Raw genomic sequence first — 144,179 nt, 5'->3', positions numbered from 1 at the left:
TCAAAAATAAAATCTGTCAAATTGTGCTTCGCCTATGTCGTGATCATACATCCATTTAATGTTTAGAAGTCATGAACAATCTTAATTTTAACGTTGCAGGACCAAAATCCAGTGTTAGACATGGAATAATAGTTGTCTAAATGTTTAAATCGTCATGAATGTTCATTCTCAGATATTCAGTTAGGCCTACACTACAAAAACTAACACTTAGGCCTAAACATTACAACCGCAAGCAATTTGTACAAAAAGCTGGATAAGTTTGCCTCCTGCGTATAGAAGCTTAACGAACTAAATATTGCATCCGCACCTGAACGTTCATTGACGAAGTAACGTTATATCAACGCTGTAAAAAGGGCAAAGGCATGACTATGAAAGCTAGTAGGCTAAAGTACATGGAGAGGAGACATCAAAAAACAGCAACAATTGTTTTGGCATTATGATGCTGTGCGTGTACCGTGACGAGGGTCCATTCTGACGAGTTAGTCTAGTCGCTCTAGCGAATGTTCGCATTGACGTCACTGGGAAAGCACAACTAACCACACCATAACCATAACACATCTGATTGGCTAAGCAGCTGGTGACGTTTTGCAAAACGATGGAGGATTGGATAAAACGAAGGCGTTTTTTGACATTTTTGAATCTGGGAAAGCAAGTTTGATAGTTGCTTACCTGGAGCCTCAGTGATTGTTTCTGACAGAAGCGTTTGCGTTAATTGGCATTTATAGGCAAGACATGCGGTTTGGTGCGGACAAAGACTACTCACAAGCGTTACGAGTAATTCTAGTCACGAATACAGTAATTTTCAAGTTAAAACAGACGTGATAAAAATAATAAGTTAAACGTAGAATTCAGTCATTATACTTTGCATAGTTTTCGCTCAGGTAAGCACTGCTTTCCTTGCTTTCCCTCACCGATCGTCACTGGAGCAATGTATATCTTCTATGAATACACCGTTAAATAAAATACACATTATCAATTTTTCTCTTTTATTGTCGTACTTGATTCCAAGCATTGACTGCCTCTTGTATAAAAAGTTTCCAAGATTCTCGGTCTTTTGCTGTATGTGTTAGGTGTAGGTGTATGTTATCATTAATCACACCATTTCACCTTATTCCAATGTGGTCCGTTTAAACAAAATTGAGTGTATTAGGCATAGAAAACAAACTACAGATTTTTTAAGCTGAAAAAATGCACGATGCAAATAAAAGATAAACCAACAAAAAAGCAACACAACTGCTTTTGTATTCCCCTTTTTTTTATTTTGCATGAGTCGTGAAAACTAAAGATCTCCTAACTATAGATTTGTAAAATTAGTATAGGCAAAATGAAATAATTTAATGAAATCTTTCCAATCATTTACGAAATAATTTTTATTCACGTTGATTAAAAGTAGAAGCAAACAGCAACAAACAAATTCTTTTTAGATTCGCTTTTGTCGGAACCTGAGTTGGATTTCGAATTTCATCAAAACCGAAAGACCATGGACATTTTGTTAGCAGCTGGTAATCTTGACAAAAGAAGGACCGCCCATGGAGGATACGGAACTCCAAGCAGTTACGCCTCCGAACAGGAGATGAACTTATATTTTGATAATTCATCCTCATCTGAACTGCCATTGGAATCACTCGGTCCTTGCCATGTGCCTGCAGAAGTAGGCCTGCAATCAATTACACTTCTTGAAAACAAAATGAAAGAAGAAATTATTCCTTTGGAAGTAAACGGTGAGCCAAGTCTGGAACGCGCTTTCCACAATTATTATAGGTTACTTTTGAAATAATAAAGACAGATGAGCACGCAAAATAGAGTAGATGAGCTGTACAATGTATAAACTGTATAGTGACATCGCAAGGTCACTAAAAACCCAGGAAAGGTCACGTTAGCAGCCACAGTAGTAAACTTGGATACGCCTATGCCTGAGGATGATATGTGGCATAAAAAGAGCGGTAGGCTAGCTATAACGCTTATACAATACATACATCCCTCAAAGCACATAATAGTGCATATAGGCTATAGGGTTACAAAGCATAAAATAGTGTGTTAGCCTACTTAATACAATATAAAAAATAAATAAAAATTTTCTTGTTATGATCAATCTAATCTAAGAATAGCAACATGTGTACAGTTTTCTCGTCCACATTCGTATGAGGACAATAAGGAGCTTTGTTAAATCACTGAAAATTTGTTTCAATGGATTGATTTGAAGATTTTCAATCCAAAAAATAAAATTAACGCAACTCAAATCGAAACAAGATGTAACATTGTTTACAGCACACATTCTGTATTGCAGAAAGCATTGATGCAAGAGAAAAAAAGAGAGCAACAGAGCAATGCAGAATCTCCTGCCCAGCATTTAAACTTGATCCAAATAAGAACGAACTCAAAACTGAAAGTGCTCTTACTGCTGCTGTGTTGAGATGTGGAGATGCAGTTGACCGATTAGAAAAACTAGCAGATTCCTCTTCAACATTTTATAATAATCGTGAAGTGTGGGAGCCTACTTCACAAACAATGGACAGCTCAAGCTCAGATATAGAAGATTATTCATTTCAAAATGAAAGCCACAAACCCCGCAGGAGAAATTCTGACAGCGCTTTAAACCGCAAGATGACAAGAAAAAGGAAGACAAAATCAAAAGTGCCTGCCAAACCAGAAAACAGGTTATTTGAAATGATCAAATCTGCTTCTGAATCCGTTATTGATCGAGATAAAAGTAAAATCATGATTTACGAATTAACCACACCAGATATTTTGCAAATAAAGACTGATGGGGAAGATCTGAGTGCATTTAACTCTTTCCAGGAAAATTTAAAAGAACTACGATCCTTGGAACAAATAAGAAAAAACCCAGAACCTCATTTTAATCAAGAAACGTCTGAACTTCCTCAATCACCCAAAACAGATAGTTCTACAGAGTTTGCTATTTGTCAAGATCAAGTGAACATGACTAACCTAAGTGACTTTGATTCTTTTCAAGAGCGTTTAAAAGAGCTGAGATCCTTTGATGATTCTGAACCGAAAACAGAAACACATTTGAAAGATGAAAATGAATCGGACTTTGACTCCAGTCAAAGTTATGATCTTGAAGAGGTTAAAACATCATCCACTGCTAGTAGTTCCACTACGCCTGTGTACCAAGAAGAGAGTGTGTTTGTAGAGATCTCTAATACCGGACTTGTGCAGGAAGAGAATGCTATTAAATCTGTTGTCAAAGTAAACTGTACAGAAGGGCACGAATATATTAGTGATATCCCACCAACTCAAATGAACAACGATCGTGCCAATGGCAACACATCTTCAAGTGAAAATCAAGAGACGGTCGAAGACAAATCGCTAGAAAACAGCAATCATCCGATTGTGAGTTACTTTGAAAATGACTGTTGTCAAGAGAAGATAGAAGAATACAAACATATTGCAATGGTTACAAGTTCAAATGGATCTTCTTTCGTCAGCAAAGATGCGCAGGAATCCTCCAACTGCAATTCTGAGTCTCCGATTTACTTTGAAAGAGATCATGACGGCGATGACAATATGCTCACTGCAAGACGGAACAGCATTGAAGAAATAGCTCCTGCAATCTCTTTAACCAATGATTTCCAAATAGAAAAAGAAGATATTCCAGCCGAAACAACAGAAGAAGAGAGTTCATATACTCTTAAATTTTCAACAGAAACAAATCAGACAAATTTAATGAATGGGATATACTATCACACCAATAAAACTTTGCCTGATCAAACACGTCAATGCCCAAATCCTGAAGAGCTTTTCCCTAACAACGACCTGAAAAGTAAAAAAGTGTTTCCGAGTATAAAAGCTATCGGTATTCCTCCAGATAATGTAACTATAGCTGCACATTTAAAGGACCCAACTTCTGACATAAAATACGTTGATCAAGCCGCATGCGATAGTGGAACAGAAAGTGGTTATGGGACAACAAATGAAACAAAGCCGAAGATAAAAGAAGACTCGGTTAAGTATTCGCCTTCTAAAATGACCCGTCGTTTCTCCTTATCAAAGAATTTGCCTCTCGCAGAGGCTAAAAAATTAGTAGAATGCAGGCCTACTCCTTTATTTTCTATGGCTTCAGTAAAAAATCTACCGCACCCGAAGCTCTGTGAGAAAGAAATCAATTCACAAACATCAACTTCACTGAAAGTCAACTCTGAAAATGAAAACGGAGACAAACAGTCTAATGACACAAATTTTGATGCAACAAAACCAGGTGATCCGATTACTCTAGATTCTGCTGCAGTTAATCAAGAGCTTTCTTTATTTGACGTGAAAGTATCTGTCTTAGACTCTTGCCTTAAAACATATGAAGAATTTGGCAATCCAAGGTTATCAATTAATGCAGCTCAAGATGTAAAGTCATCTTTTCGTGAAGTCACCACCAAACAAGAAGAAGAGACGGTCGAGAAAGCAGATAAAGGTGCTTTTACTGTGGTCAGTCAATCTTCAACACAAACGTGCAGCAACAAACCTTATGAAAATTTGTCAAATGAAGCCACGGATGAAAACGATATGTGTGAAAATAATTTTAAATCATCAAGCGTTGAAAAACAACTTACCTTCGATGCTTATGGTGATCCAGTCTTGCAAACAGATTTCTCCAAATACTCTGACTACTATTCGCTTTCGCCGCCACGTGAAAAGCTGGCTTTAATTGAAAGCAATAGTGTAAAATGCACGCAAGCTCGTGGAGAAGAATGCAATTTGTCGTCACAAGAGATTTTTCAACTATCTTCTAAAAGTGAATCTAGCTTAGCAGAGAGGATGGTCAGAAATTATTCAGATGTAACTGACATCACGAAATCATCATGTTTGTACATTCAACCAGAGGTTGGAACGTATATACAGCACCAAGACAACACCGAAGAATGTAAAACATTATCTTCATGTGAGAGTGTGTCTGAAAAACGCAAACAAAAAGACGATATTTTATGGAGGAAAATTTCTCCGAACAAAACAAATGAAAATAGAGCTAATGGACAAGATGAAGATTTTTTGGACGTGATGCATCAGCCTAAACTAGCTGATGAAGTTGAAAGAGAACTAAAGGCGACGGAAAAAACTTTAAAACGATCAACTTCGGCATTACTTCTTCCAACTAGAATCCACTCTGAGCATGAACCTAAGTCTACTTACAATAATCGCCAACAAGCCTTTCACAGCCAACTTCTTTCAACTGATGCTTCTCCAACCAAACAGACAAATAACTCTCCCTTTGAGTTTTCATCAAAATATAAAAATCTGGAAGAGCAAATTGAACGAATCTTAAACCCAACCCCATCACCCCCTTTGGAATTATCGAACTCCACATCAATCCTTGTTTCAGATTATTCTGATTTTGAGCACATTGATGATCCTTCCCCCAAGAAGAAAGCTGAAAGAACACAGCGAAAGGTTCGGTTTGATGTCACAGACGACAGAAAACGATCCCGTTCTGATGAAAACGCATTACAAACATTTGTGAGAGCTCCCGTTAAATCCTTACCACCGCGTACCCGACAGCGTACAACCCACAGTCGAAGAAATATATTTTCGAAAGATTTAAATTCTTCCAAAGAGAGATCGTCATTCTCATTTGCTGCACCAGAAGAATTATCGTCTTCGTCATCTACAATGAAACTATCAGATCTTAAGAGTCATGAGATCCCTGTGGTTGACGTAAGTGAATCATAGGCTTAACTGTTTCAGGACACTGCTGCATTGCGCAGAATCCGTTTGACTTGATATGCTGAAACTACCACGAGATACGGGAAGGGTATACAGACAGCGAAGAGGCAGAAAAACTTAAAAACCTTAAAAATTGGTTTGGACTCCGTAAGAAAGTCACAACGGTTTAAACCTACAATTTTCACCATGAAGGTTTTACACCAATGCATGAGTTTGTCTCTCATAAAATAAAGTAATTCCGACGCCAATGGGTAGACTACAACAACTATCAACTATACTTGGAAAATAACGTTTTTATGTGAACATCTTACATCTCATTCGGCCGATTTAGAGTTGACTTCCAATTGTATAATTTCCAACGTTTTGATAATTTTCTTTACGCAGTAGCTAGCTAAGGATTTTACCATTTAAAGGTTAATCTTTAAATGTATTTTGCCTTATGACTGTGTTTCTTTGTTAAAAAGAATAAACATGGGCCATTTTTTCTTCTAATTCAAAGGTGGTTATCTTATCTGTAGCAACATACTGACAGCAAAGTTTTTGAGACTGAACGTCCGGAATTATAATAACAAAGATATAAGTTGTTTTTGACAAGGTTAATAACCTTATTTAGTTGCGGATCTTTTTATTTTAATAAACGCATAATCTTTTTCCAGTCTATTGTTGGTATAGCACGAAGAAGAAACGTAGGCAATGAAAGATACGAACTTTCTATTTGACGTTCGTCGTTCAGTCTCAAGGTAGCTTTTTGAATTCGTTCACATTTCTTGAAATATTTTTCGTCAACTTGCGAACAGTTTACGAAAGTTGTTGTGACTTCACGATCTTAGCATTTGTGCAAGATCTAACTAGCACGAACACGATCTTAGCTGAAAACTTTCGCTATTTTGTTTTTATAATGTTAAATTGCTGCTCAGTTATGTTATTTATGGTTTAAAAAAGTTACCTCTCTACCCAAATTGTGTTTAAGATGTTGTCTTTACATTTCACTTCAACGCTGCTTTTCATTTCACCCTTCCCTTGGCAAGCAAAATACAGATACTTATGTCCCCTGTTTTATTTTGTGTCACAAACAAGGCATCAGCGTCCTAATCATAATGTATTTTCATTTGAAGACATTACCAAATTGAATTACTTAAACTTTGACAAGAAATAAAATGGAATATTTTCACTGACAACCTTTTTCGAAACAAAAACACAAGCGCATATTGAAGCACATATGTTCGTTCATGTCTCGAAACAAACACCCATTCAAACCAGGAGTGTCAAGATATCCCTGATTCAAACATTTAGGCCTACTCTTTGTCATTTTTCTCAGCACAACCCTGAAGTCACACCATCACTTGTGAGTCATGCCATCAGGGAATCTAGAGCGTAACTTGTGCGTGTGCTTCTAGATATCCCAACATGATATAAGCTTCTAAATATTTTGTGTAATGGGCAATGGCCTATTATTACGTTTTTAGGGACATGGAAGCCAGGAGTATGGCACCATAGCAGAGACACTTCGATTTGTTCGGGAAAACTTGAATCGTGATGACTACCTGGTTAAGAAGCTTGAAATGGGAATTCAGTCAACATGCAGAAGAATGCTTGAAGTAGAGCAGCGAGATCTTCGAGAGAGTTTTTCTGACAATCAGGTAATATCATTGATACTGCAAACAAAGGGTTGGTTTTGCTAATTTGAAGCTAATAGGTTATTCAGTTAAGTGACCAATTGACGAAAAAACGGCAAGATCACTGAACGACGGTTCAGCTCTTGGGGTGTGAGCTTGAGCAACACATTCTAAGAATCGGTCACCATTTGGCGGCAAATAGTGGATAACTTGTGGCAACTTTGCCGTCGATTTTAATGACCGAGCCAGCGTCAGTGGATCAAAGCCTCTACAAGTATGCGAAACTGCCAGAATTAAGCTTCTGAAGACACTTTTTCAGTATAAGAAAAAAAGATTGCTGTAATCAATCAATTTCAATTAAGAGATCGGAGGCTACTGAACGGCATTAATGTTCATTAAATGATGGTTCCTTTTTAGTTTTTATTTTATTTTTTATTTGCACAATTGTTTCTAAACTTTTGTGAGAAATAAAATTAAGATTTCCTATTGTAAATTATGCATATCGCCAATCACATACAGTACAACAACTGTAAGGCAGCTTCTAAACGTGTTTAACCTTCGAAGTGTCATTATCCAACAGAGGGCGCTCATCCAACGCACGGTTTCAGTCTTTTGTTGTTAAAAAGTCAAAAAACGACGTAAGTTTGAAGTTCAACAAGTAGGGTAGGCTACCAGGTTAGATTACTGGGCTATTTTTTCATTGTTTTAACTTGGAGAAAAAAACTCTGCTTAAGTAGATGGACCATTTGCATAAATATTCAATTGGAACAATTTTTTGGAAAAAGGAAGAACGTGTCACGGTTCTTTCTATCTCTTACCAGGAAAGAGACTTGGAAAGATCGATCACGTAGTTTATTGGGATATTAGACGTAAAATAGTTAAATAAATGGTCCAATAGTTCTATTTGTCAGATGATAAATGAAAATTCTTGAAGGACTTTAACGAATGGTTCAGCACTTCCCACAAATAATTAATCAAAGTAACTGTGAACAACAATAGATTCCAACACCTGTAACTGTTATAATCCACTTCAACGTACTTCACTCACAACTTCTCATACAACTCTAAAATCTCGATCACAACCAGTGGCGGCTCGTGGTATTTATAGCAGGGGGTGCTGCAACCGGAGGTAGCCTATACGTGAAAGAGCGAGCGCCAAAGGCGCGATGCCAAGGGGTCTAGGGACATGACCCCCATAAATTTTACCTTATTTTAGTGGTATTTCATGAATTCTGAGGCTATTTGAGCAATTAATTTCCTGATGTTCATCAAGTTTAAATAGGCTGTTTTAGCATGTGACCTTTGGCCTTAACTTATTATCGTAAGTTAACAATGAACCTAGGTTACATTTAATTTATAAAAAAGCAACCAGGTTTGGTAACCACAAAAATTTATTGGTAGAGCTTTTCTTAAATTTAATTTAACAACACTAATGCAAACTTAGTCTAAGCTTTATCTTTTTGTGAAGAAAGCAAAGCACATTAGTCTAACCATGTAACGGCATCAGTCGCAGCCACCTAATATCGTGTTTGAAAACAACAGTATTTGCAACAGTAGCTAGCCTGACCACGTGACCAGCAACTGCAAAATTTGCAGTTCGAAATTGTGGGATTTGAAGCAACCTGAGCCAAAATATGACGTCACAATTTCTCTTTGTTCTTCTTTTATAAGATCGCAACTGCAGGGCTTGCAGTTCAGAGCTGCCAAATACAAAACTTAAAAAATCATCATATTTTTTAAAACCCAGAAATTATGAAACTTCTAGTCGGTAGGATCTATAGAGAACACGAGAAAAAACGTGAAATTAATAAAAAAAATAAAATACTGAAATGTGCAGGGGGTGCTGCAGTTTTGCAGTTTCTATGGACGAGCCGCCACTGATCACAACTTCTAATAGCACCAACTCTCATCTACTCGTATTCAATAATTTCAACTTCAATTCATTATTCTATTCTCAATCTCAATAATTTATTACGCAAATTACGCCACTATTTATAGCCGAATTGTTTTGATCAGTAACTTTGAGAAGGTGCGATATTGTTACGTCATAAGAACACATTGTTCTTGTCAAGTTTTACTATCCGTAAACATCTTTGTGATGTCCTAACAATCTACTCTCTGACAAATTGCTCAATTAACTCCGGGAGCCTTCCAGTATGCAAATTCTTCTAGAAGTACATTACATAAGAAGGATTTCGCAATCAAAGGGCACTATAGGATAGTATACTATAGAATAGTAACCAATAACAATATCTCGTAAAAATTATGCAATTAAAACAGTACGCTTAGTCAAAACACATAATGTAGTGGATACCGTTTGAGGTACTGTATACCTAGTGATTGTGACAAAACGTGTATTCCTACTTTATTAAATCTATTTTTTCACGTTTTTCGATGGATACCGTACACTACAATATTTTAAAGTTTCATTATCAAGGTCAAGATATTCATTTAAAAATATCATTATTAACAAAGCTTTAAGCCTCTATAGATAACCCTTCCTCAAAGTAAGGGACCGCTTCGGCACACTCGAGTTATTCGAAATAAAAACAATGTTTGGCCTTCGATGAAAGATATTCTGTGTTTTGAATTTGCGACGGTTGAGAAAGAATTGTTGGAACAATAAAGATTGTGATTCTTGTAACAATACCAAGTAATAGAAATAAATTTTACAATTCTTGTGAAAATTCAGGTAGTTTTATCAACTTGTTGCAATATTTTTCGAACCATCTTTGTACAATCGGTTTTCAACTGCTGCAGATACATGTTTGATCAAGCTTTTTGCGACAGCATGTGAATGAATGAATTAAATGAGCCAAACAAATGTATTTGATGAGTTGAGGTAAAAAATATTTACAAAGACCGGTTTCGTTTGCAATTTTAGCCTTAAACATGGACTGTGGTAATATTTAGATCAAAAACATTTTGCTTACGATACGATGAAGAAGGTTTGCAAAAGCTGAAGTATAGAAGGCTAGAGTAGTTAGAAATTTTAAATCAATTATATGATCGCCTTACGTTGCAGACAATACTTAATTACTTAATTTAACATGTGTAGTTTTCAACTCCAAACATTGGATGTCTTACTATAAAAGACTATGTTGTATTACGTTGGTTCAACATACATAGACACCGAACATCAAAAGGCTGATTTCTGATTCAGATGATAAACAAAGTTGAGATATTTCGTTAGTAGTAGAAGCCAGAAAGGAATTGTTAAAATTAATTAAAACGACGGTTATTTTTCTTTGTCATATAATACTATTTTCCAATTGTAGAGTGAGACGAGGCCTGAACGAGGCCTTCTACATTTAGGGTTTTCGAATCACCCGCCTGAAATTTCAGTCAAGGGCTCTCGACACCAGCCACTTTCACCGCCGGCAACGTCATTGATTTTATAAAGAGGACCGTGCTATTAACACTAGGACTTACTTCTGTTTTTACAAGAAGTATTGATTATAGTGACAGGGCATGCGAATCTCAGCTGACAAGCTTTAGCAGCAGCAAAATACTGCTGATGTCTTCTTGCAAGCAAAAAAGATACAGTGGAAGGGATGAAAGTCTAGAGATTGCACTTCAAAAGGAATCAATACATGTAATTTTAAATTGCGGAAAAAGTCAGTGTCAGTGAAAGGGAAACATTGATTTGTGAATTAAAAATTCCGCATGGAGTTGGTACATATAAAAAGTTTAGACTTTGATTTCATTTTTAGAACATGTCTAGGGATATAAGAGTTGAAAATGGGCGTCCCACAAAAGTGCGGGCTTTAGAAGAGGTTGTAAATTTACTGAAGAAACACGTACAACAGCGGGAAGTCGAGATAAACGGACTTGGTGGGCAGTTGCGACATTCAAATGAAAAAATCTTACTTTTGGAAAAGAAACTGAAAGAGAAACAACAAGTAAGGCTTCATTAGTTAAGACAGCTAAAAGTTCGAAAGCAGTCTTGATTGACCGTGGATTCATTCACCAGCTCAATGGCTTAGTTGTTATCGCCTTCGGCTCTGGTGCTGGTAGATCTGAGATCGATTCTAGGTAGGGTCATAAACCGACCTAGAATCGGGTCATAGACCGACCTAAACTGCACCGACTGTGTTCTTTCTTGCATAACGCAGTAAGGATAAGTTGGTTAATAATGTAATGACATTCTAAATATGATACAAAATGTAAAAATGAACCCAATCTCTAAAAGGCCTTTGCAATTGTAGACCGACAATATACTATTATCATTATGAATGGATTCATTCCTTCACAAAAGGCATAACCGATGCCGACTTTGTATTGAGAAGGTCCCCACATTAGAATCAATGATTTTGGCATGCCGTTGAGTATTTGCCGAATTACAACCACGTGCTCTGGAGTGGTGTCGAACCGACATCCTTGTCGAGCAGATCTTCAGTCTCACCACTCGGCTGCACAGTCGACAATCTCTTCTCATTTTGTGGAAATTATTAAAAAGCTGCACAAAGTTATTTGTATCACGTTGACATCAATGCCAGGTTATAGATTTTATAGGCCTAAAGTTTAAATCACTTGGGTCTATTTTAAGTGCGTAAAAATTTCTAGTACCTATTTTGGTTTGCAATGGGGGTATTAAACTTCTTTCAACTAAACTTTTAGCAAGTTATTCGGCTGATATTGTATGAATGGCCACCAGATTTGTTAATAGGTTTAAGTTTCATTCCGTTCATTGGTTTCTATCTCAGTTATGGTTGGCTGAAATTTTGTGGATCTAAAACTTTAGCTTTTTCAGCTTTATGGATAATCCGACACTGGTTGGTATACAGTAATTGTTATACAAAGTCACTTCATGTTTAGGATGAGCACTGGATGAAAGGACTTCGACAAGATAAGGAGAACACACTGAAGAAGCTGCAGATCATGCAGGCGGAACGAGATGAGTTAAAAGTATAAAAACCTACTGTTGTTATTGGAAATGGATCAATTTTGATAATAGAGAGCTTTTTTCAGATTATGCTCTGTGTCATTTGTTGTGTTCTTGTGGCAAATGGACTTTTGCTCATAGCGCCATGTAGTAAAGGTAGTCAATCCCAATCGTCGTTTTTGCGTTGATTTAATGTGGCTTTACCATTGATTCACTTGTCCTTTTTTGTTGATTTAACGTCAGCAAATGCTAAATCTATGTAAAAAGACGATTTATTTTATCTTGCTTGGATCTCTTAATCTAAATTGTTAAAAATAAGACGTTTCAATCAAGCAATACTTTGAGGACTAATGTACAGGTATAGCCCACCCTTTGTGAAAGTACTTACTTGTTGTGATGTTATTATACAGTCAAATTAAAAATGTCAGTAAGCAAAACTTAGCTGAGTTTGTTGCTGTCCTGTTCAAATCAGTCTTTTATTAGTTTTGTTTTGTTTATCAAACATCACTTTTTCAGAAACGAATATGTTCAAATCAAAGACAAAAAGAAGATGCTCAAAAAGCATCAAGAAAGGCTCATAGAGATCTTGATTTGGAAAAAGAAAATTATCCAACGTATTCGTGCAACGGGATACGTGACTATAGCGTACCAAGGAACCACAAAAGCGTTCGACACAGTAAGCCCCCTTTTATTCTGTGTATCTTCAATTCTTCAATTTGTTGGTTTTTTCTATCTTGCGTGAACACAGCTAACATTAGAATAATCTAAAGAAACGTCAAGAATGGCTCAGTTGCGAAGACCCTATTCCAGCATTTTCTAACGTGTGGTCCATAGCACGAGTAAGCTTAGTTTTCAGCTATTCACTAAGTTTGATGAGCTGTTTTTTTATACTAGCTTATCAATTCCAGTACGCAAAAGAAGTTGAGAAATATTAAGCAAACAAAGTGTCGAAGCCCATGGTTAGTAAATGCAAGCAGTGTGTTTGAAAAAGGCATGCCATACCAATACCACGACCTTTGCCATACTTCCAACATGTTTGCTTTTTGGTCAATGGCAGAAAAAACTACGCAGAAAAAAAACTTTGCTTTAGACTTATTTTAATTATCGCTTTTTTCGTACAAAAATGACATTTGCACAGATAGACTACATGTTAGCCTGATGGCCTGATTCATTTTAATTTATCTTAGCATATAGATTGCAGAGTGTTTGTACAATGTACATTGTACATGCTATATGTGTACAAAAGCTTGTAGCCCAGTGGGATGCGGTTCTTGAAGTAGGCTACAGTAGATGCACCTTCGGTTTATCCCGAAAGTGTTTTTAACAATATTGCTCAGTTCAAATTCGAAATTACACAATGGCATAATCCAATTTTCGACCATACGTGTGTGTGTTCAAGATAATATGTCTGTGAATATTCTAAACACAGCCTTTTGTATTGCTTGACTTTACATATTTTTAAAAATGTCCTTGAATCAACGAAATCCATATGCTTTTGTACTCGAATTAAATTTGGGTATTTTGTTTCCTGGTTTTGGCATTGTAGCCAGTGCGTTTGGCTTATCAGTTAATGTTTAAAGTTATTTTTAACTTTTCCGATCTCGTTTTTTTTTCTGCAACTGCAATAGAATTCTACATTGTTGGATGTTAAAGCAACCGCATAAAACGTAAAAAAAACTTAAAAAAAACTTTCTCAGCATCATCTACGATTACATTTTGTTTGAAAAGATTTAGGCAACACAAAAAGCGGCAGCCCTGAAGTTATTTTGTGTGGAAACAAAGCCTATTGTGACGTTACAAAGAGGCTGGTCGCTGCCGGCAACAACTCACAAAAGTGGTTGAAGAAATAGTAAAGCTATTCTTAAATCAAAATATCTAACAATGAAATGAACAAAGAAAGCTTAGGAATTGGATTTCAAGCGTCAACTTTCTCGCCTGGCCAGATCGCAAGTTTTAAAATTATACCACTGTCATAACAACTATGCAGAAAGACAGGACTGAGAAGAAAATTTAAAAAAAATATTTTTTTCTTAATTAGATTGATCAAGACTTTATAAATGAAACTGAACACTGAGGTAGTAGGCTCCTATTGAGTGAAGTTAAGTTTTTGTGGTCTAGTTTTATTATTGATGATATCACATGCATTAAGTATAAACACACAGTAATTTGACAAAAGGTATTTCTCTGCCAAGGTACAGTTAGTTGTGGGAATAGGTTTTTTACTTTATGGTAGCGGTGTTGATAAAAGTGCAACACGCAAGATATCGAAAAACCCATACCACTACTATCAGGTAAGCTATATATTTCATAAAACCGCTTTGCATGTAATGCTATGCTAAATTTGTTGCGTTTCCGTAAGATGGTAAATCAATATGATTTTCACTTGAACAACTTTGAACAATGGTGGAATATCCAGTAAATAATAAAAATTCTGTGGTTCGTTTGAAACATCTCTAACTGCCAATATCATCAATTTAACGTTTTGTAGATGCAAAATTTAATGGTTTTACAAAGTTTGAAAATACAGTTTTGCGAGCATTGCGTGATTTGCACCACACATAAAGCTTCTGTCGATCTTTTGTCGCTTGTAGCTTCGTCTTGGGAGGGTTTCTCTTTCTGAGAAACGCTGCGTAAATCAACTTAGTTGTGTAGTGCAGTATTCTAGTCAAAACAGCTTGTATAAAATGAAACTTGAAAAGAGTCGCACTGTTGCTTGTTGGTGCAAAACTAATAATGGTGAAGTTGTTAGACTTTGATAGATTTGTCTTTTGCAGAAGACATTAAATTTTTATTCAAGTACTGCTGTAGCATACGATTGATGTATTTTCATTATGAAAACTAATGCAAGCTAGAAAGCATGGCATCAAGAGTTCAATGATTTAGTACAGTTAAGGTAGATTTAAAACACGCTACAAACACAGTAAACCAAAGATACAGATCCTACAAGCAGCACGTTGTTAAGCATTGTCGCATAGTTTACCATAAGGATCAAGATGAACTAGGTCATTTTTTCAAGTTAAATTTAAAATTAATTTTACTCTTTGAGGAGTATGTTGTGCTACAAGTTTACTATTATTATCTTGCACATAGAGCAGACCGAGTGTTTTGTTTACCACTTGTAATGGTGACCAGCAGGTCTATTTTCTTTTACACTTTCAGGCGGCATATAACTTGCGAAGTTTTGTGCCGCTTTGTAAAGAATTGTTTGTTGAACAAGCTGTTTTAGATGTCAGGCTATAGAACAAGGGATTGCTTGTTGAATTACATGTGTTTGTGGAACTTAAATCATTCTGTAACGTTATCCGCTGTTCCCAGTGAAAGGCTTAGAAGAGTTCTTGCTTTTCTGTTGTTTCTGTTTATGTTAATATCATTCAATAAGAATGGGCGGTGAAAAGTGGTTTTTCGTTGTTTAAGGTGAAAGCAATTTTTGTTGTAACTTTTAAGGTGAGTCTTCCTAACTATTGACGAAAATTTGAGGAAAAAGAAATAGTGTAAAAACTGAAAATGTGTCTGTTTTATGCCAAAAGTCTGAGTAGTTGTACAATGTACATTCTGAACTGTTTTTTTTTTTAACAAGATTTTAATTTGACAAGAAATTGATAATAGATTGGTGGCATATATTACAAAAATTCAGTTAAAATCCTTTTTTTCAAGACGCCTTTCAATCGTTCATCGCTTTGTGAAAAAGTTGTGAATCTATTGATTTTGAATTCGCCGCGTCCATAAAACATGTAACCTCACAACAATTCGAACTTAGAGATCTTTCACTGTCTCCACTGAGCATGAATGCTAGTGAAATTAGTTGGCGTCCCAGCCGAAGTTCAGAAATTCATAAGTTGTTGACATATGAATTGACGGTTGGAAATATCGTTTGTTGTCTCTGCATGTTCAGACATGTTTAGTATAACCGGCAAACTTCTGTTCGATTAATAACCTTCTGGCCATCATTGCACGATTTTATCTCGTATTTTCACTGAAAAAACAAAACGAAGGTAAAAATGTTCCCAGAAACGTGAAATAATTCGTTTTTATAACTCAACGTCAGAAGACTTGGAAAAACAAAACAAACAAACTTAAAGTTTCAACTACTGTTTCCACATTTGCTGAAACATATCTACTGCTTTACATTGGCTTGCAATGTGTAAATGCAGATTGCATAGCCAGCGATAGTATTTATTTTATCAAAATTAGACTGAAACCTACTTCTTGTTGTTTCCTTGCGTCTAAAATCTAATCTTGATCAAAATAAACTGCAATGCGATTCCTTCTGGCTTGATAGAAACTTTCCTGTTTCGTTGTTGTTCAAACTTTGTTGTACCAAACGATGTGCATCCATCATGGTTTGTTGATTTTGCGTCATGAAACATAGAAACAGCATAAAAAAATTTGGCTTATTGGCAAATTTCTGGGCAATCAAAAGCAAACAATGAAATGAGAAAGCAGCTCGAACCATAAAAGCTGCTGGTTTTGAGATGAACGATAAATCCTTTTAACCGTTTGGGATACACTGTACGACGTGATTCTAATTGTTCAAACATTCCCAGACAGCAAAATCCTTCATTTTTACATTGATTCAACGTTGAATCAATGTAAAAATGAAGGATTTTTCTGTTTAGGTTTCAACAAGTTTTGCCACAACTTCTGTAGTTTGCTTGCTATTCTTTGGTTTCTAACAGTAAGCCCAATATGGTAAAATGTTTCAAGGTTAGATATCCAGAAGAAAACAAAACGCATTGGTACCAAAATACTGTCTCACAAATATGATTTCGATACCTCAGTAATTTTTTCTTAATTTCCAAGTGTGATTTGAAGCAGGCGTTCGTACACTTTCCAATAAAGTTAAGTCGCAAGCAATAACGTATGGTTTGGTTTATAAGACTGTTTTTTTTTTTCATTGATTGACAGTTTATTATGGAAGAGAAGTAATGAGAAATTCTAGTTTTGGTCTTGTACCTTGTTAGAGCCCACATACCGAGGACTGCCTCGTTGGTTTAAAAGTTTTGGTGAAAACTTTTCCTTCCTGCTGGGATTTATGGCTCGCATCATCAACCAGTAGAGTTAATCATTGACGAAAACATCACTCCATTTTTAATTCACCAGATCAGTTGATGCACAATTTTCAAATTCGTAAATAGATAAATCCCTGGTTTAGGCATAGAGATGAATTGTATTTTATCCAAAAAGTAGATTATAAAGCTTACGTTTAGCAAGAACAACAGCTGCGTAGTTTTGCGAGTTTGTAGTGTAGTGAACTGTTGTTTGCTTGACATTTGAAAAAGTGAAAAGTTTTGTACTAGAAACGTGTTGGATATTTCTTTTAGAAAAGACTTAAGACTTGACAAATTCTATTATCAGCAAAATGCCTGTATGATGTAATTAGTTTCAGCTTTTTTCATGTAATAAGTGGAGCTTGATGGTTCGCTATACCACTAACTAAAAACACTAGCAGCAAGGTTTACTACCTATTTTTGGTTAAATTGAGTGAGGTTTGTATCAAGAGGTAACGTTAATTTGCACCAGCATTTTACTCTCTGTTGCTTGTGCGATGGACTCGATGAATGGAAGTAGTTTTAGTGGATTTGGTAAGTCGTGAGTTTAATGTACGCAATCAGCCTATCCTAAATATTTAAAAAGGGGCATACAACTAAAGATGCTTAAACTGATCAAAAGATTTGGTGCAAAGTAAAGAAAACAAACTGAGGCTATGTGATTTGCAGTCAATGGTTTCACAAGCCACTCCTTAAGTGAAAAATGACATGCATTTTAGGAAAACCTGGGGAGGAAATTGTCTCTGTGATCTCGGTCATTCACTTGAAGTAGGGTACAATATTATTAGAAACTTGTTGTTCGTCCATTCAACCTTTTGTGCAAAGTAGCAGAACCCCGCTTTTTGAAGCGAACCGTTACAAGAATTTCACTCAGTTTAAACAACTGTAGTGTTTTGTGATGACGCAATAGAATGGACGTTTAATGTATAGATAGTTTTTAATTTGCTGTGAAAATGAAGATTAGTTCAAATTGCATTTAGTCAGTCATTCTCAATATTTATAGTCCCAGACCCTTTGCAAAGAATTACATCTAGCCCCATGGCCCCTAAATTTCAAATGGCGTACGGTGACCATTTTTGGGGGTTTTTATAAGAGATTTATAAGCAAGATTCTAAGCAAAAAGTTTTCAAAATTAATTTTAAATTCATTAACTTTATCGGTTAAATTTTGTTCACTTTCCTAAGTTCAGTGCACTTCAAATTAAAGGTAATACATTGTAGGCCTACGCTTCATTTAAATCCAATTTATTTTTCAATGCATCTCAATTCCCAACTCTACAGAAGAAAAAACATTTCAAGACGTTTTTTCATTAGTTGGTAGAATCGTGGCATGCTTGAGTTGTTGGTGATGTAGGATCTGGTCACGTTAATATGGTAATGTGAAGGGGTGCAAGTATAGGGGCGTAGCCAGCACAAAATTTCAGGGGAGGGCAAATGCCCATGTAAGTGAGTCCAACAACGAGTCGCCAAAAGCAAATTATCCTGTGGAGAGTCTGGGGGTTTCCCCAGAAACTTTTGAGAAAAAAAATGCTTTAAAATTGGCCCTTCAGAGAATACTTTCAGCCTAAATCAACAGTAAAACACTATCAAATAATGCTGTAACAAAAGGTGAAATGTTTATTTGAATTATTTTTTAAGGGGGGGCAATTTCCCCTTTTGCCCCCTGACTAATCCCTTGGCTACAAGTTAAGTTTCTTTATAAGTTCTCACTTGCTTTTTTTTCAATTTGTTTTTCCAGACGACGCGGACGAGAAAGCCGATGACTTGGAGTATTTAAACCAATCTTCCTCCAGCGATCAGGATAAGAGAGAAGATCGACAATCTTTTAAAAGAGAGAATTGTTCGTCACAGTTCAACAACGACCAATCAGTGCTTAATCTCAAAAGTGACAACACCATCATGCGAGAAAAAGTAGGTTTTTACTAAAACAATTTTAGCTGCCTGGTGTTAGGCTACTTGCAAAACGGGGAAATTCTTTTTTCAAGAAGTATTTTCTTGTGAAGCGGCGGTCGAATACCTTGTGGCAAGAATACGGTGCGATACTGATGAGCCCAGCCTCATGGGCGAAACACGTGTCTATAGCTGTCAATTCTTGCTACGAATCGGCTGCCGAGAAACAAGTATTTTCTTCCTACAGAAAGCACAAAAAATTGAATTTCAACACGAAAGTTTTGGGTTAGCTGAGTTTCTTGCAACAGATTTTCAAAGTGAAAAGCTATATTTTCCAGATAGCCTATGGCCTTAGTAGTTAATCGTTTCAAGATGTAGCCCACGTGACTCGGATAGTGCATATGTTTACGTTTATTTCATGTTCAGTTGGACCGTATGAACGAGATTTCCGCCGAAAATCTTGTCCTTCAATCCGACGCCGCAGACTATCAGGTGGAGTTAGCCGAGCTCCGCGAAGAAGCAAAGGAGTTACGGACGCGATGCTATGAGCTGAATGAAGAGAACCGGCAATGCAAGGCAGAAATTCGAGACCTCCGTAGATACATTGAACTGCTGAAGTCAAATAAAACTGGCGGTAAGATATGTGCATTTAACTTTTCCTGTGCAAATCGAGGTATTATAAGGTGACATGTTTAGATTCATATGGTACTCTAAGACCATATATGGTACATATTTTCTTCTTTCTGTGTAAACCAAAAAGTCGTATTTTAATACACAATAATTGATACAGAGAGCTTTGCAATTTCCGACTAAAAAAAATCATATCTCAGACACCACTGCTAGTTTTATTCTAGTGATAGACAGAAGAAATGAGATACCACTCTATTTGCAATACAAACGAATGTATTTTCACACGTTTGTATTATATTCGTTTGTATTACAAGACATGTAACCTAGTCGTTCATATCAAGCATTGTTGTGTGTTTGACACCTGTCAGAACATTTTCATTTTCTTGATCACTCCATTAGCACTGTCCAATATCAAAGTTATATTATTCCGTACCATTCAAGAACTAAATTATGACTTTTACAGATTCAAGGCAAGATTTGCTAAATAAGATCGAATATTATCAAATGGAGCATGACCGCCTTTTGGATGAGGTTAGAAGATTAAAGCATCGGTTGGGAGAAGTTAGTCCTCGCAGTCCAAGAAGTCCACGATCAAGACCCATTTCTCCCCCACGCCCCAGAGCTGGTTCACCAAAGTCTTCATGCCATGCCAGTTACCCAGGCATTTCATCTCGCAACACCACAGTAAGCAACTTTGCAGATTCAGTTAAAACTGATATTTTTTCTTAACTTTTAATAATATTGTGAACGTGAATGTCTTTTAAGTGCCCTCTTCTCAAGTTGCAAGATTACTAATTCAAAGACCAAAAGACTCTTTTGGTCTTTGATCTCTAGAAATCAGCAGTAATGTGATGGGCATTTACCGTTACAACGTTTTAATACCATTGTAACTCATGTTGAAATGACGTTTGCTTTCCCAACAGTTGCTTTTGCCCCCGTAGATTTTTGTTTTCAGCCACGTCATTACAACAGGGGCGGTTAGAGCGATCCCTCACTGCCCTTAAACATAACATTTGTTACAGTGATGATTTTCTTTGTCGAGTGTGGCGACTATAACACGTTTGTAGATGTGTCGTTTTGTCGGTATTTTCCTATTTTTAAGTGTCCTTTTGTTGTCGATGCCCATCTTTTAGTGTGTTTATCTGGTTAGAAATAAAATCTTGTTGCCGTAGTACGATATGACATTGAAATTATCGCCACCCGCTATTAGCCGAAACCACTCCAGCCCCAATCTACTACTGTAAAATTATTGCAGTAAATGTTTATCAGTGCATTGATTTGTTAGATGTCATGCCCAATGCTCAACAGAAATTTAAAGGTTAAAACACGTTTTTGCAATTGTAGCAAAACGTGAGATTTTCACATTCTCTTGAGAGAGGGAGATCCCCCGTATCAGATGCGATGGCGGCGTCAACTGCGTCATCACACGCTGCTGTGAGACTAGTGAAAGATAGAAGCCTGTCTCCTGCGGCTGCACTGAACATCCGGGATCTTACCATGGATAGATACCACCAACATATGGACGGTAATTAATTCTAGAATTTGACTTTAGATTGAAGAATAAATCAGTCACTTCCAAGAATTCACTTTGGTCTCTTTCTAATTTTGACTTTACAATAACAGATTACAACAATTGAAAATTGGTAATCCTGCTGTAAAATTCTTTTGACTGCGTTTAAACTACGTAAAGTGACTTTTTTCGACAATAATTTGTCTAAAACCGAACCTGTGTTTAAATCAATACCCAACCAGCAAATCAACCACTTTTTACGTTGATTCAACGTCAAGTCAATGAAAAAAAATGACTGATTTTTTTACTGTGTAGTGTTGTCTTTCCAGATCTGCTTGCAAACAAAGCAGTTTTTGTTTTTTTGTATCCAGGCTTTGTGTCCAGTGATTGAAGATTTAAATTGAGTTAACGGGAAGACGAGAAAGCCGATCTTTTTCTCCACCTTTAGGCATACCTTTAAATGTCTTGCCAAAGACGCAGCCGCATGCTCTTGACCGGTGTCAAACCGGCGCAGTTTGAAACGTCGTACCAGAGCTCTCATCATTCGGCTATGCAACCTCCTTCAGAGTATCTCTTATTGTTCAAACGATTTCAAAGCTTTCACTGTTTCAGGACCGGATTCTCCCCGTTCCATGGATAGCGACAGCACCGAATTGCTGCTGAAACCGCAAACAAATGGTAATGGATATACGTCAATGCCAAGCACCATCGCCCAACTGCATAGTGACGACGATGATGATGATGTGGAACTGGACTTGCCTACTACTAGAAATGGAAAACTTTCAGGTTCATTGTTAAAACTTCTTGACAGATTGTATAGCTATTGTAAGATTGGAATTGACGGACAAGCTGTCTTTAAAGAAAATTCACTAACGTTTTAATGTGACTACTTTGCTTAAATATTGTTAATTCATGCCATCGTATATTTATTGCTTATGGACCAGGCGGGAATGATTTTAGGGGCCCGGAACTTTTTCTATGGGTCTAGGAAAGTTGAAACAAATCAGCAGATTTTTTGCTATTGTGCATTTTTAGAGGTGTTTTGTTTTTATGTATCGGGAAGGTTAACAACAACCCTGTTATGAGAAGATAGTGCAGTAGATATCGTTCTAACCATCTTCTGTCTTCATGTATCGCTTCTATCCTAACAGACTCAAATGGGTCAAACCATGGAAGACGACGTAGCCCCAGCAAAGACAGCATGGGTCGTTCATCTTGCCGAAGGTCTTGCAGTCCCACCAATCCTGGGGGATTTAGAAGCGTCAGCCCAAGAATGACGTCAACACAAAAACCTGTCCACGACACAGCCAGGGAGTGAGTAAAAGCAAATTTACTTTCCTTTTATGATCCTCGCTGTTGCAGATACAGTAGGTCATTTATTTCAATAAAAAGAAAGTAGTTACTGTTGGTTTGGATGTTATGTGTTCTTCTAAATGGCCTAATACATTATCTTGTCGTGTTCAATGTTGACTTGCTTAACTTGTAAATAATATTAACTAATTTTCACAGTCGCCTAAAATTTATTCACAACCAACATCACAAGAAATTTAAAAACGATTTCAGCCGATATCCAACCAAAATAAAGAGATCTCTTCCAAGAAGAGCGTTTGCTCCTCGGTCTCCAGCGGACCTGATGCTCGGATACAGCATCAAGTTCACTCGACCTGGAGGCCGACTAAGTCGGGGTACAGTCAAGTACATCGGTCATCTTCCAACAAGAGATGAGATTTTTATCGGTGTGGAACTGGATGGTTACGGTAAGAACAATAAAAGAAAAAAATCTCCAAATTTAATTCAACTTTAGAGAAATAAAACAGAGTAACCTTAGCCGGTTTAACATACTTTTTTACACACAAAAAATATAACATAATTAAAATAAACTCAATCGTTTTCGACACGTACGTGTGTCCTCAGCAGGAATTAAATCTGCAATATACATAAAATGAAAAATCGTAAGATAAATTTGACTTTGCACTACAGCTGTAACGACACTCACAAAAACGATTAATTATTAATTTGCTGTGCTGTTTACGTCATAATGGAACTCACCAGATTTTGTGATACACTGAAAATTACTGAATTTAAATTTTAAATAGATAGCGTTCGTAAACAAAACGGTTGGTCAATTAAATACGACGATGGTGTAAGAGAAATTGTTTGGCTATCGTGCGAGCATGTAGAGTAGATTATCCAGAAAATGATGTGACGAAATTGTTACGCTGGGCGGTAGATGGGTTAAACCAAAATGCCCCTAATAATCAAAATACCACCTTAAGCCGAGATAATCATACCTCCCCTGTAAGATTAAAACGCCCCCCCCCCCCCCGGGGGCAGTACCGTCCCCGTTGAGAACCACTGATTTAACTGATTGAATTTTAAAACTACACTCCTTCGTTCAATAGGTCTACATAAGTTACGGCCACAATTTAGGCTACACTAGTTTAATCGTGAACAAGTGATTTTTCTAGTAATGCGTGCTAACTTATAACATTCTTTTTTTTCAATAGATGGAAAGCACTCTGGAACATTCCAAGGAACAAAATACTTTACTTGGTGAGTTGATCATTGTAATTTGGATGCCTAGAACTGACACACCAGCTTCTAAAATAGAATCTAAGTTGAGGAATTGTTCTAATTTTTAAGCAACAAATATAAATTTGTTATGACAAACGCGTATTACACAAGGAATGGCTGTTTATGAGTGCTGCTTTTATGAATGCCATAAGACTGCTAAATATTTGTCGTTTATCAGACTTTGTTCGCAGTTTGTGGTAATGTAGGCTATTAGGTCTACGATGAGTTAATAAATGTTTAGATTATTTTTTAGGCTTAGAATGGTCCGAGAAAGTTTAAAAACATTAGTGAGTGAACTTTTTTTCAAATCCGGTTGCTTTTTGATAGCCTACTGCTGCACTTAAAAATCAAATTTTACGATTTCATTTAATAATTTCTCCTCATTGATTAAGCAAACAATAACCATAGGTCTTATTTCAAGTTAGAAAAAAGCGTTGTTTTATTTGCTGACATTTTCATTTTTATTCTAGCCCCACGAATAAAGGAATCTTCACACCGTTTAGTAAAGTGATCATGGCGTGGGAATGAAGTGCGAAAGAATTTCCTCATAAACCCGGAAATATGCAACAACATTAGTTGAATTGACATGCGCACATCTACCAACACCTTTGCACGCTCTTGCACCACCTAGCTACAGTATAAATGCTTAAAGACGTAAGCAAGACAAGTCTTGTCACCCGCTCACTTTCCTTGCAGAAGCATTTTAACAATTTTTGTCATGAAACAGTGATGTAACCGGAAATGAATTTCTAAATTTTCTTAAATTTAAAATCGAAAACTATTTTTGTCGGAAACTTTGCCTCCCCCTAATTCTTAACTTCTTGGGTAGTTGTCTGAAAAAGTAATGAACGATCGCAAAATATATGAAGTGTGATGATCTGTTAATTTGAAGTAGGTTACCACACGTTGTAAATATCCAAACATGCAGCGATACGTTTTCATTTAATAAAGTTGACAATTGATTAATGAAGCTAAATCTGGTAAATTACTTATGGGAACAATTCAATAATTGTGAGTCAACTTAAGTTAAATTGGTATAAAATTTAATTTTAGGGGGTAATTTTTGATTTTTTAAAGGAAAATGGCTTTAAGCCGACGTCCTTGTCATGAAGCTTGCGTATAAAAGGGTATGAGTTTAATAAGTGTGCACATGCGTTTCGAATATTGAGGGTATTTTTGTAACGGTGACTCACCTATCATGTCTTTTTCTTGTTTGCTACCTGCCCATCTAATTAAGCTCCACACGCTCGGATCAAGTTGCTTGGGTTATAAAAAGTTGATAATGTTCTGAAAATTGAAAACCTCTACTCGGTAGTGGTTAGTCAATAGGCTATATCTATAGTTTCCGTAATCTAACTTCAAAATGTTTCAATTACCAATCAAGCTAACAGCCAGTCATTCACAATTCTTCAAATGCCTTATTTTGCAAATACGTCACCAAAACGCGTCAACAGATTTATCAGCCTGCTTCATCTCTTTCATTTCGTTAACGTTTCATACCCCCAGCAGCAAAATTGGTCTTCTTACCTTGATTTAACATCTGCAGACGTTAAATCAACGTAAAGAAGAACAGCTTTGTTAACTGGGTTGTGTTTTGTACTGTTATGTTTTAGCTAGTTCTTTGCAGCCTATAAAGGTCCAGAAAAAAATGAAGACGTTCTTATTTTTACTTTTTGTAGTAGTCTAACATTTTATCAAGAGCTTTTGGCAAACTTAGCTTAGAGGGATATAATTCATAGTGGAATAGAGATTTGTAGATTGAGCAAGGCAATTCTTCACTCCACTGTGACACTTCGGTAGTTTCTAATTTGGTAAACATGATATATCGTCCGAGAATATTAATTCAACTATATAGAGAACTGTCTGACGTAACTATTCTGATTTAACACTAGGTGACAATAGACACTCTCTGTGGTCACATCTGCACCATTGTTTTGCTTTTTTCCCAACTAGACAGTGTCCTGAATACTGAAAAGCTCGGGTGTTCATCAGGATGATTATCGTTTGTAGCAGTAGTTGCAACGTTCATCTGGTGAAAGTAAAAGCAACAATAAAACAGGTTGATTTATTGCTTCACTGACGTTTCGCGCATCATGACAATGCGCATCCTCCGAGCGAATAACATACAAAATAAAATTTACAAAGTTATATACTGCAGTGCGCTTGAAGGCAAGAAAAAATGAAACGCACATTATTTTAAAGATTGGCCATTGTGTTTTATTTTTTCTTGTCTTCAACCGCACTGCAGCATATAACTTTGTAACTTTTATTTTGTACGTTAGGCTATTCTCTCTGAGGATGCGCAGTCATAGTGCGCGAAACGTCAGTAAAGCAATAAATCAAACTGTTTATTGTTGCTTTTACTTTCACCAGATGAACGTTGCAACTAGTGGTAGAAACAATAGAAAGTTTCCATCTTTAATAATAGCATTTGCATTACCGTATGAACATTTGACTCTTCTTTGCATTTAGTGATTCAACACCTCAGCAAATTCGACTTTATGTGTTTCGTTCCTTATTTAACGTTGCTAACGCAGATAAGGATTTGCAGTTTGCGCTGGATATTTAAGATCTTCTAGCAAGTTTTTTAACTTGTAGTCACGGAAGAACAGCTTAAAAGTACGTCACTGACGCCATGTCTAACCAGCCAGCAAATCAGGCGTTTTTCACCTTAGTTCCACGTCTGCAAACGTTGAATCAACGTAAAAAGCGGTTCATTTGCTGACTGGACGTCCTTGTGTATAATGAAAGCGAACATATCGCTAAGTATCCCTGCATTCACTGTATAATGCATGCATAACTTGTTTGCATGCAATAACTTGTTTTGTATACCTTGTCATCGTCACGATAACCTGTAATGCATCGAAAGTAGTAAGAGAAGCATGTTATGCTACCTGTTAAGGACTTTTAGAAGTTTTTTCTACAACTCGAAATATGTTCTTGTTCTTTTGTATTAGACTTTTACTGGTATCAGATTTATAACTTAAGGCGAAAATCTAAACAAAAATAATGTAATTTGATTTTTAGTTACTGGAATTTCATAGCCTCAAGGCAAGGCACTTTCATATTAGCCTAACGTTTAAAATGGGCATTTATTTTGAATACTTTATTTTTGTAAGTGATTGTCTTTCACATTTTAAAATATACTGTTATCATATTAATTTCTTGCATACTTCAAATTCGATCACAACTTTTACATTCTTGCTTATTCTATACTCGGAGAAGCATGCGTACTTGTAGCAGAGCAATGTATATAAGTTACAATTATTTTCTGTTTTTCCATTTTTTATAAGTTATAGGCTATGTACATTTAAATCAAAGATTTTTTTTATTTTATTATTTGAAACAATTGTGGTAATTGTTGACTTAGATCGTTAATTACTTATACAATATGTTTCATTTTGTAGTAATTTGAAAAGCATATTTTAGATATATTAATGTGAACCAGTTACTTTCGTCTGCTACAACGTTTCTGAAAATACAAAATTATTCAAAATACCTTTAAAATCTGATCTGATAGACTGGTATGTTATCGACATGATTGTGTCTGAGGGCAAAGAGAAATGATCAAACTTTGTTCCTCAAAAATGTAGCGAGGGTTGCGGGATATTTTGTAAGGCGACTTGTGTTATAGGATGTTGTCTAAAGTGCTCATATTATTTTGCGGTCATTTTAATTAACGTAATGTAGTTATGTAGATTTGCTTAGGGCTTTTAGTTGAGTTCGTTGTCCAAACGTTCGTGAATTCTGATTGCTGTCCTGGCGTTTATATTTTCTGGACAAGAAATCACCACACAAATTAAATCTGTAATACAATAAAACAATCTAACACATTTGAACCAGCCATAAAAACACGTAGTGATGCTTGCCGCGCATCTTGAGTTGGTGTGATGCAAAACCTAACTGAATTTTTGGCAGGTGGACACCTGCTTTTATGCCTGGCCTGACCAATGAAATAATATTAACACCGAGATCAGAGTCACAAAGAACAAACAACCTATGATATGTTGTGTACATAGACCTCCGATGTCCGGGCTATAAAGAACAAACAAACAAATGCCCTGTGAATGCTAAATTGGATACATAAAAAATAAGCTAAGAATGTTACCACGATATCATTGATTGCAAAGCTCTGACAAGTGATTTGCGGACGAAATAGCATTATGCGTGTGTTCTGTGGGCTGTGTCCCGCACAGCCACATAGCCTACCTGAGGCATCAGTATTGTTCACAGGAAATTACTTTTCGCTTTCATGAAATGCTATGATACGTATAGCAGGCTACTCATGGACATAACGAGACATGTATAGTCGTTACCAAACAGCAATCCATCAACTTGAATGCATTATGTAGGCTAGGCTCAAACCTTACAGTAGCTGCTAAAATGGGGGATGTCACAGTCTGCACCAAAGCGCTGCTTGGCGAAGATTTGCATGGTTATTTGAACACAATAGCGTGCATACAGTTCAGTAATAGCGCATTTAGCAAAGGTAAACAGCAAGACTTATAAACAGGAAAATAAAACAAAGTTTTATAAACACATGGAATCAGCTTTAATTTTCACTGTAGTATGTAAGAGCAGCTAGCTTCATTATATGCCGATAAAAAAGTAGCATTTAAAATTATAGTAGCATGTTACAATCTCAAATAACTAAGAGCTACGTTACATAAGTTAAAACAACTAAATACAATTTACAAAACTTCTACAATATATTCAATACTGAATTGTTTTCACACAGCACATTTTTGTATCTGAAAAGCAATTTCAGTTAATACAATTGCATGGATCTTTAATAGGGGTACTAAGCGATAAAAAAGCTACAAAATATACTACAAGCAACTAGAATCGAAAAGTTATGCTTTTAACAGTTGAAAAAAGGTGAAGAACCAACCATGATTTAAATGTAAATCAAAAATTTGAAAATCGTTACGTCATGTTGTGTTGCCTCTTGTTATTCTAAAGAATGATAACCTGCTCAGATGCCAATTGCCCCAGTACACGAGTTCTTGATAATTAAGAGTTGATGGTGATAAAGGTGTAGTTTGTTTTTGCCTTAGAAGATTGGTTTCCTTGCGTCCCGTCACCTTAATCTAAATCTTCAACCATCAGGGGAAAGCCTGGGTATGACGAACGTGTAAACCACATAACCTCCCAGTAGTTTTAAACGCATCAGTGAAAATACAATGTAGACCATTTCGTCAGTTGGCCTAAATTCAACAGTACGCTTTGCAACCCGAGAAATAGACACTTTTTGGGTTGCAGTTTTCCAAAGATAATTCCGAAAATTTTCGGAATTATACATTATTCGTCCGTGACTCACAATTCTTCGCTTTGGATTTTGCAAGAAAAAACTCGCAGAAATTTAAAAAAAAATTTGTAACTTACAGTAATTAGACGCGTAAATGAACTTAATAGAAATCTTGAAAACACAGCAGGAAAAACAGGTTTGTAAATACTCTTGAATCTTTACGCAGCCATTATACAAAACATGGATAAAGTAAGTTTGTATACATGCCCACATTTTTGTTTAGTAAGATAACTTAATAGACTTATTGTAGACTTAATAGTTATAAAATTACAGATTATGTCATTCATACCATTGTTTTTCCGTAGGCTACACAATTTCCAAGACAAACTTAACATTTTCCGTTTAGACAGGTTTTGGGAAACATCCAGCAAAGACTTTATCTGATGTAGAACTGACGGTACACAAAAGACATAAGCGACCAACGCATTTTGATAAGTGCAAAGTAAATAAACATTTGACACTGAACGGTAAGCAAATTTGCAAATCCTAGGTCGATAGACACAATAGAACAAAAGTTTACCAATGAAAAAGCTCAAAATCATCTTAAGAGGATTTTTTTTCTTAAATGTTTGCCTAAGAAAAACTTTTGAGCTTTTTGAAAGTTGAGAGGAAAAATATGACTCTGACTTCGTAAAAACAAAATAACAATGACACTTTTATTTATTGTCTTAATCACTTTTTGTCAAATTTCCTTCAGTTTCTGTCTGAAATGTACACAAAGCTTCCGAAGCCGAAAAGATTTTCGGCTATCTAAAGCCAATAATATTTGAGTGTCCAGAACCAAAAAGACAACGGTTCCGGTTTGGTATCACACGTGAAACAATACTTTTGACAACTTTCTCACCGATTTTTGTTTTCAATGATAAATTAGTCATTCGTCATTATTCTTTTTTCAGCTTGAACATAAGTAGACTTAACCGGAAATTTGGAAGGAACTTGTTCACGTGTGAGACTGTTGAAATAAACATTATTATCACGCACTTCTCTTTAGTGTCTTGTTTTTCTTTTGCTTCGATTTAACAAATTTATTTTGAACAGCTCAAGTTTACGTGCCCCAACAAAAAGAAGAAAAAAATGCAGCTTTAAAATTTTCTGAAAAATGGGGCTGCTAAGTCACACTAAAACTACTCACTTGCCCTATTTATTTCTTCTTGCAATGCGCATTTAAACTAGTTTTCCAAAAAAATTCTAAAATTTGCCACTGATAAGACTACAAATGTTGTCAGTCAAATGACGATAAATATTAAATATACATGAAATTATCTGAGGGTGTTGACGTCTGCAAAGACGTTGAACTTCTGATTTTCCGATGGCCAACATAGCCACTCGCATAAGTACATTGGTCGAATGCTCACCCAGGCATGAACCTCACAAACACTCCCATAATCTGCAAATGTTGAATCAAGCAAATTTTGCTACAAGGATAAAACAATAACAGGAATATTTAGTTGGTAATATTTAGTTGGTACATGAAGTCTACGACCGACCATCGGCACTCTATATAACTTTTCCTTTGTTCTTATTCTTTTTTTCATAGTAACTCATCTTTTTTGTTACAATTTTTTTATGTCTCTCTTCTTTCTCATATATATTTTTTTCTTTTTTTTCATAGTAACTCACCTTTTTTTGTTACAACTCTTTTTTTATGTCTGTCTCTCCTTTCTCATAGATATTTTTTTCTTTTTTTTTACATCATCTTTTTTTCTTCAAATATTATTTTTTAGTTTATTTTTTTTTGCTTTGCAGTTATCCCTTCTTCCATACCATTCACACGTAGTCGACGGGTCGGTCTCCTAACGCTTGAAATAAATGCATTTGGAGGTGGATCTTCTAGAGTCCTCGACAATACTTTATTTTTTGTCAAGATTTTAAAAGTTTCCAGATTCTAGCGAATCGTAAAACCAGTTTCACCACGGAGTACATCATCATCTGGCCAAGGTCAAACTGGAAATATTGCTTAAAGATTGCAACATCCAAACAACTAGTGTAGGACGACATTACGTGAACTTGGTGTGAGTTATGCCTCTGTCCAATCTTGAGTAAGTAAGAATAGGGGTTTGTCCACGTCAGCAGGGTTCCGACAGTTTAGGAGCCTTTTCGCCATGCTTTCGCGTTAATAAGGTTGCTTCCCCAGTTTTCTTGCTATAATGTCACCTTTTCGCACTTGAACTTGTTGATCAAGGTATTTTCAAATATTTGACAAAATTACAGAAAATTTGGTGGTTATGTTGGACGACAGTTGCTAACGAGAGTGGAACAGATGAAAAAAAATCAATAAGCATGATGTAAAGAAATGTACAGCAACAAGTAATGAACTCAAGAACTAAATATAAGATTTGTAATAACACCAACTTGAGTTGAGCTCAGAAAAGAAAACAGTAAATATATAAACTGGGAAAATTAAGACAGCGATTCAACCAAATTTACTTAAAAGATATCAAGTATTGTGGATAGACACTGGCATCTTTGAACACCACAAACAAACGAGGTGAACTAACATTGTCCACGACGCTATCATACAAACGGTCGCAATGACTGCTAGGCATGGGGGGAGGAGCCTTGTAGCAGCTGTGACCTTGACAATAGTTTCCCGTCAGAACAAGAGCCAAGAACATGCTCTTGCAACCGGTGGCATCACTTTCTGTGTAGCGGAGAGACAGGTCGCTATCGACGGCAAAATATGTGCCTCTTCCGTATGCGGTTGCTGAAATAGGCAAAAAACACTTGAAGAACGATTCGGTTCACTTTTGTAAGTTAAAAATTGAACCCTTTCCAAGAAGCTACTGAAAAATTACACTGCAGCAAGTTATGTTTAAGGACGTGACATCGCATAAAGTGCTTCTGAAATTTTCTTGTTGATAAAGCTGTTGTATCGTCTACAGGCAAAGTGCATGCTTTCAATGGTACAAAATTTGATGAAAGCGGCATTTTCCCTTTCAGAAAATGAATCCTTCTGATAACCAGTTAAACCGCCTATTCTTAAATAGTTTGCTTTGCTACCCCAGCTATTTGAAGCGTGCAAAACCACCACAATTAAGATTCACTCTTTAACATAAATGTTTCAGTACAAAAAGTATCACGTCATGTTTCATACCACAACAAAGGAGCTAAATTTCCCTATCTGCAGCAATAAATCGCAACGTTTTGCTTTCTCCAAAATGACATCAACTTTGGCAACGTTCCCATGAAGGTTCAAAAAGCCTATAAGGGTGACTCAATAAAACAAGTCCTCACTGATTCAGCATAAATACGACTAAAGAAATTGTGTTGTTAACACTGCAAAAAAGTGCCAATACCGAATAAGAACACTAAGCAGTGCGGATTAAAGCGAACATTGCTAATCCACTTCTAAAAAACCTAATAGTCTGTTTCACATCATGGCGGCCTGAATACACAGGCTATGCCAACGTGCAGTGGAGACCAATCTGTTAGTAGCCATAATCGCTAGCATACGTTGATAGTTTGAGTGGCAGTTAATAAATATAGTCTTTGTGCATAATTTGTGTGATTTTGAGTTACTTTTGTGCTATTGTTACCATAACAATAATGGACGAGATTTTGGCGCTTGTGTTCGCCATTCAAAAAGCGTCTGGCAACAGTGGTAATAAGAAAAGATTTGTTATCTTTTTAACGCAATATTAGAATTTGTGCAATGTGCAATGATTTGTGATTGCACTTTGGCAATTTCGATTTTCTAAACCATCACTTTAAAGGGATGTGCAGTAAAGTAAATTTAGCTTAGAGTTTAAAATCGAAATTACATCGGTCTCCAGTGAGGCCTCGAGTCTGCACGTTAGTAAGGCCTGCATAGTTTCACACTTGGTGGGATCTTCGAATGGTTCTTATTCAAGGAAAATTTTATTAGAGACTTTAGAAGAATGTTATTAGAATCTTATTCGTTTTAATAACGTAACCAGCTTTACATGACCGGTAAACTTGTGGTAAAATAGTTATTGTTTTTTACAAACCATTTTTCCCAGCAAAACCTCTATCAAAGCCATGTGCGCATATCTTCTCGGCGTCATCACGAGACGTGCCGTGAAAGAGAGCTCTCTCCACGGGTTCGCTCTTCACCATGTGTTTCTCAACGTCTTTTTTCTTTGTCTGGTATTCCTGATACAAGGCGGTGTGCTGAATGCGCCAAATCTAAATAAAGTACATGTGTCATTATTCAACCAAATATATTTACGCAGTATAACTTGTTTAGCTCTGTACTTTAAAAGTATAATTTCATACTTAAACTGTTTGTTTGTCGTATCCAGGGTTACGCCCGGTGACTGAAGATTTAGATTAAGTGAACGGGAAGGCAAGGAAGCCAATCTTCGTGACCACCTTTAGACATGCCTTTAAGTGTCTTACCAAAGACATAGCCGCATGCTCTTGAGCGGTGTCGAACCGGCGCCCTTTCGAACGTCGTTCCAGGGCTCTCACCACTCGACAATGCAGCCGGCAAACTTAAACTTATAACTTGATACAAGAAAGAATCAAGACTATAAAAAGCTTTATTGTTGAACAAAGAGGCATAACATTATAACTAAATTGACTTGTATCGTTCGCGCTTTGTAACATTTATTTAGCAAAACAAATCGCGACCATTGAGAGCGAGTTTTGTATATTGAATCTTAAGAGCTTTTGTTACACAACCAGAACTTAACAAACACTTACTTTAACATCAGTGTAGTTATTTCCTCCTTTTTCATTGAAGCGCTTCAGAACTCTGTTGTATTCCTTAGTCCCGGAAGGAACGATGTACTTCCCTTTAGGGGCCCCAGACATTGGAATCCACTCATCAGGAAAGCCTGAAAGTTTCACATCTTAGGTAGGTAATTGATGTATTAATGCAGTATTGGTTTGGCTCTCTGAATATGTTTGCCAATTAACAATTCATAGAATTCGTCATCGTTTAATTCGTCGCATTCTTGTCTATCCCTGCAGAAGTCGTTATAGTTTTCACCTATTCGCGTAATTCGTCACTTTTTTCTAATCCTCTTGAGATGAAAAATTTCACACATTTATTGTATTCTATATCAACCTCTCAAAAACTTGTTTTCATTCCTTACGAATATCAGATTGCTTTTCTTCTTTCTTGATGTTTCCAACTTTTGTCGCAGACTTGAAAGTCATATTGACGACATCCATCTGTACTGTTTCGCCACAAACTCGCACTTCACACTTTTTTGTGAGTGATTTCTGTACAACAGTTTTAAAATATAATCGTTTTTTTTTTCAAAGAGAACAAATCGTCAAATAGAGTGTGCTCTTGATTCAAATCATAAAAGGCATATTATTTATTTATTGATGAAGCTCTTCAAAACCTCTTCTCCCAACTTATCTTCTTATTTTTCATAATTTTATCAACAAAGAGTTGATTTGTGGTACAAAACTAAATATGGTGAGAACGTTTTTCTTTGCTGTTTTTTTTCTGGTACTTTTCGTCTGACTCTCTTCAAGAACTTGTGGTCAGAATGGAGTTAACATAATTGTGAAGAGGAATTTATAAGTCGAAGAAACCAAAAAGAAACAGGTCGAAAATTTGTGCCAATCAAAGTGAAGTAATTTTAAGCTAACTAAGGAGCTTCAAGGCATAAGCATAGTGAGAGTTTCAGGGCATAAAATAAAGACATTAGATAATTGAAAAGTTCTCCATTTTTGCCAAAAAACGTTTTTTGTTTAACTTGTAGCACTAAAAATAATATGCATCAAAACTCTTGGTCCAGACTTTTGCTGGCAAAAAGAATTTGTTTACGCTTTAAAACTCTTTCGTTAGCCTGAAATTATTCCACTTTTGTTGGTCAAAATTTTAATCTTTTTAGTTTTTCTACCTGTAAATATCTCCCACCTTTAAGTTGACTTCAATCTAATGACAAGCTCCAAAAGAGAATCAGACAAAAAGTATCGCAAATTCGAGCAGCGAAAACATTTCTCCTTCATAAATTTATAAAAAAAACAACCACAGAGCCGTATTCTGTTATGCAACACCAACCTCATAATGTGTGGTCATGTCGTATGATACACGCAGTGGAAGCGGCCTAAATTGGCCCGACAGGTCCCACTTCCACACACAGACTTTGGCGACAACCAAGGCATTTTCCAGTTCTTTCAGAATTTGCTCTACTTTTTTCTTCAGCTTTTTTGCATTTTTAGTCAGCCCAGATATAGAAACGTGTGGCGTGCTGTAAAACAATCATGAAATGTTGAAAAAAATTAAATTTACTTTAAACCTCTTTAACTCTCTAAGTTTAGAGCTTAAACTTTTAAGTTTTACAACACTTTATTAACTGCAGGTGTTGAGTCGAGGTCTTTTCGGTCTTGATGCACGCCAGTGATAGAGTTGGAAAGTGCAACATGCAAACCGTATTTTTTCTGCCAAGTAGTAGTCTTCAGTAGTTTTACCAAAAACAACCCATACAGCTGAGCTAATAAGTCAGTGTTATTATATACAATTATATGCAATAATATACTGTGACCTAAGTATCAAACCAAAACCTGTGTCAATAACGCCATGTTTCAGATGGACTAACTAACCCTAACTTTTTCAGCTGATCTGTGCCCAGACAGCAAGATTCGTCATTTTTACATTGATTCAATGCCTGCAGACGTTGAATCAATGTAAATATAACGGGTTTTGCTCTCTGGGTGGTCCTTTCAGTAGAGCTGTTCGCGTTAAAAACTTTAGTTAAATCATTCCTCGCTTGATTATTTTGGAAAGGTTTTTTTATCATTTTTTTATTTATTTTCCACCACTGGAAAGTCTTTGATGAGGTCAATAAGCAGTTGGCGTTCAGAATCGTTGTAATTAAATTCTCTTGGTGTTTTTATTGAAATAAGAAATGACAATGCAATTTACATTAAAGGGTTACGGGAATTTGTATAAACTATGTTTATCTAAAAGCGCAGTAAACATGAGTAAACTCGCTCATCAAGTTGCTCATGTTCACTGAATTTAAAGCAGTAGTTCATATCTTAGCGATAGTTAACTGACGCGAAGAAGTGTTGGCGTATAGCTGAGCTATATTCATGCTAAATCAACAAATAATGCAATGTTGTGCTATTTAAACCTACAACTAGAAAAAAGTCGTTTTTTGTGACGTTGAAACAGAAACGTTGTAGTTGCATCAGTAAGTCGTTCGGTAACGTAGATGCCAAGTAATCCATGGCGCAACAGATCTGGCACAAAAATTTCCTTTACAAGCAAGTAATACTCATTAAGCACTGAAACAACGTTATGCCAATACGCACATGGTTTTCGTTTGCAATAATTCATCAATTTGAAAAAAACAGATAACTCAGGTTATTTTTGATGCCTTGAAAGTTAAAAATAGTACAATTGTAGGAATACTGTTGCCAGTTTATGACTAAAAGGGCGGGCGCATAGACTCCCTTTAGTCTGAAAACTGTCAAGTGTAAGATAGTTAATAGACTTGTTTTTTTCTGGCATTGCAGACAAAGGAAAAAGTATGACCAATCACAATTGTTTATATGTTTGCAAAAGTGATGTTACAAGCAGTATTACTAAACTGCGTGTCAGCGTCTGGTTATTTAACAACACAAAATAGGCATTTCAAAATTTACACCACCAGCAATAACACTAGTAACCTACTATTGTCAGCGTCTAAAAGAAGTCTAGTTATTCAACAATCAAGCCAACTGTCAGATCGAAACTATGCCTGCAACCAAGCTTAGATAACAGGCACACCTGCTTCACATTAAAAACTATCAAAAAAGTCTCGTGGCCTTTGCACCAGACGGACTATTTAAAAAAAAAATGCTGTAACAAACCTACTACTTTCAATACCTCCAGTATTAGCCAAACACTTTTTCCTTCAACAGAGGCTTAAACCACCTCCGCAGGTGGCTTATATCTTTTGGCTTTTAAGCCGAGTATAAGCCTTGCTAAAGCGTAAGTCTGCTTTCTGAATCGCAAAATCGACGCTTAACGCAGACTTTTGTCCAGACAGACTTAAGCCGCCTTAAGTCTGGTTTCTGAATTCAGCCCTTAATTAAACTTGAATATGGAAAATTTATGTTTAAAATTGTCCACGATATGTTGCCAAAATTGTATGATGCTTACTTCACCAATTTAGATATTATCCATAGTTACAACACTCGCCATCACAAAAAATGTACGTTGTTTTCACCGCCTGTCAAATCAAATAGTGGGAAAAAATGTTATGTTTTACTGGTCTTCTTCTTCTGGTTTTACTGGTGTGAAGTTATGGAGTGACATTTCTAATGAGCTGAAAGAAAATACATATAATGTCTTTATAGCTAAGTACAAGTGTTTCCTTCTTGGTCAATATGTTAATTAATTCATATTTGCTTTAATGTTGATATTCTTTGTTGTGTTTTTTTCTGTATTGGTGTTCATATGTCCGTTTTTTTAGTGTGATTATTTGTTGTTTTTTTTGGTTTTTTTTATTACTGTGTTACCTGCAACAGGCTAGGATGCCAACTGACATAGATGACCTTACAGGTCTTTCGTTGCCATCCTGTTGTGCTGATAGACACTCAATTTGTATGTACTTTTTGTTTGTTTGTCCTCAGCAAAACAATAAACTGAACTGAGTTTGGTTCCTAGTCGAAGCAAAACAGTAACCCCCTTCATTTGAAAACTTTCTTGTTAACCATGTGAAAGATAAGATTAGGCATAACAAAGTGTCAAGAAAGCCTTCTGATAAAACGTAACTCACAAAAAACGGCACTGTACTGGAAATAAGTACTGGAATGCGACAAACTTTATTTTCCAACAAACCAGATTAGTGGATATAACTCACCTAGTGTTGTCAATCTTGCACGACGCCCCAATCCTGACACACAATTCTTTAATTTCTTTCAGCTCATTTTCTTCCAACTTTGACACGGTCTTGTCAACAATGATGTCATCGTCGATCAAAACACGTGACTTGAGTGTATTCAAATGGTCGACCGCCTTAAAACAGACGCAAGAAAATAATTAACAAGTTGTGGAAAAGGAATCCCATCATGCTAAGACTTACTTTATCAAGATAAGCCTCAATAATCTTCACCATTATTTACATTTACTCCGATCATAAAAGTAAAACGTTGTCAATATCTTCCACCATGTAGATGTGATGTCACAGCCAACAAACTGCATCTATTTCAAAGACATCGATTTAAACCATAAGCAGGGTTGCCATGACAACTTTCCTTGCACTCACCATGCTAACGTCACGTTGTACATCACCAGTGATGTTTACGATCCATTTCTCAAAAGCACCGCCAAGCTTTGTCACTGTTTGCAATGACGACATCAAGGCTGTAAAAACAAAACTGCAATTTTGTCACTGACAACAGCACAGATCTTGATTTCATAAACAATACGTCATAACTACGTCACGAGGCATAAATTACTCAAAACTTACTCACCAGCAAAAGTTAGTCCGTTTAGAATATCCATAAATCTTATAAAAACAGATTCCCTATCAATCAGCAACGAAATATGTAATTCATTTCGAAAATAAATTTTACAAATACACAATGCAGCAAAGCGTAATTGTGGTCTCAGATTACAATCAGTTTCATCGGAAATTGCCAAAGTGACTACAAACGGCAAAAACGTATGCTGAAGAAAAAAAAGACTATCACCTGTATTAGGAAGAGCGTGTGTCTGGAAGAGTCCTAACAGGGGACTTTCAAAGACGACAACTTTGATCTTCATCTCCGACCAAGGACTATTCTCCATGAAGGTTTTAAAAGCTTTGCACATAGCCATAGCAACATCCAGTGGATCAACACCAACGCCTCCTGAAAATCATCGGAAGAAGGAAAGCATTCAGGTTTTAGTTGTGCCTTGCAAGTAATGTGTTATAATTCGAGTCTCCCGCAAGACTATCAGTTGTGAATTGAGCAAATAGCAGTTGAGCAAGTGTCAACTGAACTTGCAACGTTTCAGCAAGTGGCTGAGTTTGGACAAATGATGAAACTGAGCAAGTAACATGTGAGCAAGCCGAAACTTGACATGTTACAAGTCAGAAAATTCAGCTTAGCAAGCGATGACCAAGCAAGTCCGAGCTGGGCAAGTAAATCTCATTTGCTGACTTGGCAGTAGCTGAACTGTACTTGCTTAGTAGAAGCACTTGCTGAGTTGTCGCATGCCGAGTGGTTGACGACCTAATATTTCGGTTCAGTCTAGTAATAAATGTTAGAAATTTTAGAAAATTTATGTTTGTCTGTTAAATATCAAAACAGAATATTCACGAATGCAATCGTTTTCAATGCAACAATACCAAACTGGATTCACAACAAAAACAGTGCAAAAAAAACTAAACCAATGTGTTTCCAGAGCACAACATAGACGCTAATAACGTTAGCACACCTGCTCCAAGAGTTGGCAGCGACACAGAGGTCGCCCCTAGTATTTCGGCTTGTTGCAAGGCCTCTCCAATGCGTTGTGACAACTTGTCGGCCGTGTCAGGCACGACAAGGTGGAGCACGTATTTACAATTCAGATCATAACCGCGTGTGGCTCTAACATAAGTTGTATTGATCAGAGGGTCTTCTAAACACTCTTTTTGCAATTCTCTTCCAGCTTTAGCCAATAAGGCGGGAGACACGTGACCTAAAGAAAATTATTGATCAATTGTCAATGTGATCGGAAAGTTCAACTCAGAGTTGTAAGACGGCAAGGAACTTCAAGTCGGTTAGGTTAAAGTTTAAAAGAATTGGACTGGGCTGCATAGCATTTATTCGTCTGCACAAAAATACCATTAACATTAAAAAAATCGAACCCCAAGTCAGGTCGAAGTGTTTTGTAACACCGTTGATGATGACATCAGTTGTCTGGTCCACGATGTTCCCTTGGCAGACTTCAAACTCAAAATTTGAAGTCTGATTGGTAGAATGGTCCGTAGCTATCTGCAGAGACAAGAATGGGACTGTAATTTAATAAAAATAAAGAAAACCCTTATGGCACAACACAGTTTAGTTAAACCACCGTAACTTACGTTACAGCTTTATTGAGCTTTACTTATTTGTCGCGCACCGTTGAAGCATAAAACACTTTACCATTTTATGTTTTTTTGGATTAGCTGTCAGACTTGACAATTTATTTTCTGGATCAGTAACCTTCACCCTTTTTAATGCGACGGTATTATCTAGAAAAGCAACCAATACATTGATATTCTAATAGAGATTAAAATATTGGAGTAAAAACAATACATATAAAAATCACCTTTTCAGCTGACAGTGTACATTTGACAGAGCTTTCCAAAGTTTTCAGAACATTATTCCAATCACTATCAAAATATTGAGATAGGGCAACAGCACGAAAGACGACTTTGTCAGTTTTAAATGACTTTTTTGTCAACTGTTGCAAAACTGAAAAACAAACCTTGTGAAATATAATTATGCGTCATGAAACATTGCAACTATTTCAGTGACGACAGCATAAAAGCAGGCGGTTAGATCCAAAACCTAATGTAAAATAACAAACTTTGATATGATTTTATGAAAGGAACTAAAACCTTTGTACAACGTAAACAGATGGATGGAATGGAATGTAAGTTTTGACTGCAATCCACTGTTCCTGATATCACACGCGGGATTTGGAAAGTCTTTCGTGTGCAAATATTTTTTATGGGAGCTAGGTTGAGATTGCATGCCGAAGTAAAAAAGCGTTTTAAAAGCTTGTTGCAGTGGTTTAAATCTACTCCACAACAGAAAAATAATAGGACAATGGTGATAATTACATTAACTAGCATTGTAAAACTTTTTTTATTTATTTAAAGTTTTGACATCGTTAGTTCGAGCCAACACCTTTATTGAAACATATCTTTAAAGGGACAGGGACAAAATTAAATTAACCAGAACTTAAGTGCAAAGTTGCAATAGGTCAAAAAAGTTAAATTGGTTTACAGAAACGTAATCAAATAGCTGTAAACTAGCAGGGAAGTGTTTAAAACTTATCTGGCAAAGGAATTATTCCACTTCAAAACTTTAACTCGAAAGAAAACCAAGGCAAAAGAATTTAGTAACAAGACCAAATAAAATTTTAAAAAGCATTGTATCTTACGAGACAAGCCTGCTCATTTTACGCTTTGTGACGTATTTTGTATTGTAACATTCTCTGCACTTCATATTTGTTTCAAGCGGATTCGATCTCGCATGCAATTGAATACGTGTTCAAATTAAAAAGGACCAAATTTCATCTTTTTAAATTTTACTTTTTCTGCTTTTCCGATTCATTTCAGTGTCTGCTAAAACTAAATGATACCTGAAAAACCGACCAACTTTTCAAGCCTAAACATGAAAACTACCCTCTCAATATTTTAATTGATTTTAAGAAAGGCCCAACTCCAGCAATTGGGCTTCAACGTTTCCATAATTTCTCTACAGAATCTTCACCGAGTGAAATTTTCAGGCATAATATTTCTTGCCTTCTAAGCAAAGAACTACTGTCGAAATTGCACCACAAAAATAAATGACCAAAATAATTAAAATTCATTTATCTAAAACCACCCTTTGTAAAAAATTGGGCTCTTCTTGAATTTACGCATTCAATTACACCGAACTGCTACTAGTTTGAAAAAAAAAAAAAAGAAAAAAAAATCTTCCTTCAAAACGAAACATTAAAGTTTTGTTTAAAAAATCTTTTCAAACATGAAACCAAACTAAAATATCAGATGTCATTGTGACTAACTCAAGTTGGCCATGTTAAAAGTGAAGCGAGTCGTCCCAATAAACGGTGAAAAACCGGTTAAGAACTAGACCAGTTACCAGAAGTGCAAAACAGATCAGTTATGGAAAAACGATCACAGTTTAAAATGTTCGTGATAAAAATTTACCTGATTTTACTTCTTTTTCGTTTCCAGCTATACTGACCCCGGTGGGGGATCTCTCTAAAATGCATGGCTTGAAATCAATGACGCAATGTTTTAAAATAAACCGTGCAACATCAGCTTTGCAGTCAAAAACCCTGGTATAAAGCAATCCACTAACATACTCCTTTGCAATCACATAAGCCTTGTCCACGTCATCCTGATTGAAGCTGGCAAAGAAAATTCCATCCTCCTAGAAATTGTTGTCACGTAAATTCAGGGACCAGGATTACTATTATTATTCAATCAGCTTCTAAACATCAGTTCGTTATGATTTAGAGTTTAAAACGAACTCATAAACATGTGTCTAAACACGACAAAACACGAAAGAGTCCAAAAATAACATTTGTAGTAATCGAAATCATCGCATAAAACATCATGTTCAGCAGCCAATGAATTCGGACGTGAATTTTGGTTAAATATTTGGGCTGGGGTGTACAAAAATTTGGATGACAATCTGATACATAGAAAGCAAAGCAACATAGTAGGGCTAAGAATTAAACTTATTCTATTTCCCATAATTACAAATAAAGAAAATAAAAAAATGAATGTTTTCGGATTATCCAAGATTGATCAACGAGTAAAGAACTGAATCACGAAATAGTGGCTCAAGCTTTGAATTGTGCAGTCAAAGAACAATTTTCAAGAACAACCCCAACTATTCGAAACCCGCTTATTAGCACAGCTCACTCAAAACACACAAAGTGAGCGGAAACTATCTGCTGTTAACTTTTGTGACTGGGCCTGCGTCAGTGGTTCAAATCTTTCACAAGAAAGTTTTTTTTTTAGTAAAACGATTATTATATTGCCAGCAAAACATGTTTTTGATTGCTCTTTTTCAAAACTTAATATCAGAGAACGTTCAATGCACTCACAACCATCGAAACACCAAGATATTTCAACTTCTGAGCTTTAATCCACTTAAGTGTATCCAAGTTACGAGATTTTGTAAAGGATCCTTTAGGTATTTCAATAAAGTTGCAATGTATCATGTCCTCTAATATCTTGCAACATTTCACTTGAGAAGTCTCCGTTTTCGTTACCAGGATCACTGCGCCATTAACAGCAGCAAGACGACCTGCAAAGATTTCGTGCCTTTTAACAGCAAACATGGTCTCGGATTTTGTTGTCTGGGAATGAGTGGCGTGAGTACAACAAACTTAGTAACAGAAACAATTCCACATTGTTTGATGGAAAATAACAAGTCTATTCTTTCTTTAAGCTTGTATATCACCGTTAAAAAGACGTCTTTATGTGTTGAATTAACAATCAAAAAGGGTGTTTCACACACAAAGGGTAAACACGCACAGCGACAGTAGCCGTTTTACATACAATTTACTTGAATACCGATGACGACAACAGATTATACTGCACTAACACATAAAAAGCGTAGGTTCAAGTATTAATCCCAAGTTAATGTTGGGCGATATTGATAAAAACAAAACGATACGATATTTGAAAAAATACTCGATATTTCGATACTTTTCGATATTTTTGTACTAATTAAGAAAAGAGTTTCTCAGTCTTCGAAATTAGTGTCGGCAATTGCCGAGGTGATTGCCGACGCAGATGCATGAATGGCGCATTAGCGTCGGCAATAAAAATGCCGAGGCCACAAGAGCGCTTGTAAGGTTAGGGTTAGATATCCCTCCCAGTCGTTATGCCACAGCCATAGGTTTGCTCCTTAGTCAACACCCTGATGGAGCTCTGCGAAAGAGGCGTGTGGATGGGTATCAAAGCACAAAAGCGGGAAAACGTGGACGCTTCATTGCGAACGGCAAAGACAGTGTAGATTTACAGCCAAGCGATGAGCCTCTTGATGTGTCCGATTCCAGTGATGACACGACAATCTCATCCTCCGATACAGCATCTGATGATTCCGATTCTGACATCTAGTTCTTCATCAAGCAGACTTTGTGTTGCTCGCAGTATCCCAACTGTGCCGAAATTATGTTAGTGCATACCTAAATCGAGGCAATCTTCTCGCAGGGAGCGATTAATTTGGTACCGGTACTTGGTTGAGCAATTAACGTTATTTTATGATAATTCAACGTCGCTAGATGTCGAATTAATGCAAAACAAACGTAACTTTCTTATTGGGCATTGTTGTTACGCAATATAACCAGCCGGGAAAATTAAATCGATTTGTGCTGACTCGAACGTTGAATCAACCCAAAATTAACTTACTTTTCCTCCTCGTGAGTTATTCAACGTGAATTACCGTAACAGCGTGCGTATCGCGTTGCTCGCTTTATCGCTACTTTTGGTATTATTACATCACAACAAATCACACAGTGCGGCCGTGATAGACTACTCTAGCATATTTTTCGCTTCTCGTTTTCCATGTTTGGTACAATTTTTTTCGTTATAAACGTTCACAGCAATTGCCGAGGCAATTTCAACTTTTGCCGTTTGGCTTTGGCAACGTTTTTGTAGGGGTTTGCAGTTATGAGTTATCGAACGATATTGAAATAAATATCGATATTGAAAAGATATCGTATCGTATCGAAAATTCGATATATCGCCCAACACTATCCCAAGTCAAAGTAATTCTGACAAGTTTAATGAATGATCATATGATTATTATACGTGATAAATTGAAGTTAATTTTAAACGGAGGTCGATCGCGCATAAATGAGTTTTTTTTAAGAAACTAACTAGAGTTATAACACAAATATAAATCAAAGAATAAGCAATAGATTGCGACAAGCAATCTGTTCAAAACTTTCCGCAAATAAAACCATAAACAAATGGTGATCACACACATAGAAAATTTATATGAAATCGTTAACAAAAACTTTGTTATTTAGGCTAGTACACATGCAAAGATTTCCTGTACGGCAGAAGAAATCGCAAAGATATGGCTCTTTAAATCACACACATTTGCAGCTAGTGTGAAGCTCAACGATTTGACTTAGCGACGGTAAGTATGGTAAAGAAAATTACCATCGAATAAATGTAACTGAGGCTCAATCTTGTAACAAGTCAGATGTTACAACGGAAAAACGTATTTATAATCTGTTTTAGTTGTGGTGTAACGGGTTAGCATACATGAAACTGTGTCATATGCAGCCTATTGTACTAATGTATACGCAATGGTACTCTAGTACTTGTTGGAGAGATTAGGGTAAATAGCCACAGTAAACTTTATTGCATTTTCTTACCTTTAGCATCTTTGTGGTCAAAAAGTTTGTTAATTTTCCTGTTACAAATATCTTTGTACTTTCCGCAAAGCATCGATTTAAGGTACGACAGCTTGCTGTCGTGGATGGTGGGGGACTTCTCAACAAAATTAGAAGATTTCTAACAAACAAAATGACAATACAGTGTCACGGTCATACGCATTGATAAACTGCTTTGCAAAGTATGATAAAAAATAAATAAAAACACGATATGTGAATGGCCGTTTCGGTACTTCGCAGAATAAAAAAGATACCTGCATGCTGCTAGATATTCCTGGGCGCATTTCTTTTGCTCTATATCTGCAATGGTCAAGAGCTCTGTTAAAATATACATAGTTGTGAAAGATCGCTAGTCAACACCCTCACAAAAATGTCGAGCATTGACAATTAACATGCAATAGTATAAAGTGACAATAAAAAGTGGAGACTGTTGATGTCAACGTGTTGACTGTTGAGTGTTGATGCAACCACGTAGTGACGTAGGAGCAATAAGCATACCAGGTAGGCGTCCACACAATGACGCAGGGAGACTTGTACGCTTTTCCGACCTATGTGTATTTTATTGAGGGCTTGGTGGTTATATATCATTATATTATTATTACATTTTATTTACATGTTTTATACCTGGTAACAATGCTTATATTCAAAACTGTTGTCTTACATTTTCTGTTTTTCAACTCGGTAGGTCAATGCTTTCCACACGAAAGTTTGAATTAAACAATAAAAAAGATGCAAAAGTTGTGATACGACAAATGTATTATTAAATGTAAATGTAATTAAATAAAATGTAAACTAGAAAAGTAGAATGAAATTAATTAAAAAATAATTGTGCAACACCTAAATTTCCCGGCGTCACAGTGTGGGCGCCTCTCTGGCATAGACGTGAACAAGTTAAGCGCTATCATAAGTTTGTTGCTAAAGCAAACACCATGTCCAAACTTATTCAATGAATGAATGCTTCTATGAGAAACTTAAATAAAACCTCTTGCTGCTGTCATTACTGGCTTTGCATTGATGCATTGATCATTTTGCTTGCAACTCGTGCATTCCATTTCTGGAAAAACAAACCATAACAGACTGATGTTTTGATTTTAAACGCTGTGCTAAGAAAAAGATGAATAAGAAATCTGTCAACGAGAAATGATGTCATAAACGATGTCAGATGTCGTCATAAGAACGCTAGTTGATGTTGAGGGTTTGAATTGTCAGACAATTGCTAGCCCCCATCAGATTGGCTGAGGAGGGCTAATGGCTATTCAACTTGAAGAACGTCATGGTTGTTTCCCACCTTCCCGTTGTTATTTACTTTGTGATGTCGCCTTTCGTTTCCGAAGATGGCCAATGAGACTGAATCAAGCTTTAGTGTAGGCTATAGTCAGTGTACATGAGTGCAGAGATGACTGATGAGGCCTATCTGTGCTGTGAAGCTTCTGCTGCAGAATGGACACGGGAAAGATGGTTGGCTAGGGTTCTTGTTTAAGGCTCGAGCCTTGCGGTGTTCTCATTTTTTGACAGTAGATAGCGTACGATGTTTCCCAGCTGATTCTGCGCCTTTATAAATAAGACTGGCCAATGGCCATGTTGGTCGTTCTGCGGCTAAGGCTTCCCACGAATCTACGTCGATAGCGAATTCTTTTATGGAAGCTTTTAAAGTGTCTTTGTTTTTTTGACCGCGTGTAGGAATCCCCACCAGCTGCGGCAGGCTGGCCAGGGTACGATAGAGCAGGCTATTTTTAGGGCACCTTTTCTAGCCCTGTCAGACTACGTAGGCGAGCATGGCATTCCTAGATAGGGCTGCTCGGTCGCTCAGGGGGCTGCCGGACTCCACTGCTGCTCGGATTCAGTGGAAAAAGACCATATCGCCTGAGCCACCTGTGTGTGTGATCATGGCTGCAGTTTGAGTGTATCCGTACCATCTGGTTCGCCGTTTCTCCATTGCCACAGGGCTTCTTGATCCACAAACATGACTTGCGTGTGATTCTGTTTTAAGTGAAGGAGGGCTGCGCCGGCTCCAACCTCACTCTCTCGTTTCAGGTTCCAGAGTCCAGTGGCAAGACATGGTCGAAACGATTGGGTAAAGCATGAGATGCAGCAGGATGACCATAACGTCTACGTGTCACGTCATGCTCTTGGGCACGTCCTGCAACTGTGATACTGGATGGTGCCTTCGTGTCCGTTGAGCTATATCCAGTGATGAGCTTCTTCCGCACAGTCTGCCACACATCCAGGTTTGAATGAGGTGAAGTGGTGCTATTTGACCCATAGCTGGGGCCCTTTAATAATGGGTACTTTATAATGCGGTGCATTTCCTTTTTGTTGCAGTGCACTTTTATTTGAAGGAAATTTATTTTTAAAATGTTATTCTTATGCTCGTTATGGCATTTTTACAGCTATGATTGTTGTACTAGTTGCAACACCAAACTAAACTAACCAATCTATCAACGTTTGAAATGTATGGCAACATGCCATAAAACGGTCTTCGACTTAGAAAACCATGCAAATAAATAACCGGCTTTTGTTCATTTATTCTTGAATTTGATATCCTTGTAGGCGCAGAACGTATATCGTCAGTCCAAAGACAATGTATTTCAATATTGGCATATGACATTGAGTTACCAGGAGCGATAAAATACTAAATGAGATTGTTTTTTATAAAAGTAAGTCACCTTGTGTCTTGTGTTTCACTTGATCTGCTATTTCTTTCCGATTGCTTTACAAATTTTCCAACATAAAGTGTTTTTCCTTTTACAACTTCTCCATTCATCTGCAATAATTTGTAATGAACTATTCAATTCAAAATTAGTTACCGGTACCACGAATCTTTGTACACAAAGGTTCGGTGACAACCCCCAAGTCTTACTTTGAAATTGAAAAACATAAAAAGAAATTTGAGCAGCATGACTTCGACTGCTTGGTCAAGCTGAGTTAATAAGCGGCCTGAAATGCAGAAACTAAACTAGTGTTCAGTAAACGTTTCAAAAGCTATACTTTATCGATACTGGTTTCAAAACCATTTCATTTTCAAGATAAAAACAGCATGATTTTGTAGCATATGTTTTAGCTTTTGCAAAACCAAGCATTTTAAAACACAGCCGTAAAAACAAACAAAACTTCTGATGAAAATCATCAAGACATTTCAATAACGTATACAATCAGCAAAATGGCATAATTTGTATGACTGAGTAACGTTTCAGTTTTTTTTTTTTTTCAATACACTCCAGGTTTATGTCTGGTGGTTGGAGATTCTTTGAGAAGGCAAGAACCCAATCTATACATCCACCTCCAAACAAGTCATTAAATGTCTTGAGATGCAACTTGCTTTTGTCAATGAGCATGTTATGATAGGCCTACCATATTTTTATCACCCAATAAGAGGACATGTTTAGTTAGCAAGTAAAATGCCAGTGGATTTTTACGTTTAAACAATTTTACATCTTCTAAGATGATTATAGGACTATGTAGCAAAAGGGACAAATAAAAAACAACATATTTATTTGTCAGATTCAGTCAATGAACAATTTGCTGTGCATTTGATTTTCTCCATAGAAAACATGTGTTTTACATTTGCATTTTGAGCCATAGCTTATTGCAGATGAAATTCATTAAATTCATTAAAAAAATCTATTGTTCTGCAATATTAGAACTATTCTGTCCATTTTCTAATGTGCCATCATTTAAACAAAGCTAATGCAAACTAGCTATCAGGTGTAGACGCCTTTGCACTGCTGGCTTTAGTGTAGCGTAGAGCTTACAGATCGAACAGTTTATCATCACCAATGCCAACATTTTTCTCTGACAGATACTGCACACACCGCTGAAAAGCGTTATCCTATTCTTTGGTGTAAGACAGCATAAGCAAAGGATGTTCAAAGCATAATCAAAGGATGTGAACTCGGAAAATGAAACTAGTGGTCTATTCATCCAAATAGGCAACACAAGAGTCGAACAATAAAAATAATCTGACATGGTCATCGAGTAACACTGCCTTCGTTTGCCACAGAAATAAATGTATCCACCATATCCACAGCAAGCAATGTATTGTCAACCTCAAAGTCAATAAACACTTTTCTTAAAGGTTAGCCTACTTCTGCCACAGCTCACAGAAAACATGCTTTTTCTTTTTGGTGTCGTTGCTTAGCCTTATTTAGCTTTCGCCAAGGTCACATAAAAATAAAACCTTGTTGAAAATAATAGCAATGCAAAAAAGAGGACATTTGAGCATTTTCAAGTGTCCTCGAAGGACAATTCATTTTTTACGAAAAAAAGAGGACAAATCCTCCTAAAAGAGGACATATGGTAGCCCTATGTTATGAGTACCATACAACTAATCGACCATGCCACTGACAATAGTCATTTCCATGCATCAATCTCGTCATAATCTTGCCAGATTTACGTTTATTTACACAACGTCAAAAAAAAATCTTTTCAGTTGAAAAGAGGTCATTGCGAGACAACTAAATACTAGATTGCCATTAATAGTAATCAATATTGTGCTGTTATGGCAGCGAACTTTGATGGAGACAAAACCGAGTCAATACAGCTTTACCTTTACAGGTTTATTTGTAGTATTTAAGAACAGCATTTTTCTTTAAACATTTTGTTGGATGCATGTAAAGATTCAACGTTTTGAAAACATAAAAATAAATACCTTTTCGATTGCAAGCTCTGCATTCTTTTCATTTGCAAATTGAACAAATCCATGCCCTTTTGAACCATTTTCATCTGATGCTATCTTTAGCGTATGAAACAAAACACATTATTTTCAAAAAACTGATTTTCTTATAAATTAAAATGTTTTTAACTTAATACATTGCATCAATAGCTAATGCACTTTGTACAACAAACATCAGCTAATAGCTATATCTTACACTACATTCAGATTGCTATGGTGTTTTTACGTTTCTGCATCATTACCGTACCACTAGAGATATTAAATAAAAAAACATCAAAACTAAGTATTAAGTGAAATAGGCACAGTGGAACACATGTCTTTTACTACAAAAGTGTGTAAAATACTGTGTAAAAACTGTTTAATAAACTATCCATGCTGATGTTAGAAAAAAACAGTTGTGATTTGAGTAAAATACTGTAGAGGGTTAGAGTTTTACTACAGATACAAGAACAAAATCAAAGAAAGTTGACTTACTTTGTGAGAAATAATACTTCCAAAACGTGAAAATATTTTATGTAACTCCACACCGGTGATAGATTTATCAAGGTTTTTAATGAACAGATTTGCATTCAATGACTTTTTCATAGATGGATCATGAATATTCCATTTTATAGTAATCTGCTGCCCTTTGATCGGATCATGATTCATAACACCAAAAGCATATTTTGCTGTGAAACACAATTTGGTCAAAATGTGGCCATGTTAACAAAACATACAGTTATTTCAAAATCAACTTTATCTAGCAACTATCATCAAAAATTATTATGTTTTTGCAGCATAGATTGATTGATTGAATCTTTATCCTCGGACTGGGAAAGCTTCTTGCAGAGGTTAATCCTGGCTGTTTCGCATACTTGTAGAGGCTTTGAATCACTGACGCAGGCCCGGTCACCGAGATTGACAGAGTGAAGTTTCCGATTGTTGAAGTCTTGTTGCCGGGGAACTATTCCATCCATTAGATGCCGCTGAATGGAGAGCAGTCCTTAACGTGCGTTGCTCAAGCGCACACCCCGAGAGTCGAACCAGCGCCGCTTGATCTTGAAGCTTCTTCGTTCCAGAAGTGACGCGCTAACCAATTGAGCTATCGGGGCTGACAAGTAGGCACTACAGTCATTTTTCTCCATTTTACTCAGCTGGAACCTTTCTTAAAAAGGCATGTATATAGTTAGTCTTTAATATAATATGCTGCATTACATAGCGGCTCTGAAGCAAAATTGTATCACACTATGTACAGTGTGTATATAATTGTCTGCCTGATCAATGCCGTTGACTATGTGCTGGTTTTGCTGAGTTCAACATTATTTTAAATTGACAGCACCAAAAAACGATTTTGAATCCTTTGCATCAATGTCTTACATGTGTTGATGCCAATTCGCAGACATCAATACTCAATAGCCTTTCTAATGTGGCCATGGTTAATCTTGTCTGGAGGAAGATTTACACACAAAAGAAAGCTACGTCTTCCAATCTAATGTGGGATAGTGCAAGCTTCTCTTTCTGTAGTGTGATCTGTGTCAACCTCATTTTTATCTAATGATTTAACTGTAGCAAGAAAGTTTTCTTTGATTTTAGTCGGCTACATGCTAGAGTTGCAAGACAACTCTATTCATCATCATGTTCAGCCTGTAGTAGCCTACTGCTGAGCAAAAGGCATTCTCTTTTTTTGCCAATTCAGTCGATCATATGTTTTTGCATAGGCCTACTGTTATTCCACGTTGTTTTTCAATCTTGTCTCTCCATCTCATTTTTAGCTTTCTTTGTTTGCATTCGTTTTCTTATAGTATCCGAGTTGTTAATGTGTTAGTTCATCTGTTATCCTCAATCCTGATATCTTGTTATATGACCTGCCCATGACCATTTTAGTTTTTTGATATTTATTACAATATGCATAATTTTGTTTGATTTTAAATCCATTCAACATATTAAACCTATCATAGTTTGTTCATGCATTCTTTCAGTTTAAAAATTAACATTTTTGTAAGGTTTTCTGCGCCATATGTAACAATTAGAAGGATGCACTGGTCGTAGACTTGTTTTTTGAAAGAAAGGGGCAATTTTGACTTAAATATAGAACTTGCTCTGCTTGCCAACCAAGTGGTAGTCTTCTTGTTATTTCGTTTTCTTTGCTGGAGTTAGCTGTAATTTTTTGACCAACATAACTTAATCTAAATCTTTTTATAGAAAAATTAGTTGTCATTCTACTAGAGATGTACCGATACCAATATTTTGGCCGATACCGATATCACTTTTTTAGGCTGATACCGATATTTTGGTCGATACTTTAGTGTTACAAAAAGAAGCAATTTTGGTATTTGCAAGTAATTATACCAAATGCTAAGTTTTACCTTATTTGCATAAAACTATTAAAAAAAGCTTTGAATTGGAACAATATGCCAATTCAAAGCTTTTTTTATTAGTTTTATGCAAATAAGGTAAAACTTAAAGCACAAGATCAAAAGTAAAACCACAAGATCTTGTGCTAAAACACAAGCCGGGGCATCACCTGGCATCACCGCGACTGACACAGTGACAAATTAGTCTAAAACCAAAAAATCCCCTAAATTCAAAATTAGTTGTGTTCAAGTTTGGCGCTGACAGTAAATAAATTCCAAAATATGCCACAAAACCAACCAACTTTGGAAATTTATAGAGATTAGAGGGTCCACGTCTTTTAGGCGCAGACAGTTAGGCGCCGGTCAAACAGGCGCGCACACTGTGGTGTCTGGATATTTAGGTGCGGAGCACTGTGGCGCTAGGGTGTTACATTTTTTTACAACTTAGGGCAAAATCTTTCAATATATCATTTATTTGATGGGTTTTTGCACAAAAACTAGTTAGCACAAAAAATAAATTAAAAATATTTATATTTTGAGGTTCCACGCTCTATGGGTAATATTGGATAAAACCTAAAAAATTCAAAAAAATGCAGGATTTTTATGCCTGCTATTTCTTGGATTTATTCATGTGTATTAACTTTTTTTTCAGCAAATAGGCTTTAAAAACATTAGTTTATGAAATCAAGTTGTTGTGTACTTATCTGGCAACCTAGAATATGAAATGACATCTTCACGTGTCACTAGAAATCGGACTAAAATCTTGGATTGTGTTGGTTATCCAACTGAGTTACCGCAGCTTCAACTTCCTACTAATAGTGATGTAGCAAGAGCTTTCTTTTGGTTAAGAAATAAAATAATGCTTGATCAAAATACTGAAAAAATTCCTACATTTGTTGAGGTAAAGACATTGTTAGTACAAAATATCATTCAGTTGTGGGGAAAGGCTGGTCTGCCACATGTTAACATTGATCGTGTAACTCAAATGACAAAAGAACTTTTTGATCAGGTGAAAAAACTTCAAGCTCAGCCAATATCTCGTCTAAACTCCCAAGCATATTTAATGAAAGTAGCTGCATTTCAGAGTAAACTTGAGAACTTATTTGATGTGAGTTCCTGTAAGTGCAAAATAACAGTTGAGCAGCAATGGCACAAGAAAACAGTATGCAAATGTGATTTTGAAAGGCGCATTCCAGTGCTAGAAGCAGGGTTTTTAATTGACCAGAGAAATAGGAGAGTACAAGTGATTGGTGGTTTAGATATTCAGGAAACTGAAGCTAATATGAGAAGAATTAGCAAATACAGCTGTAGAAACAATAGACCAGAACCATGTGGAGTTTTTTATGGACAATCAATACACGCAAGCAGTTCAGTAATTGATGAAATCGAGTGCAGAAATCCAAGTTGAAGAAGATGAGGCTGGGCCATCTAAGCGTACAAAAAGGTTAAGTGTTGTTAGCACAGATAACTGTATTATTGCGGATAAAAAACTGGCTTCAAACCGTTTATCATCATCACTATTGAACTCAGCTGCTGAAATATTTGGACATCCAGAAGCAAAACGATCCCATGTTACAGTTCATCGGCATAAGTTGGCACTGAGGAACACGTTGCTTGGTGAAGTAGAAGAAAAAATGATTAATGCTGTATACTGTACTATCAGCTATGCTTTGATAGAAAGCGAATATTCAACAGAGAAAGACTAGTATGTTTGGCCAATTTCACTGACGAAGAAATCTTCATAGCTCTTAAAACTTTGAGAAGAAATGAGAGCGTTACCGGGGAAGCTTGCTTTTTGGCAATAAAGGAGTTGATCCAACCCAGCTTTTTCAAGAAGATTCTATGTGTTATGACAGATACAACATCTCTTAACACAGGACACAGGCGTGGAGTTTGTGCAAGAATTTCACAGCATGTTAATAAAGAGTATGAGCATGATGTGCTGTTATTGGAATGCTTATTTCACATAGTCGAATTGTTTTTGGGAGATGTTATTAAAGCTCTTGATGGCGATACAACATCACCGGAGTTATTGCAGCATGGATCGGTTTTTAACTTTATTTTGAAATTTTCAAAGCATCATCTTCTAGCTAATAATTTGACCACCCCTAATTTAAAACCAACTACAAAAAGTCAACAGATTTTATCTAACTTTTTGGATGCTGAGTCCACTAAACCTGCTTTCAAGAAATCAATTCGAGATGATCAAGCAGTTTTACTAGCATTAGCTTGCAATACATTCAGACAAGTTCCAAGTTCTTTCCAAAAATATTTATTTTACAAGCAGGAGACAGTGGGACATGCAAGATGGCTAACAACTGCAAATGGGTATGTGCGCATTTTATCATTTTGTCCATTTCAGTTGAATTCCTCGCAACATGTCGTTCTGAACCAAATTTCTCAATTTATTGTTGATGTCTACACTCCAATGTTTTGTTCCATTTTTAAAAGACCCAGTGCGGTTGAAGGACCAGCCTTAATGCTTCTGGCAAGAGATTTAATGCGAGCATCGAATGCTGATATTGTTAAATATGCGAAATCTTGCGTCATTCGCCATTCGGTTCTTTGGCTTTCTCCTAAAAATGTTGCCATCTCTTGCCATTCAACAAAACCACCACTCACTTTAAATCAAATTAAAGACATATCAGTGCCAGCTGTTGATACAAGAAAACTTGTATGGTCAGCTAGACCCCTAAAAGCTTTCTTTGATATCACCAGTAAATGTTCTCCTTGTATTTCATTGGGTGACGGAGGAATATGGCAAAGTTTCAAAAATAACTAAATGCCAAATGAAAGACTGATTGGGAATGTTAAGAAATGCTTGGAGAAAAAGAAAATCAAGGATAGCAATGATGACACGAGTGACGAAAAACTAAAAAAGATTGATACAGCGATCAGAGGATATGTTACTTGCATGACCACCAGTCTCGAATATCTGTAGGACACTTGATTTTTTTGTAATATTTCGTATATTAAAATTTATACAGATACACTATAGTGAACTGTGGACTATGAGAGTTTGATATTATTTAGTGAGACAGTGCATGTATTCAAGGGCGTTGGCAGGGGGGGCATTGGCCCCCCTGGAATTTGAATAATCAATATGATTGTGAACTATTTCACTATTTCACTATTTCAATAGAAACGCACTATTTCAATAAGAAATGCCCCAAATTTTCTACTTAGCCATGACCAGAGGTGTAAAGTAACGAAACTAATTCTACTTATGTAGCTTACTCAAGTGGCGCCCCCTTAAAAAGTGTCAAAATTACAACAACAAAAAACTAAAAAATTATAAACCCCCTCCCCCCTAAAAAAATTCTGCCGACGCCCTTTTGCATGTATTAGCCCATGTCTAATTTGTCTATGTTTCTTACCAGGACAGATTCAATAACATTACTCATACTGTTACTGTGTTGTTCATATGATAAAATCGCCAATATCGGGTGAATCATTAATGCAAGTGTGGAACCTCAAAATATTATTTTAAGTAAAAATTATTTTGACATAGTTTGTTTGAGTGCATTTCCCACCAAAAAAAACACTATATTGTAGTAGGTTTGAAAAAATGTAACACCCTACTGTGGCGCCCGTTCATTTAGGTGCTATGCAGATTGTATCAGCTTGGCATGTAGGGCAATGCTTTTCACACAAAATGTTATATTGAACAGAAAAATATGCCATGGCTTCCATGAGTGAAGCTGCTTAAACCGGCAATGCTTTTCATACAAAATGTTATATTGAACAGAAGAATATGTTGTTTTGTCAATGCGCATGTGGAGATGAGAAGCTAGACAAGGCTCTACTACTCTTGATATTAGCACATCTCCACAGGACATTTGCTATGCATCCTGAACACGGGTTGCAGCCAGATGGAACCTTACTTAATCTGTTATCTTTCGCAATTACTTCTACTCGGGATGGATTGGTCGTGTGGCGGATACGTTTCTATAAATAGGGCATATGAACCCTGGCTACAAGTTGTAAGCATAATGGTGCGACTTTGCTCATTATTAAACCTAGTCGGAGTTTTGACGGAAAACTAAGTTAATCTTCACTCAAGCCTACCACCCGCTTGAATATAAGCTACGGTATATTTTTTACTGATGTTTACTGTTTAGTGTAGTTATTATTTGACTCACTAAAAGTGAACTCAGTCATGTTCGGAAACTTGAATAATTTATTGATAAAGCTTTCGCCGACGCAAACCTGGACTAACAAATAAACGCCGAACATGCGCATTAAAAAACAATATATTTTTCTGTTCAATATAACATTTTGTGTGAAAAGCATTGCCGGTTTAAGCAGCTTCACTCACGGAAGCCATGACATATTTTTCTGTTCAATACAAAAATTTTGTGTGAAAAGCATTGCCTTACCTGTCAAGCTGATACAATCTGCAGACTTTACTAGGAATAGCACCTAAATCAGGGGTTCCCAACCTTTTTACAATCTCGTACCACTTAGACGCTTTGTACTGCCAAGCGTACCACTTCTTGCAGAACAACTAATTTGATCGAATCATATTTTATTCAGAAGAATAATATTGGCCTACTAAAATAACACTAAAGCACCACAACTAAATTTAATGAGATTTTTGTTTACTATCCACCAATTGATAGATGAGCGGTGTAAATTTGCCAACAGCGCATCGAAAGTCATTTCCAGGCGCACCTAGTCGGTTTCGATTTTTTGACTTGATGTTTGTCGTAACTGAAAATCCCTGCTTGTATTCCCATGAGGAAGGGAAAATCAGTAGCTGTGGAACAGCATAGGAATGAAGACATCTCTGCGGCTGCTTGGGAGGACCATAAATGGAGTTCTGAATGGAAATCAACCGCCACCAGACTCTATTTGTTTATCCTCGACGCCGACATACGCCTCATCAGCCTGACACTACCAAGACAGGCATGGGTGCGCCTCAACCGTCTCCGTATGGGCGTCGGGCTTTTTCGCTCAATCATGCACCAATGGGGAATGGCCTCTTCCTCCTCCTGTGAATGTGGTGCCGAGGAACAGACCGCAGACCACATCATCAATGACTGTACCATCTTCAAGCCACCTAATGGAGTGGAAGGTCTGCGTGTCATGTATGATGAAACCAAAAACTGCTCTCTAGTAGCCTTCCAGTGTAGTCTGGGAACATCGTGAATCTGGGGTTGAAAAAGGATAGACCCTCGGCCCCAGAGGTTCACACGAAGATGACGACGAGCATGGGAAGCTAGCGTTGAATATGAAGAAGCCATACAGAGCCTGAAGTTTATTGGAGAACATTCCTTGTAACCGTTAATTATAGAACATTTCATTCCGATCTATTTTTAGCTTACAACTACAGTAGCATTATTCAACGCTATTTGTAGCTTTAGCTATAAAACAGTAGAGGATGTCTATCAAGAGCAATCATTTGACATAATTAACGCCCACTGTCCCGCAGCATTGTACGACTTTTCAATGCAACTGTGCTCCTTGTTGACAACTGGCATGACCTGTATTTTGAAGATCGTAATGAGACAAAACAACAGGAATAGTTACGTAAGAATAAGAATAGGCTTCGGGAATTTTTTTTGTGAACAAAACCAGATAAACAAAATATAAAGTTGTGAAAAAACGGAAGCTACCCGCGTACCACCTGAAAAACCTTCGCGTACCACTAGTGGTACGCATACCACAGGTTGGGAACCCCTGACCTAAATGAATGGGCGCCACAGTGCTCCGCACCTAAATATCCAGACGCCACAGTGTGCGCGCCTATCTGACCAGCGCCTAACTGTCTGCGCCTAAAAGACTCCCACATTAGGTGCCCAAGGGGAAATTATTACATCACTATGAGTGACAATGGACGGATTTGGAAGTCCTTGGCACTTGAAGATTCAAGAATCTAATCCCAACTCATTGTTGTGTCATAATAGTAGGTTTTAGTATTGAAAGGCCACCGTGATTGAGGACTGGGGTATAAGGGAAGAAACATTACATCATAATTGGGGTTTCTAAAAAATTAATAAAGGGTTTCCGCAAACTCTCCAAATAGGCTATCATAATTGATAATAAGATGTAAAATGTAAACCAAGTCATTTGTGTAGTCGTACAAAAACTATTCAACAAGTGTGCAACCTAAGGGCGGTAGGCACTTTAACATACTGATATCCCATTGAACCACGAACCATCAACCAATCAGAAGCTACGCTGTTCATGACGTCATCAAGATGGTGTTTCTCGGAACAAAGGAAAAATGCAACTTCCCACCACTGCTATTGCTCTTGTTTGTTGTGTAATTACCAAAAAAAGTTTAAAGTAATAATCAACTCTCTGGCTGAATGCTGAAATGGTCACAATTGGACGGACAACCTAACATCTGATGGTTCGGGTTCGTTCAATTGGATATCAGTATGTCAAAGGTCCTACCCCTAAGAATCCTACGCAGGTAGCAAAAATGTATAATTTTGCATCGTATTTACGTTGCTAAACGCTTAAAAAACCCTGTAACTTGGTTGTTTATAGTAAGCTGGTTCTATTAGTTTGTGATTTAATTTCAACCTTTCGTTGTAATAAACTCATCAAGCTTAAACAATGTCAGAGTAAGTAGGCTGCGCAACGAACTCCCACAGCCACAGTTATCACCACTTGCTGCTGACAAGTCAAAGAACATCTATATCTTTTGATGTTGCTTATTTGCGTTTAACTTTTTTTTTTTTATAGTGATACTTGCTCTTTGCTATTTCTGTTACGTTTAGATGATGTCACGTCATTATGCCGATTTGAGATATAATAATTTAATTCATGACGTTGTGTGGATAAAAAAACTTTTACAAGTTTTATACTCTGCTGAGAGTAAAAAAGAAACACAAATGATAAATATTGGAAAAATTGAGTCTCTTTACACAACTTAAGAATCGAACAACGCAAAACTGCTGAAACAAAACGTTTTATTTAAGTGAAAGAATCACTGTAAGCAACCAATGTTAAAACGTGCGCGCAAGAAGTCATGGGAGTGTGAGGTATCAAAAATTTGAACGGGTTGTTATTTTTCTACATCAACGTGACGTTAGTTACTACTTCAAAAAATTTATATCTTTGCTTCTGTAGAAAATCCACAGCAAACGCCTTTTTTTACGTGTTTAGTATCGGCCAAATTTTGCCGATACCGATACTAAAAAAATGGCCGATATCATCGATACCGATATATCGGTACATCTCTACATTCTACAGTAGCCTATAGTCAGTTGAAAAGACTGACAAAAAACTTCTACTTGGCGTAAAAAACATCTCAAACAAAATAATTGTTATATATTAGTAGTACTGTATTACCTTCAGCATTCGATGTAAAATTTACATAACCAAATCCACGTGACAGTTTTGTGGTATTATCTCGAACAAGATGAACTGAACTGATTGTACCAGCTACAGAAAACTTTTCCTTGAGCATTTCTTCTGTAACGTCATGATGAAGATTGCTCACATAAAGTGATTTACAATTCGAATGGATATGGTTCATTCTTATCTCAAGTTTAAGCACTAAAATTATTCAACATCAGAACTTGTAAATATTACCTTATTACAATTTTAAAGCCGAATTTGGATGATGATGATCCTATATAATAATAATAATAATAATTTATTTGCATCAGACAAAGCTGTCCATATGTCCATAAAGCTGTCCATAAAACACACACATCAAGTTTCTATTCAGCGGCATCTAATGGATGGAACAGTTCCCCGGCAACAAGACTTCAACAATTGGAAACTGCATTCTGCCAATCTCGGTGACCGGGCCTGTGTCATTGATTCAAAGCCTCTACAAGTATGCGAAACAGCCAGTATTAAGCTCTGCAAGAATCCTTCCCAGTCCGAGGATAAAGATTCAATCAATCAATCAATCTTAGATTCGCTCCAAGATATTTGTCTAACTATCGAACAACCAACTATCCATTCCATTTTGGATGACAACACAGTTTTCACAGTAAGCTGAGCAGAACTGCAAAAAAGCAATCCAAACCCAGTTGCCAGACGTCATTGAATTTTCCCAATGAGAGAGTCCAGAAAATTTCCCAAACGCCACCTTTTTGCCTTTGTTTTTATGTTTTTATTAAGTTTAGTAGTACGTCATTCCTGCTTTTCTAGGTAAGGAAAGTTACCCAGTTTCAAACTTTTGTTTGCAGCGATCTTGAAATTTCACGAATATGTCGGCAGCAGTGTCCGAGTGGTTAGCGCGTTGGGCGCGCAGTCGAGAACCTGCATGTTCGACTCCAGTCACCCGCACTTGCTCTTGTTTCTCTGGGCAAGAAACTTTACGATAATTGCCTCTAACCCAGTGATCGATTTCGAGTAATGGGTAGAACCAAATTTAAGTCATAAGTAGAGTAGACAACCGGAAACAGACATTGCCGTCGGCTGCAGCGTGGGTCAGGTGTATGTCGGAACTCGGAAGGCGTACACCGATGCATAGCGCACAAGTCCGCTTTCCGCAATGCAGGATAAAGATAAACAAACAAATGCACATTCACATTTTTATCTGGCAACACTAACTTACGCAGAACCTTCAGTTTTTTGGGATTCCCCGACAGGGAAAGACTGGTATTGTCGAAAGCCAATAAAATCAACGATTCTGAGTCCGAATTCTGTCAATCGTCATCAATCAATCATTTTATTTTTCGGCATTAACGCGTCGGGTACGAAGAAGATACTAATTACAAAAATCGATATAGATCAGCAGTTCAGCACGTTAATGAACGGGCATGGGCTCTATCCAAGGGGGGGGGGGGGGGAGTGATCACCCCCCCCCCCCCCCCACTAAATGGAGTGGGGGGGTGAGCAATGCAAAATCACTCCCCCACTCATTTGGCTTTGAAAAGGTTTTGTGATATTTTATTGATCAAATTTGGAAAAAAATATTTTCGTTGTTATCACTGTTTGATATTTTTCCAATATGATTTAGACTACGTGCGTTTTCCGTACGTTTTTGTTGCGTTGCGATTTTCGAGCGTCTTGTCTCAAACAGCTAGCGTTTACACTACTTGCGGTTTTCTTGCGTACTGTGTTACGTCATTTTGAAAATATAGGGTATTCCCCTACATTGCTGTCAATCAGCTGATCCAGTTGACATCTTCTGTCAATGCAATCATTGCAATAAATTTTGAGTTTTACTTCCTCTGCACAAATGAATTTTACAGAAAGAAACAAGCTTATAACACAAGTAGGCCTACAGTAATGAAACTCTAGCCTACACTAGCTATCAACACACTATGATATCAAAGTAGAACACTTTTGAGGGTCATATATTGCAAATGGAGAAATCAAAAAAAAAAATGTTTGCACCGAGTGGGTTCTTATGTTAAAATAAACTTTGTTGCCTGTGGACCAACACCAAGACTGTAATTTTTGGACAGGCTATGCTTTTAGATCTTTTTTTTAATAACTTTGGATTCTAAACTCATGTTTAGCAAACATTTCGAACACCAAACTGTCTATTTCTTGGCTATATATTTTTTGATTAGATTAACCTCGCATTCCAGCCATTTTGCTCCTGACCTTGGTATCTTTGTTCAACAACCTTCCTTGTTTTATAACCTTTGTAAAATAACTTTGAATTCTTTGTTCGCTTTTTAATAGATTGGTTTCTTTATTTAAACGTTAAAACTATACCACAAGAAGCCCGCTACTATAAATGTGGCCTTGTTCATATACTGTAGTGCCTACATTTAAGTCAGTGAAAATGGCAAATAGCCTACCTCTTGGGGTCATCAAAAACCTTAGAAAAAGTGCTTTCCTACTTTGCACTCAGCATAAAGAGCACTGAAAATGCCTGCATTGCAAACCACTGAGCAATGCATATTTGTGATACATAGGCCTATAGCCTACAGTACAGGGCGTATGAGGCTCACAGATCACTATCACTTGTGATGGACTAAATTCTCTGATTGGTAGGCTATAGTTCAATAGCTTTTTATTTTCTGCTTTCATAAAATATTATTAGGCTAATACAAAAAAAAAACTGAATGCAATTCAATTTATTTGTTACCAGCGAATCAAAAAGATAGAATTTTTACATGTTGGCCGTTTCTGTATAATTGTTTATAGGCTATGCACAAATAATGAAAAAAGCAGATGCTACAAATTTGGTAGAAGCAAATAAAATAGCACTAACAGAATTAAAAAGGTTGCAAAGTCACAACAATGAAAAACATGGACAATTAATTTTTTGTAATGACAATGATAAACCACCATTATAGTTGTCAATCTATGGCTGTTTATCAACAAATGTATAGGCCTGCAAGTGCAATGGCAGTTATTCACAACAAATCATTTTCAGCAAACAAATGCTCTTCCATTAATCTGTCTAATGATGGAAATTACAATTTTCTATATTAACATGTTTGTGTGACACACGTATGGAATAATGTCAGTTAATATTACACTTTTGTCAAAACAATTCTTGATGCCTAAGAACACATATTATAACATGATATGTTATATGTGTGTTCTTACCATTAAATTCCTTTTAAGAATGATTGTAATGAAATACACAGCCAAAGTAATCATAAAAACTCCTGACTTCAGAATAATTCATTTTAAGAGTGATTATAATAAAATGCATAGTCAAAGTAACCATAAAAACTTATAACTTCAGAACAATTGAAGGGTATTATACAATTTCATTTAATATATCAATGAAATAGGCTATAAGCAAAAGTTTACATGTATACTTTTGGAATATTGCACCATACTAGAGTAGGTGTAATGTATTAATTCTGATATAGTAGCCTATATGCCCATGACAGTACAATGATTATGTAGTTCAAATCCTTTATCAATATCATGGACTTTGCATTGATGAAGTAGAAGGTGTAAGATTTCAAATTTCAACAGCAGAAGAATCATCATGAGTCCGATGAGACCACAAACATATCTGCAAAACAAATCAAAGTGCGATCAACGAAGATACACATAAATGCAGTTTTTATGCTCATAGCAAAATGTGACTGAGAGACATAGCCTGTAAACCCCCTGTATAAACCTCTGAAAAGGAATATATATTACTTTATTTTGTCTACAAAGTACAATGGACAAGCCAAAACAGTGTTCAGTGATGGCAATTGTATCATGCACACTTTGTTTTTATGCAGTATATATGATCAAGATATGCATTAAAAGAATAAGATCATCGTCGTATGAGGTTCTGGGGCCGAGGGACCATCCTAAAACAAACTAATGTAAACTAGGTTGTATAATAGGAACGGTATAGTAGTAATCTACAAACACATTGCTCACTCAACTAGTTGACAATTAATTTGGCCTATTTCAATGTATGAGGTGAAATGTGCCATGTAGGCCTACACTAAGGGAAGTTTGGACCACATTAGCAAATTTTTAAAATTATATTGAAAGCCAACACAATACTATACAAACCTTAAACAAATCAATCATTAAAATCTCTTTGTGGCCATGATAAAAATAAAATGTTTAAAACAAAGCTTTAATTTGAAATCAAGATTTGTGACACAAACTTCTATAGAAGTCCAGTTTTGATAAAATTGGTTAAAATATAAAGTGTGTGTCTTGATACAAAATTTACATTATTAGGCCTTCAAGTGTACGAAACGTCACCAAAGCAAGGTAAAGTTTTATGGGGGGCAAGCATCCCAGACCCCCTCCCACTCTGTTTGTTTCTTAACAACTTTTGCATTGATATTTCCTTTGTTTTAAACTTTGGTGCACCCCCAAATGTTTTCATAGATCCACCACTGGACATGCCTAGCATGTTTGTGTGTTTGCGATGACTTTTGAATGTTAAATATGCCTTCAATTGAATTCATTTTTCTTTGTTGAAATGCAAATCAAGCGATATTGCGTCAAAAGCCTCTACAAGTATGCGAAACTACGAGGATTAACCTATCAAGGATTTTTCAGTCAGAGGATAAAGATTCAAAAACCAAACTAATTGTAGAAACAAAATACAGTAATAAAGCTAACAAAAGAAAAGGTGGCAAAACCATAATGGTTTTAAGTGAAATAATCAGCATTTCCAAATATAAAATAGGTATTTGGTATGATCATTAGCTTCATACTTTAAAATAACATTTGGGTAGTAGGAACTTGATAGTCAAGTAGTCATTTTACTCACCTTCTGGTCGGAATGGCCCGTTTCGGCGAGTCCGATTCGGCGAGTCCGATTCGGCGAGTCCGATTCGACTAGTCCGATTCGGCGAGTTCCCTATTCGGCGAGAGCCTTTTTCGGCGAGTGCCCTATTCGGCGAGTTTTTGAAATTTTTAAAAGGAAATTATCGGGTACCGTAGCCTAATTACAACTGCCGTTTTTACATCGTTTTAACGTCGCTAAACGTTGAAATCGTGCAGAATGGAATAAAAATACAATGTTTGAACTATTAAATTAAAATTCGTCATGTCAGTTCAGTTGTTTTTATTTTTGACCATCATATCAAAAACAATACACGTCAACATAGCAAAGGTAGAAGCGATAAAACGCGAGCGTTAAAACGTGCTTGAATTCGTCATGTCAGTTCAGTTATTTTTATTTTTGACCATCATATCAAAAACAATACACGTCAACATAGCAGAGGTAGAAGCGACAAAACGCGAACGTTAAAACGTGCTTGAATTCGTCATGTCAGTTCAGTTGTTTTTATTTCTGATCATGATATCAAAAACAATTCACGTCAACATAGCAAAGGTGTAGAAAAAGGTAGAAGCGACAAAACGCGAACGTTAAAACGTGCTTGTGACCGAAGTAAGTTACTGAGTTGAAAGAAATTTGGCAAGGTTGCATCAGTGCATCACCTTCAGAAAAATTTAAGATATGAAGGAAAAATAAAACGAAGAAAATGTTACAAAAAAAATAATGTTTATGTCTATAAGTTAGTAGCCTACTTTTGAATAGTTAAAATCATAGGCGCCTAACTATTTTTTTGGCCGTGGGGGCGAAAGCGTGTTTCATCAGCAGCAAGGTAATTTCGGCGAAATGTCACGCAGATGGATGACGTAATTATGTCGTCACACTAGGATTGCTTTTATTGCCACACTCGGAGTTATCGCTACGTTCGACCTACCGTTAATTATTATAAACAAAGCTCGACCAAAACACATGCTATGCGTCTGCGTTGGCTAGCGGTTGATGGACTGCGACTCTTTAAGCTAAGCACAACATAAAGTTTAGCAACGAACTAGATTTATTAGCATGAAACAAGAGACGAAAAGGTTTACTAAAAGGTATACTGTAAATGGAATGAAAATACTAACTTGATCATATGCTTGAAAATATACCTGTTGAAAGCAAAATCATTCATGTTTACATCAATTCAACAGCACGTCACCTTTAATAAATTTAAAAGTTGCTGACATCCGTAAACAGCCCTTGAAAAATAGTTACAGAGAGACGTTTGATTAAGTTTTCGACTTGACATTGCTCCCTTTTCACTACAATATCGCAACTTATGGCTGACCAGCTTTCAAGTTTCAATTTGCTGTAATACGCCCGTTTTCGTGTTGCAGATGAAACAAAAGATGCGCATATTCCCCCCCTTTGATCGGGTTTCTATAGCAACGGACGTGTGTGCGCCATGCAGTTTGCGCGAGTCCGTTGTTGTGTTGATTATGCCGCTTGTGCGACTGTGGGCAGTGCGGTTTGTACCAGCCCTTGTTACGTTGGTTAGTGGTAACCTCGGGCCGAGACTTCAAGTTCATTTTCATAGCAACCGATTCACTGCCGCGACAATTCTCTGCAGAGGTTTCAACTTTCGAAAGCGACAGCGAGGCTGTTTGCAAGCGCATTAAGTTAAACTCACGCTGCGTCAACGTAGCAAATTATGTTGTTTTAGGGTGCATTCAACATCTGATGACATTGAATCGACGCAAAATGGTAGATTTTTGCTATGTCACAAGCAGCAAAATCAGTCATTTTTACATTGATTCAACGTCTGCAGACGTTAAATCAACGTAAAAATGACAGCTTTTTTTTGTCTGGGGTGGGATTGTAGCATCGCTACTCGTTCTAGTGATTATTTACTGCGAAGCTGTTGCGGTTTGCATTTAAAAATGTTTTTCTGCTGCCGATCGCTAGTTCATCTATTGTTTTATGTATCAATGCCGCATAAAAAGTTGCTCCCACGCGGAAATACGCGTGGGGGCCTGGCCCCCACGGCTTAGACGCCCATGGTTAAAATGATTAGTTTGGATCAACAAATGTGTGACCTACACTCCTACAGCTTAGATTGAAAGGAAATTATCGGGTAGGCTACCGTAGCCTAGTTATCCCGACCAGCAAAAATTTGTTCCAAGAACCCAGTTAGCCTAACAGTTCATTTTTACATTGTAGTAACAGAATGAAAAGGCTAACCAAATGTGTGGCCTATCGTTTTAACGTCGCTAAACGTTGAAATCGTGTAGAAAAGGGTGCTTTTGTTGACTAGGATACGTTGAAACTGAGAAACATTCACAGAAGCCCTACGATACGTTGCATTTTTAAGATAATGTATTCAGACGTTGAATCAATGTACAAATGAAATGTTATGCTAAATGGGTTCTTGGAACAAATCGTAGGGCTTCTGTGAATGTTTCAAAGTATCCTAGTCAGCAAAAGCTCCCTTTTCTACACGATTTCAACGTTTAGCGACGTTAACACGATAGGCCACACATTTGTTTAGCCTTTTCATTCTGTTACTACAATGTAAAAATGAACTGTGTTCTTGGAACAAATTTTTGCTGGTCGGGATAACTAGGCTACGGTACCCGATAATTTCCTTTCAATCCAAGCTGTAGGCCACACATTTGTTGGTCCAAACTAATCATACTCAATAACTTACTTCGGTCACAAGCACGTTTTAACGTTCGCGTTTTGTCGCTTCTACCTTTTTCTACACCTTTGCTATGTTGACGTGTATTGTTTTTGATATCATGATCAGAAAGAAAAACAACTGAACTGACATGACGAATTCAAGCACGTTTTAACGTTCGCGTTTTGTCGCTTCTACCTTTGCTTTGTTGACGTGTATTGTTTTTGACATGATGGTCAGAAATAAAAACAACTGAACTGACATGACGAATTTTAATTTAATAGTTCAAACATTGTATTTTTATTCCTTTCTGCACGATTTCAACGTTTAGCGACGTTAAAACGATGTAAAAACGGCAATCATAATTAAGCTACGGTACCCGATAATTTTCTTTTAAAAATTTCAAAAACTCGCCGAATAGGGCACTCGCCGAAAAGGGCTCTCGCCGAATAGGGAACTCGCCGAATCGGACTAGTCGAATCGGACTCGCCGAATAGTAGCAGACCCCCTTCTGGTAGCCTCTCATAAGCAATAAGCATGGTGATCACTGGTTGGTTGGTTTTACTTCATAACTTTCATCATTCATAAGTTTTACTTCATACTTCACTGTTACTTCATAATCATAGATTTTTTTGAGTGTACCAATCTATCGAACATAAAGTTCAAAACGGTGGCCTAAACCATGAAGAATGAAAAATAAATTAAGTTTGACCAAGAAAAACACTACTGAGAGGCATCTATTTTGCTTAAAAATACAATAAAACCCTCTCAAAATATCTAAACTTCAGCAGAATCTGCCCAACAAGTCACTTTTGATGTGAAAAGTAATTTTTCTATCAATACTTTAAAAAAAACTAACCTACCTCGGCGTTTTTTCGCAAAACTACCTTAGACTGACTTAGCAAATACGCGACCTAGGATCGGTTGCGTCAGCTTCAGCTTGCATTCAGATGGATCGCTTGCAACGGCTTGCGATTGTCTGAGTGCAAACGCACGAAATACGCGCGCAATGTAAACACTCTCATTCACTTGTGTGTATTGGATCAAGCGATACGTTTTGTCGGAGTGCTTACGCAAGAAAAACGCATGTAGTCTAAACGCTGCTTAATACCAAAACTTAACAAATTTTGTTGCATCTTGCTGTAATAGCCTACTCGTATAATTTAATTAAGTAACCAACCTTGCCGTATCATTATTACTCGGAGATCAAAGCCAGACATTGCGACGTAAAACTTGAACTAAATTCCGCGTGATTAGTGTAGAAGTACCTGTACTCCTATCGATTCTTAGCAAAGAATTCACCTTTGTTACGCTGATTCAATGTCATCAACCGTTGAAGCAACGTAAAAATCGAAAGTTTTCCTCCTTGAATGGAAGCTAAGGGATACGCCCACCGATACAGATACAAGGGCCACCGATACAAGGGCCACCGGCCACCGATACAGTATTCACATTTTCTAGATGCGCGCTAGAATGCGCTGGAAAATATATTATCGCAACAATTGTTCGTGCTATGCAATGACGATTTGTATCGCTATGTTCCTATTTTATTTCTCGACGGACAAACATGACCGATCTACATGGTACTTCGCGCGGACATCACATGCTGTGACTGCGGACATGTCCGCCGTGAATTTCGAGGCCTGAGCCTACATTATAAAGCTTGGCGATATACAATGGCAGATAGACGCAAACAAACATCAATGCTGACAAACAAACATCTGCATTTTGAATGTAAGCAATCGGTCGGCTAGAAAGTTTGCCCCCCCGGCAATTTTCAAAACCCGGCGCCTATAGTTGAAATGACTATGACGATTTTAGCCCACTGTCCAAAAATCACCTCCCAAATTCTAACAGTGGATAGAGCCCCTGTGAACGGGAAAAGGTGGTGAAACCTTGAAAGGTTTAAAACGTGCCTGAATGGAAAATCATGTAGCCTAGTAGGCTATCATCATAGCCTATGTCAGTATAATTTATTAGCACGGCCACAAAATTCAAAAAACAAATAGCAAAAAATAAAACAAAAACAGAGAGAAGCACACATGTAGTAATGAATGACAGCCTAATGAAAAGTGTTGTGGATTAAATTTGCCAGTTCCAGTATTTATGTGGATGAGCAGTCAGGCAGGCCCGGATTTAGGGGGCAGAGGGTGCAAGTGCCCGGCCCCCCATTTTGAAGGGTTCCCCGATGTGGAAAAAATGTGAAATGTAATTTATTTTTTCTTTCAGCTTTTGAAGTTTCTAAAAAATACTGTGCAGTGCTAGATTAATGCTAGGCCTAGCCCTAGGCTACTGTAAACGTAGAGATGGTTTTTCGGTCCGTCGGCGCGAATTTTTTTTTTCTGCACTTGGGCCCCCCGATCTAAAGTGCCCCAGGCCCTCCATCAGCTAAACACGGCCCTGCGGACTGGCGTGAGAGCTGTGGGAAGTTAAGCATATAGGAAAGATGGTTGTTGTTCAATGTCCCTTTCATGACTTGATTTTTGATTGTGATAGTTGTAGTGATTGTGGTTTGACTGTAGGCTACAATACTCAGGCTTGAAAAACTATTGAGAGTTATTTTCCTTTCATGTTGCCTTCTTGAAACTTTTTGATCATTTGACATAAAAAAAATTAATAATTATTAAGGTTTGGTTTTCAATCTTTATCCTCGGGGCAGTGCCGGTCTTTGGGGTGTGCAAACCGTGCGATCGCACAGGGCCCGCAATTCACTCAGAAAATGCAGTAATTTTTATCATTTCCAATGGAAAAATTCAACAAAGGAATTAGCAACAAGAAAACATATAGAGACTCAACGGGTGTAATCTATTTCGTCCCCTGAAAAGATCGAGAGAAAAAAACAACAGAGCCGAAGTCGCTGATCGGAGTTGCCGCAAACATTTCAAAATTTCTCTCGATCTTTTCAGGGGACAAAATAGGTTGAAATTCGATTTTGTTGACAGCGGACAGCACCATTTTACAGTAATATTCATACCCAAATTTTGTTGAACATGCTCTCAGAATGTCCCAAATTCAAAGTAATTGTTCAAAATTTTCTGGGGGAGTTCCCCCCAGACCCCCGCCGCCGCAGTTTCGCATACTTGCAGATACTTTGAACCACTGACGCAGGCCCGATTACCGAGATTTGCAGGATGAAGTTTTCAATAAGACGAAGTGTCTGTGAATTATTCCATCCACTGGGTGCTAGTGAATGGAGAGTAGGCCTATAGGCTTAGTCCTGAAATGCATTGCTCAAGCTTGAATCGAGCGCTTAACTCCAACCCTCAACGTAGTAGGCTAGGCTAGCCCACAACGTCTTGTAGCCTACTTCCATTGTGACAATTTTAATTATGCAGCATAGCTTACAAATGAAGAAGTTTCTTTTTGTCGATTAGGCTGTAGGCTACTTTCAACAACCAACCAAACCACTAATCGGTTTCTGACAGAATTTTTATGATTAAGATAAAAATTTACACCAAAATCTATGTTTAATAGCCTACAAGTTTATGCGCCAACTTCAGATGAGGAGTTCACTTGTTTCTACAACGATCTGAATGAAGTCTTGAAAGAATGTACAAATAATAAGTTGGAAAGAATTATGGGAGATTTTAATGCGAAATTCGGCAAAATCGATATCGATCAAAAATGTAGGCTATAGCAAAATTCGGACTCGGTCAACAAAATGAGAGAGGGACAAAATGGTACCAAAAAAAATATGTATAGCCTAACAAACACTTGCTTCGAAAAACATTTTAGGAAACTTTGGAAATGGAAAAGCCCAAATGACCAAACACGTAATCAAATGGACTGTAGGCCTACGTCATCGTACCACAGAAATTTAAAACATCAATTTTAGGTATAAATGCATTCCCATCGGAAGACTGCGATAGTGATCACAATCCTCTCACGATATTAATCAAGAGAGGCGTTAGACAAGGATGCGTGCTCTCCCTAATCCTTTTTTCATTACTATGCAACAGTGAGAACTGAGATCATCTTCAGGTGTCTTGGAGATGAAGTTGGCATAAATGTTGGAGGAACTAACTTTAGTAACCTAAGGTGGGCTATGCTGATGACACTGTCTTGGTGACTGATTCGGAAGCAAAACTACCAAATTTGTTGAACAAAGTGAACGAAAAAAGTAGCAAATTTTAAAAGGAAATGAATGAAAAGAAAACGGAAACAATGGTACGGTAATTACAAAGAAAAAAAAGTGAAATTCCAATCCCTGTTCCAATCTGTCAAATTAAAATGAATGGGACAACTATAAAACAAATAAAAAGTTTTTGATATCTCGGGACAACAATAAACTGGAACGCAAAAGATGATAAGGAGTTTGATATACGCATTGCTCAAGCAAAAGACGCTTTTCAGCAAGTAAAATCAATACTACGCTATAAGTAGCCTACTGGACAATTAACAAAACAATTCATCAAGGAATAAATGGGTTTGAAATGTGGGTACTGGTATTCAAAAAACTGCAGAGGATTTCCTGGACTGCCAGAAAAAGCAACTAAAATGTTTTAAATCGTCAAACAAACAAAGAATCTACTAAAACCGGGGATATAGTGAGCTCACTATGTCCCCGACTAAAACATATCTAAGAAAATCAGCTTTAATTTTTAGGACACGTGCTGCGAAAAAGAAAATTAGAACATCTCTCTCTCACAGGCAAAGTTGAAGGGAAGCGTGCTCAAGACAAAGATTAACCTACTTAAACCGACTAACACCAACATAGGCTACACCTAGGGACAGTAGAACACCGGGACGACTCACTTTACTGATTTTTCTTGCAAAATGGACAGCTGGAGGGTTACTAAGAAGTTCAAAAATTAGAATTTGCGGCGTAGGCCTATACGTACATCTCTGAATGAGCATTATAGCTATATCTTATTTTAAAACTTAAAAAAGGCCTTTCAGCAATAAAAAGTGTCCTTTTTTCATAATCCTGCCCCCCCCCCCCAGTCAAAAGTCGTTCCGGCGCCCCTAAGGTTGTCTCGAGTTAGACCGGAACCTTATTTTAAGTCCAAGCTCCAGGAAAGGAAATTTCACGTTGGACACAATGTAGCCTATGCAAAAAAGATAAGCTTACTTTACAAAATGATTTTTTGCGTATCCAGGCTGATACCCGGTGGTTGGAGAGGATTTGGATTAAGTGGAAGAGAATGTAAGGAAGCCAATCTTCGTGTCCACCTTCCTCCGGGCATGCCAGGGATATCTAAACATTTCTAGATGTGAAATTCGAATACATACCTAGCTAAACAACTGTAGAGCTACTGTGGGAGTGTGGGTCCGTCTTTGTGGTATAAAAGATCCTAACTTCTTAAAGCTATTTTGATAGTTCTTTTTTTCTAGCAATATTAGGCAGTTTGTTGAGCGTTAAAGTTGATTTAATATGGATATTTATAACTTGTAATCAAACCATATGCACTTTATATCACTTATTATATCATGAAATTGTTCCATGTCGATCGACAATATAGGCTAGCCTACAGCAATTAGCCTACTGTGTAGCCCATATTCAAATAGAATATCCTATAGAATCACCAATATATAGAATCTATGTTTCTCGGCAGCCGATTTGTAGCAAGAATTGACAGCGACAGACACGTGCTTCGCCCATGAGGCTGGGCTCACCAGTATCGCACCGTAGTGTTGAACTGTTTTATTCGCATCAGTAGCTCACGGTACAAAAGATTGACACGGTGAGAGAGTACGGTACAAACAAACATAGCCAGGTCGAAGACTTTCAGAAACCGGCCTGCCACACCCCGCGGCGGCGGGGAGCGGCGTGATTTATGGGGTGACGATGCACCCGGAGGGTTAAGTCCACCAGCTTAGGTCGCGGGGGCCAGGCTGGGGAGTCGAGGTACCTGTGGAGGGAGAGTGTGGATCGAAAACGTTAGGCTACATGACCCGTCTGCAAATTTAGAATGGCGGAGCGGGCCAGGGAGACAGGCTCTTTCTGCATAGCCCAGAATGAAGCCCTGCGACGGACCGGGCGACCCGTCGCGTGTGGACGCTGGAACCGGCAGTAATTGACCGCCGGGCAGCGCCCACGTCTCCTTCACGCGTCCTCGCGCAGGTACTTTGACTCTTATACCCGGTCTGCCAGTAGGCAGAGCGGATAAAATTGGGGTCTCCCACGAGGAAGAGAGTCGAACCATTTAAGGATAATTTGGCTCTCGTGGCAGACGAATATTCAATAAAAATGTGGATCAGAGGCTCGATGAATCAATATACTGTAATAAAAAAAAATATATATATATATAGGTGGGAGTGTAATTAATACTCACTGGAGAAGAGTAAGCTTTCATTCGGCGAGCACGGATGTGCACTGGCCAGACGTTGAGGCAGGTTCGCCCAGCTGGGTCGGGGAGGCTAGCGATCGAAACCAGAGGCACTGATAGGATACATTACCGGTAAAAATAGAAAATTGGGGTAGAAGTTTTGAGGCTGCATCGAGTTGATCAGGGGATCGTGTTGATCAATGCATTGAAAGCGGAGCGATGTTGATCCGAGCGGGCAAGAACAGCGTTACAAGGCGAAAGCAGCGTATGACAGTTCGAAACAATTGATTGATTAGTACATAGAGAATCTAGTGATGATTGAAATTGCTTGATTGCTATTAAACCAGTCTCAAGTCACAATGTACATGAGGTATTTTATTTCCTTCCTTTTTACTTTAGAATGATTGTTTTTGAAGAGACTGGAGTATCATATAAAAGAAATGGCGCAGGTTTATAGAAATAAGGTGATGACATAAGGTGATCAATTTTAAGCCAATATTGTTATAAGGTTATAACGTCTAAACGGTTTGCTGTCTTGCGCGCTCGGATACTTACTGCAACGTTATTAGGGAATAAGTTTCTGATCGCTGATGTCGTCTTTTCTATGACGTAGCCCCTCCGCAAGTGAGCCCGGCGTTCCAAGCTTTCCAGACGCGGAAGGATCCTTCGATTGAGAGGGAAGCCACTTTTCTAGCCACCTCTGCTACCCCACGAGCAGGAACGCCCAAGGCCGTCAGAGCTCGAGAGCTCGTCGGGGCATAGCTCCCGAGGGAGCCTACGACGAACGGAAGTGACAGGACGTCCCTGCAAGGGCGCTTCCTGTCTTCCTTTATGTTGACACATAACTCGCCGTACTTGTCGTGTTTCCTGTCGGCGGCTTTTCGAAGAGAATCCGCGCCGTTGTCGAACGGACATGTGACGTCACATACGACCGTGACACCGTCAGGGCGTTGCAAGACGATGTCAGGACGCAGATCGGCACCGCCCGCTTCCACGTGCTGTGGAACCGTACTATCTATGGAAAGCCCGGGTTGCCATTCGGCAGGCACGTGCCCCACGATCTCCCTTAATACTGAATTGTGTCGTTCCGTGATGACAGTCATCACGGTAGGGCAGTGATTCAATATGTGGGGGAGAGTCTCTTCCGCTTTCCCACACGCACGACACATGGAAGGTAGGTAATGGCGGCCATGGCTTGGTTTTGATTCAAGTGGCATTAGATTCAATCTAGCTTTGTACGCAAATACTCGGTCCGCGTGATCCAGGAGCTCTGGGCGCGGGTCCAGGAATTTGAAAATCCGGACAGGCAGTGGGCACTGACCGTCTTGCCTTGGTCAGGTTTGGATTCCCACTGTCTCCTCCACCACAAGTCATTGTGTTGATGGAGGGTCGGCACCACTTTTTTCCTTATAGGAGGGGTGATTGTGGAGCTCCCCGCGGCCAACTCAAGGCCGCCATCCGGGCGGGCGGACCAACGTACGTTCAGGCGACGGGTGGCCGCCGGTACACGGCCCCACAGGCTTTCGCCTGTAGGGCACGGTCTAGGACGGGCGCCGTCAGGAGGGGGGTCACTATTCAGATAACTGGCCAGGTGGTCAGTCGTGGGATCTGGAGTGCCGAACCTCAAACAGGCATGACGCCTAAGCTGCCCGAGAGCGACGGCAGAGACAATGCTGTCAGGTGACGTCAGCATCTTGAAAGCATGAGCTAGCGAAAGCGTGTCACTTTCGCGACACAAGTTCGTGATGCCCAAACCTCCCAATGCAGGCTTACAGTAAAAGAACGCGCTGCAGGCCCACTTGGGAAGACGCCACGCCACCTTCAAACACCGCAAAACCAGTCGGTCAAGCTTCAGAAGCTCATACTGTCTAAAGCGCCGCACTCGCAGATGGTATGACGCGGACGGGAGAATGATGGAGTGAGTGCCAGAAGTTTCTGGCTTGGGGTAAGAAAGGATTTCATCAATAAGGAAATGTGCTTCTCCAGAACGGAGATGAAGGGTTGGGTTAGGGATGCGTCCGAGGCGTAACCGGTTCGAGCGCCGAGGTATTTATACGTCTCGCCTTTGGGGATGACTCGAATTTCCTCCCCGGCAAGGGAGAAAGGTTTCGGGTCGACCCGCAGACGGGACGCCGACACTTTCCCATAGGAAAGGGTGCCACACTTGCGTGGGTTGAACCGTAGCCCGGACCAGGAAGAGAAGGGTTCAGTAGCAGATAGAAGAGAGATCATCTGCTCGCGATCGGAGGAAACGAGACAGATGTCGTCCGCATAAGCCATACAACGCACTTTGATGTCGTCTTCTTTGGCAGGAAGGTTGTAGCCGCAATCCGTTTTGTCACGGACGCCCCTGAGGAGCACCTCGATGACCAAATTGAATAGCAGCCCCGACAACGGGCAGCCCTGACGGACTCCCCGCCCCACAGGGATACGGTCGGTTTCACCATTGCCGCAGCGGACGGTGCAGGTGTTGTCGACGTATATGTCGGAGATGCACTCAATAAAGTCTGTGGGAGCTTCGAAATGACGCAGGACCTCGGCTATGCATTCGTGCCGGACACTGCCAAAGGCGTTTCGAATGTCCAGAAACGCAACTGACACAGGCCTTTTGCGTGACTGTGCATCCGAGAGGATGGTGTCGAGCATGAACACATGCTCATAGACGCCCTCTGTGGGCATGAATATTCGACCACCGCTTTACCAGTCAGTTTAACTTTTATCTTTGTGGAAAGAAAAGAGCCAACAAAACCAGCAGGCGCCAGGGCAGAGGACATTGTGAAGAAAGGGGCGTTCTTCCCGGCTATCAGCACAAGGCTGAGCACTCACTAGTACAGCGAGCAGTTGCGATTCGCTAACCATAACGGTATAGCTTCCACGCTAGCTATTCAGACCATCCAATCAACAATATGTTTCTCGGCAGCCGATTTGTAGCAAGAATCGACAGCGACAGACACGTGCTTCGCCCATGAGGCTGGGCTCACCAGTATCGCACCGTATTCTAGCCACAAATTTATTCGACCACCGCTTTACCAGTCAGTTTAACTTAATCCATGCAAACTGGGCGAGATGCATCAAATATCATCAGCAAACATAATGTGATTTAACCGTATCTGTCACTGCTTCCTTTTGGCGGCAAGAGTTACTGGCCGAGACCATTAGGTCTACGTCTCTCTTATTGCTAATTACTCCGTCGGCTTACATCAAATAACAACGGTAAAAAGTATGCCGTTGGTCAAAAGCCTTATCTATCACTTCAATCAATTTATTTCGCAAAATATATTCGTGATTGTGTATTTTAGGTAGAAAAGGTGATAAAGACTCGGTTTTTGACCTATTTTCGCCATTTCTTGGTCAAATTTCTCAGTTCACATTTTATTTTGAAAGTCCTCTTGCATAGAACACAGAATTTCATCAATTTTGTTTTTCCGTTTCTGTGCAAACAGTATTCCATGCACTTTTTGCACTACAAAGCAATTTGCGCAAATAGTAAATTACCTTCCTAATCATTGTCTGCCAGCAAAGAATGACTCATATCGCGTCAAAGACCAACTCCCTACCCAGACAGCAAAATCGACATTGAATCAATGTAAAAATGACGGATTTTGCTGCCTGGGTAGAGAATGGAATATTAGCGCTGTGGAGTTATGACTGACAGACACAAAATGAAACCGCACGCTAATAGTAAACTGTCAATCAAGCTATTGAATATCAGGAAATTTCTTGCATTTTATAACTGGCTGTGACAAAAGGTTTATTGTGAACTTCACAATTATCCGATACCAACATAATCGGGATTAAAAGTTGGGGCAAGAAAAAAAAGTAAAAGTCAAGAAATCTCAGGTTTCTAGCGTCACTGCTTCTATGTGAAATTGCTGAATTAGCAGAGGGAGAGACCATAAGGTCTACGCCAGTAACAGATACGGTTAAACAAGAGTTGCCGACATAGCAATGAATTTTTGTTTTATTGAGCTCATAAGATAGCTAGTCAAGTAGTCAATGCATAAGGCAAAAATATGGAAGTTTAATGCTCCAACTTGTCTGACTCCATTGGACACAGTAAATGATTACGACAGGTAACCTCCCACTTCACTTGCACGGTTTGTTTATCAGGTGTTTCTTACACTCGTCGCATCTCGAGCATGACGTTGCTAAAAGGGAAATTTGATGTTAAATAAGATACATGCATGGTAGATGTAGCTTATGTAAAAAAATAGAAAAATATTATTTACAATGTATTTTTATTGACGTTTCATTGAAGTTTTGAATGTGGCTCAAACACGAAAAATCTTTGAATATTTTTGACCTGTAAAATAATTAATTATTCCATTTTTTCAAACCATCTTGAAAATATATCATTTCTATCTCAAACTTGATACCTGTAAAGAGAAGCTTTTAAGCTCAACATAATGGTGGCAGAAAAAGAATGTTTTTGGAATAGGCTATGATTTTATTGATCTTTAATTTAACGATATCAGTTTTTCCTAGGGACTTTATAAATTAGTTTTTCCTAGGGACCTAGTTGGAACAACTAATGCGGAAAATAATTTCACGAATTGTTTGTGTGGCGGATCTTCTCGGTATATTTTTTCTTTCTACAAAGTAAGTAGGCCTATCCTCATTCTACTGACTTCTCAATTTAGTGAAATTTCAGGATTGTTGGGGCCAAAATTTTGCATTGGGTAAGTTTCCAAGTTTCAGAAAGTTGACGCGGGCAGCGAGACCTACACAGACAGCCTGATGGAGCCAGCATCGTGAGAGTTAAAGACCCACTTCTAAACTTGATGGTCTCTTTGGTTGGGCAATTTATATGCAAAACTAAATTTTACACAGCTGAATGTGTTATTGACATCTTCCACTTTTACAGATTCATGTAAGAAATATAGGAAATTTTAATGATAATTGGGAGCTGGTATACAAATCCCCCCCCCACCCTTGGCAACTCATGACAAAAAGGAATTGACCAAAACATGTGGATTGAAGTGTGTGAACAGTAAAGCAAAGGTAAAGTAGTTTCACCCTTTATATATGTTTGGTTGAGTCCTGTCTTTGTCATGAGTTACCAAGGGGACTTGTATAGTGTATACCAGCTCTTTAATACCAGTGAAGCATTACATCATCGTTAAATCTTGAATTACGAGATATGGTGTAAGCTAAATTGAACAGGTGCTTGAATAGCTTCATAATGCTTATCATTATTACGTCACAGAAGATGGTTGCGTGCGTTTGGAATAGGCTATTGCAATCTATTCTCTCAATTTCCCGCCCGCCCCGATAGCTCAATTGGTTAGCGCGTCACTTCTGCAACGAAGAAACTTCAACATCAAAAGCGGCGCTGGTTCGACTCTCGGGGTGTGCGCTTGAGCAACGCACGTTAAGGACTGCTCTCCATTCAGTGGCATCTAATGGATGGAATAGTTCCCCGGCAACAAGACTTCAACAATCGGAAACTTCACTCTGTCAATCTCGGTGACCGGGCCTGCGTCAGTGATTCAAAGCCTCTACAAGTATGCGAAACTGCCAGGATTAAGCTCTGCAAGAAGCTTTCCCAGTCCGAGGATAAAGATTCAATCAATCAATCAATCAATTGTAAGTAGTGGGAAGTAGGAATCTCCCCGGCAATTAAAGTCAAGACACCCCTTTGTGCCAGCTGCTGTTGAATTACTACATCCATTCAGCGATCATGCCATCAGCGCAGCACACTTCATGGAAGACAATTGGAATGCAGCGTGGTGTGCCACCGACACGAAACTACATCGTTTTATACCTCACCCGGTGGCGTGCCCCCCTGGTATGGACCTGCCTCGGCCGACTTGGGTCAAGCTCAACAGAATCCGAACCGGAGTCGGTCGCTTCCATTCCAACATGCACAAGTGGGGTTTGGCTCCCTCACCGGCCTGCGAATGCGGCGCGGAGGAACAAACTGCTGACCATGTCGTTCTCGAATGTCCGATCTATAAGGCACCAAATGGAATGCATGGTATAGCAACGCTGGACGAAGCTACACTCACCTGGCTCTCCATCACCTGCCCTGAAATTTGATTTGATCTGGTCTCAAACGAAAGAAAGAAATCAAATTTTGTAAAATTGTTGCTTGAAGAGTTGGTCGCATATTAAAATGGTTTTGCTTGTGCTTGCCAACCAGACGAAATTTCCGTCTTTATCTCAGTAATTTGCATTGTAGTGACAAATTTTAGTGGCGTACCGTGTTGCGTCCCAATTTTGACGGCCTTGAGCTTAAAGCTATTTTTACAGAAATACAGTACAATTCTTGAATAGACGTTTTCAGAAGAGTGTTTCTTTCGGTCATTGCATACAAACGAACGGATCCGGGAATCTTATGTTACAATTTTCCCACGAAGAGATTATGGTTTACCGTTGTGACCAACCAGCTCCGATAATTGTTCAGATGTAAAAACTTTTTTAACAACCTTTGGTAGCCACCAGGTTGCAAGTCAATTTGTTTGTATTTAAGGTCTGCAAATGTTAAATCGATAGAGACGGTTCAAAACGTTTATTTTAGTTGTTTTTTTTTAATTGTTTTTTTATGCTTTTTATACTATTTCCATTTGTTTCGTACAATTATTCAAGTAACAACTGTTTTCGTTTATCAGAACAAAAAATTGCAAAAGAAAGTGTTGAATTATAGCTGTTGACTAACTATATAATTATAAATTAGTTTGGTGCAGTTTTATCTGTAAGTCAAAAGTGTGGTTGCATGCTCAGCAAATGGTACCAATGAACCACGCAGTTCTTCAAGTGCTACCAATGATAAGAATGCAGGAATGTTTGGCACCAGTAGTGACCATGTTAACATTCAACTTCTTTTGTTACTTGTCTTAATTTCTTTTATTAGTTTATTTCTTGGCAGTGGCTATTTGACCGGCGCCGGTCTTTGAATCTGAAACACTATTTGACCGGTCATGACGTCCCTATATAGGCATTTTTTCTTTTTCTCTTTCAAAGCAAAAGATGAGAAGAGTGCTTATATAAGTTCTAAATTCGGCAGTGGTGTTCAACTGATTCTGTGGCGCGTAGGATACGTATCGGGCTGGTGCTCCAGAGGGAATGAGTTCGATACTAGGGTTGCCAGAGGTTAATATAAAAAAGAGCCCAAGCTTATGCAAAAAGTAGCCCAATTTTTTTTGGGGTTCTAAAATGGAGCCCAAATTGAAGCCCAAAGCAAAGAGATAGGCGATTATACAAAATTCTTCCGGAGCGCTTGATCATCAGTCCCAAATTATAAGTGTTTTTCCAGTTTTTTACATCTTTCAGACAGATTGGCAACCATGCATTCACTCAACAGTTTGTTAAATTACCGTAACTACAAACAAGTACTGGTACCACAACAAGTAACACAAAAAATGGTTTAATTGCTTTTCGTGATGAGCTAACGCATCAAGAACGGGGTGTGGCAGGCCGGTTTCTTAAGGTCTTCGACCTGGTTATGTTTGTTTGTGCTCTCTCACCGTGTCAATCCTTTGAACCCGTGCGCTGTTGATGCGAATAAAACAGTTGAACATGTTCCCCTCAAGACCATCAACAGTTTTAATAACCCTCCAAGGTCGATCAACGTAGAAACTATCTTTTTTGTCTTTTTTTTACGCATATAAATTGTTAAAAAAAATTCACTAGCCTTTTTTTTCTCATCTTTCTGCATTTGTAAAAACTTTATTAAGGTGTTGCGACCATATGCCATAACTGATTGTCCTGCTTTGGCATCATGCACGTTATAGCGTCCGTGTTTTGTCGCTTCTACCTTTTTCTAGACCCCTGCTATATTTGACATAAATTGTTTTTCGTTGTGATGGTCAGAAATAAAAACAAACTGAACTGATGTCCACTGCATTTTCATGAAAACCTGGAATACTTAACTTGCCAGGATTGCCAGATATTAAAGCCTAAACATGCATATTTTTGAAAATTGGCATCTTTATACCAAATTGGTAACCCTGCCTGACCGAGGCCTCCAAAAACGCTGCTCCTCAATGAAATAACTACGAATTAGGTAAAAATCTCAAACATGATACAACTTTTGCATAAAAAGTTATAATATATTTTTAAAAAAAGTAGCCCAATTGGGCGCCTGGAGAAATCAAAAGTAGCCCAATTGGGTGTAAAAGCGCCCAATCTGGCAACCCTATTCGATACTATGCGGAAACGTTTTTTTTTTTTAATTTTTAACTAAATTTTGACCCGAAGTGACTCCATCGTTAGGCTTCTACATTTTTGTGGTCAATTTTTAATTTGAGTAGCCTACAGCCCAATTTTTTATGTCTTTTCAAATATGAGTAATAAAGTTAGAGTTTTTAATTTTCTTGAATTTAAGAATTTCTCTGGGTAATTTTCCGTTCGTCATAAGAGGATGTGACCGCGTTTGTAGAACGACGCAAAAATGTAATGCGTCGTTCGGCAAACATGGTCACATCCTCTTATGACGAACAGAAAATTACCCAGAGAAATTCTCAAATTCCAGAAAATTAAAAAGACATAAAAAATTGGGCTGTAGGCTACTCAAATTAAAAATTAACCACAAAAATGCAGCAGCTTAACGATTGAGTCAATTTGGGTCAAAATTTGGTTAAAAATTAAAAATAAAAGAACGCTTCCGCGTAGTATCGAACTCATTCCCTCTGGAGCACCAGCCGGAGACTTATCCTACGCGCCACCGAATCAGTTGAACATAACTGCCGAATTTAGAACTTATATAGGCACTCTTCTCGTCTTTTGCTTTGAAAGAGAAAAAATGCCTATATAGTGACGTCATGACCGGTCAAATAGTGTTTCAGATTGAAAGACCGGTGCCGGTCAAATAGCCACTGCCTTATTTCTTTCCTTCCTGTCCATTCGTTCATTGCATATAGCCTATTATGATGAGTATAATATGGTATAAGGTTTTTTAAAGTCTAATTGGTGAATCTACAGTCTATTTAACTGATATACGGTAGGTTAACGTATTGATAAAAAAAGTAGGCTACCACACTAAATTGACAAAATCGAGTTCTTTTAAATAAACTTTGATAAACTGGAAGTTTCCAATTTTAGTATGATACGCTATATATACTATTTTTGATTATTTTATCATACTAGACATCTATTTAGATCATTGGTAAGATCAAAAGATGATTTTAATAAAAAGTTTAGTGACAAAGTTTTATTTTGGTAACTTATCGATGTCTTGATTATCTCAGAACAAATATTTAGTACAAATTCTGTCTCAACATTTAAATTTTAGACAGATTGTTGGTGCAAAAATGTTGTAAAATACTGTTAAAAAAACGAGCACAAAAAATACCTATATCTCTATAAATCGATGTATAAAAGAAATTGATTTGTTAACTGGCTCTGCATTTATAAAATGATCTCAAAAGCATCAAATCAGGCATTAAGTAATGGTGCTCTATTTGTATTTGGTAATGGTTAAAAAAGTTTGATTGGAAAAAATAGTCTTGTCAAAATTGACAATTAGAAACTTTAAAGTTAAATATATATAATTATTTTATTTAAATTTCAATGCTATGGGTTTAGCACTTCTGATATCTGACTGATATTAATAGAGAAAAGAACCTCCTTATACAGGGGTCGATCTTAACTTTTTTTCACTAGCCCACTGGACTAGTTGCTCCCTGTTTTCACTAGCCCGCACGATTTTTCACTAGTCCGACAACCAGTTTACTGACTTTTCACTTGTCTGATGACGTATTAAGATAAGTGTTTTGGCTTAGACTGAAACTAACTAAAGGCTTTCAGATTTCAGTATGCACAAGAGAGCAACAATACGCACAAAAACACCTTCTTGTACTACAGACGCAAACAATGCAATTTTAAAACATAAAAAATAAATGTGGCATGCGGTGTGCTTAATATTTATTTATGTTTTAATATTACATTGTGTGCATCTGTAGTACGAGATGACACGCCACTCGCCAGTGTGGTACAATACATAATATTCGTTCACTGTCAAAAGAAATGGACTATTGGATGGATTGCGTTTGGTTAGGCCTCTACCGTCAGACCTGTCTGGCTTGTTGGGTCAGCATAACTCTTTAGGTCACGGAGGCACACAAGCTCTTCAACTACGATAAGGTAACAATCCAAAGAAGAGGAAAAAAACGAAATAAGAGTCAAATAAAATATTGTTTGTAAAAATGTTCAAGCTTGGGGAATGGGGACGTATTAATATTACACAGTGACAACAAGCTCTTCTTTGCTGTCAATATTTTCACTAGCCAATCGGACTAGAACTGCAACATTTTTACTAGTCCGCACAAATTTTCACTAGCCATTGGCTAGCGGACTAGCGTTAAGATCAAACTCTGTTACCACTTTCAGCAGAACGTATTATGGCATCGCTTTCTTGTTTTTGTGACCCCAATTTTTGAGTGAACATTGGATAGAAAATGTATTTTTTATAAAAACTGTGCTTATTGGTTCTTCACCTTAATTAATTTATTATGTGTTTATATTATAGAGCAACACTTCTAAGGAGCTTGCGTTTGAACTAAATGGTTTAAATGGTTTAGAAAGTTAACTGCATTCTGACACTTGAAATCGCAAAATGGATGACATTCTTGCTGCTGGAACAAAGTTAAAATGGACTGAAGAACAGTCTACGTTTGAAGAAATAGAACAAAAGTTTGGATTACCTCAGGTAGTACAAGTGTGCCTGTACTGCTTGTTTGGTATACATTGCAATCACTTAATGATTGTAAGTTGCTGAACAATTTGCTTGTCATGTTAATGGTTGAAGTACTGCTCAGATACGTATATTGTCAACAATGACCAAGTATGTCATTTTTTTGATTACTCCAAAAGTTATTTACTCATCTTTTTATTGGTTATTATGAAAGTATCAAAATGATTGTATTTCATAAGAGTACGGTATTTGAAAAAAGGATCTTACATGTCCCATATGTAGCTAAACTTTTTAAGCCAGGATTTGACTCATTAGCTATTTAAGAACTCCCCGTCAGCATTTTATTGCATAAACTATCATCCTCGAAAGCAAGGAATAGACAAGTAGACATCATTATCATAAGTGAAATAACGAACTATCATTTGTATGACTTACTGTGTTTTCAGATTGTGAAACTGTCAGAGAAAACGTCATCTGATTACAATCTTCCTGAAGCTGAACCAGTGATGTTGCTATCTAGGCGGAACCCAATAAGGTACCGTAGTTCTAGTCGTTAACAATCAATGTGCATTTGGATACGATATGATATGAATTTAAAATTGTTGTCATTTTAGTTCGCCCAGTGGAAGATGTTTATGAGGCCTTGCTGATTTTACATTCACTTCTTTTGCTGTTGAAGAGCAGAGCTTATCTTGAACGTGTATCAGCATTGTTGATAGTGATCTGCTCATATACAGCTGCAGTTAGTGCAATAACATCCCGAGCATGGTAGTGGTGGGGATGACTTGAGGACAATGTCTATACTCTTGCATAGTAGTTGATTGTAGTAACAAAATCAACTAGACACCATCAGAACAAAGAGGGAAGACCGGTCTGACATCCAAAAATTAAACCAACAGGCAACAACAAAGTGTAGAACTGATTGAAATCAAACTTGAAGCTGAAGTCCATAAAAAAGCTTTTAGGCACATGTCACTTATTGAAACGTACTGAAGACGTATTGAAACGCACTGATTGCATACTGGAATGTACTGGTCATCTTGAATAGGCTACTGTTGAAACTACTTTCCTACATTTCAGCTACCACCGTACATATTAAAACTTCTCAGAACTTATTGGAACATGTAGAGTAGGTAAGGTAGACTACCAAACTTACATGTTGAAACCAACACCTTCTGAGGCTTCTGTAACTTATTGGACCTTACATATAAAGAATTAAGAATGACGCTGGACTTTGCAGTTTAAGAACTGGTTCTAGATTACAAACATGGCGACCACTTATAGACTACTGTAAGCGACACGCAACAAACTAACAACGTAGATGGACGCAAAACTTAATGTAACGCAATTGTAAGAGAGCGACCGCACGCTTTGTGGAATTTCAGTCCTAAGAGTAGTGAAAAGTGCAGGAATGAATTATATATAAGCCTGCAAGGATGATACAGATTCCAGAACCAATTATGAGTGGCGTTAGAGAACATGAATGTAGCGTATGCAGAGCTCACAGGAGCTACAAACGTTTACTGATTTCCTTGCTTTTTGATCATGTTTCACATTTATCTAGTGCCTAAGCTGTTTTTCTTGATTGAATTGCTAATGCAGATTTCAGCAGCCACATACATAGATATGCTTTGCAATCTGAAATGAATTCGATTAAAAACTTACAAAAAGCTTTTTTTTAATCACTTGTAAGCTTTCGTTTGACCATTTTGCTTTTGTGAAAAAAGCCTTTTTTGTATTAAGTGTTATTTACCATACTTAGCAATGACCTTGAAAAAGGTAGAAAAGCATGTGATTTTTTGAAATCTTAGGCAAATTATATGTTGTCACTACTATCAAGCACTGTCATGTTCAAAAGTTGTTTTTTATACTTTTGTGTTTTTGAACTTGCACAATTTTTTGACGTGCATCTTATCTCGATTGGGGTTGAATGCACCAACAGCAAATCTTTTAGCTTTCGATTGTGTTAATTGTCTGATTAATTAATCGGGTATCTGCAATCAGTGATTTTAACCAGTGGAATATTGTTTATGGATTATGCCAAAAATTAATCCATGGATTGAGCTGCTTGATCGCCCGATTTGCTTGTTGTTGAAAGATCTACTATTGGAGCATTCGATGCTTAGTATTTTATAAGACTTGATTGAATTTACTTTTTTTTGAATATTAATTTCTCTAACCACTTGATGTTTAACATTTGTTGAACTATTCTTTCGTCCATTTCATTTTAGAATGATTGCTCAAACGATAGAGGAAGGGCACTATGTGATGGGAAAGCAAGTGGAAATTTCCAGTGAATACAGCGGTTTATTCAAAATAACCAATAACTTTGAAAGGGATGAAGCTCAGTTAATGGTATTTTTTGATATTTCTAAAACTTTGGATTTTTTGACCCATAAATAATAATAATAAAACGAAACCTTTCTTTTTGTACCACGTATTATACAATACTTTCCTTTAGAAAGAGTATGCTTGCAAAGTGTAATCTTCAATTTCAGTGCATTACTCATAGACATTTATAATGAGTAAGGGTACTTTATAGATAGATTTATTATGGTATTGGTGAGACATCATGCTAATTGCAATGATCGCCAATTTTAGACTTTCCGTTCCATTCAAGAAGTTGCCGACGCGTTTCCTTCCAAAGTTTATATCCAAGAACAGCTGACAGTGACGCTTGCAAACGACGATTCTTCCGGTAAATTTTCAACTGTTGTTCTTCAAAAAGGAGACGAACTAACAATAGTCAGCAAGGGTGAATCGCAAACTGGCCAGGCCACCACCAGCAAGGTATATTCATTATATTGATATTTTTATAAACTCATTAACACTTCGTAGATGGCTAACTTTTTGTATTGCTTCAACGTCTGCAAACGTTGAATCAGTGTGAAAAGACAGGTTTGCTAACTGAGCTGTCTCTTTCCACCACTCAGACAGCAAATCAACCGTTTTGACATTGATTCAACGTCTTCAGACGTTGAATTAATGTAAAAAACGATTGATTTTCTCTCTGGCCACTTGCATGACGGAATGGCCCGTTTCGGTGAGTCCGATTCGGTGAGTTCGATCCCTTAACGGGGATTTTTTCAAATTTTTTTTTTAAATTATTGGGTACCGTAGCCTAATTATCATTGCCGTTTTAGGGTTAGAGGTTAGGAACTCACCGAATCGGACTCACCGAATAGTAGCAGACCCCTTGCATGAATGTTTATAAGTTCATTCATTGTAGACTTGGACGGCCTGAGCTTGCAGCATTAAGCTTAAAAAATAGTTTTTATTGACTTAGCCTCTGTACATGTGGTGTTTTAATACATAGTCGATCTTTACTGGTGTTGGTTTTAATAATTCATAACTAGAAATCGATATTCTGGAAAGATTTTATTATCGGGAAGTTTAATACTACAGTATTTTGAACATGTAAATATTCTGAAATGCACAATGGCTTGATTATATTGGTCTGATGCAAATAATTAACAAATTAGCTGTTATCTTTATAACATTGTATTAATGGAAATGTTGTCTTTTAGCAACTGACTTCAGCCTGCTTCACACATTTGCAAACTCCTTTACATTCTAGCAAAGAAAATGTGTCGTCTTAAATTTAAATACGTTATGACAAATTGAGCAATATATTTTTTTTGTACACTGACCTTTGTATGTATAAGCAGATATGAAACGCTACGATTTTAACATGTTGTTGTGATGTGCAGCCAGCAAGTCGGTTTAAAAGCAAAGTACGACGCACTCAGCACAACGTCTTGATTGTTCATTGCAATCGCTTGAACGAAAGTTTGAGGTTTGTTCATACCCAGATGGCAAAATCTGTCATTTTTACATCGATTCAACGTCTTTTCTGTCTGAGACAATTCGTAGTCTGGCCTTAATTTCTTCATAACACTTTGTGTCAATCATCAGATGTTTCAGTCACTTTAACTTTCATTGTCGGAATGCAAAAGAAGCGACACAGTTAAAAATGAAATGCAGAAACAAAACCAACAAAAGAAAAAGGTGGTGTAACCACAATGGTTTCAAACGTGCACTTGCTGTAGAACTTAACTTTATATTTATTTGGACGAACATAATTTGGCGCGTCCATCAAATCCAACAGTTCAAGCGAATAGATTGTGTAGTTGAAAGAATCAGGCGTCTGCACACACCTGAAGCATTCTTATGGTTGAAACAATGCAGGAACAGCAGAACCCTGGAAACCAAAAACGTAGAAAGCCTCATACCCGCATTGAAAGAGATGCGATTATTTTGCGTTGTCTGAATCGTAAAGTTTATTGGGATATAAACTAGTTTAACATTCGATATTCTGATGTGTCGGTTGATTTCTGAACTTACAATGTGGTTTTGTTGTTCATCACGAAACAGACCACTATGTTTGCCGCGATTTATCCTCCTTTTCCAAACGTTTCTTGCTTACTATCTTGCTTACTCTAGCTGTGGAACCTGGTATAACCGTTTGAGTATTTAACTCGCTCATTTTCTCCTTTAGTTTGCCTCTGTCCATTCAAGGATGGTTCGCAACGGGACCTCCTTTACTTGTGAACCTAATGGAGAGACGAGGTGTTATTTCACTACAACAGATTATGGAACAAGCTAACTTTCCTATTACAGTTACGGTTTCAACAAACTCCACCCGGTCTGTCAAAGATGAGTTTGTGTTGCGCTCTGGAATGAATCTTAAATTAATCGGGGTATTATACATTGTTTGCATTGAGAATTATACTTACATTTCTGAAGCATCTTTTTTCTGATAGATTTTTTTACATACGTTCAAACTTATCCACTTTAATGATAAATCTACTGAGCATTATAACGACAACGTGCTTGAACCTTCATACCAGAGAAGCATAAATCTACTCAGACAGCAAATCAGTCGTTTTTTAAATGTTTTTGTATGTTATTTTACATTATTTTTGTTTACAATTGTATGTTTTTTTACATTGATTCAACGTCTGCATCAATGTTTCAGACTTGCATCGATGATGAAAATCACAAACTTGCTCTCTCTAAGAGACTGCTTTGCTTTTCCCAACCAGCAAAATTGCCACTTTTACGTCGTTTCGACGTAGCCAGACGCTAAAACGATGTGAAATGGCAACGTTTGCTGGCTTGGTATTCTTATAATCTCAGTTCTCACTGTGGTCAACAATGCTCAAAAGTTTATACTCAGGCAAAAAGAAATCATAAAAAAAATTCCCAATCAGTTGCAATAACGACATATCACTTTCACTGTCTCACAGCTCGAAGAGCACGACTTGGTATTGGCGATCACTCCATTCCAACGGATCGTTGAATTGTCTGTCACAGATGTCACCTTCATGCTCCCCGCGGTTCTTGCATCTTTATCGTCGGTCAGTAATATCGGTATCGCGTAAATAGATTGTTAAATTTGTGACTAAATTTTTTGAAACTGATAAGGCAACCCGTCGCAGTGCCTTTATTCTAATGTTAATGTTTCCTCCTTTCATTTTGTGGTGCAAAACTGAGAATAAAAAAGGTGTAGAAACTATGCGCTTGCGACACCATAAATTTGAGTTGCGTTTCTATGATAATTACTATCACAGTCACAGATCATTGTATTGCTAAGTTGCAATTATCCTCTTGTAACGTAATATTCAAGACCAACTGGTCAGTCACAGCTGTACTGTGTGCTTGCTGCTTGAGGTCAACAGAAAGCGTCATGCCCATAAACTAAAGTTGCACGGATATAAGAAGTCATATGATTCATAAGCAAAACCGGTCTTTTTTCCATTGCTGCAACGTCTGCTGACTTTGAATCTATGTAAAAGTACGTATTTTTCTGAGTGGGTTTGAGCTGTTATCTTTTGTGATACAGGAAAGCAGCAAGGAAGACATGGCCGAAATCACACAGTACCAAACGTACGTGCAAAGTGCGTACATGAATTCCAAATTGCAGAATAGTCCTTCCAATATCGATGAATACAGCAAGTACGTCGCCTGTTGTTGTATGTGGACTGCTCGATTGTTTAACAAGCCAATTTTTACATCCATTGATGCAGATATTTTCCCATGACTTTGTGTTGTTGTATGCGTGTGAGTAAAATTCCTTTGTCAATTTCTGTTTTATTAAGAAAATTTGAAATTCTTGCAACCATTTCTCTACATCAGGGGCCCACAAATACTCGCGGGCGCGACCCAAAAAACAAACGTTTTAAATCTTTGCGACCTACACGACACGTTTCAGAAGCATATAATTTTGCGCAAAATACTTTGCAATTTGATACAAATTTCAACACGGTCGTCCCCGCTTGTTAAACCCACATCGAGACCGGACAATTTTGGGCTTATTAGGAGAGTGGACCTATTAAGCGGGGGACGAATTTCTGTCACTCATAATTTCATTATTTCCGGAATGGCCCATCGGTTATCGGGCTTAATAAGCGGGTGGACCTATTAACCGTGGGCTTAATAAGCGGTGACTAGCCTACTATACTACCATTGAAAGTATAAATGCTCTTGTACAAAACTGTATGAAATTTAGCACATTTAAGAGTATACTGTTTGATTGTATTTATTTTTGCCTAAAAAAATGTATTTATATGATAGTACGTTTAAACTGTTTTGCGACACACAGTGGATGATCTCGCAACCCAAATTTGGGTCGCGACCCTCTCTTTGCGGACCCCTGCTCTACATCATCACCAGACCGTAGATCATCAACACTGTCAGATAATATGATGAGCAGTTGAACAGAGTAGATCATGATTGGCGATCTGTTTCAGTACCAGACCTCTACAGTCTACACTCCACTACATCTTCTGTTTAGCGTTAACCCGATATGCGTCTTGGCAGAACCAAAGCATTCTATTCTTGCTTTGTTTGTCATGATGGTCATTTAGCGATGTTAGTTAACTAACCTTAACCCGAAGATGTTGTGGACTTGTGCTTGTGGTGTGCAAATGACGGTGCTTTCTAACGATGAGAATTGTATGAGAACCTTTGTAACTTACCTCATTGCGTGGTTTCAATCAACAGTTGCATTATGCGTTTTATTGAATCCATAATCATCGCTTAACTAAAGCAGCAAATCGTTTCTTTTTTTCAACATCTGCAGATGTTGAATCGATGTAAAAAAGCACCGATTTGTTGCCTGGGAATGCCTGCAATGCAAAACGAGGCGTATATTTCCACTTTGAGCGTTTATTTTTAACCTCCTTTACAATACGTGCATTGAATCAGTTATGGCAATGGCAGCTATTAATCAAACGTTCTGGCAACGCGTTTCGTCATTCTTTGTCACTTGCTTTCCAGGCAGCAAATCAGTCGTTTTTTTACATGGATTCGACGTCAACAAACGTTGAATCCATGTAAAAAATGACTGATTTGCCTTCTGGGATTGTTTCGAAACGCGTGAAAAGGAAATTTCTTCCATTATTCAGCGAGCAGCACATGACAGCACAGTGCCCAGGATTCATGCACAGTTGGTAAATTGTTTTTTTCCAAACAAGGATCTGCTGGTTTGCTGTGTAGTGTGTAGCCTATGATATCACGTCGAATGAATTCTTCCTGTTTGCAGTTTGAGTTGTGGAAACGATATTTATCACTCAGCAAATCAGCTCTTTTTTTGCATTGACTCAAGATCTGCAGACGTTACATTAATGTAAAAAAAAAGTACTTTATGTGCAGATTCAACATCTGCAGACGTTAAATCAATGTAAGAAAGAACTGATTTCCACTGCCTATTTTTGACGAAGGAAAGTTTAGTAAGATAGAGACAAGTTGGATTTGCATCCAATAATTTAAAGATTATCGTTAAGTCCCATCCAGTTTACTTGAGTACAGTTTCCTTTGCTTGAGTGCAGGCACACGAATGAAACAGATCGGCACAGGGAAGAACAACAGCTCAGTCGTATGCATTTACTGTAAAGCAGTCTGTTTGGTCGTATACTTTCATTGCTGGACTCGCAAAATTAATCGAAGCCATGTAATTGTATAGCCGAGAGATTTAGAATTTTCGAAACGATACTTTTCACTATGCAGAACGAGTAGTTGACAATAGAACATGTTCTGTGTCACTTTTCAAAATAGTTTATGATACTGTGGTGTTCTTTGTCCTTTTGGAAATATTTTTGATGTCTAGTGGGCACACGTTACTTTTGTGTTGGTTTCGTTGGTTCTTTGCATTTAAATATTTTAATTTTCAATGCTCTTTGTTCGAATATTTGTGTAACTGGTCAATCGTCAGTTTTTGCTGTGCGAATTAAACTTCAGTCATAATTATGCTAGCTGTTTACTTTTCGACAACTGAATCAACTGAGCTGGCTGTACTGGCAGGTGTCTATGTGTATTTGCTTTTGAATTGAAAGTGTGTTATAGCCTATAGCTTGATTGCATCGCATGGACTAACCCTAACTCCCCCAGACAACAAAAATCAGTCGTTTTTACATTGATCCAACGTCTGCAGACTTTGCATCAATGTAAAAACGACTGATTCTGCTGTCTAGTTCTACGTTTCAAAAAACCTTGACTTGAGGTTACGCCGTTGATTGCTGAGTTGAAAATTGAGTTAATCATGTACATTGTACAGTACCCAGTTATGACCGATACATGCTTGGAGAACGTTAAAAACCAAAGACTTCGCTCAGTGAAATAGCGCAGCGGATTAAGCACATACTTTCCAATTGTGCAAACATGGTTCAACAACCAGCTTAAGCTGGTTGTTAAAAACACCACTCGTCTCTACCTAGGATGTAATAAGTTTGGTGGGTGTAGTTGCTGAAGGAAAGACGGCCGAGAGAAAGGAACTAGTCACCCTACTCTCGTTGGCCAAAGGCTTAGTGTAATAATAACATGTTTTACTTTGCGCCCATTGCGACAACATATAGTACACTGCGATTACACATGCAACACAACAGACGACTGGAAGCAGCAAAGGAACTATACAGTTATCGAGTCAGCTGCTCCCATTATTTTTGGCATGCCTTTAAGTGTCTTGCCAAGACACAGCCGCGTGCTCTAGAGCGGTGTCGAACCCACGTCCTTTCGAACGTCGCGCAGACGTTCTCACCACTCGGCCACGCAAGCCGGTAATGAGAATTTCATCTTCTCATCCGCCCATGCTTGGCTTCAAGTATATAGGAATAACCTTAGTCTTGTTCTATATGTGTGTCTAATCGGAGTAATCTTTTGCTGTTTGCATGAGAAGTGTGTATGTGTATCGCTTTGTGCGCTAAACTTACTGTAAACCGCAGGCTATGCGCATGCTCACGACCTACCGTACAGTACTGAAATACTGTTGTTATGTCTGCAGACGTTGAATCAAGGTGAAAACGGGGCATTTTGTTACCTGAGATTGCTTCAGAGAAAATTGCGAGGAATTACAAAATGACACAAAAGCGTGTCATTTTGTAATTCCTCGTTTGGTGGAAAGTGAAACTAATGTGTTCTTCGTCTTGTCCGGCGGTACGCCCTGCCACAGCTGTCGTTTGCCTTTTATTTGTTGGCAAACAATAAAATCTACCATGCCCTTTCACGACAATGAAAACAAATCTACCTGTTATGACTTTCTCTCACTAGACATCAGTGTTCATAGCAGTGCGAGAGAAAGTGTTTAGGAAATGAATGTTTATGTTTGATACGCCCTCTAGAAACTATGAAGTAGGACATTCTGAGAATTGCTGAGAAGTACAAAGGGGACTGCAATACTTCTTGAAATATTATCATCTCTCTTTGGACAAATCTGAAGCCTTGTATGAGCCGTTTGGTTTCCACTGATGAGTTAAAAGCTCACGTTGTTTTGGGAAACTTTATCAGCAGTAGTTGCATCGTTCTACATTCAGCAAAAATTCTAACGTGTGGTTATGAAATCTAAATATCAATACTTTCTATCCTTCGTCTTAGTAAACTGCTCTTTACTCGGTTTGCATATCCGTATGCTTGTGCAATGTGCATTGATTCTGTGTATCCATAAAATAAGCATTTCTAATTGTTTGTTTTATATTTGATTAGATCGGTAAGATTTCATATCCCACGGAACAAGCGCCTGACGAAGCCTAAACCACTGAATAGTAACGCCTTTATGCGATCGCTAGTTCTGAGTCCAACCCATTTAAAGAAGAGAATGAATGCTGGTGGAAACACGCAAGGATTATCGGCAATTCAGCTCCTTTCGAATCAGCAATCTGAAGGCAGTATCCAGAGAAACGGACGCGGGAGTAGAAAAGGAACTTCCTCTCGAAGACAGTTACCCACCCCAGGTCTTTCTGCATGCCAGGCTGTTGCCAACCCCCCGTTACCCCCAAGAAATTCTCCAACTAGCCCCCACATGTCCGGTTTCACGACCCCACCAAATAACTATGATGCAAACCTTCAAACTGCTCCTCCAGTTCCTCCTAAGTTCCGGACTCCTCCTGCTCCAGCTCCATCCCCAAACAGAGCCGTTCCTCAAATTCCATTGGACATGCCAACACGTCCTGCTCCTGTTCCTAATGTCGCGGATCCCCTTGTATCAACTGTGGCGTTAAGGTATGACTTTTGTATGTAGCTGCATTCCACGTATGGACTGCTGTCTTAGTTAAAAGTTGTGCAATTTGCCACTGCAGTACACTGCGAAACGTACGACAATAAACCTACTGCAAGTGCTGTACCCTGGCATTGTTAAAGTAGGCTAGCGTTAGCGGGAACTAGACTCGTGTTTTATTTAGCTCAAATTCATGAAAATAAACTTGCTGGCCATCAGTTCCATGAAAAGCGGAAGCACGCCTTCACGTTGCCTTTATTAGTAAGAGACGTTACTCTTGGGAATTTGTGCATTGCAATTTGATACATGATGCTGAGGTTTATTACTGGAATTACCGCATGTGGCTGTTCATCACGAACCGAAATTTTAATATTTATTTTTCAAAAGTAATGATTTGAGTTTCGAGCATTTTACAATCGCTAAAACGTTTTGGAGCAATAACATCAAAAATTAAAACAGTAGGTTTTGAATAAATTGAAACTAAATGATATATTTGATTGGAAAGGTATAGCACTTGTCATCCTGATTTTGCTCCACTAAGCCGTCCTATGATGATAACGACGTGACGTTCTGTGACTATCCACTAAGACGTCTTATGAATTCGCTTCACTGCAACAGCCCACCTGTGAAGCATGCCATTTGGCAACAAGTCCGATTTAAAGTACCAAAGTGGTACTCGATATGTGGCCAAAATGGAACAAATTCACTTTTTTTGCAACTTTAATAGTTTATATATCCACAAAACGCTGTTTCTTCGTAGCGATAAAATGTTTCAAGCAAAATACCCTTTTCTTGATGCTTAGCCTGCTAGTGCTAAATTGCATTCATCGAATGCTGTCATTTGCACAACAATCCAATCTCTCAGCATATTTGGTCAAGAATCGATTTCGCTGTAACAATAGCATCTTCAGCTTACTCGAATAAAATCATATCTTTAGCTTATCCGAATATATTTTAAGCTTGATTGTTTCTTCAGATTGATTATCTTGTTAGTGCAGCTCTTGTTGCAGCAGCTACTTGACCACTTCAGACTTACTGCCTGATAATTCACTTCCTTGTGGGGAAAGCCCTCTCAAATCTTCTTCTTTTTTTAGCCATCCCACCGTGGATCTTCGCTATGAAGACCATTCTCATCGTAACGGTGAGCATCCTCATGAAGAGGAAGACATATGGGAGGAGTTTCATCCTCCAACAACCTCACGACGCGAAAGCAATCCTCCTGATTTTATAACTCCTCAGCCTGACAATCCGGAAGCCTCTTCCCCAGTCCAAAGTAAGTGTTAACTTTTACTTTGTCTCAAAGCCAAGTTGGCTGCTTCTCAATTTGGGATAAAGGCTATTTTGTTATTTGAAATATGAAGGCAGAGAACGAATTTGCTTATCATTGAATCAAAGGGTACGAGCTGTTCAAATATCATATGACGCCCTTCAAGGTTATCGGGACCGTCGTGGTACTTTAGTTTGTTGGCGACAGACCTGGAGAAATATGAGGAAGAGCAACATAATGATATCTTCTTTTGTTTGAACATCCCTATATTTTGTTATGGTGATGTGGCATATTGTGCAGCGCTATGTTTTTCGGGGTATGCTATGCAAACCGTTGAAGCGTATCGCCTAGCATCGCACGGGCGCTGTAGAGTACGCTGGTATCTTAACTTCATCTTTTCAATGTTAAAGGCATACTAAATGAAAATTTCAAACCGGAATTAAGCATTAAAATGAATAAACTGAACATTCAAGAATACATTTCAAAAACAATTACCGAAAAAAAATTGTTTTCAATGGCGCTGGCAAGGCCCAAAGTCCAGTGTTTCATTTATTTTCATTTTTTTCAAAATGACCAAAACGTGCAAACACTGCTCGAGAATACGTAATCAAAGAGCAATAACAAAAGCCACGTTACCACATCTGATGTTTTGAGCAAACTGTCTGCTGTTTTGATGTTGAAATGTGCTGTTTTGATGTACATACATACATAGCCTACAGTCAAATCGCCCGCAGTAACAATTATAGCGTGATCGGTTGATTGCTAGTCTTTTGTTACGTAGACTGTACAGTCGCACGCTTCGTTGCTCAGGCCCAATCTCGCTTTGAAAGCTTTAACAAAAGCACGCGCACAATGGTGGTCAGACCGCAATGGGGCCAAATTTTATTGAAAATCGTTTTATGGTAGCATGTTAAACACAAAGAACGTGGAAAATCGCCAAGTCAGGTTTTTGCTTTACTATCCCTTTAACAACCAAACATAAACAACTATAGTGCTGTTTTGATAAGTTCTTTGTGATATGTCCCGGCGGAGAAATAACTTTCTACTGTAGTTGCTCTGTCGATTTCAATCGTTCAAGATGCTGCTTTGTTTCTTTGCGTTGCTTGTCGTCTAAGCGCAGATTCTTTACAATCATAGCCTTCGCACTGAGATAACCACCCAGACAGGCTTTGTGTCCGCGTTAATCGGAACAAGCCACTTTTCGATCATATTTTATTGTTTCGATGTGATTATCTCTACAGCGCAAGAAGTTACCGAATCTCATCATTCAGACGAGGTCTCTGAAAGCTCCTCAATACCGAACTATGTCGTCAAAGATCCGTCTCTACGTTCCGAGTCCCCCTGCTTTGTGCTTGTCCCTCCGAATGAACCAAGCCTTACGTCAAATAACATTGCTTCAACGTCTCGGTCATACGACAATGTTATTCTAACGTCAAAAGACCTAACTCGACATGAAAACGTAGATTCACACGTTAAAATGCCTGAAACTGATGTTCCAACCACCGAAGAACCTGTCGATCAGTTGCACAGTGCGGTAGAAGATAGTGGAGATGTTGTCCCTATAGTCGTCACTGACTGCGAACCCCCTGATGGCGAACCCCATGTTAACGAAACCTTTCCAGCAACTTCAAGTGCCGTTGGCAAGAAGAGTACGGTTCTAACAAATGGTAGGCCGTTCTCGATTTTTTGAAATTTTAGATTAAAATTCTCATACGTTTACCTGAACGAATCGTGAATCTGGGGTGGTAAAAGGATAGACCCTCGGCCCCAGACGCTCACACGACGACGAACTAATATTACGAAACTATGTTTTAGATACGATTTTGGTAGAGAGGTGACTTAGATGAACCATATTCAGATAAAACAAGGTGGACTTGCTGTTGATTGACAAATGATCAAAGCTAGCCGAAAACGTTCGCGGTTTCTGATTTGTTTCTCTTATGATGCTAATTTTTGTCGTGTCGTTCCTCGTGTGTATCTGCTTTGCTTTATTTGAAATGGCCATGTGTTCTTTGAGTAATTCCAACACGCTAGCAAATCTCTAAACTGCTTTTTCTGCATCGATTTAATGTCAACGGGCATTTGTTTCAGGTCCTTCTGCCGTCCCCATCAGATCAAACACAAACGACGACGAAACGAAAGCGAAACATCAGTTCGCTTCCCCGGTCAAGCGATATGTCTGTGTAAGTTGCATTTATTGGTCTCTCATAGTTTCTTTTCTCAATGGATTAAGCACAGTCGAGTACAATATCATAGAAATGACCTGAGGTGGTATCGAACCCATATGTGCCTTCTTGCGAAGCGAAGTTTCATTCGCGAAGCTGATCGAACTTTGCTTTGTGAAGCCTTGTAAAAAAATAAATTCCGTATGGTTATTTCGCCTTCTGGCTTGTGCTTAAAAACCCTATAATGACATGTGTCAATCACAGCTTGTATTATTTAGTTTCATAAATAACAATTTTTATTATTTTTTAAGCCTCCAATTGGCTGGTTTCCGCCCACTGACGTCACGTCTCTAACCGTGGACGAACTAAGGACGTCATTGAGGTAACTGACCGGATTTTGGCTGTTTTTCCATTGTGCAGTATCTCACTCAGCAAAGTTCGACCTCTGGTGATGTTGCAACGACGTAAATGAACAACTTTGCTTGCTGAGATATTTCTTATGTTTTTTCCTATCTTATCATGTTATTGTTATTGAGTTACTTGCCACTTAGCCGCGTGCTTTGGGTGGGAGTCGAACCCAGCTCCTTTCGAGACTTTCAACAACGTAACCGATGTGATGAGGTCATGGTTTAAAATTGCCACGGACGGCTTCATCATTACCATATATAGCCTATTGAGTTTTTTTCTCTACCAGCGGTAGTGGCCGATGTTCTTCATGCAAAATTTGTGTCATCCTTTTTTACTGCAATTTAAATCTGCTCATTGCATCTTCCACTTCTTCAACCTTTTCATTCTCAATACCAGCAGTTTGTGGCGCCGAAGTTGCTGCGTACAATTTTGACGCACAACCTTGCTTGTAGTGGGATCTGTGAGATTGCTGCAAGTCTTCTCTAAACTCATTCTCCTCCTTCAGGTTCATCGGGATCAGTGAAGATGTAGTTGACATGTTTGATAACGAGAGGATAGACGGAGAGCTGCTCGTTGAGTTGAGCGACGAAATACTGGAGCAAGATTTCAGCCTCAGTAAACTATACCGATTTAAACTTAAACGTTTTATACAAGGCTGGAGGCCTAAGCTGTCTCGGTCGAACACTTCAGTTCTTTTCGTTTAAGGATTTTCATCAGCACAATCACGACGCTGTACAATTGTACATGTTTGATCTCATTTTTTACGCGAAAACTTTATGTGCAATTTTTTTCATTTCATAACTTCTTCAACATTTTAATTGTTTTTTAATCGTGATTGATTCTAACTCAACTCGCTGTAGCGAAATTGAGCTATGACGTTTTAATGTCGCTTTTAACGCTCAATGTGAAGCGTACGACTAAAAGTCGTCCAAGAGCAATATTATTTTCGAAAGATTCATCGCTCAATTTCAACGTCGTTCTAACATTACACTTCCGTTTGATACTCAGACAACAACTCAACCGTTTTTTACATTGATTTAACGTTTTCAGACGTTGAATCAATGTAAAAAGCAGTTGATTTGCTGTCTGGGATAAACAAGCTTAAGTCCGTGTTAACTGTTTCTCCATGACACCGTTTTGCTTCGTTCATATTCCGTATATTTACAGTTCCATGCATTTGCTGTAGTTTGATAAACCTCCGAATCCCATCAATCTTCAAGAGCATTACATGACTACTTTTAGTATTGTTTTCTGCTTGCCGTTTGCCAACAAGTTGTGGCGAATGCTGTGCCATATGATTAATAACTTGCCGTTAGCTAGTCTTTAGTTTTGGTCACCCGTTTTGTAACACATATTTTTTCATGATAACGTTTAGCAAGGAGTGTGGCCGAATAGGATTATAACGTCTTTAGAATGTTTTTTAAATATAGTTTTATCACAGATCGTAGCACAGGATGTGGCTGACTGCAGCCCAACTTTTCTGCCATCAACGATCTCCTACAATGCTTTTGTGTTGGATGATTCTCGCTGACTTCACGTAATTTTAATTCACATGATCTTAGTGTATTTTCAGCAAGTGTATTGTAGGGGTAAGTTTGACCAATCGATGTTCCTTCGTGTAAAGATTACAATTTCAAGATTGGCAACCCTGTGTCCAACCAAGCAGGGACGTAGCCATCCAATCGGTGGCTATGTCCCTGCTTAGTTGAACACAGGGTTGCCAATCAGGGAACAAGGACGTAGCCACCGATTGGGGAGGGAGTGGGAGAGCAATCCCTACAAAAATGGATTTTAATGCTATTACAACGTTTATTTTCTCCCCCAACCGTTGCTTTTGCCCCTCTAAAATTCTAGCTACGTCACTGATGGAGTGACGTCACGTGCTCACAAGTGCACCAGCTCTGTTGAGCAATCGTTAAATTACCTTAGCATTCTTGAAAGAGCAAGAAATATTTTTGCAACCCACTGTCGACTGCGCAAGATTATAAGTAATCAATGGTCAGTTCTTGTTTTGCTGAATATCCCTAGCAAATGCACCTGCAACTAGACTGTGTTAGTTTTTACCGAAAGATTTTGGCAGTGCTTATCCACCAAGCACTTATTTCTATAGTTTAAATCTTCTGCAAGGTGAAAAACTCCTGCAATTTGTCATTTATTACGTCTGTTATAATACCAACCTGATTTTACAAAACACTTCGACTTCACGCATTGCTTCAACTGGATTAGCTTCAATTTTTTTTTTGCTTAGTGTTGTAGCTTGAGAGATTAATCCAAATGGTTTGCCGTTGAAATTGGTATTTTTTCTTTTGTGTTACCATCTGGGTTGCGTATTTATCTCTTCATGCTGTTGACCAGCATTCTATTGTGCAATTCATTACTCCGAGTTCTATTACATTTTTAACGTGAATTGATAAGGTTTTAAATGAAGCTGTCAGTTGACTGTAGCTTAATGTCGCTTTCGATTTGCTCAAAACGTACTTCTCTGTATTAATACATTACTCAAGCTCACTGCTGTTTGCATCAGGGGCATGCCTCACTGAGCAACATATCTTCATGCAAGAGACCATAGCCAGACACTACAGCAATACAGTAGGTGGCATGAGTCCGTCCCGTTAGCTCAGTGGTTACTCGCCCGGCTCAAGATCACGCGGCGCTGGTTCGACTCTCGGGGTGTGCGCGCTTGAGCAACGCATTTCAGGACTGCTCTCCATTCAGCAGCACCTAGTGAATGGAATAATTTCCAGGCAATAACACTTCAACAATCGGAAACTTCACTGCCAATCTCGGTAACCGGCCCTGCCCTGCGTCAAGAGCCTCTACCTCAAGTATGAGAAGCCACCAGGAATAACCTATCAAGGCTTTGTCAGTCCGAGGATAAAGATTCAGAACCAGGTCGAACTATTTTCTTTGTCTTACTACTACTACTCAGTGGCGGCTCGTGCCATGGGGCTGCAAGGCTGCAGCCCCCCCTGAAAGAAAGAGAAAAAAGGGAAGATATGTTTTCCTCTGTGTTTGTCCGACCCGATTACTTTTTTCACTTATGGATTGCGGATTGAAAATTAAAATATTTAAAAATTTGTTTGGAAACATGGCTTTGGGACAACATTCTTTGCAGCCCCAGATTTTGGATTTCAAGTGCTCTGATTGGCTAAAAAATATCCTTGAAGCTCCACCTCTTTTGGTATTTTACAGAATACATAACAGCAATTTTTGAATCTGTTGGGGCTGCATGGAAAACAGCCCCCCCCCCCTAACCGAATAATTCTACAGACTTTTTAAAGTTAAGTTTTGTTTCGCAGAGTAGCGATGAGACATGACTGTAAATGTGATAGCTGTAGGATTAGGGTATTCAACAGGTTATAGGATGTACCGGTACTAGGGCAAGAAAACAACAGTGCTAGGACAAGAAACAATAGTGCTAGGACAAGAAACAATAACTTACACTGGATCTCGAACCTCAATCGTCTTAGGCTACTGTGTGACTGTGATGTGCAGTCTGACCATAAAAAGAGCTCAACACCTGCTCTCCTGGGCCACATCGAAACCTGTTTTTGCCTGAGGATGGGTTTCTTTTATGTCCGGTTTTCTTTATCCATCCTATTATTGTTATTACAAAGTGGCTATTTTTACACACTTGTTGCCATAGTTACAATCAGGTGTTGCCAGAGTTAGGATTAAAGTTAGGTAGGGTTAATTAAGGTAAGGGTTAGAGTTAGGAATAAGGTTAGGGTTTTGATCTTTGCCCAGTTTTGATCTTTGCATGTGACTCCATGCTGCTGAGGGTTGGTATAGTATTTTCTAGGGCAAGGAACGATAATTGTTTCCACTCAGTGATCCGTCAGGAGTGATAGATAGTTAAGTTAGGTGCTTCACTAGTGTCTGCCCTCTAGGTCTAGTACCGGTATGCTGCAGAAGTGCATCTACATGAATGATTTATCTTCTGAATTAAACGGTCTTTCTGTTGGCTGCTGCATTGGCAACTCCTGTCTTCAATCATTTAATGTATGCTGAAGGCTTGTGTTGTTTTGCATCAAGTGTCAAGGGACTCCAGAAACTCATCAATGTTTGTCAAATGTATGTAGTTTCTCATGACATTATATTTAATTGCAACAAAACTGTTGGTGTTTTATATGAAGCCTAGATGTTGAAATTTGGCTATAATCCGATCATATATAATACGGTATTTAAATAAAAATCGTATCTGCTTTGAGACCCTTGAAATATATTGGAGTAATAATTAACGCTTCTACCTGATGATAAAGACATGAAACGACAATTACGGTCATTGTATTGTTCTGAAAACATGTTAAAAGCAAGGTTTTCCAAACGTTTGATTGCTGTTAAAAATGTGTTGTTTCGTTCCTATTGTATGCCTTTATATGCCTGTCAACTATGGTGTAACTATCTTCTATCCAGTAGTAATCGCTTACGTGTTGGATACAATAATTGTTACAGAATGTTGTTTAATCTGCAGAGACGATGCAGCATCACCTCTGCATTCGTTGATAACAATATCACCATTTTTCAAGCTTTCATTTGTAAAAAATTATATCAGTTTGTAACCCGCTGTAACTTGTCTTCCAACCAATGGATATATGAACTAATGCGAACAGACTGTTACACTCAATCTTTGTATTTGGTACATTACGACTCAGCTCTTCGGAGTTGAGTATCTGCTTTGTTTCTACTTTCATCTTGAGTCTGATGCAAATAAATAAAAAAAAAATATCATATATATATGGATACTCTTATTTTGACTCTGAATCTACCTTCATTTAAAAAAATTGACAATGATTTCATTTGTCTTAACAGGTTTATGCTATAATAATTTACACTTTAATTGGAACATTTTGCAATTTATATACAATAGATAATTCTGTAATGTCATTGAAAAAAATTAGGTTTTCCCAGTTGTCTCTGCAAGAAAAACTTAGCATCAAAGCACAAGGAAGACCCACTCCAAACCTTGACATTTCCCAATCATCCACCAGTAGAGGTAACCCTTATGCAAGGAAGTTTAACAGAAATGTGTATGATGATCATGACTGGCTGTGTGGCTGCAACAGTGAAAATGCTTTCTTTTGCTTTCCCTGTTTACTGTTTGGTGGAGATCAAGAACATTCCTGGACCAAAGTAGGTGTGAAAGACCTGAAACATCTCAGTAGAAAGACAGAGAAGCATAGTAGATCAACTTTCCACATGAACAATACTTTGAGTCTTTCAGTGCTTGGCAGAGTTAATATTGCTACACTTATAGATTCTGGATATCAACTCTCCATTACTAAACATAATGAAGAAGTAACGAAGAACAGAACAGTATTGTCAAAGATTATAGATTGTATAAAATTTTGTGGCAGATTTGAATTGCCATTAAGGGGACATGATGAAAGTCAAGGCTCAAAAAATCCTGGTGTGTTCATGGGGTTAGTTGATTTTGCTTCCAATCTTGACTCACGCTTCCAAAATCATTTTAATTCTGCAAAGGTATTCAAAGGTACATCCAAAACTATTCAAAATGAGCTTTTGGAAACGATTCTTGAGCTTTGCAAAAGCAAAATTAAAGAAGAAATATCACAGTCTGAATTTGTAGCAATCATGTGTGATGAAACTACTGACATCTCAGAGAAGACACAGATGGTGATTGTACTACGGTATGAAAGTCATGGGAAGCCTGTTGAAAGATTTTGGGGTTTTTTTAATCCTGCTAACCAGACAGCAGAAGCTCTGTCTTCAATCCTATTTCAGGAACTTAAAGTTTTGCTTGGGAGCAATACATCCAAACTTGTAGCACAAACTTATGATGGTGCTGCTGCTATGAGTGGTGCAAGAAATGGTGTGCAATCAAGAATCAAGCAAGTATATAGCAATGCACACTTTGTCCATTGTTATGCACACCAGCTAAACTTGGTTATACAAAAAGCCACTTCGCAGAATACCAGTGTCAGAGTCTTTTTTAACAGTCTTTCGGGAATCCCAAGTTTTTTCTCCAAATCTCCTCAAAGAATGGCTGCTTTGGACCAAGTTGCTCAAAGGCGTATTCCTCGCCCATCAGCAACACGATGGAATTTTAAAAGCAGGACGGTGAATGCTGTATCGGAGGTAAAAGACGCACTTATAGAATGCTGCTCAACTTTGGAACAAAGCAACTCTTCGGTGACTGGCTTTGCTGCTGCTGGTATAAAACGAATGCTCATAGATCCAAAATTTGTGTTTTGGTTAGATTTCTTTTCGAAAATCATGCCTCATGTTGACATACTGTTTGCTCAGCTGCAGTCTGTGGAGCTTGAGTCATTCAAAGTGCAGTGCTCTCTGGATAATTTTCTGTCAGCAATACAAAGAATAAGGGAAGGCATTGCTGCAGACAATGAGTCACCTTCACCCACACGGAGAATGCCTGAATCCCAAATCATTGATGCTAAAGAAGTATGTGATGTTGTCTTAATGCAGTGTCAAGAAAGGTTCAAGTTCACCAATCATCTTGAAGCAAGCACTTTATTTAATTTGAAAAATGCTTCACAATATGCAAGACAGTTTCCAGAAAAAGCTTTAGAAAAATGTTGTGAAGCATACCCTATGTTAATCAAAGACAAGCTCAAACCGGAGCTGTCTGTTCTCTATTCTAGAAATGACATGCATTCAGTGAGTGGACTTGTGCAGCTGCTTTCGTTGCTAAACCTGGAAGGAATGCAATCAACTTTTTCTGAAGTAATAAAGCTAGCTAAAATTCTACTTACCACTCCAATGTCAACAGCAGAACCAGAACGTTGCTTTTCATCACTGAAAAGGATTAAAACCTTTTCCCGCAGCACCATGTGTACTGAAAGACTTTCTGCATTAGCCAAGGTGTCAATAGAAAATCGCTTAATAACTGAAACCAAAGATTTCAACGAGAGGGTAATTGACCATTTTGCCATGGCAAAAAGTCGCCGAATGGAATTCATCTATTAATAAAGGTCCGCTGTCCTTTATATGTGATGCTCAGTAATGTGTAGCAAAGAGTAAATGTGGCACCTATGGCTTGAGCGAGATCAATGGTTATAATTACAATATGTGTGTGTGTATTTGTTTGTTTTTGTAATGTTAGGTTCAGTCGTGTTCTCATTGCTTTAAGAATTGGCGCTCCAATTGTTTCTGGAATGAGGAGGCGACTGATTCTTAACTAATTCATCTACTTGTTTTAAAGTGTCAGGTTTGGTGGCCGTGCTTAACTATATTTATCGATGCATATACCGCAATATTAGATCCTTTCATGCACGTCTTAAACCATTAAGGTTTTGCCACCTTTTCCTTTTGTTGGTTTTGTTACTGTATTTCTTTTTTACAATATCATTTCTTTTGCATTCTGTCAAAGAAAAATAATTTGAATTGAACTGAATTATACTTGCCATCCAGTGGGCATTTATACTTGTGATAGAATTGAGATTTTGTCTTTGTCCTTCTGTATTGTGATACATGCAGGGTTGCTAGCTGGCTTCAGCTGGCAAAAGATAATTTTTGTAGGAAAGAATAAAAAATGTTAACTTCCAAGCATTTTTAGTTCTGGAGCAGTGGGTGCATACATGCAGGGTGCTCCAAAAAAGATGTAGCTACGGTTATACTACATGTATACTGCAATATACTGTGTGTGTGCGAAGATTATGTACTTTGTAATGAGATCGTTTTTAACTGCAAAAAATCGTTTGCTATGTATTTTCTAACTAATCACTTAAAGTTAAATTTAAATCCAATTTCACGGCTCAACGGAAGTCAAATAAAATCTGTAGATAGCGTCAGATACTTGGGTGTATTTCTTGACACGGCAATGTGTGATGACAAGGATATAAACCGACAAGTACGATCATTATACTGTTTTACCAATAAATTAAAATTTTACAAGAGCTCCAGTGAAGTTAAAAATGTTCTCTTCCGTTCATATTGTACCCCAATGTATGCATGTCACCATGGGAAAATTATCACCAACGTGAATTAATCGCTTGCGTGTTGCATTCAATAATGCATTTAGAATTATTCACCATTTGCCCAAACATTATAGCGTAGGCTACGTGAACATCAAGTCTTGTGTAACATTGTATGTCATATAACATTTGATGCATTACAACGGAAAAGGGCCTTTTTTTTGTTGGGTAATGTGAATCATCGTCAAACTCTATTGTTGATTCTCTGATAAGGTATGACTGCTATCGTAACTCAAACTACCTCCTGCATTATAATACCACTATGTAGGCTATGCCGTTACCTAGCCTTGATGGCTGCTATGGCACAGCAGTGATATCAACATTCATCGATTGATAAAGTTTAAATTTCTTTTTATAGTTGGGTGTTTGAACAGATTAAGTATGATATTTCATTTTGAATATTGATTTTTGTTTCGCATGTTTAATTTGTGTGATATGGATCGCATGATCTGAAATGGACGATTGATTAATAAATTTATTGCTTACTTCAGCGTCATTCCTGTGAATGTACTTCTGTTTGTCTTTTGTTTCTGTGTATTTTTTTGTGTGGATCGTATGTGGACAATCGTGTCCGATGCCGGCGATCGACAATAAATATTTGCAGACAACAAACTGAGCGAACTATTGAGAAAACGACGAAGTGCATAGAACATAGTTTGATTTGTATTTAGCACTGATTTTGAATATAAAAATTTGAAATATTAGTATTTTTCAAGCTCTACAGCAGCATTTTTGACTGTTATTCCACTCCCAAATTTCTTTTGAAAATGCTCTCAAAATGCACCAAATTAAATGTAATTGTAAAAATTTTCTGGGGGAGGCCCCCCAGACCCCCCGCCGTGGGTGTCGCCTTCGGCGACACGCCCGCAAGGTTCGCCTGATATCGCCCTCCAACAATTCTTGGATATGCTGCCTTGCAGCCCCCCCAATTCAGGAGGCCACCAGCCGCCACTGCTACTACTTGTTAAGAGATGTTCATAATTTTATTTATTAAAGTTAAGACAAGCTAGCTTGCTTTCATCTGCTTATCGCCGGTATGCGTATTTGTGATCTGCAGGTCGCTGCTGCACATGAGGTTTATTAATCATGGACGTTAGAATGTAAATCAAGTGAACGTTCGCCGTCGACAGCTTGGCCTTGAGGGTTAGGGAAGTAGTCATTTCGATAACGTGGGTTCGATTCCCATCCCTGTCATAACTTGTTTTCTGAAATTATTGAAGCAAGAAACAACTCTCTGGTCGAGTGCTAGAAGGATCACAATGAATGCAGTCGGCTGGTTCATAGGGAAAATTGTCTACCAGTCAAAACACTTCATCTGCTGCAGCATCCTACAGATTACTAATACGCCACTGTTAACTGAAATTTGGACTTGTCGATTATGGTAATCTCTAGAGTTAGAAGAAACATATCGCTGAGATTGTATTGGTGATCAAAAAAACTTCCAGTATAATAATCTAGTGCATTTAATTATTGGCATAACGCCAGTGCTGTGTTAAGGGGAGGGCCAAGGGGGGCCCGGGCCCACCATTTCAGGGGGGCCACAAATAACAGACTTTTGCGTTTCAGTAAAGTTTTTTTTTGATTTTCTAAAGTTCACTGCGTGTACTTGTCCATTAAAAAGATGATTTGGGTCTTATTATAGTAAAACATCTCAAATTTGGGCCCTTACTACACTGAAACATCTCTAAAAACACCATTACTATCTTAAAAGAAAGTTAAAATGCGATAACGTCAGTACCGGTAACAGGCCCGGATTTAGGGGGGGCAGTTGCCCCGGGCCCCCCGACTATTGAAGGGCCTCCCTATGCGGAAAAAATGTGATTTTGTGTTATTTTTTCCCTTTTGGCCTTCAAAGTTTCTGCAAAATGGTGTGCAGTACTGGACTAATGCTACTGTAGACGTAGAGATGGTTTTTCGCGCCGTAGGCGCAAAATTTTTTTTTGCACGGGGGCCCCCCGATCTAAAAGTGCCCCAGGCCCCCCATCAGCTAAATCCGGCCCTGACCGGTAACATGATCTGCAGAAATGTATTTAACATATAATTGTGAATTCAAGAAGGGCCCAATTGCCACAAAGTACTTTTGCACAACCGTTTTAATTATTTTGTTCATTTACTTTTGTGGTGAAGCTTCGATAATGATTATATATGCTTAAACATACTAGTAAGAAGCATCATACCTAAAAAGTTCACTCGGTGAAGATTCTGTGGAGAAACTATGAAGAAGTTGAAGTGTAATTGATGTAGTTGGGCCCATTTCAAAATCAATGGAAATATTGATAGGGTATTTTTATGTGTTTACCGATATGTTTGAAAAATTTGGCTGTTTTTTTTAGTATAATTTACAAGACATTGAAAGAAATCGAAAAGCACAAATAATGAAGTGAAAAAAAATACTAGAGGGCCCTTTTTGAATTCACATACCGATATTCAATTTCTTTTGATTGAAAGAAGTCGGAAAGCACAAAAAGTGAAGTGAAAAAAATGGAGTTGGGCCCTTTGTGAATTCACATACCTATACATTTAATTTATTTTCATCAATAAAAGTGTTTTGTTTTAAAAAATTGTTAGGTGCAGGCAAAATAGCATTTCTAGTTGTTCATTTATCATTTCATTTTTAACATTTACAATACCGTAATTATAAATAACCTTGACTAGTGATGTCGCGAGCAGAAAAGACCAGTCCGCTTCGCACTGCAACGCAAAACATCTCGAAATGTCACACTACCTCTGCACCACGAAAAATAAGAGTGCACATCAAATGCAAGGGAATCTATTCAACAAAAGCAAATTTTGGAAAAAATTTAGGGCCTACTTAGACAATTGAGGAACTTGTACCACTTATTATCCACCTTTTATAGCGCATCTGAGTTGCCTTTTATTGAATGCTGGATACTTTTAGCAGAAACGTTCTTCTGTATTTATTTTTTTCTGAATATATGCACACTGAAATCGCTCTTATCTTCAAATACCTTATAGACCTGGCATATCACATGTTGTACGGTAGCCCACTGAAATTGCTTTGATCCAAAACAAAAATCATTCTTTCACAAGTGAATAAAAATAATTGAACACCTGATCCTCAAAACGCTTGACCTTGTTTTTGTTTACAAATTACAATCACAATGTTTTTACCTTGGTTGACAGAACAAGTAGTGTTGCCAGATAAACCATAAAAATGGTGAAAAACAATAATGTTACCAGATGCCCAAATCTGACTGAAAATTAATAATTTCTTTAGCTTTAGTTTTATCCTCAGATTTTATCGCGGTACCGCGCAGCAAAGTTCAAACAGTCAAAATTCTGCGCGGTACGGTGGTGTTACCGCGTCGTGACTTGACTATACTCCATTGCCAGTATTTTTTTTTATTAGAAATTGTTAACACGTTTGCCTTTCATTCCGAGCAAAGGTGTAGCTAAGAAATGATAGACCTGTGTTTGCGTTTACTTACACTTGTGTTGTTTTCTAAACTGGTGAGAAAGTCTATTGAAGTGAACCACATTTCCACATCAGTGCAGTGAAAGTATACACAATACTATAGGTCTGCTTGACGATAGAGGGCCCAAAATTATTCTGGCCCCCGGGCTCACAAAGGGTTTAACACAGCACTGCATAACGCTGTATTATTTCAGCACTTCCGAGCTCGTTATTCTAAATCCGCTGCCTCAATGCTAACTAAGTAGTCTACAGTACGAAAACACAAGCCAAATTCCGTTCATTATAAGATCTTTAGTATGACCCAATGAAGCATCGAATCTACGTCTACCGGCTCAGAGGCCGGTACTTTATCGACTAACCCAGGGGTGGGCAAACTGCTGCCCGCGAGACCATTTTATGCGGCCCGCCGGCACTTGCAGAAACTCTTACTCATCACTTATTGTTTTAATTAAACAGGTGACATGACAAAATATTATTCCCTTTACGAGTGTGTTTTTCTCTTCACTTTCAGTGCGTAACCACACACACGTCAGTTTGAGTGCGTAAACACACATAAGCATTCAATGTGATTTTAGTACCAACATAGTTGATGAAGAGTGGAGGTTGGACTTTAGGTTTGCCATTGATATCATGGAAAAGTTGAACGTGAATGTAAAACTTCAGGGCAATGGTTTATTTGCACACGAGATGTACGTCCACATTAAATCATTCCAAATGAAGCTGTCATTGTTCCTCAAACAAGCTGGTAACAACAGGTTTTGTCACTTTCCTTTGCTGCAAGAAGCAAACATTTCTGGTGAACTTGCAGCAAAGTATAAAGTTCAGTTGGATACCTTGACTATCGAATTTAGCAGAAGGTTCCAAGACTTAAAGAACCTGGAACCGCAGTTTAATATGATCAGCTCTCCATTCACTACAGAAGTTTATTCGGCTCCTGAGGATTTACAGCTGGAACTGCTGGACTTGCAAGCAAATAATGACTTGAAAGAGAAGTTTAAATCAGATTCACTGCCTGACTTTTACAAGTCATTGTCTGACGATTTGTTTTCAAACTTAAAAAACTTTGCTGATAAGTTTTTGACACTGTTTGGATCCACATACATATGCAAACAAGCATTTTCTTGTTTAAAAATAAACAAGTCGAAAAACAGGTCTTTGCTGACAGACACCAACTTGCATGGTGTTATGAGGATATCTACCAGCAGACTTGCTCCCAATTTGCAGAAGATTGTGAAAAACAGTGAACAGTTGCACAAGTCTCATTAACTTTTGTGATGATTGCATAGCTTTAAACGTAGGCCTAACTGAGTGTGAAATAAAAAATTGTGTTTAATATGAATATGCGTTTATTTACACACCGGGTAAATTTTCCTACTTTGTAATGAGAGTGTGCGGCCCCCCGGCTGCAACATTTTTTCAAATGTGGCCCTCAGTACAAAAAGTTTGCCCACCCCTGGACTAACCCACCAAATAATACGAAATATTTTAATAGCGTCATTGAATAAACATGATTCGTTTCAGAATGAAATCCGATGTTTTATCAAAAAACATTCCAACTTTCGACGATCCCACCCAGCAAATCATACTTTTTTACATTAATTCAACGTCTGCAGACGTTAAACCAATATAAAAAAGGACTGATTTGCTGTCTGCGACTTCTAGTCTGGTTCACCCATCTCAAACGATCGTTCACTGATCGTCATTGTTGGGCCGATCTGGAAACGAGCCTTCGAGCACGATTGGATTTCCTGCGGAGACATCTCGTTCAGTGCATTGTTTGAGGTCCGCCGTCGTTTGCAGCAGCAGTTCAAAAAACCGTAGTAGCAATTGTCTGCACTGCATGTTGGGCACCTGCAAAATATTTAGCAATGAGAAAATGCTTGAACGCCATACGGAATAAAGCTACAATTGGTATGTAGCCTACATGCCGTCTTTTACACGTTGTTTCAATGCCTACCAGACATTGCAATGCCCTGCCTATAGGTTCAAACCAAGCTGGGAGATAAGTTTTATCATTTTAAAGACAGCTCTTCAATCATTTAGCGGTAGGCCTATCTTATGGATGGAATAATGAATGGACATACAATTGGAAACTTTACTATGCCAATCTCGGTAACCGGGCATGTGTCAACGGTTCAAAGCCTCTACATTATACGTACAAGTATGCGAAATTACCAGAAATAACCTATCAAGAGACTTTTTCAGTCCAAAGACAAAGATTCAAGCAAACCAGTAATGCGTGTACAAACAACTCTCTATTCAACGTCACCGAGAAAATAGAGTAGTTTATGAACATCAGGCAAAATCTCCAAATCGCAAACTATGCGTTGGCGGTACAAAACCTTTGTAAGTATACGAAACTTCTACGATTAGTGTTGACAGAGGCTGTTCGAGAAAAACAATCTTTCAATCGACTTAATAAGATCTGCCTACTTGACCCATCCGTATTTCTTATTCAGCCTTGAAAGCTTGGCGGCGAGTAGTATAAGTGCAGTGACCACGCATGTAATGGCGATCAGGAGCAGAAATATGAGGAGAGCTTTAACAAGCTGAGGATTATAAGTCGGTTCAACTTCTTCCGGGGTTCCGGACGGTCCTCGGACCCATGGCTTTGAACCCCAAGTTGTTTCTCTGTCTCCGTTTGCTGGAAAATATTAACCACACCATGATAATAACTGCTTGTTTGTTCATATAATTGTTAAAGGCATGATTACAAAACTACGCGTTTCATTGAAAAGCTTTTGAAAGATGATAGGGCTACTTTAGAGACTTTTGTAAAAACCTAAAAAAAATGCTAAAAGAAACCTTGGAGTTGCATGAATTAGGCTATGCTGTTACACAAAATTAAAAAAAATAAATGTTTTTCATTGGCTCAAAACATTAAACAAATATAGGGTATAGCTATAGGATTGGCGAAAGAATGTTTTAGTGGGTATGGTGCTTGCTTTTCAAACATGAAAACCTGGTTCGACACACGGCTTAACTGGTTGTCAAAGAAGTCAAGATTACCGCTTACCTCAAACCAGGGTGTACTAAATTGAGTAGATGTTAAAAAAAGATGCCGAGACAAACTGGTCACCCCGGGGGATGCTTGCAATTCAATGGCTCGTTAGTTAACTAAAGTAGTGTAGTCGAGGGAGGAAACAGTACCGTAATATACTTTGAGATGCTTGTTACCTCGTGACGACTGAATCAACGTCTCATAGAGGTTTATAAATCTCAATATCCCTTGAACAACCTATTCTTCCAATCGACGATTTAAATCTCACGTTTACATATTGTAGATGTAGCATAACTCAGAATTAGATCACGACACAAAGAAATTTCAGGAAGGTAAAAGTCAGCCTGTTTTACTTACAACATAACCTCCGTTCGCACTTGTCTTCCGGCGGGCAAAATGAACAGGAAGGACCTTTGTAATAAGCTAAGAATGGCAGTTTGATACCTCTGCAAGAAATTCATAAACAAGAGCGTAGATTTTTTTTTGAATATTATTTTAGCAATCAAATCAGTGAACAGAAAAATGCCGTAGAACCAATTACTGTAAATAACAGACTTAGAGAAAGTTTCTCATGGTTCTGTTGATTTCCAGAGACATATTTGGCCAAACGTCAGAAAAAGATACGGTATACGTTAAATACTAATAAATAATCTCGTTTTGTTTTGCATCCATTGTGACAACATGCAGTGCACTGCGATCACAGATACAACAGACGACAGGAAACAGCAAAGTGATATAATAGTCTTCGAGTCAGCTTGCTCCCCTTATGTCTTTGTCAAGAAGACATAGCCGCATGCTCTGAAGCGGTGTCGAACCCACGTCCTTTCGAACGTCGCGCAGACGTTCTCACCACTCGGCCACGTGGCCGACAATATTTAGCCTACCAACTTTTTCTACAGGACACTTGACTAATCAAAGCTGTTAAGAGGCTGTAAGGAATAGTCAAAGCTACAAGATTTGCATGTTTTCACCTCCCACCCACTATTGGAAAATTCTATTGAGTTGAACTTAATGAATTTCTAGGCCTCATGTTGTGTTATTATAGTCAATTCCGGCAGGCATATGCCAAATTTTTCTCAAGCAAACAAGTTTAAGAAAGCGGTTGGTGTGAATAATAGAGGAATTCCACTATAGCCCTATTTATTCAAAGTTCTAAGTATGTTCAAAATCTCTCATGTTAGTCTACTATAAGACTTTGCATTCGGTTACAGTTTTTCGCTTTTGGTAGGCTACTCTAAATCCATTGGGATACTGTAGAAAAGTAAGTTAAATGCAACTAGCCTAGACGCTGAAAATAACCTTGATAGGCAGGTATCTCACCTTGGTCCGTAATGACAAGCGAAATAAACCGGATTATTGAAAACAACTCCATAAACTGAGACCTTGTCGCAATGCGTCCATGCACAGCCTACTTTGTAAGTCGGGTACCAAATAAGTTGCACGTAGTATTCACAAGGACCTCCCAAACATAATTGCAGACGAGGGTCAAAATATCTCTTCTCTTTCAGCCACGTGGTTATCTTTTGACATAACGAAAAGATGTGTGAGACCTAGTGGTTGATTTTTAATGAATATAAGTTAGGCTAATGAATATAAGTTAGGCTAACTACCTATTTAAAATAGTCTAATCTAGTTCAGGCCCGTAATTGCCGGGGGGGCTTGGTGGGGCAATGCCCCCCCAAGCTCAAAGTAAGAGATACATATTGTAGACTGAGCTAAAACGTTTACTTCAATTCTTCCCTTGTCCCTAGGGGTAGGTTGTCATGACGAGTACGGTATGCTTAGTGACTACACATTAGGATGAGTAGCTAAGAGTAAACGATATATCAATGCATCAATGCAAACTCTGCTAGGCAAGCTACATTTGTTTTTCCAAATGAGTAATCCCAGACCCAAGACTTTCTATATTTAATTTGTTTTGATTCTCATATGTCACTTTGTACAATTATATTGCTTGTAATTTTATAGTTGTTATGTACTGGTAGGGTAGGCTAATAGTTATAGGGTTATTCTAGACAGATTGCATGATAATGATTTTTAAATTTGGGTGAGTTTTTTGGCAAGGCATCTCAGGTAAAAGCAATTACAATGGAGTAAGATGCTGGTTTTGGAAATATTGTCCATGAATATCTCTTAAAAACAAATCCATCAACATTGGTATTGGTATTAGCTTGGATAGCTGTTCGTCGTCGTCGTGTGAGCCTCTGGTGCCGAGGGTCTATCCTTTTACCACCCCAGATTCACGATGTTCCCGGACTACACTGGAAGGCTGCTAGAGAGCAGCCAGTCTTTAGTTTCATCATCCATAACGCGCAGACCTTTCACTCCGTTAGGTGGCTTGAAGATGGTAGTCATTGATGATGTGGTCTGCGGTCTGTTCCTCGGCACCACATTCACAGGAGGAGGAAGAAGCCATTCCCCATTGGTGCATTGTTGAGCGGAAAAGCCCGACGCCCGTACGAAGATGGTTGAGGCGCACCCATGCCTGTCTCTGTAGTGTCAGGCCGATGGGGCGTGTGTCGGCGTCGGGGATGAATGAATGGAGTCTGGTGGTGCTTGACCTCTATTCAGAATTCCATTTATGGTCCGCCCTTCTTCGCGACGAAGCTCAGCAGGTTGGATGCCAGCGAGAATGGGGAGATTGTCCAATGGCGTGGGACGCAGGCATCCAGTCACTTTGCGCAGGGCGCTGTTTATGGCAGTGTCGATGTTGTGGCAGTGAGCACTGCGGCACCAGACAGGTGCACAGTACTCTGCAGAAGAGTAGACAAGGGCTAAGGCTGCTATTCGCAAAGTGTCAGCCCTCGCCCCCAGCTAGAGCCTGCCAGGCGCTTCAGTAGTGCAGCGCGGGATGTCAGTTTCTTGCGCAGTGACACCAAATGGTGGCGGTATGTGAGCGATCTGTCTAGTGTCACCCCAAGATACCTTGGCCCGGGGCAGAAGGACAGAGGTTTTCCGTTGTTGTGGACATGTATCTCACGATCAGCTTCCCGATTGTGTAGGTGGAAAGCTACCGCCACAGTTTTGGTTTCGCTGAGTTTCAGTCGCCAGTTCTGGAGATAAGCTGAGATGGTTTGCATGTCCTGGCTCAAGGTGTCTTCTAGATTTTCCCACGACTTTGTGGAGTGGAGAATTGCCAGATCGTCCGCATAAGCGTATTTTGTGGAGACCGTGGTTGGCAGGTCGTGGGTGTAGATGTTGAAAAGAAGTGGAGCCAGGACCGATCCCTGTGGGACGCCGTTTTTCAGGCATTTCAGTCTGCTTCGCCGTGGATTGCCGGTGGTGAGGGTGAAGCTTCGATTCCTGACAAGTTCCATAATCATATGAACCATATGTCGGTCAGGAAGCAGGCGAAGCAGTTTGTAAGTAAGGCCGCGATATCACACAGTATCGTAGGCAGCTGTGAGATCTAGAAAGACAGCGCCGGCCTTCTTTTTTGTCTCAAAGCAATCCTCGATGTCTTGGGTCAGCAGTGTGACCTGATCTACGTGGATTTTCCGCGCCGAAACCCAGCTTGCTCTTTTGGAAGAAGCGGGTCGATGATTGGGTTGACGCGTGCATAGATCAGCCTTTATAGGATAGCTGTTAGTGTTTTTTGACGTTTACTGCCGAATATTACACCCCAAAGGGGATAAATTGGTTTGGTGGAGACCTGTACCAGACAAAGTCACGAGGGTCATTCCTGACAAAGTTGTGTGTTAAAAATATTGCATCTATTCTATTCTGCAATCATTTTGGCTGGAATTACCCATGTTTTGGCTGGAATTATCCCAATCATTCGAAATTACTGCTATCTAGCACCTTTTGTGACTTTATAGCATATGCCGTGCCTTTGCCCGAAAAACCGCAAATTAGACTCATTGCAACTACAAATGTTATGTGCATAGCCTTTTACTTCGCAACAGCTTTTGAGTCCCCCCAAGCTAAAATGTATAATTACGGGCCTGATCTAGTTTAACTGAAAATATTAAATAACCACCACGACTTGTTGACAGTTAGGTTGAGTTGAGATGATAAATTCAACTTGTTCACTTTTTTCAATTTTTTGCTGTTGTAAATTTCGGAATTGATCAAACAACAATTAACTTACTTTTCAAAAAGCTAAGAATAACATCAAGTGTTCCACAAAAAACAACACCCACAATACTATTGTATATGAGGCACCCTATACTCAGCTGAGAAGGTAGTGTTGCATCTCGTAATTCTAGAAATTCTTGGTTCAAGCGTTGATAGATCAAGGATTATGGCGTAAATACGACAAGAAAATGTCTCCTCGGCGTAAATGAAAACCACTCCGTAAGCCAACACGTTTAATAAAACAGTCAAATTACCGCTTCCTGTGGGTTGAAGCCAGTCTCGTTTACTCCCCAGCCAATCCATAAATTTTCACCAGGGCTGCGGAACTTGAAGTAAGACCTTCTTCCGGTGAACTTGCACGTTGCTACTTTTTGAAATGCTGAGGCTTCGAGAGTGTAATCCCAAGACTAAGGAAAGAGAAATGTATTAATGAACACCACTGGCAACATCGTGCTTGCTTGATTGTGAAATCTTAGGCTAACCGTCGAACTGAGAAAGCTTCTTTGAGAGCTCAATCCTGGCAGTTTCGCATACTTACCGAGGCAGGCCCGGTTACTAAGAATAGCAAAATGAAGTTTCTGGTTGTTGCCGGTAAATAATTCCAACCACTAGGTTCCGCTGAATAGAAAGCAGTCGTTGAAATGCGTTGCTCAAGCGCACACCCCGAGAGTCGAACCAGCGCCGCTTAATCTTGTAGTTCCTTCCTTCCTGAAGTCAGACGCTTATCAGCTATTGGGGTGAAATAATAAATGTTAAATATTTTATAAAATGAACGCATCAATATTACGATTATCTCAGCACGGTTTGATATTGATTCAAATGGCTGTTAAAAACAAAAAAAATGCCTCGTTTCGGTCCAAAATTTTTGTTTTGTTTCCTTTCGAAAAAAAAGTTTGTCTTGTTGCAAATTTCAAAAGATTTTCCAAACATTCAGGTTTACCACTGCTCAGCACAAAAATGTTTTAAATAATTTCGAAATATTTTGCTTCGTTTCATCTATTCTATCTTTAAAGTTGACGGTTAACGAGACAGTAAAAACGTCTGTCGCAAAGGAGACAGCAAAAGCGTATGCAGACGTTGAATCAATGTAAAATGATGGATTTTGTTGTTTGGAAAGCAACTGATCAGACATACACTTTCAATACCCACCAGCTTCCACATTTCATCCGCAGTTGGATTAACATTGGAGCGGATGGTGTTGTGAATGTTTACAAGATGCGTGATCACCTGTTCTGAAATCTCGGGGGGTCGCCAGTTCTGGGATAAGAATAAGCATCTGTCAATTGAAAAACTAAGTCCAAAAATGAACAAACGTATGGTATGGCTTAAAAAGCGACTAATTTCAACAATAAACTTTTAAAAAGCACATTTGTAGCAGACTAGAGATGTTTATTTTCTTTTAAAATATCAAACAATTTCTAACATTAAACTGTTATTGTTTAGGTTCAGCACCTTAACCACATAAAGACTCATGTGGCGCAATCTCGTCTCTATATAGATGCAGACTCTGCGGAGAAATGGCGTATAACCAGAGTTGTTTGCTGCCGAAAAGGCAAAAGCGGCCCGAATCTTCAATAACAACGCAACCCACTCATCATAAACAGGAGCTTTAGCACTGCACGTATCGGCTTCACCTGTCATCTTCTCACTTATGCATATGCAAGCCAACCACATAACCTCTAATTCTGATTTGTTAGCAATCTTCTAATACAAAGGTCGACATTATTATTCAAGGCTACAGCCACGAGTATTTTTTAAAGTGTATTTTCGAGAGTCAGTGCAAAAATTGTGTCAACGCCCTATCAATACAAATACAGTACACACTGCTCAGGACAATAAAAAAGCATCGTTCCGTAAATCACAAAAACTCTTGAATACAAAGCTAGAGCAGCGGAGCTGGGACGAATTTAGATTTTTCAGAGCAAACTGTGTAGTCAAAGTCGGAAACGCTTTTAGTTAGCCTACAAGGGCTACGTAGTCAATCAATGACTGTTATAAAGCTAAAAAGAGCAGTTATGAGTAGTTCTCGCCTAGTCTACCAGCTGCTCACTTGAAATCTTCCTTCGATAATAGTTTTTGTGTGGTTTACGTTTTTTTCTTCTTTTGGCTTGGGTAGCCGCCGTGACTCTATGGCAAACTGTTTCAACCTCTTTTGATAAATAGCTAGGTTAAACTCCTTCCTCAGCAAATTTAAAAACTTTGTTCGATTTCTTCCACTGTCAACGTATCTCTTGATCAACAGACCCTCGTTCCAGTTCATTATCTGTTTGCGCTCAGCACCGATCGGAGGATAAAGAAAATTCACTTCTGCCAACACAGCAGTTGCTGGAATATTTGTAGTTGTTTCCAAAAGTTGAGAAACAGTATAGGGGAGATCATAGGAATCGAACTCATCAAATTGATCTTCCACCTGACAAGAAACTTGAAAACTGTGCAAAAGCACACTGACAATTGTGACCCACAACATATTTCTCAAAGCTTTTACAAAAATCTGTTCATTTAAAAATAAAATTTTGTACCAATTCGTCTTATACATTGCCTTGTTGCGTCATAAATGCAAGTTATAAGGTACGTCTGGTTCAAGAGTCCCACATTTTTTTAACAAAGGCCCTTCCTAACGTGATAATGAATGGGCTTAACTACCCATGTTTTCACTAGCAGACCTACAGGGAGCAACTTACATTGATTCAACAGATTGCCTGTAAAACATCGATTTGTTATGCGGCCTATACCAGCGACGTAGCTGGAAAGAAATTTTAGAAGGGGGGCAAAAGCAAATGTTAGGGGGGCAAATATTTTAATATTACGAATAATGAGTTTGTTTAAAAATATAGCTACTGAATGCAGCCAAACATTTACGTGACATCATTCAACATGTAATACAATGTCATTAAAACGTTGTCATGGTATTAAAAAAAGTTTTTTTAGGTGGGGTAAGATAAAATTTTGAGGGGGCAATTGCTCCTCCAAGGCTTCGTCTCTGGCCTATACGTATCAACTGACATGTTTAGTCGAGCCCAGGAATGAATAGAAAATTCAACATTTTATCACAAATCCCTGAACTAACAAATTACGTATTACCTAACCCTACAAATTAATTTGTAATATGCAGCTTATGAAGAAGTTTAAGTACACAATGCAAGGGCGTCATGTGAAGGACAAGGTGATCTTTGCAAAGCATTGCACTGTAAGGTTCACGTGCTTTGTCGTTGTAATCAGTCACTTTCAACTTTTGATTAATATTTTTATGCATTGCCTAATCTAGCGTTTCACCAAATTCCTTGCACAGTAAGACGGGCCAGAAACATGCAATGTCGGATCTTAGTTTAGTAAAACCACTTTCAATGTGTCGGTTATGATAATAATATGATACCTCTCTCCACAGTCCCCAGAGAGTGTTAAATATTTCGACTTCCTCTTAGGTTTGGAGTAGTTATTTGTTTTTCGTTGCAAACAATGGACAAAAAAAAATACTGATCACACTGCGAAATGCCACAGACAAACAAAAGCAAACTGACACGACAGTGAAAATTTATTCAGGAAAAGTGTAAACTGTCATACAGTATGTTGTTCAGTGATAGCAACAGCATTTGTACTGTACTGTATATTCGGTGTTAGAAAGTACGAATTTGTTCAGTTGTTGATAAGATGCATTGAGCCACCTCTATTCATTATTTAATATCTAGCTTTTGTTCTTAAATGACGCTCTTTATTTGGATAAAGTACAACACAAGGCAGCACAAGTTACAGTAACTATTAAGCAAAAGTCTCCAAATCGACAACGCGGAAGTAAAATATTTATAAGAGGAAAATTGAGAATCAGCCCATCCGCACATGACTGGGTGCATAAAATGAGACATCACATCTTTGCAAATAGTTGTTTTTAAAGTGATGAGGTGGCAAATTGTGAGTTGGCACTGAAAGTGGCACGTTATGAGTTGGCATTGAAAACAGGTTTATAGTCGTGTAACTTTCGCTTTGTGTGGAGCTACATGTGCTTGAGATGGTTGCTGATCTTTTTGTTTTCACTACGGTTTGGGAAGTTTGAATTTTTGTAAAGTACTTTGAGTACAGAGTACAGTTGAAACATTAAGATGGCTTTGTAGCAAGACGGACTATATAGAGGCCATGACAACGTACAATGGGATTGTTAAAACTGGGGGCAGATAGTGACGTCATAGTGCCATTGTCTTCAATTAAAATTCTCTACAGATGCTTCCATTTTGCAGTACGTTTAGTTCAGGGTAGTCAGGAACTATTTTAGTTTAATGAGTACCGGTACAGTAGCCTACTTAAGTTACAACTCTAAACTTGGTAGGAATGTGATTTATCGGTGTCCTATATCAGCATAAGGATGAGATAGATCGATAATAGAAATAGCTTACTTTGATTTGTTTTGGTATTTCAAAATATGTTTTTTTAATCGTTTCAAAATCCAAGCAATTTCATTTGGTTGTGCGTTTGAAACGATAGTGAAAAACTGGAGAATCTCAGAACGTAGGCCTAATAAGCTGCCGGACTAAATTTGACCCAACACGTCTGACGCCTATGTGAATGAGAGAGTCTCCTACGAGTCAGCAGTTCTTGAGGTCACCAGCTGAGTGTATGAAACTACCACACAAAACTACTAGACTAGGCTAATAGTTTGAGAATCTCAAATAGGCCTGTCAGTTTCTGTGAGGCAGAAAACGAATAATTTACTTTTGTCTTTTCCGGAGTTTTTTTTTATCGTTTCATTTTGATTTAAAGCAAATTACATTTTCTTGGCTTCCCCTTAATCCATATTTCGAAACTTTTTGCAATAAACAGATTGAAATCATCAGTCAAGAAGTTTTCCAACCCCAGTGCTATTGCATGATAAGCTGCTTTTCCGATAGTAATACAATGATTGTTTTTACGTTCATGGATGATTTGATTCGAAACAGCATAGCCTAATTGAATTGCTGGTCGTTATTTGAGCTATTAGGGCGGAGGGTCTACCCTTGAGCAACCCAGTTATCTTACTAGTAATGAGTCAGGATGCACCGCAAGTACCCGTATTTAGAAATATGTTTGTTTCGAACAGCCTTGGTGGATAGGCTATTTAACGTCCTTATACGTCTATATTTGATTCAATCTTATATTTGATTTGTTTTAGGTTGTGAAGCATTGTTTGTGATATATTAGTACTCTTGTAAATATGGTTAAGAAGTGCTGTATCTTTAACTACAATGGAAATTATAGGGAAGAAAATAAAGTTGCAGTGTTTAAACTGCCTAAATGCCAACCGGAACGTGATGCCTTACTTTTTGCACGTTAACAATTAATCTTTTAACTAAGCGAGTTGTTTTTTTAGATACTTTTTGCTAATGAAGTTACCACTTTTTTAAATATCTCAGTGTTATCATGGCTGATCCATCGCAATTTTCAAGGTTGGTGTGGTACAATGTCAAACGAACGATTTAATTGTATTTTCCTTTTACAAGTTTGTGGTGGGCCCGTTTCATACGAGATTAAAAATATATATAAATTGTTTACGAGTAGCGTACTTGGTGATTTATTTCAACTTTCAGTAGGCTACCGTTCTGTAACAACATATTAATTTTTTAAAGCTGCCACAACTTTCGTTTCAGTGTTATAAATATTAGCCTAACGTACGGTTCAATGTCGGTTCAATTGAAGACAATGGCACTATGACGTCACTATCTGCCCCCAGTTTTAACAATCCCATTGTACGTTGTCATGGCCTCTATATAGTCCGTCTTGCTTTGTAGCAATAAAAAGTCTATTCGACAAACACTACTCGTCCTACTCCAAACCTCATGACATGAAATTTCTACCAAACAAAAAACTCAGCGATTAGGGAGAGCTCAGAAGCAAGACATGATGGAAAAGTAGAAATTCATGCTAAGGCACAAAAAAAAAAACGTTTCAAAAGTGATATAAAGATAAAAAAAAACATCATTTAACTTTATGGCAGGCATACTGGTATTATGTTCACACAATCCACAATCATTGAGACGTAAAAACAAAAACTTTGAAAAATTGCCTGGAGAGCTCATCCTTTCCAAACCAGAAAAATCTGGAATAAGCCTGAACCGATTGAAAAATTGAAGCCTGAGGTTGGCACTAAGATGGAACCAAAAATATTTATACTATGTGGAAATGACGTGATGTATTCAAAATGACAACATGTGCTATAAATAACAAGTTATTAAAAGTGTTAAAAAAGTTCATTTATAAAACACATACTATAGTTTCGGGAGAGTTTGCTTTTTTGTACCACAGGCAGGCAGGGCACAACAGGGTTGAGCAATACAACAATATATTTTACATATTTACAAACAGTTTTAACAGTCGAACGTTTTCGGCTTAACTTAAGCCCTCATCAGGAATCTGAAAATATTTATAAAAAACGCAATAAATTTCCGTTAAGTTTAAAAAGTTGAAATTTATTGCATTTCTTACAAACATTATCATATTCCTGATGAGGGCTTAAGTTAAGCCGAAAACGTTCGACTGTTAAAACTGTTTGTAAATATGTAAAATATATTGTTATAATGCTCAACCCTATAGTGTTGTTGTGCCTTGCCTGTCTGTGGTATAAAAAACGAATTGACAAAACAGATGAACTCCCGCATGTTTTGCATAAGAAAATACCACAAAATACTTCAGTATTGTCATAGTGTCAGAACCCAGACAATAATACACAACGAGCAGTGCAGCACTAAGAATTCGGAAAAAAATATCCAATTGCTAGTCACATGTACTTTGATTGCAAGAATTGCAGTAGAACAGACGCGAAGAAGCACTAATAGATTAAACATCGGGTGAAAAACTGAAAGCAGTTTCGTTTATATTATTGCTTATTGGGTAAATGGAAACGAATGATATATGATTTTCCCCCATGAATTTCCAACCAGCAAATAAGTAGTTTTTTTACATTGATTCAACATTTGAAAACGTTTTAAGATTCACTTTGACAAAACCAACATTCTACTTTAAGTTGGTCCATCTTATTCTATACATTTCTTCACGACTGTGTGTTATGCGAACGCATTGTAAGAAGTGTACGTTCACGTAAAAACAACAGAAGAGAAATGAATTGGAAGGAAGTGATACGAGCTACCAACTGTGTATCACTTCAAAGCAGTGGCCGAGTGGTTAGCGCGTTGGGCTCGCAGTTGAGAGCCTGCATGTTCGACTCCAGCCAAGCGCACTTGCTGTTGTTTCTCTGGGCAAGAAACTTTACGATAATTGCCTCTACCCAGTAATCGATTTCGAGTAATGGTAGTACCAAATTTAAGTCATAAGTAGAGTAAAAAAGGTAAAGGTGGGTCCCATACTTGATTCAAGTGTTGGGTATGAGAAGATAAGGTTCTCATTGTACTAAGCCTTCGGCACTAAGGAGAGTAGGGTGGCCAGTTCCTTTCTCTCGGCCGCCTTTACTTCAGCAACTACGCCTATCCAATTTATTACACCCTGGGTAGAGGTGAGCGGTGTTTTCAACAACCAGCTTAGCCGGGAGTCGAACCTGGCTGTTGAAAACACCGCTCACCTCTACCCATAAGTAGAGTAGACAACCGGAAACAGACATTGCCGTCGGCTGCAGCGTGGGTCAGGTGTACGTCGAAAGGCGTACACCGATGCATAGCGCTCAAGTCCGCTTTCCCGCAATGCAGGATAAAGATATGACAAACAAACAAACAAACAAAAGTACAGTCAGTTTTAAGCCTAAAGATACATCACGAAAGTATGTATTAGTAACTGAACACAAAGAAGTTATAAAAGTAAAAAAAAATCAAGATAAAACAGTGGTCTTTTTCTAAAAAAAAACATACTGTTTGACAATTTCCTAATACTTCATAACTTACAAAAAAGCGATAATATAATGGCAATGCAAAACAACGCACACCACCAACGTAGCTGACAAGAAACAAACAAGCAACATCTTGTTGGTCCAGTTCGACATATTTATCTTCGAAAAAAAAAATTGCATGTGTTCTTGTCACGACGCTTGGATAGGTAGAGTGTTTGAGATTTTTTTACTTTCACATTTTTTCCACAATTTTTCGTCTTTTTCTCCCTGCACTTTTCCCATTTTCACGGTACTAGCAAAAACTTAAAGAAAGACAAGGTTTGCGTGAGTCGTTCGAATCCCAAGCTAGAAAGAATCTAATAAGACGCTTTCGCAGTTCAAAACTAAACTTTTCCGTGATCATTTTTCTTCTAATACAGCATTGTTTTCTGTAACACCATTAATGGCTTCTCGCACATCTTCGGCAAATTGAGTCATGCCATTCTTCCTGAGATGCTCATCAATGCTTTCGGGATTGAAGTCATCCGCTAATTCATTTTGTAGGTTGCAAAACAATTCATAGAATACTTCTCCTGCGTTTAGATCTAAAAAAGAACGGAACTGTAAGAAATGTACTTTAACACACAAAAGCAAAAACTAACAATAATACTGAAATGCAAAGTACGCAATCAATATTACAGAAGTGACAGATTCGAAATGATTTGTAGACCCTTGGCCTTGGTGTGTGGTGTAGTGTAGGCTACATTGTTCATTGCTGCATAATTACGTGGTTACATAATCCCAAGCGGCAATCATGTGTTATGTTCATGGTCTCATAGATTTCCCCAATTGCAAGGTTTCTAGGTAGTCCGCATCTATTCTCTAGTCCAAGGGTACCCAAAAGATTCGAAGCATGGGCCGTATTTCGCTGTCCATGAGTTATGGCGGGTCGTCTTTTAGAAATATGGACTTAACAACGCTCGATAAACACACAATCCATTGGCTACAGTTCCCGGATTCAACAGCGTGACCTGCAGTGGCGCCTCAAACGCAATTTTCTATCTTTGAATTTCAGCAGTTTTACTGTAATGTTGTCCAACCAATTCTTTTTTATCTGGCCATATTAACACAGCGGAGCTCCTAATTTATTTTTACATTATTCAAACAATTTACAGTGGCAAAGTAATAGTAATTACTTTTATGTGAAGAATGCAACTAAGATTTTTCAACTAACATTTTGATAAAAAGTAGCACGTATGGCGTTGTAGAAATACAGTATGAAGGAAAACATGGAGAAAAATTAGTTCAAAAAAAAAAATAAGTAGGAGAAAATGGTGTTTATCAGTTAGTTATCCACTATTTTAAGCACGTAGGTAAGTTGGCGTAATATCGAAGCGTTGTATAAATGGCTTGGAGGCTGTATTTTCGACGCAATCGGAAGTCATGAATATTGAAATTGTTGGTCATGTAGGCTAGAAAAGGTCTGTATATTGAATTGCAAAAAGTGTGCCACCTTTGGTTTACGTTTAGTGCAAAATTAAGAATATGTGGTAAGTCTGTGCGTAACAGAAAGTCCGGGAAACCAAAAACCACTTTTCGGGCTCTAATACTTACAGTAGACAAACGGACATGCACGACAGAGTAAAATGTAAAACAACGACTGTAAATAGTTTCCTTACTTCTCGTTCGTATGTCTGCAATGCACTGATTCTTCTCAGAGTCTGGTCTGGGGGACATTTCCCTGTACATTTTAATGCTATGAGTCTGCCACATCCACTTTGAAAGGCACAATGAAACGATCTTCACTGAAATTGAACATTTGCTTTAAAAACAACTCATTTTTACATTGATTTAATACCGGGAGTCAATAAATAGGCAGTTGCAATGTTTGAACGTTAGACGAAATGGCGCCTTCATAAATTAACCAACAAAGAGCAAAGCATTCCTTTCTTTTATTAATGTACAATTGTACAACCAGGATTAACTTGTGTTTCTCGGCAGTCGAGTGTAGCAAGAATTGACAGCGATAGACACGAGTTTCGCCATGAGCCTGGGCTCATCAGTATCGCACCACAAAATCAACCGCGGCAGTTGAGAGCTATGTGGCATAAATTAGTGGTGCGATACTGATGAGCCGAACCTGATGGGCAAAACACGCTGTCTATCGCTGTCAATTCTTGCTACACTCGAATGCCGAGAAACAAATGTTTTTGGAAAAGTCATGATGGCTAGTGTGGAGGCTACACCGGTATGTTTAACGAAACACAATGCTCGCTGTTCTACAGTGAGTAGTCAGGTAGTGCTGACGCCAGGAAAATCGCTCCTTCTCAACAGGATTAACTTGTCATCTAAGATAAAGAATTGGTACATCCCACCAAGTATCGAAAACCAACTCTTGGCATGTGCTGAGTTGGAAAAAAACATAAAAATAAAACACGATTACTTTTTGATTTGGCTTCGGCAGATTTCCGAGGAGGATTGCACGGAGCAGCAGACGGTCCGTTGTGATTGGGCGGGGAAGCGTGATTGGAAAGAGGACGGGAGCTTCCATGAGCAGATACGGGGTCAGGAAAAGTTTTGGAAACTCCATTTTGCAAATGTACGCTGTTTACTGACGCAGACTTGTCAGGCTGTACCAACACGTCAGGAGCAGCAACCAGAGGAGCAGCGGCGGCGGCACCAGCAGAACTCCCGTCAATCGATTCTGTTCCGTTTGCATCAACGCCAGCTTGAAAAAGACGATTTTCCTCGTCACCACAGTTTTCGTTCTAAAAAAAAACATGTGATGTAGCTTACATTAAACACAACCAACTAGATCGCAATTGGTAAATGTGATTTTTAACATATGTTAGTCTTACTTCCGATGTCAGTACGGAAGCTGCATCTTCATCAATATAAGACATGGGGCGTCGGTCTCCCTCGTCATTTACTCTTGAAGCATCATTCCCATCTCTGAAAGGTCGGTAGTTTTAAACAGTGAACTCACACAAACATGCAATAATCTAGTCGACATGACAAACATGTGATACATACTATATTGTCCTTTTTGTATTAACGCCTTACATAACGACTTACACATTAACGCCTTACACATAACAGCATATAAGCCTTGTTACTCAACGCAACAAACAGTTTACCAGCCTCATTTTTTAATCATAAATCGATTTCGCTATCACAGCATCCTCAGTATGATCTTGTCAAGAGCAAGAATAATACTAAAATTCTTCAAAGGTATTAAAGCTAAAGATACTAATGATACGAGACAGTCACTGCTTCAAGTGGACAGTTTGCTGGGTTGGTTCACAAAAACAGAAAAGTTTTATTAGACAACATAACGGTATGGCACATCCTTGTGGTCTGACAAGTGTCGGAATTGGACGCACCAATAACGGATCTTTTAAGCAATCGATTAAGCTAATCTTCTGATTAGGCAATCAAGAATCAGTTTGCAGGAAGCTCATCTGAGGACCGGTAATCAGCGATTCTAATCAGCAGATTACGGTTGAGGCATAAGAAAAAAGCAGTCCGTGAAATAAGTTGCTTTACCCAACGACAACACTTCTTCCATAAACCAAATAAGCTTTTGACTACGCAGTACTTCTCTATGGAGGCGTATCAAATAAAACACTTTAAAGGCTTGTTTGTTTAAATAAATACACCCTATCAACCACACAACATTTAATATAATATAAAAAGTTACTGGATAAGGGCTAATATGTGTAATTGTGTATGGCCGAAAACGTTTGTAATTTATATTGTTTTTTTCAGTTTATTGTATTCTGTTAAATGCCGGGTGGCTGCTAGGTTGTATTTGCCTGTGGTTCAAGAAAACCACCTCTTTACTAAAAATGTATTGTTTTTTCATGGTACGATATTTTTTTATGCATGACACTAAACTAAACGAATTAACAAGATCACAAACAACAAATAATTGAACAATCACTCACAAGGGATGCGTTGAAAGTTGAGGAGTAGATTCCAAGGCATCGCTTTCACTGCAGGCAAATCAAACAGAAAATATTTTTTAAAAATTAGCTAGGTGTAAAGTGCCTATGTCAGTAGTATTTTTTTTTTATCAAAATATACATTCGGCTGTAGGCTGCACAGCCGAGTGGTGAGAGCGCTGGAACGGCAATCGAAAGGGCGCCGGTTTGACACCGCTCTTGAGCATGCAGCTGTGTCTTTGGCAGGACACTTAAAAGCATTCCTGAAGGTGGACACGAAGATTGGCTTCCTTGCGTTCCCGTCCACTTAATCTAAATCTTCAACAACCAGGTGTAAGCCTGGATACGAAAAAAAAATCAAAATGCATTTATACAAACACTAAATAACTTGCTATTAGACTAGGATTATCAACTATTTCATATGATAGGGTAGTAACTGACTTACGGTGATTGATTTGACTGACTACAGCTTGATCCAGCTTCGGCATCTCGGTCTTGATTGTCACTGTATAAAAAAAGACACGTGCTGTTTTTGTGATGACGCAGGGTAACAACAAAATAATCTTCCAAATATTCAGATTCAGAAGTAACGAGCATAGAAATATTCTGAAACTTTTCGTGTTTACATTAAAATGCGTTGTTTTTATATCGTTTTCAGCTGTTTGCAAAGAATGTCGCTGTATCCATTCATTAATTTCAAAAAGCTCTAGTTAAGACAATACGAAGTTAAATGCTTCCAATAACGTTTAAGTGATTATGACTTAACTTGGCGTTAAAAATTACTACGCAATAGTTCATATAAAAATTTAGATTACACTTACGGGTTTAAAAGTGGCCTTTCTTGATCAATACTAGTTGAATTGTCGTTGTTAGTGTTACTAAAAAAACAAAAAAAACTTGCAGTTTGCGTCCTCTTTATAACATAGCCAGCAAAGATGCTTTTCACATTGCCGCCAGAAGTTATACCACGTACAAACAACTACTTTCGCTGGTTGAAAACTGATTATAGTCTCAGCTAGTTAAAATTTAACATTGAAAGGCAGCTATTTCTCAGAAGACGTTGAATCAATGCAAAAAAAGACATCGTGCCTATGCCAGTAGTTTATCTATCAAAATACATTTATACACGAACACCAAGTATAGTTGTGTAACTTGCTGTGACGCTCAGATTGTCAGCTATTTCACCTGGCAAGGTAGTAACTGACTTACCGTGATTGATTTGACTGACTACTACAGCTTGATCCAGCCTCGGCATCTCGGTCTTGATTGTTACTGTATGGAAAAAGACAAGTCCTGTTTTGTGATGACGTAGGGTATTTAAAACAGAACACATTGAAATAGTTTGAGCCGTTTCGACGCAAAGCTTTTGACTTGTTATATTTCGGAAAACAAGCAACTTTGTTTCAACAAAACAATCTTCAAATAAATAGACTCAGAACAGAAGTGTGCAGTATAATAAATTCTGAAACCTTGTTGACATGGAATTTGCTGTTTTTATTCTGTATCCAAAGCTTTGCGAAGAATATCGCTCTATCAAGTTATACTAATGTCGAAAAGCCAGAGCTTTGATGCAGTGTTTTTTAACTTTTTTTACCTCAAAGCGCACCTGTAGACATCTAAAAACGTCGTGGCGCAACGGGCAAGCGCGATTTTTTTGGGTATGCCGGTATTTCTCTCGAATTGCTTGCAACTTTTTATTATATTGGCCTCATGGTTGTATTATCTTCCATTTACGGTACTGTACAGTATGCAGAGTAAGGCAATTAATAAATCAGGCTATAATAATACTTAAACTTCTTTCGGCTACAAAAGCAGCTGGGGGCTGCATCCATAGCCGTACGAGCCAGGGGGCAGGGGGGGGCCAGCTGCCCCCCTGTTGTTTCAAAACGTCGCGAATTCGGGCAACATCTTGCAATTAGGGCAAAAATTGCTATATGAAAAGCTTCAAAATTGCAATAATTAAGAAAAACTACAAATTAATATCTTTTACCTATCAAACTAAGTACAGTACAGCCTCTTATTTGCCCAAGAAATGTGCCGCAAATATTCATTTGGCACACCCGTATTGATGTAGCCTATTGTATGGTGATCAAACTGCAGTACGAAATGCATTTAACCAACTGCATCATGCCAATTTGGGCAACTGAAAAACATGACATTATCTGATGAAACTGATTAGTCTGTTTATGCAACTGCCCAAATTAGCGTGAGGCAGTTTCCCAAAAATGAACAAATTCAGTAATTTTTTCCATTTACATGACTGTATCGTTTAGATTTGGGCAACAAAAAAAATATGAAATTATCTGATCATAGTCTATTTATAAAACTGCCCAAATTGGCATGATGCAGTTGCCTCGGCATCAAAATTTACAAAGTCTTTAAGTTTTTTCATATTATCCATAAATGCATCATCTTGATTTGGGCAACTACAAAATATGAATTTATATAAATCTGGTGAATACTTTTATAAAACAATTCGGGTGGAGAGGTTACGGTACTTTTTCAATCATAAACGGACATAGCTAAGCAACACCACAAAATTTAACAAAAAATGTTATATACTGTACCTGCTAAATGTAATGTTAATGTTGTGGTGTTGCTTAGCTTTGGTTGGTTACTTTTATAAAACTACCCAAATTACAATGGTGCAGTTGCGCCCCAAAATAAAAAATGAATATTTAGTTTGTATATGCAACTGTGTCATGTTAATTTCACCAACATTTAAAATGCTACTGCTGAAATATATAATACTTCTAAATGTTACTCCTATCTACCATGCCAAAGCGCAGAAGCATCGAGCAATGCACAAGCAAGGTACATTTAAAGATGAATTTAGTTGTTCTATCTTGATTACTTTGGTAAGAAATTCTAGCTAGCTGGTGATCTTGCTATGTTAGTCTTTCACTGTTATCATGCAATGCATACATTATATTTGAGCAATTTCTGTAAAAGCGTGCAGATTTAGGCAAATTTACGTTTTGCCCCCCCAAAATGGTTTGGTCTCGTACAGCTATGGCTGCATCCTTGCAGTCCTTATGGACGAGCAGCCACTGCACCTACGAATTATATCTCTTATATAAAAGTTGAAACGTTTAAGTTTCCTTGCCTCAGATATAAAGAACACATACTTTCTGTCCCAAACCTAAAAATTAATAGACTCTTTTGAATCTTTTTTTTTTCATTTCCTCGCGGTGCACCTGGCAACCTTACATGGCGCACCGGTTAAGAAACGCTAGCTTAGACGAAACGAAGTAAAATGCTTCAAAAAAGACTACTTTCTACAGTATAAAGACGAAATTTTAGATATTTAGACAACCCCAATGACGTAACAGTGAATACGACCTAACTGTGCAGAAAACCGTTGCGCAATGGCTAATTTTAAAAAAATGCTCAAATATTTCCAAAATTACAAGATTATACTTACGTGTTTAAAAGTGGACTTCTTTCAATGATGTTAACTGGGTTGCGGTTGTTTCTGAAAAGAGACATCGCATGTCTTGCAGTTAGCGTACTCTCATTGGCCTAGCCAGCAAAGGTGCTTTTCACACCACTACCTGATGTTGACACAATGTAAAAACAACCACTTTTGCTGGCCGAGAACTGGCTTCAACATTACGACTTGATTAAAACGCCTCTCTTTTCTAGACATCACATCAGTCCGACGTTGAAACAATGTAAAAAGTAACTGAATGGCTGGTTGAATTGCTGCGTTTGAATTAACACACTGCAACACTAGTCGGGCAAAACTGATGTTTTTACACCGTTTCAAAGTCGCTCAACGTCCAACGGCGTTGAAAGGGTGCAAAAACGTCAAGTTTACCTAGCTGGGATGACTGCGTTGTTTTGATACGTCAGGTACAACCAGAATGGCCCGTTTCGGCTAGTCCGATTGGGCTAGTCCGATTCGGCTAGTCCGATTCGGCTATTACCCTTTTCGGCTACAGCCCGATTCGGCTAGTCCGATTGGGCTAGTTCCCTATTTGGCTGCAGTCTATATCGGTTAGTTCGTATTCAGCAATTTTTTGAAAATCAAACGATAATCCTTCTGTAATTCAACAAAATCCTTCTGTAAATCCAATGACGTCTTCTGTTTATTTAGAGAATTTTGTATTTACAAGAAAAACAAATTGAAATGAAATTTAGCAAAAATGGTTGAACTATTAAATTGAACTGTTTGCTCAATTTATTTTTGAACTGTTTATGTTTGCTCAGATAAAATTGACATGCATCCTGCGTCGCCGTCTGCATGTAAACTTTGATTTAGAATATATTAGAATACTCAACTATTACAAAATTCTAAATCCAACGACGCCTTTTGTTTATTTAGAGATTTTGTATTTTATTCCACAATTTATGGTTTCTATTGCCTTTGAGTGCCTTCCCAGACGGCAAAATCCGTCATTTCTAAAACGATTCAACGTCTGCAGACGTTAAATCAATGTAAAAATGGCGGATCTTACTGTCTGGGTGAGCCGTGCGATAAATTAAAGCCTTTGGTTGCGTCATAATGAATTGCGTAATTACCACTCCTAATTACGCGCGCCGGTATTTAAAAGAGAATAGCGGAGAAAAAAGTGGAAAGTTGTTTACCACAGAAATGCATGTCACCGCACAATAACGAAATTCTGGAAAACCTTTTCGAATGCGCTGATTAATGATTTTAATTGGGAAAAAAAGCCAGAAAGTAGACATTTTTTTATTCAGGTTAAAGTGAAACCACTCTACGTTGGACTAAAGCGCAAAGTAACTATCAAGTTGCCTTGCAAAGCGGAAGATCAAAGTTCGCAATACCGTCGTAAAGTTGATTTTTTCCCAAAAATTAGGTCGTTGAAATCAATGCTTAATTACTCGTAACTTTCACGTGATATAGGCCTAATTTTTTTTTGTAGTCAGAGTGTAAAGATGGAGGTTTGATATTATCGAATTGAATCGCCGGTTAATACTTACCGCCGGTTAGTACTCTAAACTGATGGATCGCGTATTATCATAAAAAACTGTCGTCCGCTCATTTGCCAGTTTGACTACACTATTATGATAATATATGACTTTGTTTTAGAGCATCAAATTTATGCTATCTCCGTAATTAATAACTCGTATGTAAGTTTTTACATGTATTTTGAACAATAACACACTCGAACAACTAACAAAACACTTCTATTTATCTCATTAACCTCTATTGTTAATAATGAAAAATGTTGTTTTGATGTAAAAAACATATTTTGAACTAACCCAGACAACAAATGACGGATTTTGCCGTCTGGGAAGGCACTCAAAGGTAAACACTGGATAAAATGCAAGAATGCATAAGAAACGATATTGTAGAATAAAATACAAAATTATCTAAATACACAAAAGAATCGGACATACATCTCTCTGTTATCATTTTTATGTAAAAATTCCTTTTGTGGTCCCTTTGTTTTGAACAATTCCAAACTGTGCTGTTGAAATTTCCGATTTTAGTTTTGGTCTCAATCTCATCATCATGATTCGGAGTAAAATCTTTGTTAAATGATTCACAAGGCTAATTGTTCTGTGGAGTGAGCATTCTGTTGCTCCGGTTTTCTTTGGTAAAGTTATGAATATGGAACGTACCATATCACTAGAGATGTTTCCGGTGTCATAAATATGATTTAAGATCTCAGTGGTTAGGTGTAAACCCCACTCATCTAAAGCTTCGATTATTTCAAATGTAAAAGAAAATATATTGTGGAATAAAATACAACATTCTCTAAATAAACAGAAGGCATCGTTGTCGATTTTATGTGAGCAAACAGTTCAATTTAATAGTTCAAACATTTTTCGCTAAATTTCATTTCAATTTGTTTTTCTTTGTCGGAATGCAAAAGAAACCATATTGTGGAATAAAATACAAAATTCTCTAAATAAACAGAAGGCGTCGTTGGATTTACAGAAGGATTTTGTTGAATTACAGAAGGATTATCGTTTGATTTTCAAAAAATTGCCGAAAAGGAAACTAACTGATAAAGACTGTAGCCAAATAGGGAACAAGCCTAATCGGACTAGCCAAATCGGACTAGCCGAATCGGGCTGTAGCCGAAAAGGGAAATAGCCGAATCGGACTAGCCGAATCGGACTAGCCCAATCGGACTAGTCGAATAGTAGCAGACCCAGGTACAACAAGCCCTGCTTTTACTCACTAACCACAGAAAGAGGAAACTGCGATTAAGAAACGAAAAGTGATGCAGTCAGACTCTGACGTGCCCTGGATCGTAGTTGTAAAATTAATACTAGCTTACGTTGGGTCGTACGGCACAGGCGGAGAGTTGCATGTTTTTGACCTATGTTTCTTTATGCAGTACCGACAAAGGATGACGAAGTTTGTAAGGATGGAGAAAAACGCAAGAATCAAAAAGATGATGAACAGCACCAGATATGTAAATTCTGAAAAATAAAAAAACACTTTGCTAAAGCTAGCTTAAAATATCAAACCATAAAAGACGAACAAAGCACAAACTAAATCTTGTATTATAACCGAATATATCTCTTTCTGTCTCTATTTTGCTTCAAAGAAGTCTGGTCTTCATCCCGAAACGTCAAGGTCGACCAGTTGTCTGCAGCAAGTTCTTCATTTCCCTTTATCGTTGGCATCTTCAATTTTCAAGTTGCTTTTTGTTAGATCATTCTTCACGATGTGTTCTCATGTTTTCTTTGATATTTCTTTTCTCATTTTTACTTTATTTTTAAACTAGCTTTGTTAAATTGATCTCATCCATTCGTTCAAGATGTCCAAGCCATCTCAGATTGTGTCCACGCAAGTAATCCTCAACATCAGTCCACTCTCTCCAGACATTATTTATAATTTTGTCGAGAAGGGTCATACCACGCATCATTCAAACCTCTTTCATTTCTGTCGTTACATTCGCTTGATATCTCTCTTGGCCAGCATTCAATAACACATCACGCATCTCACACAGGCCTTAACCTTTTAATCTGCGAAAAAACATTCTGCCACAAAGTGTGCCTGACAATTCTTTAAACTTTTTCGAACCCGCACGTATCCTTGCTGCCACTGCTCCACTGATGCAGTTATCTTTTCCTAGCATTTCTCCAAGATAACAAAACTCCGCAGCAACTTCTGTCTTATCACATCCCAATTTCAAATACTTCTCGTGCTTTTCATCTGCTGCAATACCTTTAAATCTGCTACACGCATAACGCATCCCACTCATCAGTCTTACCAAAGAAATATGATATATTGACTTTTTTTGTTGAAAGAAACTTTCTTGATGCAGCATATCTAACTCTAAGTATGAAGCTGTAAAACACAGTAGTTTACAAATTCACTGGTACTTTAAGTCAGACCAAAGTGGCACATAAATTAAAGACACCAAAGACAAATGACAAAGTAACGCAACTATTGTTACATCCGAGTACCTTGAGGCAGACAATTAAGAGCGAGGTTGCTCCACACTAGGGTGTACCATTTTTCAAAAAGTTTTTAGAAATTATTGCGGCTATGTATTACGGGTTTCCATTTTTGTTAAAAAGTATTTTGGTAGAGTTTCAGAATTTTCCCGCCAAAACTGTGGTTCTGCCGCCATTTTTTCAAAATGGCGGCCAGATAAGATATTATGAAAATCTGCAGCCTTAAACTGGCGGAATGTGATCATATAATATGTCAATTACGGGGTTTTTGGGGTCACAGAACACGAATCTGAAGTCAAAAACGCTCTACGACAACAATTTTGCAAAGTGAAATTTCACCACTTGAAATTTATGGTGAAATTTTGCAGACATGGACACAACCTGACCAACAATACCTCACCCCAGAATGAGCATTTCTGAAATATTGTCAAACTGTTGAAATAACAACACGATTCATTTACAAATAAATTGAGTAAATCACTCTCAAACACGATCCATCCCTGTTTCTTCTGCATGCTATTCCTTATGCTTCAGTCCTGATTGATTTCAATTCCCAGTATTTCATCAACACAATAGCCTATTGGAGTTATGCAAACACTCAATTGACTGAATTTTTGACGAATTTCTTTAAAAATTGAGTTTGGCTAAGCTAGCTTTTTTGTAATTTGAAAACTGTTCTCTGTGCCTTTGCACGACAGGCAAGAGAGCTTGCCGGTGGCTTTCGTCAGAACACCTGTCAATAAAATCAGTGATTAGCTTAATCCCGCGTTCCGCAATATCGTTGACCATCCTTACGTTCAAAACGAATTTGCTTAGTTTCTTATAATCACTGAAATTTTTCCATTCTGCTACTGGCATTTGTTGCCACTCTTGATCAGTATGTTCCAAATTGCCTTCCCATATTGTTGCCTCCAGCAATGCAGCCTACAAGTACCTTGCCACTTCCCTGAATTGACGGCAGTCGTATCAAATACCTACCATCAATGATACCTTTCTCTCTCCAGTCTTCCACCAATTTTATAACGGCTTGTTCCTGAGATGATCTGGTGCCGTCTGGTATCTCATGCACCCCCAGAAGCTTTTATTTCTTCCTTACCTTCATCATCAAAACCAACGCCAGATACATATACACAGCACTGTTCTGATGAAACATATCCTCTCATTTTCAGAATCTTACCGGCCCAGTGAATTATTGCCAAATCAGGGGCCTGGAACTCATCTCTGATAATTAATTTGGGAGTGAGGGGACCTATAGTCTTATTAGCCAGTCTATGAGCTGTTGTGGCTGATATTAGTATCTTCGACTTGTATGCCGGACGCTTGAGCCACACAGCGAACATTGTTCTTTGCCGATAGCTCATCCAAGTCGATCAGATATTAAAGGTAGGCTGTAGGCGACAAAATACCCATTTTCTTTTCCATTCAGGAGTTTTCCAGCTGTCACTGTCACTTTCTGTTTCTTCATCTGTAGTTAAGTCTAACTTCACGGTTTTCAGATGGTCAGCAACATCCTCTTTCTGTTTCCTTTCACCAGCTGCACTGTGTCGTTTTTCTCTAGCTCAGGCCCGTCTCTTCTACAGAGCATCTCTGCCCAATGCGCAACCTACTTGATCTCTCTGGAGCTGATTTTTCAGATGTTCCAAATCTGTCTCCCAGTCAATAATACTGGAATGCATGAGAATTGATCGCGAAGTAGTCTTACATATATTCAGAGGATCTTTGAGCTTTTCTTCCATATCATGCAAACGTTTTTTTAAATGAATCACTATTATTCCTCTCAAGCCTGGAATCAAGTTCTAGTTGATACCAAGTTTCATACAAATTCTTCAGATGCCGGTCTATATCCGCATTTTTAACAATAACCTTTTACGATTACTTCTCTGTTCCAAATTGTTTCTCGTTTTCCTTACCCAATACCTAACCCACGCCAAAATGGTGTTTCCATACCAGGGGAATTTCCTCCCTTGCTATCACGATGGATTGGTTGATCGTTCTGTGACTTTCGTCTCTGAGGAACAACAGCCTAGCAAGAACGTCAGAGCTTTTAGGAAGCTTTGGAATACCTAGTCTTTCGCTAGTGTTCCCAATGAGGAAGAACTTTCTTTTTGGTTTTTGTGCCAGTGAGCGGTGTGCTTCACCGGCCGTCTCATTCAGTGGCATTAGGCTACTGATCTGAATCTTGTAACTTGCGTACGATCACTAGCTTTGAGTCACTGAGTTAATGATGATCTTCGTCGTGTAGAAGTAAAGCATTTACCCAGTTGGGAGAGTTTACTTCGGCTTTTCGAACTTTTTGGTCTGCCGTGGGTTACTCTGTTGCCGTCCATTAGTTAATAAGCAGGTAGGTTAGTAACTAAGTACAGGCTATAGGCTATAACTTACTGTGGACTAGTTAGTAGACTTTCATCGGATGTGAAAGTACACGAGAAAGTACATGTTAATCTTTCCCTCATACTATTTGATATAATCACACCGACTAGAAAAGTTTATGTATAGCCTACATGCATTTCAAGGTTAAAATGACAATAAGATGCTCTTTTCATGTAAATTTGCAGTCCAAAACAGTGTGGTCACATCTATATGTCAAAATTTACTTTGCAAAATTGTTGCCGTAGAGTGTTTTTAACTCCAAATTCGAGTTCTGTGACACCAAAAACCCCGTAATTGACATATTATATGATCACATTCCGCCAGTTTAAGGCTGTAGATTTTCATAATATCTTATCTGGCCGCCATTTTGAAAAAATGGCGGCAGAACCACAGTTTTGGCAGGAAAATTCTGAAACTTTACCAAAATACTTTTTAACAAAAGTGGAAACCCGTAATACATAGCCGCAATAATTTCTAAAAACTTTTTGAAAAATGGTACACCCTACTCCACACTTACCATTTTGACTGTTCATTGCAATGCCATCACCACTGGTTGTTGTCAAGGTTGGGGTCGTTGTCTTCGTCCCAGGAACGATAACAGGGATGCTTTCATTCCTTTGAACACGAGTAGGGTATGAGAGAGATGAATTTGTAGCGTTTTTGCAAAGCTACTGTTGCCCAAATTAGAGCCATGGAGTTTCCAGAGTCGAGTTAGTTTTGCTTTGACTTCACAACTCAAGTTCAAAACGGTACACCACTTAATGCCACGGTTCGCATGGCGCGAACACGAATGACGCAAGACCTGAATTACACATGACCGGAATGCCACAATGCATGAATGACGTAAGACCCAAATGCCGCAAGGCATGAATTACGCGAGATTTGATTATTTTTTATTTCGTACTCACATTAATTAAATACGATAGTAATTTCATTTGCCACGGTAGCAATTTCAATTTTCATTTATTGTATAAACAAAAACGTAAAAATTCCTTTTTTTGCACATTAGAAAATAAAGATGAAACTTGGCTATTTCTGAATATTTTTTAAAACGGTAGTAGTTTCACGTGCCACGAGGGCAATTTCAATTTTTATTTTTTACATAAATATGCTTTCATTATTGTCTGTTAGCCTATAATGTTTTTTCGTGTTGCGCACGAAGTGAAAATGGCCAGGTTTTTTTTTACAAATGCTTTTATTGAATATATAATGGGTAAAACTTCATTTTATTTGTTCTCATATTTTGTTCAATTATGTACATCGGCATTTAGGCCTACCTCGGCAACTGCGGACGCCAAATTCGAGGGCTGGCTACACCACTGCACTCCCCTCAATAATTCTGTACATAAACAGATGCCATCGTGGGCTTTCGATACTGTCGCCATAGAAACAGTTGTATTTTAATCACGAAACGCTGTTTGACGCGAGTCCAAACCTAATCGGTCTTCGAAAACAAAATAAGGTAACTGACCTCCTGTGTTGCTCCTGAAGCAGCAAGAAACGAGATTAACTGCGGGAAGTCAGACTTAGCCTACACTTCGAGCTTGCCAAACGTTTCTTATTAGTGACAGTTTTCTGAAGACGTGTCCATTAAAATTAAAAAGCAACAAATGAATTAGTGGTGCCTTCATCTTTATTTTTGCTTATAAATGGAGAAACTTTAAATTGTTCCCGTGGTAAATCAAATTGAATACTGAAAAGTTTGGGTGTTCATCAGGACAATTATCGTTTCTAGCACTAGTTGCAACGTTCATCTGATGAAATTGAAAGTAAAAGCAACAACTAACAGGATGGTTTGTTGCTTCACTGACGTTTCGCGCACCATGACAATGCGCATCGCTCTGAGGATGCAAATCATCGCTCTGAGTCGAAATATATTACCTATATAAAATTAATGGCAAGAAGACGTTTTGTTCTGTGTATAAATTTTATTCTCAAAACCATGTTTTTTAGTTTGCATAACTGTATGAGTACAGTGTTACATTTTGTGATTTCAAATAATTCCATTAAAGCTGACAGGCTGTCTATTCGATTAACTAAATTTGTCTGTTCAAAATGAAAAGAAAATTACAAGTATAATACAACCAAAAGTTTTATTAATATACGTTTTTATGCAGCGCTGTGTTCGTTGCCAGTTATGTGCTACCTTCAGCTCTTTACAAGACGTTTCTGTGCACACACAAAGATTAATGATACAATCAACAATAATAATAATAATCACTCAAACTCTAATCATTTTGGGGTCCAACGTTTTTGAGTATGCCAACTACAAAGATTTAAAAGCATCATAATTTCTATTTAACCACCTTGGACAAAGATGATCCCATGGATCAAAATTGATTTCCTGCTAAACGAGTTTTCACTGACCGAGTGTAAAAAAATAATTTTACTTGTTTTGTATTATTGTAGATAGCAGCCTTTCTCATTGATATGACAAGTAGATCAGTCAAAAATTGCATACACGAATCTGACCTCCTTGTAATTACATGCTTTAACTACTAAGCTACTGTACATAATATGCCATGAAGTCCTTAGCTGATTTGTCCCCATGAAATTCATCACTTTCGTTATGCTATATTATTCAGTATAAATAATATATCAATTGGATGTAAACAACAAGCTACAGTACCATTTTCTTGTGCATCTTTCTGTTGGTGAATCGTTTGTAGAAACGAAACCATTCGGGCACAATTCACATTCAGTGTCACGATTATATGAACCTTCAACTAAAACACCGTATCCGGAACGACATGAGTTGTGAACTTCACACTTATCATCTTTGGTGGAGTGTGTTCCGTCAGGGCAGTCACATCTGTGCCAACACAAAATTTGTTGTCAAAGGTGAAAACTGCAATTGCAACCTTGATAGTAAAAGTGTAATATCATGATTGATACGACGTCCCGGCGCGAGACAATTGACAGGGGCCGTTCCGACTTCCGAAGCAGGAATATCTCACCGCCAAAGTTTGGTACAAATTCTATTTCATTCATTAAGCATATCTTGCCTTGTGCAGATGCTTTCTGTTACCAGTGTTAAATTCCGATCACAGTTTTTTCACATCTGCTGTGATGCAAACGTCAGCCAATATTTCAAAGATATTACAAGCTGGAGTGCGATGTGTTGGCACAATATCAATATAATACTGTACATTAAAGGTATTAAAAATTACTTCAAAATAGTTATACAAGCAAAGAGTAGTATTGGTAGGAACGAAAATATGTATAAAAAAATTCATTTCAATTCAAACTACTCTGTGTTTGATTTCATTTTGACATTTAAACAATTTCGTCCAATTGCCTTGTGATATCATCTTACTTTCAGAAGTAGGTTAGCATTTTTGTTTGTTTGTAGCTTGTATTTTATTTTTGTGGTGCTTCAAATAATAATATTGGATCACTTTTGCATCACGTCTCTAGTAAAAAATCTGTGTTAGGAATTCAAAATTGGTAAACAACAATTATCTTCACACGATATGCTCAAAGGGTAAAGTACTCTCAGATGAGATATATATCTCTGCGATAAATTGGCTGCGAGAAAATGTCATGATACCATTAATTATGTTCATCTGCTGTCATACCTTGGTCTTTCACTGGGAGTTGATGAAACATAAATGCGATCTGGAGGGCAAACCAAATCATCTTTGTAACATTCTGTCCGGTTATGTGCATCTTCATCAATGTATGTTCCACTTTCACAAGGCGTACATACGGTACTTTGATAATCGTTTTCACTGAAAAAGATAATTATAGTTGCTCAATTTACCACAACAGCAGTGAGTTGCTGTACAGCCAAAAGTCCATGCTCAGTGCTCACCACAGCAATGGCACCAAAGGCCAAGTGCTGCAAAAACATTGTAGTAGATATAACTACTAGTATACCGTAAACTAGTAGTGATAGCACATATATACAATATGATGAATAACACAATGGTGGCCGGTGATGACAAAACAAAATAACAATCACAAAACATTTTGTTAACAAAAAACTTATTTAAAATCACTTTGAGTTGATTGTAAGAGATTTCTTTCAAAGCAAATAGATTTCTCACTAATACTGTATACATACAATACAAGTGTACAACTACTAGATTAAGAAAACAATTACCCTCCAGGAACTTCCTGGCAAAGCTCTGTTAATTTCTCGCCACGGTTACATACACAACATAACCGCTCAACTTCATTTATCGTCATAAGACAGAGCTTCAGTTTGCCGTCAACAGTGTTAACTAGTGGACATTTATCTTCTTCTGAATCATCTGGTCTAGCATAAACCATCACCTTCAAAACAAAACAAAAGTTGACATAAAATTGAAACAGTACCCTAAATTGAGAATAAGTGCCATTATGCTGCCACTTTTACAGGATTGTATTCCTGTGCTTCCATATAGCTTACAAAATAACTATGAAATAACAAAACATTGTGTGTACTAGTGATGCAAGCCGCGCCGCGCCGCGCCGCGTACGCGGCCGCTTTTGACTTTTTCGCCGCGTGCCGCGCCGCGCCGCGTGGAAGGTTGAAATGACAAAGCCGCGCCGCGCCGCTTGCCGCGTAAACTTTCAAGAAATTAATTTTTCGTAAACGTAAACTTTCAAGAAATTAAACTTTCGTAAACGTAAACTTTCAACTTTTTAAGAATCAGCTATGAAACTTCAAATTTAAATTGGAAACACGGATCAGTTATTTTTCCCTTCGGAAACTTTAAGATGGAAAGCTATGCAAATGCAAATTGCAAATGGCTTGCAGTTGACAGGGTTTTAGGGCTTGCTTGTCAGGGAAGCTGTACGAATGTTTTTGGTTAGTAGCCTAGCTGATAAGCTCAGTTACCAGGCTATAGGCCTAGCGCAACTACCGCATTATTTACTATATCAGTTAGCCCAGTGAGTTCAGGCTATAAGTTTTACTCTTGTGTGTGTAGTTCATATAGCCACTGGCATTATAATTGCATTATTGCTTACAAAAAGTGTTCAAAAGTCCTGATACTGGATCCAGGAACATTCTATTTGTCTTAGTTTGTATTATGTCTTAGAACTTAGATGCATTGCTGATAAGAGAATATGATCTGGTTAGCCTGGCCAATTAGTGCACAACTGTATTGGTACTAGGTTACCAGTTATATGCCATGGATGCTTTTTCCTACAATTGACTTTCTAAACAATAACTCGTTAAAATATTTTTTTTTAATTTTGTAATTTGCGGTGTGCAGTGCGGTGCAGTGTCAAAGTTCCAGATAAATTGCGGTGTGCGGTGCGGTGCGCGGATAGATGAGTCAGTTGCGGTGCGGTGTGCGGATAAAAATTTTGGGTTCGCTGCATCTCTAGTGTGTACTAACACAAAGTGTGGCTGTATTTGAATAATTGGCAATTTTGTTAAAAAAAAGATATAGAAAGCAGGCTATTAGTTGGTCACACACAACATCCAGGCCCACATGAGCCCACGTGTCAATTCAAGGTTTGGACTATCCGGTTTAACATAATCGGAGCTGGTATACAAGCCCCCCCTTCCCCCTTGGTAACTCATGACAAAGACAGGACTCAACCAAACATATAGGGTGAAACTACTTTACCTTTGCTTTACTGTTCACACACTTCAATCCACATGTTTTGGTCAATTCCTCTTTGTCATGAGTTGCCAAGGGGGGGGGGGGGGGGGGACTTGTATACCAGCTCCCATAATCCTATACTACTACACTCTAAGCTAGTTGTAATTTATACTTACCATTGAAGTTGAAACAAGACAAAGCAAGCAAAAGTATATCAAACTCATTGTAGTGGAGTTAGCTTTTTTAACAAACTAAGAAACAGTTGTATTTTCAGTTACTGTCAATAAGATAAATTAATTGGCATACAGATAACAAGTTAAAAGGATTCAAAAGAAGATATATAAAAATAGTAATGACAGAGTTAAACATAGTAAATAACTACGGTACGGTATCTAAGTGAGAGCATTTTTTTTTATAACAATGTCACATGAAAATAGCACTAATGTTGGTGGAGCATAGGATTGGAGTAGCAATAGAAAAGTTTTTACAAATTCTGTGGCAAAAAGACATTAGCAGTTGTTTG

The 144,179-nt window shown here is 38.0% G+C and overlaps 6 protein-coding genes across 7 annotated transcripts; 3 read left to right on the top strand and 3 right to left on the bottom strand.

Annotated features, from left to right (window-relative positions):
- The first annotated feature begins 7,190 nt into the window (after positions 1-7,190).
- LOC145769452 (uncharacterized) lies at positions 7,191-27,317 on the top strand. Its single transcript, XM_082581096.1, has 12 exons — positions 7,191-7,313; positions 12,108-12,197; positions 12,691-12,850; positions 18,960-19,132; positions 19,538-19,742; positions 20,205-20,425; positions 21,086-21,266; positions 21,864-22,037; positions 22,403-22,565; positions 22,761-23,008; positions 23,759-23,804; positions 24,296-27,317. The coding sequence occupies exons 1-12, from the start codon at positions 7,236-7,238 to the stop codon at positions 24,351-24,353; spliced, it is 1,797 nt and encodes a 598-aa protein (XP_082437222.1). The 5' UTR covers positions 7,191-7,235; the 3' UTR covers positions 24,354-27,317.
- A 295-nt stretch (positions 27,318-27,612) lies between these two features.
- Positions 27,613-50,434, bottom strand: LOC145768641 (protein mono-ADP-ribosyltransferase PARP15-like). Of its 2 annotated transcripts, none has more exons than XM_082580190.1 (18): positions 50,298-50,434; positions 49,800-49,883; positions 47,818-47,915; positions 45,406-45,469; positions 45,134-45,272; positions 42,845-43,047; positions 41,937-42,162; positions 40,325-40,470; positions 39,882-40,008; positions 39,470-39,712; positions 38,740-38,898; positions 38,313-38,410; positions 37,908-38,062; positions 35,117-35,306; positions 34,194-34,323; positions 33,799-33,932; positions 33,102-33,279; positions 27,613-31,837 (listed from the first exon to the last, which is right to left on the bottom strand). In XM_082580190.1, the coding sequence occupies exons 1-18, from the start codon at positions 50,406-50,408 to the stop codon at positions 31,557-31,559; spliced, it is 2,766 nt and encodes a 921-aa protein (XP_082436316.1). In that variant the 5' UTR covers positions 50,409-50,434; the 3' UTR covers positions 27,613-31,556. The 2 variants fall into 2 exon arrangements, with proteins under 2 accessions (XP_082436316.1, XP_082436317.1); XM_082580191.1 differs by having other exon boundaries at positions 45,406-45,451.
- Positions 50,435-83,763: 33,329 nt separating this feature from the next.
- Positions 83,764-100,672, top strand: LOC145768630 (GRB2-associated and regulator of MAPK protein-like). The gene is made up of 14 exons (XM_082580176.1): positions 83,764-83,856; positions 84,288-84,376; positions 86,073-86,196; positions 86,443-86,631; positions 87,552-87,637; positions 88,340-88,541; positions 89,091-89,201; positions 89,687-89,799; positions 93,820-94,335; positions 95,425-95,603; positions 96,839-97,264; positions 97,689-97,780; positions 98,074-98,144; positions 98,676-100,672. The coding sequence occupies exons 1-14, from the start codon at positions 83,764-83,766 to the stop codon at positions 98,872-98,874; spliced, it is 2,490 nt and encodes an 829-aa protein (XP_082436302.1). The 3' UTR covers positions 98,875-100,672.
- Positions 100,673-110,191: 9,519 nt separating this feature from the next.
- LOC145769148 (general transcription factor II-I repeat domain-containing protein 2A-like) lies at positions 110,192-111,087 on the top strand. Its single transcript, XM_082580739.1, has 2 exons — positions 110,192-110,801; positions 111,083-111,087. The coding sequence occupies exons 1-2, from the start codon at positions 110,192-110,194 to the stop codon at positions 111,085-111,087; spliced, it is 615 nt and encodes a 204-aa protein (XP_082436865.1).
- On the bottom strand, positions 111,034-119,106 carry LOC145769146 (uncharacterized). The gene is made up of 7 exons (XM_082580738.1): positions 118,690-119,106; positions 117,789-117,896; positions 116,894-117,046; positions 113,883-114,082; positions 112,920-113,008; positions 111,995-112,205; positions 111,034-111,412 (listed from the first exon to the last, which is right to left on the bottom strand). The coding sequence occupies exons 1-7, from the start codon at positions 119,104-119,106 to the stop codon at positions 111,220-111,222; spliced, it is 1,371 nt and encodes a 456-aa protein (XP_082436864.1). The 3' UTR covers positions 111,034-111,219.
- A 5,730-nt stretch (positions 119,107-124,836) lies between these two features.
- On the bottom strand, positions 124,837-143,884 carry LOC145769145 (uncharacterized). Its single transcript, XM_082580737.1, has 15 exons — positions 143,833-143,884; positions 142,222-142,394; positions 141,695-141,847; positions 140,746-140,928; positions 138,634-138,731; positions 134,618-134,762; positions 131,785-131,835; positions 129,570-129,632; positions 129,182-129,238; positions 128,806-128,865; positions 128,364-128,411; positions 127,275-127,368; positions 126,860-127,184; positions 126,096-126,221; positions 124,837-125,021 (listed from the first exon to the last, which is right to left on the bottom strand). Exons 1-15 carry the CDS (start codon positions 143,878-143,880, stop codon positions 124,837-124,839), a joined length of 1,809 nt encoding a protein of 602 aa, XP_082436863.1. The 5' UTR covers positions 143,881-143,884.
- Positions 143,885-144,179: the final 295 nt, after the last annotated feature.

The sequence above is a fragment of the Aplidium turbinatum genome, chromosome 4 (genome assembly GCF_918807975.1).
Source record: "Aplidium turbinatum chromosome 4, kaAplTurb1.1, whole genome shotgun sequence".
NCBI lineage: Eukaryota > Metazoa > Chordata > Ascidiacea > Aplousobranchia > Polyclinidae > Aplidium > Aplidium turbinatum.
The sequence above is the reverse complement of the archived record's forward strand: the minus strand, read 5'-3'. Positions and strand labels throughout refer to the sequence as shown.

Excerpts from the sequence above, each read along its gene's own strand:
- LOC145769452 (XM_082581096.1), top strand. The coding sequence starts at position 7,236 with ATGGGAATTCAGTCAACATGCAGAAGAATGCTTGAAGTAGAGCAGCGA. Across the intron at positions 19,743-20,204 it reads GCTGAAGTCAAATAAAACTG|ATTCAAGGCAAGATTTGCTA; the intron begins GCGGTAAGATAT and ends TGACTTTTACAG. Across the intron at positions 23,009-23,758 it reads TGTGGAACTGGATGGTTACG|ATGGAAAGCACTCTGGAACA; the intron begins GTAAGAACAATA and ends TTTTTTCAATAG.
- LOC145768641 (XM_082580190.1), bottom strand. The coding sequence starts at position 50,408 with ATGAAAAAGTCATTGAATGCAAATCTGTTCATTAAAAACCTTGATAAA. Across the intron at positions 38,411-38,739 it reads ACACGCTCTTCCTAATACAG|CCTTGATGTCGTCATTGCAA; the intron begins GTGATAGTCTTT and ends TTGTTTTTACAG. Across the intron at positions 33,280-33,798 it reads ATAACTACACTGATGTTAAA|ATTTGGCGCATTCAGCACAC; the intron begins GTAAGTGTTTGT and ends TACTTTATTTAG.
- LOC145768630 (XM_082580176.1), top strand. The coding sequence starts at position 83,764 with ATGGATGACATTCTTGCTGCTGGAACAAAGTTAAAATGGACTGAAGAA. Across the intron at positions 89,800-93,819 it reads AATATCGATGAATACAGCAA|ATCGGTAAGATTTCATATCC; the intron begins GTACGTCGCCTG and ends ATATTTGATTAG. Across the intron at positions 97,265-97,688 it reads GAGTACGGTTCTAACAAATG|GTCCTTCTGCCGTCCCCATC; the intron begins GTAGGCCGTTCT and ends CATTTGTTTCAG.
- LOC145769148 (XM_082580739.1), top strand. The coding sequence starts at position 110,192 with ATGGAAAAGTTGAACGTGAATGTAAAACTTCAGGGCAATGGTTTATTT.
- LOC145769146 (XM_082580738.1), bottom strand. The coding sequence starts at position 119,106 with ATGTTGTGGGTCACAATTGTCAGTGTGCTTTTGCACAGTTTTCAAGTT. Across the intron at positions 114,083-116,893 it reads GCTTCAACCCACAGGAAGCG|ATAACCACGTGGCTGAAAGA; the intron begins GTAATTTGACTG and ends TTATGTCAAAAG. Across the intron at positions 113,009-113,882 it reads GCTTGTCATTACGGACCAAG|AGGTATCAAACTGCCATTCT; the intron begins GTGAGATACCTG and ends AATTTCTTGCAG.
- LOC145769145 (XM_082580737.1), bottom strand. The coding sequence starts at position 143,880 with ATGAGTTTGATATACTTTTGCTTGCTTTGTCTTGTTTCAACTTCAATG. Across the intron at positions 126,222-126,859 it reads TGCCGAAGCCAAATCAAAAA|TGAAGATCGTTTCATTGTGC; the intron begins GTAATCGTGTTT and ends GTTCAATTTCAG. Across the intron at positions 125,022-126,095 it reads TGCAGACATACGAACGAGAA|ATCTAAACGCAGGAGAAGTA; the intron begins GTAAGGAAACTA and ends GTTCTTTTTTAG.